Consider the following 140,513-nt stretch of genomic DNA (forward strand, 5'->3'; position numbering starts at 1 on the left):
CCCTACCAATTTTTGATACCTGCCCTTGTCTATTGGAACCTGATCTGTGTATTCTCCAAGTCTGTGATTTTGGATTATTGGGGTGTCCACAAGTTTACAATCTAGTAGTCCAACTTCTATCAACAAGTCAAGAACATATTTTCTTTTAGGAAGAAATATACCCTGCTTCGAGCGAGCAACTTCAATGCCCAAGAAATACTTCGATTCTCCAAGATTCTTCATTTCAAATTTGGTGGCCAACCTCCTTTCTAAATTAGTCATTCCTTCTAAGTCATCTCCTGTAATGATCATATCATCCACATATACTATTAAAGCAGTTATCTTACCCTGATGATGTTTTAAGAATAACGTGTGATCTGAGTGGCTTTGCTTAAACCCATATCTTTTCATGGCAGTAGTTAGACAACCAAACCATGCTCTAGGAGATTGCTTCAGCCCATATAGAGTTCTTTGCAACTTACATACCACTTTAGTTTGAGTATCTGCCCAATAACCTGGAGGCACTTCCATGTATATTTCTTCTTCTAGGTCACCATGGAGAAAAGCATTCTTTACATCAAACTGATGTAAAGGTCAATCAAGATTTGCTGCAAGAGACAACGGTACTCTGACAGTATTTATTTTGCTACCGGTGAGAAAGTTTCTTGATAGTCTATATTGTATGTCTGTGTATAGCCTTTTGCTGCCAGCCTTGCTTTGTATCTCTCAATCGATCCATTGGCGTTATATTTGATAGAAAATACCCATTTGCATCCCACTATATTTTTATTCTCTGGTAGTGATACTAGCATCCATGTCTTGTTTTTAAGCAATGCTGTCATCTCTTCTTCCATTGCTTGAGTCCACCTAGGATTTCCCAATTCCTCTTCTACACTTGTAGGAACTTGATTTGAGAATAGTTTGGATACAAAGTGTTTTAGAGGGTTGGATAACCTTAGTATAGATACATAATTTGCAATGGGATATTTAGACTGCCTAGTTTTTCCTTCAGGAGAGTGCCGGTTTGGAGGTTTACCCCTATTGTGCCTGAAAGGTAATTCATAGCCAACAATAATAGTTTTATCACTAGCATAAGGATGTATCTCAATGATATTCTCAGGAGATAGGCTGGTGGATACTGGCGAGGGAGGGATCTCGAGCGGTACTTGTATGGTATTGCTTATATAGGCCAGAATGAGATTCTTCCCGCAAGTTTACTGTGTCGCTTGGACAGGGAGTGGTTCCTCCTGGGCAATCTTCCGAATAATTTGTTGTTTCTCTTAAGTCAGAAAGTGGAATGCTTGCTTCATTTAGTTGGTAATACGAGAGCCACGTAGTCCCTTCTGATACTGTCTCCCCCTGAAGGGAAGTAGTGGGAGAGTAAAATAATTCAGATTCCATGAAGGTAACAACTAGAGTAATATATGTACAGTGAGTTGATGGGTCATAACATCGATACCTCTTCTGGTGAGTACCATATCCCACAAAAATACAATGGATGGCACGGGGGTCAAGCTTGGTCCGTTGGGTTTCAGGAAGATGGACAAGAGCCACACATCTAAAAATATGAGGTGGAAGCATCAGAATGGTAGGTAATGAGACTGAGGTCGCCAGAACTCGATCGTAAAGGAGTTTGGAACCCCAATACTTTGGAGGGCATTCGATTAATGAGATATACGGCGGTACAGATAGCGTCAACCTAGAGGTGCTGCGGGGCATGGGCCCCAAGAAGGAGGGCTTGAGTAGTCTCCAAGATATGTCGATTTTTTCACTCCACAATATCATTATGTTGGGGAGTATGAGGGCAGGAGGTCTCATGAATGAGACCATGTGAACTGAAATATTGACAGAAGGATTGATTAACATGCTCACCTCCATTGTCGGAGAAGCGTCTTGATTTTAGCCCCAAATTGTGTCTGAATAAGAGTATGAAAAGACTGAAATATAGTGAACACTTCATTTTTATAGCGCAGTAGATAAATTCAGGTCATGCGGGTACAATCATCAATAAATGTCACAAACCATCGGTAACCAAACGACATGGGATTTGGAGCAGGACCCCAAACATCAGAATGGACTAATGCAAACGGAATGTCACATTTATTATGTCGTAATAAATACGAGACTCTGTGACTTTTTGCTAACAAACAAGTTTAATTTTTAAAATCCATAGAAGATAAACCCAAAAATAACGCTGGAAACACATGTTGCAAATAACTGAAAGAAGGGTGGCCTAGTCGGTGATGCCATAGAAGAACTTGTTGTGCTTGATAATCACTAGATGTGTGGTGAGTACTATCGTTGATGAAGTCATCCATGTAATAAAGTCCCCCCCCCCCTCTTAGTACCACGCCCAATGATCTCCTTTATGAGAATATCCTGACTGACACAAAACGTGGGATAAACCAGTACAATACAATGCAAGTCTTTAGTAAGCTGGCCAACAGATAGTAACTTATGGGACAAGGAAGGCACTAATAGGATATTAGATAAGGATAGCGTATGGAACAATTGCACAGTCTCAGCCCCAGTTACCAAAGATATATCGCCATTAGCATTGACAATTGTGGTTCGCCTGGGAGGAGTGCGTTGAGTAAAATCGGTCACATCAAAAGTCATGTGATTCGTCGCACCAGAATCAAGTATCCAAGAATGTTCTGCTTTCCCCTGGGTCGAGCCAAGAAGAGTATTACCTGAGGAAGTAGGTAGTATCAAGTGGAAGGATGGACAGTCGTTGCTCAACTATCTGGCTTGGGCCATCTTGTCCATGATTTGGCCTAGATCAACGTTCTGCCCTGTTGTTTGGGTAGCTGCTCCTGCCACTGCAACTCAGCCTGATCTAACCATTGGACCAAACGAATTATCCTCCTTTCCAACATCCCGCCTGTCGACGAGGGAGGCCTTTTTAAGTCCACCTGCCTGGCTTGACCAAGAGCCCTGCTCACTGCTATCTTTCCTCTTGCGGGCCTGGAGGTCGTGCCACTAGTTGGGGTATCCATGATGTTTAAAACAGTTGTCATGGGAGTGCTTAACGCTACCATAATGTGAGCAAGGAAGGGCCTTGGTGGTAGGGACTATTCTCCTACCAGAACTCGATTGAGAACCAACATGAGGTGGAACCCGAGGACCTGACTGAGAACCTCGAGTTGCCAAGCCTGCTCCATGTAGATCATTCGCAAGGTGGTGGGTCATTACTGATTGTCGAGTAGCCTCTCGATGAACATGGGTAAAAGCCTGATCTAGTGTGGGAAACGACTGAAGTTGTAGGATATCACTATGAATATTATCAAGGTGATCATCAAGACCATCCAGAAATAGGTAGATGTGGTCTTCTTGAACCAAGGAATTATACTGCTGAATATCACCTTGACATTCCATCGGATTTGGTCATTGAAAATTAATTTCCCGCCAAAGTTCTTGAAGATCTAAATAAAACTTCTCTAGAGAACCACCATCTTGTTTAAGTCGTGTCACCCAGAGGCGAAGATCGTACACTTGAGAGGTGTCGCTGCTGTTAAAGTATGTCGTGGCCAGGGAGTCCCATACCGATTTCGTGGTTGGGAAGCGAATAAAATTCCCAATAAGGGAGGCATCCATAGAGTTAATTAGCCAACCTTTGACAATAACATTCTCAATATGCCATCGTCGAAAGGCCAGATCAGCCAGGGCTGGCTAAGGAAAATCTCCATTGATATATCCCAATTTATATTTGCCCGAGATATACATTTCAACCACTTGGGACCATAAAGCATAGTTGGAGTCATCCAGCTTTATGCCTATCGGAGCTATAGTAATATCAGATCCAAAGGTAATGTGGCTGCCGAGTTGATTGGATTGAGTAGTTAAGTCGGTTGAAGGAATTTCGACAGTCATGGTAGAGGTTGTATCTGTCTCTGATACCATGTCAAACCTTTAGGTAGAAGATTTCAAACCTTTAGGTAGAAAATTTTCTCGCTATATTATTATTCATCGAGAATACATACATTATATAATGATACAACGTAATACAATAAAAAAAATTAAATGCTAATTGATACCACCTATCTTACCATAATTTAGAGATTATATTACTAACAAATGATCCGCTAATTACAGTAAGAATTGAATGCTGCCAACTCAATAATTATCTTTCCTAACTCACTCCAATAGGAACTTCATGGAGTATTTGCCCTGAGCTAAAAGCCTAGCCAAACCACATAATACTCTATCTTTGTACTTATTTTGCTTTTCTTGGGCATACTCTTGTTTTCATCACTAGTCGATGAACCTAGGATACTTCTCTTTTTCATGATATCTAACGTTTTAAACTGCCATGTTTACATGTCCACGACATAAAATGTGTCTTAGGTTACACAATCACATAAATAGAACACAAAAGATTTGATACTGCCAGCAGATGAAATAAAGTTCTCCGACTAGATGCTCTCTCTATATTGGCATCTCAAAATTTTCATCTCAATTAGTTCCAGTTTTAACTCGGAAGAGTAGACAAACTGGATACTATAAAGCCCAATATCATAGATTTCAGCTGAAAAAAAACCCCATGTCTTTTTTTTTTAACAATCTACTAATTTAGATGAATTAAGGAGGAAGAAACAATTTTCTTTCTCAAAATGAGTGGGTGAAATGGAGGATGTTGACATACTTCAGCTGAAAAATTCTCACACGAGCATGTTTTAAGCACACAGAACACATGACTATACTTAATTTTGAATAGAAACAAATAACTCGATTCATTCAACAAATATAAAAATGCCTTAGGATCCACTAATGAGAGGAAGAAGAGGCAATTTTCATAAGGAGCAAATAGCTTGATTCATTCAACCCGAACAGAAGGAGCATATTAATGCAATCCAATAGATCCTTTACAATCTAGATGAGAGGAAGAAGCAACAAATAGGAACAGAGATTAAGGGGCAACTCACAATAGAAACCAAACGCCTTCGATTTCTTGAGGTCTCTCTGATGGTAGACACCAACAAAAGCATCAAAAAGGAGCATCTTGATAGAGGGGAGAAAAAAATGGTTTTTTATAGGCATCACAATAGTTGTGCGCATAAAACAATCGAGGAAACACGAAGAAAGGGAAAGGAAGAAGATGAAGAAAAAGATGAAAGATCATTTTTTTTCTTTTTGGGTACACTCAAACTTCGTTCCAAGGATGAATAAGTTTTGCCATGGAGAACGATAGCTTTGACGGATGATATGGGATGTTACGAGCGCACCTAGAAGTGACGTGGAAGTCAAAGTCAAGGTGAGGTGACAGCCGGGCATCACCCTCTTCAGGACTTAGCTCTTCACTCGACGCTAAGGCCTTCGGTATAAGGACGGTAGGGCTAAAGGTCGGTCGTGCTTGAAGTATCCAGTGCTACACTTGGTAACAGCCGACTGGCACAAAGGCCAGTCAAAATCATGACCTGTACCACATAACTCTGTTATATACTCGGCTGGCCCAAAAGCCTGTCGGGTGTATTTAAGCTTAGTGTTCACTCTCATTATATAACTGAATGTCTTTGTAGCTGGGTGGGGTTAATAAATCTATCTTTCCATTCGGTGCCAAGACATATAGACTAAACCCGAATGACCCTGAAGTTGATTGAGCATTTGAGGTTCAGTTCTCTACTTTCAGCTTATAGATGTCGTCCTACAGTGCAGTACAACATTCAATATACAACTTCTATCATTATTGCGAAGGTTACACGAGACTGTTCATGTACATATAATAGAAGATTCCTCAGAGAATAACTGTAAAAATTATAGACTATACACCTTCCATTATCCGACATCTTCTGACATTGAATATTCCTTGTCATCTCATTATTGCGGAAGTTATAAGAGGTGATATAAAAAGGAGGGGAGGGGTTCTCGTCGATGGAGGTACGCTTTACAAACTAGAGTACAAGATTACTCTCTATTATGCTCACTCAATTTTACTATAGTTCTTCTCCACTTTTCGCTTGGTCATCTACTGACTTGAGCATTGGAGGACATACGTCAAGGACCCTTCCTTGGTTTTTTTCCTAACGTTTTGTGGGCTTGCTTTACCATGTGCGCAGAGAGGAGGAAGACACTTGGAACCCTTTTCTACTTTAGCTTATCATCTTTTCTCCCATGCAAAGTCTTCTCTCGGTCAACAACATTGCCACCTGCCTAGTGCACCATCTCCTTCGGTTTCAGGTAGGATCAAATTTGTCGTCATCTGTGGGAATTTTCTCCTGAATTTGAAATGTAGAGATGGAAGAAGATGGACGATTCACCATCGCCACCCTATCTCAAGAGGATTTCGAGTTACTGGTAGCCGCTCGAGCACAAAAATTAATGCAACAGCAGAAAGTAGCCGTCGCTGGAACATGGCCGCACGATCCGACCACGTCCAGGATGGGTCCTCACATTGAAAGAAAGACTCAAGTAGAAGGCCCAATTAGGTTATAGCTAGTTCCTCCACTAGTGGCTGGTTTCATATAACCACCCATCCAACCCGTCAACTTACCACCTGTGCCACCATCCCTGATAGCACATCACCGGGCACTATTCTACACTCCTCTCGAGGAGATGGACTGAGAGGAAAGGCCCCAAGTGTCGTCTACTAGATTGGTGCCTGTGCGAGATTTATACAATGGGAAAGCCCCGATGGTTAGTGGTTATCTTGAGTGGATAAGCTTGTCATTCTCCCAGAAAATATTAGGGGACAAGCTGCTAAAACATTATTGACCCATGACAATAGGGGAATATGGAGGGTCAACTGATCCAAAGACCACCTCCTTAAGTTTAAAAACACTGCCCTCCTTTATCAGTACACGGATGGCGTGAAGTGTCGAGTGTTCGTTACCACACTCTCTGGCTCAACACAGAGGTGGTTCAAACGACTGTTGGCCGAATCCATTTTCTATTTTAAGAATTTATGTAAGGCTTTTCTCCACCATTTCACCGGCAGTTGGCATTACCACAAAACTGTTGGAGTGTATACTAAAAGCCTAGCTTTTGGTATAAACATTTATCTAGAAATAAGAATCACATTGGTCAAATGTCTACATTTATGATAAATGTAGTTGTTCAATTAATTTATATTGTAGATGACATGGTGTGTGGTGTCACACACAGAAGATCATGTTATCAGTACCTTATAAATTATAAACAGTAGCTCACGACCATGATGGAAAGGAACAAACCATTGGAAGGTCGTAGTGTAATTAGGTATTAGTTTATCTTGACTATATAATTACACTAGTACACTCAGAGTGTATTGAGTAGGACCATTTGAGGTCGTTTCTTTTATACTGACTTTATAAAGAAACAAAGACCTCGGTTATTATGAAAGTGTGTGCTCTTAATCCTAATGTAATAACAAGCACATATATTTGATATTTATTTCTTTAATTTATCAATGGGTGAGATTTAGTTCGTTGAATCAATAAACCCGATAAGTTGGGAAATGATATCACTTATAGTGTGTGTTGTTGATTATAGAAGGAAACTGTGTCCTAGAGATACTAGGTTGATAATGTCCCCAAGAGGAGCTCATAAGGATTGTCATGTTAAACCCTGCAGGTGGACTTAGTCCGACATGACGATAAGGTTGAGTGGTACTACTCTTGGACTTAGACATTAATTAAATGAGTTGTCAGTAACTCACTTAATTAGTGGACATTCGATATCTTAAACACAGGGAGACTAACACACTCATAATAAGAAGGAGCCCAAAAATATAATTTGGGATTGGTGCGGTAGTTCAATGATAGTTCTCTAGTGGAATGAATTATCATTGATAAAATTAAGTTGTGTGTTCGGGGCGAACACGGGATGCTTAATTTTATCGGGAGACCAAAACCAATTCCTCCTCTCGGTCCCTATCGTAGCCTCTTATTTATAGAGTTCTATACCCACCTATACCCACCTTCTATACCCACTAATAAGGGGCCAGCCAAGCTAGCTTGGGAACCAAGCTAGGGCCGGCTTAGGTATTAGGTGTATACTTGAACCCAAGCTAGTGGGGCCAAATTAAATTAAAAAGGATTTTAATTTTAGTTTTTATTATGTGGAAGAAATAATTTTTAAAGAGAATTAAAATTAAAATATCTCTCTTGTAAAAGATCTACAAAGATTAAAGAAAGAGATTAGATCTCTTTCCTTATTTGTAGATTGATGAGTTATTTTATTTTCTCTTTAAAAATTATCCACATGTTGATAAAATTAAAATTATAGAAATTTCCTTTATCAACCATGAAGAGATTTTTAAAGAGAAATTTTATTTTTAAAATTTCCGAAAACAAATTAGGAAGTTTTAATTTGTTGATTAAAACTTGTCTAATTTATTTCCTCTAGAAGTGGCCGGCCATTAGAGATTAAATTGGGAAATTTTATTTATTTTTTCTCAATTAAATCATGTCAAGGAAATTAAGGAAATTTTATTGTAATTAAATTTCCTAATTTGCCTAGGCCAAGGAATATAAAAGAAGGGGTGAGGGTGCCTTCATGGGTGAACCATTATTATTATTCTCCCTCCTTTTTCCTTGGTATGGTGGCCGGCCCTTCTCTTTCTCTCCTCTCCTCTTGATGGCCGAAACCTATCTTCTTGGTGGAGCTTTTGTTGGTGGCCGGATCAAGGAAGGAGAAGAAGGAGAGAAAGCAAGTCTCGTCTCTAGCATCCCTTGGAGCACTGGTGGTGGCCGAAATTCTTCATGCTTGAAGAAAGTTATTTTGGTCGGCCATCTTCTTCTTTTCTTCCTCTTTGTGGTGGCCGAAACTTATATCTTGCTTGGAGCTCTTGTGGTGGCCGGATACTACTTGGAGAAGAAGAAGAAGAAGGAGAGGAAGCTAGCATCTCTTGGAGCTTGGTTGGTGTTTTGATTTTCTTCCTTGGTGAAGCTTCCTTGTTGTGGCCGAACCTAGCTAGGAGGAGAAGAAGGTGGTTGGTGGTTTCTCATCTTGGTAGATCGTTGCCCACACAACGTCCGAGGTTAGAAGAGGAATACGGTAGAAGATCAAGAGGTCTTTCTAGAAGGTATAACTAGTAGTTTTTCCTTTTCCGCATCATACTAGTTATTTATGGAAATAATACCAAATACAAGAGGCTTACGATTCTAGAATTTCGAATATGTTTTTTCGAAGTTGTGTTCTTTTGTTTCTTTCTTTTCCTTGTGATTTGATTGTTCTCTTTGGTTAACCTAAAGTTATTTTAGGAAATTAAATATTAGCTTTCTATTAAAGGTTTTGTCTAGTCGGTGGTGGTTGCTCCCATATCCAAGAAGGTCATGTGCCTCGCCACGTCAGTACTGGGAACCTTTTATGGAAATTAATATTTAATGGAATTAATAACTTAAGGAGACTTGGGTCGAACGTGTTAAGTTCCGCAGGAGATCCAAGTCAAAACCTAAAAGAACAAATAGATTAAGTTTTGGATCAAACGTGTTAAGTTCCGCAGGCGATCCAAAATTTAATTTAAAAGAACACATGGTAGCTAGGAAAAGGTTCAGACCTTTGTACAAAATTTTTGTACAATGGAACCTCTAGGCTTTCCGAGTAGCAACCAACAAAACCACCCTGAGTCTCTTTTTGTTCAAGCAGGGGTCTAAGGAGATGCTCAGGGTCTACATCAAAAAGTTTAACCAAATGACCATGGATATTCCCTTGGCCACCCCTGAGATTTTAATGAGTGTTTTTTCTCAAGGGCCTACAAATAACTAGTTTTTCCTCTCCCTGATTAAGAAGCCCTCAAGGGACTTCGATCAACTACTTAGCTGGGTGATCAAGTATATTAGTGTAGAGGAAGCTCAATCCGCTCGGAAGAAGGAGGTCACCTCACCCGCTCCATCACCTGCTACAGAGCGCCGAGTTCGTCCCCCGCCTCTTCCTCATAAAGGACCCCGAGTGGGTCCTCAGGGTCGTCACCAAGATTCGCGACCTCAATATGTACAACACATGAAGGCCGAGCAAAGAAGATTCCCTGAGCCTCCTAGATGGGCTCCACCAAAATTCTATACATATCATCAATCAAGGACATACAACACTCAAGATTATTATCATTACAATCAGGAGGTACATCATGTAAAATACCGGAAATATGCGAATATGAATAAGGGAATTTTCCGGAATTTTTGGACATTTTTCGGGAATTTTTCGGAGCTCGTATGGACGAATTTACGGGGATAAAGTTGGGTCCCGGAAAAGTCTGTTTAGGCTACCTCATTTTAATGAGGAAATGGTTGATTTTCTTCTTATTTTCCTTTTCTTTTCTTATTTTCCTCCGCCGAACCGTGCCCGCGTGCCCTCACCCGATGGTTTCATTTCTCTTCCGATTTCTTCCCTGATCTTCTCCCGAATTCTTCACTGTGTCGATTCCTTCTTCTCCTCTTCATCTTCTTCCTCTTCCGATTTGCCGACGTTGTGCCCTAGCCATCATCTCGACTGTGCCTTCTCCACCCGACGGCGCCGCGCGACGGTTCCTTATTTCCTTTGTGCTGCAGCCGACGCCGATTCACAGCCCAAGCGCCGGCGACGCTCGAGCCACCGTCGGTTAAGCCCTTCGCCCTCTTCTGATTTGTTGCGCGCCGTCGCCACTGTGTGCCGCTCACCGCCGATGTCTTCTCGCCGTCACTCTAGCACCGCCGACATCTACTGATGTCGACCTTTCCTCTGCCCTAGTTCCTCAGCCGCCGTCTGTGTGGGGTCTCCAGCCGATGGTCTTCTGCCATGCCAAAGGATTCTAGACTTTCACCAAATCCAGAGAAGGGTAAGGGAAAAACATTTCTTTTTGTGGCTGGATTGAAGTTGTGAATGGATTTTTAGGTTGATTTATGATATTCTTTTGATCCGGGCAGTGAGGAGGGTCTTCCAACAGTACGTTGTCCAACAGCAACCCTTGAGTTCCAACAGTGGCAGAATTAAGGTAAGGATTAGGTGTATTTGAATATTTATTGTAGATCATGTTCCGAAATGGAGGATTTGGTTAGATGATCATGTGAATCTAGGTAAGGAACATGATTATGATACATGTTGATTTAGGAAGGAATTGGTACATACATAATTGTTTATGTATTTGAATTAGGTGTGATGTAGTTTTCATGATTTGTATAAATGGAATTAGGTGATTGATTATATAGATGATTAATCATGTGTAAATGGAATTAAGTTTGGATTCTTGATCTAATGGTGGATTAGGGATTAGGTAACTAACCCTAATTTATCGTTAGACTTTGTTTAGGTAGGTTGAGGTTTATAGTTTAGGGTTTTGTCCTAAATTGTTATTAAGGATTTTATTTAGCTATTCATTTAAATTTTTAGCTAAATAAAAATGTATACATTGATGACACAGGACTTTGACGCGAGACGAGTATCTCGGAGTCAGATTTGGACCATTTCGATTGGAGGCGGGTACTTTTGACTTTTTGTCTTTGATATGCTTAGTAATGAAATTAACATATTGCATCAATTGTGTTTCTTATCTGTTTCGGTTAATCACTACCCAAATCTTGATACATGTTTGATTGATTGATTTGTTTTACATCTCATGTATACTTTACCTGGCTATACATGCTTATAGGGGTAGTGATATACCATGCTTCACCAGGTTCAGGACCTAGGTTTTTATACCTTCTGTGTACCTTTGATTCGATATGATTCGTTGACCTAGGGTGCACTTTTCTATATATATGGATTAGGTCAGGATGTTTATATGGTTGTTGCCATGCATCATTTGCATGATTGCATGCTGTGCGATAGTCCGCTCCATTATTGTTGAGCACATCGCCAGTTACATGGATCTGCACACACCACCACTCATGGGTTAGTGGTCGATTCAGGCAGAGTGTGTTGCAGCAGGGACTCTGTTAGGCACCGTTGGTCCGCTCATGGGTAGTGTGACACAACGAGTTATCCGGCAGGGATTCCTCCCGTCGTCGTGTACCGGGAGTTGAGAGCATTGCGCTCCCCATCTATGATTTGGGGTAGGAGGATAGGTGTACTCGACAGCATCCCGTCCTCGGTCACTCATCGGGAGTAGTGACGACAGAGTGCACGGTGTCACAACCCTACCCACTCGGCCTCACTTTTGTATGAGATGATCGTCGGGGGGGACACATCATTGGCATCATATGCATGATGCATTTATTGCTTGTGTTTGTGGTTCCTGCATTATGCATATTGTTTGGATACCTATGTTTGACATGCATACAGGATCCCTATACCACTCGGACTGTTTGACCTTATACTCGGGACTGGTTAGTACAGTATTCTCCTGTTTATTTCTTATCAGGAGACTGTACGCATGATTAGTGCTAGGTGTTGTTTCTTTACTTTGCATATCAATTGTACCTGCTGAGTGTTGGACTCACCCCGCCTCCATTGTTGTTATTTTCATGTTGATGCTGTCAGGAGGGAGTTCCAGTCGCTGGTCCCCACAGCACGTAGTGCTACTCCTCTGCTGGTTTTGAGTTGTTGTTTTATTTTAGCTTTTCGCTATCAGACTTTGTTTTAGTTTTGTTTTGGATTTTACATATGGATATTGTATGGAATTTTTTCGTTGGATGGACTTTTGGTATGATTTGGATTTACTTTACTACATGTCTGCCTGGACGGCAGAAGAGGTGAGTTCGTTGGTTTTGAGCTTTACGAGTGTAGTTGAGTAGGGTGGTTTTCGAGTCAGAGTATTACTACTTTGTTGATTATATATAACTGCGTGGATGGTTGTGTGGAATGTGTTTTTTTATTTATTGTTATTATTCCAGCCGCATGTGGCTGAGGTATGGAGATATGTAGAAAGTTTCAGATTGTCCGCCGTACAGGGGAGATGCTGCCGAAATTTCTTCGGACGGGGACTCCTCTGGGGCGTGACACATCAGGTGGCCAACCAAGCATTCCGCCATCGGTCATCGTCTCCCAACCTTCATCGTTATCGGAGCCCGGACGGATCACCTCAAAGAGAATATCAAGGTGCAGAGCGGTGTCAAAGAATGCTCCAGCTGCAAGAGAATCTGGCCCAGTCCATTGCCTGAGAGCAACAGGATCATCCCTCGATGCGGTAAGAGAAAAATCGTAATAATGTTGCTCGGGGAGATATCGTCATGATCGCTGGAGGCCCAACCGACGGAGACTCCAACTTGTCGAGGAAGTCGCACGCTCGTCGATTGAAGATCCACACGGTCGGCTGTAGCCAAGAGTAGGCATAAGGGCCCAAGATTAGTTTCGAGCCCAAGGATTTGGAAGAAGTCGAAGTACTCCCACGATGATGCTTTGATTAATAAGGCTACCATAGTCAATTATAACAAGCATCACACCTTTGTTGATATAGGCAACTCTGTCAATATTATTTTCAAGAAGACATTTGAACAACTGCAAATAGAGTTGATTGAGCTCCAGTCCATGATGACTTCTCTATATGGGTTCACAGGCAATGAAGTGCAGCCACTTGGCTAGATTAAGCTGGCCATATATTTAAGGGAGGAGCCCCATATGAGGATGCGCTGATCAATTTTTATTGTGGTGGACACGCTCTCAGCATACAATATCATTTTGGGCCAGCCGACTCTAAATGAATTCCGGGCATCGTTTCAACATTTTGCCATAAAATAAAATTCCTTATGGATGACCATGTGGGGGAAGTTAGAGGAAACCAACTAGTAACATGTAGGTGCTACGTTGATATTGTTACGACTGAAGCCAACGCCGCTAGGAAAAGCCAACGGCTAGAAGTTAATATCATTCGGGAGGCACTCTTTGGGGCTTAGCTCCTCACTTGTCGCTAAGACCTTCAGTATAAGGACAGCAGGCCTAAAGGTCGGTCGTGCTTGAAGGATCCAGTGCTCCACTTGTAAACAACCGACTGGCACAAAGGCCAGTCAAAATCATGACTTGTACCACATAACTCTGTTATATACCCGGCTGGCCCAAAAGCCGATCGGGTGTATTTAAGCTTAGTGTTCACTCTCAATATATAACTAAACGTCTTTTTAGCTGGGCAGGGTTAATAAACCTATCTTTCCATTTGGTGCCAAGACATATAGACTAAACCCGAATGACCTTGAAGTCGATTGAGCATATAAGGTTCAGTTCTCTACTTCTACAATATTACTTTCAGCTTATAAATGTTGTCCTACAGTGCAGTACAACATTCAATATAAATGAGAAAGTCACAAGGCCGGTCGTACCTACGAGTATGAGTGACATGTTATCCAATAGTCAGTCTCCCATTATACGATCGGTCGGTTCTAGAGCTACCAGACCCCTATGACTTGACTTCTCATTACTTATCAGATCTTCATCATGAGCTACGAGCATATTACCGACCGGATTTTTGATCGATCGGACTTATGAAATTCAACTCTCCCTTCAAAGGTACGGTGCTCCTATTTATAAGTTTAATCGAGTTTACTAGGCATTATTCCCGTTTCATATATGAATGCTTAGGGCAAAAATACATAAGGTTATTCTCATTAGAAAGTTAGTCGGACATGGAGATAGTCAGGATACCTCGTTCGTCCAAGTATCCGACTGGGCTATATTCCAGGAGACAACATTATCAGGAAATTGCAATAGATTGTCAGAATAACAACTATCCTCCAGAGAATATTCTTCAATTACAACATATATATTCAATGGAACCTTCTTACAAAGGTGACTATACAACTTCTGTCATTATTGCGAAGGTTACACGAGACTGTTCATGTACATATTGTTGGTGTAGTTAGCACTAACGGTCTAACTCAAGTTTTGATGAATGACAAAATAGGTTAAGTTAGTTTCGTTGTTATCTAACACTCTGATCGAGTGTACAGGAGAAGTCCAGACAGGTCGACGGGTTGACCTGATGTCTGGCACGAAGCCCAGCTAGGTTGACGGGCCGACCGAATTGTTGGCACGAAGTCTAAACGGGTCGACGGGCTGACCGGACATTTGGCACGAAGTCTAGCTAGGTCGATGGGCTGACCGGATAGCTGGCACGAAGCCCAGACGGGTCGAAGGGCTGACCGGACATCTGGCAGGTAAGGGAAGATAAGTCATTGGAGGGGAGTGACTGTGAGGATGTGTTCCCGGGAAGGGAACTTAGACACCGATCCGACTTAGAACCATTTCGGAACTCTAAGTCGAGATCTTGACTAGATTCCGGTCTCCGAGAGACGGAATCTAATTAATACTCTACTTGTTAAACTTGAATTGTGCTAACACTTTGTTTTGCAGGATATATGTATTATATATTTGCCTCCGGACTAATGTTTTCATGCAGGAAGGAAGCTGTTGGAAAATTGGGTCCGAGCATCCGGAGGTGAAAACTTATCCTCAGCATCACCTCGTCACGTAGAGCGCCCTGGTTGGCTCTGCTACGTCATGTTCAGAGCGCCCCGAACCTCCTTTATAAGGAGGGTCAAGGCTGAAGCTCCAACACAACTCAGAATCTACTCTCTTGTGCTCCTGCGACGCTGCGAAAAGATCTCAGACAAAGTTTAGTTTTCTTTCCTGTCTTATTTTCATAATTGTCGATTTTTCGTTTACTACATAATTCATATACTTAGCTTGTAATAAGTTACCGAATTATTAGTGATTGCCCATTGAAAGCATCCTTGTGTGCGGGCCTTGGAGTAGGAGTCGCCAAAGGCTCCGAACCAAGTAAATCCTCGTGTTCTCTTTGGCTTATTTTTCCGCTGTGCTTACTCTACGAATTTTTTAATCGATATTCTCCCCCCCCCCTCTATCGAAACTCTACAATCCAACATGTGGTATCAGAGTAGGTACCGCTCTGATTTGGTGCAACCACCAATCAAACAGGGGGTGAAACCATTTTTTTTTCCTTTTTCTCGATTTTTAGATTTTCGTAAATTTCCAAACTGGTACTGTTACCTTTTTGGAAACTTTTCTTTCATCGCAATTAATCTGAATTAGTGCAACACTAATTTAGTTCTTAATTTATTTCCATCTTATCCCGTACTACTAATCCAAGACCTAGTCTTGGGACCTTCTCTTGTCTATTTTTTTCTTGTGTGCAGGATGTCTCAAATTGAAGGCTTCAGCATAGTACGTCCTCCCCTATTCAACGGGGATGACTTTCCGTACTGGAAGAAAAGGATGGAGGTCTACCTGAAGACGGACTTCGACCAATGGTTCAGCGTCAGAAAAGGATATAGAGCACCGGTCGACAACTTCGGAATTCCACTGGACCCGAAATAGTGGACTCCAGACATGAAGAAGAAAGCTTCAACAGATTTCAAGGCCCTCAACACGTTGCAATGCGGGCTGACAAAGGAAGAGCTGAACCGGGTAGGACCTCACCAGAATGTGAAAGAACTTTGGGACAAGTTGATCGAGTTACACGAAGGAACGAGCGACGCCAAGGTAACTAAACGCGACTTGCTTTTAAATAGATTATTTAACATTAAAATGCAGGAAGGAGAAATGGCAAGTTAGCTCCACGCAAGGATCAAGGACATCCTCAACGGACTCCACTCAATAGGACATCAAATGGAGAACCGAGAGTTAATAAGGTATGCCTTGAACGCTTTTCCACGCAACAATTTGTGGGCATCTATCATGGATGCCTACAAAATCTCTAAAAACTTATCAAAATTAAAACTAGACGAGCTTTTTTGTGAATTAGAGTTACATGAGCAAACTAATGTCGGGACTGAGAAAGGTGTAGCTTTATTTGCAGGTTCCTCCAAGGAGAGATCTAAAAACAAGCCTGAACCCGAAGAAGAGTCTGATCAGGAGATTGAAAATGAAGAATACCTGGTGAACCTGATAAGGAAAATGTTCACCAGGAGAAAGAAGAGCTTCAGCAAGAAGGACGTGCAAAAGATCAACTCTCCAAACGAACTGAGGAACGTGACTTGCTTTGGATGCAACAAAAAGGGCCACTACAAGAACGAGTGCCCGAAACTGAAGAGCGACAAGACAACGACATCCAAGAAGAAGACCCTCAAACCAACTTGGGACGACTCCTCCTCGGACAAATCGGAGGCCGAAGATTAGAAGCACCAGAGCCACCTCTCGCTGATGGCCCTTGAAGAAGAATCGGACGAAGAGTCTGAAGACGGGTCCGAACCCAAATCGAGCAACGAGTCCGTACTCGTTTCTGAAGGTCCCGACGAGGTAAATTTTAATCTAAATAGAATTTTTTTTAAAATTATTGCATGCCTAAATAGTAAATTAGTTAAACTAGAAAAATAAAATAAATTACTCCTTGAGGAAAATCAAAATCTCAAGGAACAGATCAAAAATCCAAATCCAACTCAAGACCCAACACTTGAGGAGGAAAATTTATCACTAAAAATAGAAATTAACAAATTAAGAGAAATGTAGAAAAATTTACAATTAGATCTAAGAATTTAGATCTAATATTAAATAATCAAAAAGCATTTTACAACAAAACCGGACTTGGCTACAAGTCAAGTTCGAATAAAACATTTAAATCGTTAATAACCCAATACAAACAATCAAGTAAAGCTTGGGTTCCGAAAGCGTGCTTAACCACGCAAGTAGGACTTAACCAATACTACATACCCAAAGAAAAAATACATTATATAAAATCAAATCAAAAATTAAACTACAAACCTAGGCCAACAAATTCAAAATCTAAAAATTTTAAACCCCACCAAGACTTAGAATATCATAAGTAAATTATAACTATAAAAAGAACAGACATAAACCAAGAACTAAAAATAAAAAATAAAAGGTCAATAATTCAAGGGGGGGTTCTAGAATAGCTGGCACCTCCAAAACTAACATATCCGACAGGGTAACCCAAACTAACCTACCCGACAGCGTAATTAAGACTAATTAGAAAGAGACCAAGTTTAACTTGACCTATGGTATTGGTGAAGTTTTGGATGATAGTACGTTAGGAAAGCTTAGTCTATGCATGTCTAGGAAGATATGACTTCGACCTGGTGCATTAAGCTAAGTGGAATTGACCGAAGCTACCCTTTATGGATCTTAAGTAGTTAGACCAAGGTTTTATACTAAGTCCAGTGGATAGAACTATTTGGAAAACCTCGAAGGCATGATTACTCTAATGATGTCCAAGTGACTCACAATAGCCCAGAAATTTATCCAGAGAATGTCTATTTGTTGGACCCAAAGTTAAACCTGAATCTAACACAAAGTTAAATCAAACCCTAAAATTGAACCTAATTCATCTCACAAAATTATAGGATTCCCTGATTGAAAACGTAGATCGGGTGAGATGACTAAGGACTTAATTAAAATTATAATTAAATTAAATTAAATTAAAATAAATTAAATTTAAAATAAAATAAATTAAATTAAATTAAATTAAATTAAATTAAATTAAATTTAAAATAAATTAAATTAAAATAAATTAAATTAAAACTAAATTAAATTAAAATAAATTAAAATAAAATTAAAATTAAAATTAAAATTGAAATTGAATTAAGTTAAATTAAAATTATTTTAAGATTTAAAAAAAACTTTAAAAATCACTTTAAAAATTATTTTAAAAACTTTTAAAAATTCTTTTAAAAACCTCAAAAATTCTTTTAAAAAAACTTTAAAATTTCTTTTAAAAAAATTTAAAAATCACTTTAAAAATTATTTTAAAAATTCTTTTAAAAAAATCTTTTTAAAAACTTTAAAAATTCTTTTAGAAACTTTAAAAATTATTTTAAAAAAATTCATTTAAAAACTCTAAAAATTCTTTTTAAAATTATTTTTAAAAAAACTCTAAAAATATTTTTAAAAACTCTTTTAAAAAACTTTTAAAATCTTTTTTAAAAAACTCTTTTAAAAAAAAACTTTCAAAATCTTTTTAAAAATTCTTTTAAAAACTTTAAAATCTTTTTAAAAATTATTTCCTTTTAAAAAACTATAAGAATTCTTTTAAAAATTCTTTTAAAAACTTTAAAATCTTTTTAATTTTTTTTTTATTTTAAAAAAATTCTTTTAAATCTCTTTTTTAAAAAAAACTTTGAAACTCTTTTTAAGAATTCTTTTAAAAATTCATTCTTTAAAAACTTTTAAAAATTCTAAAAAAAAAAAAAATTAAAAACGAAGTCAAAAACCAAGGGCGGGCGCCCCTGGTATTCCCTTCCGGGGCGCCCAGGAACGGTCCGGGCGCCCGGAGCCCCCTATATATAGGGGGGCAGGGGTGCCCTCTCCCTTTGCACCACTTCCCCTTCACTCTTGTTAAGGCTCTTTTCGAACTTTACCGCGAGAGTGATCAAAATTAAAATTTTATTTCATTCTGCGATTATTACGCTACTGCGAATCAACCGAGGTCATCATTTCTAAAAAAATTTCTCCACGATGCCTCGGTAAAATTTCTTTTTTCTCCTAAATTTCTTTAAATATTTCATTGATTTCTTGCTTAGTATAGTTTTTTTTCAAAAATATAGAAAACGTTCTAGATATGGTGCTGGGCCCTCGACTGCTAGTGTTGACCCTAGGTTCCCTACTGACGAACTTAGGATTAAGTTTGAGTCGACCATTTATATGTCTATTAGGACTAAGTGCTTAGATAAAGAGTTTTTCTTACGTTCTTGTATTCCAGTTGTAGAGGTTATTAACCACTATAACTTGCAGAACCTTGTTTACTGCACCAGTTCAGTAAACATAGATTTATATGCTGAATTTTATAATAACTTGATTAGGGTAGATGATCTCACCTATGTTACTAGGGTAGCTAGTACGGATATTACATTATCTCCTACCATTATCCAGGACTTCTTAGAGTTACGACCATCTATGTGTCCTTTTCAGTGTTACCCTCCTAGGGATCTACCATTTGGTGATCCTTACTCACACATTACTCTGGATACGATTTACTCGTATTTTTTCGGAGGGGAGCGAGTACCCACTATGACTATGTTTAGATCAGTAGGCCTTCGAGTTCACGATTATGCACTTTATAGGGTTTTAGTTTTCTGCATCTTACCATTATCCACTCGTGACATAGCGATGATGCGACCATTTCACTCCTTTCTCTTGTATGCTCTTTGCCATAGATTAGACATAGATATTAGTCTACACATCTTTCAGACCATTATCTACTCAGCTGGATATATCACCAGCGCTCAAGTTCATATGCCGTATTGTCATATTTTGACGGCATATTTCGCCCACCTACATATTGACATTACCCGAGGTAATGTTCGGGTCATGACTGAGTTCGACGTCATAGGACATAGGAGCTTCTCTTTAGCAGGTGTCCATGTAGATGATGATGGTGTCATGTCTTGGCGGAGGGTGGCACAACACCAGCCAGACCCAGATGCCCAGGAGAAGGCAGAGCATGATGAGTTTATGGTCGCGTTATTCGGTGAGGGCGCTCCGGCCCCTGTACCACCTCCACATCCAGGCTGAGCACCTCGTCCCGCTCCTCGCACTCTAGGCGATCGAGTTGTCGGACTCGAGCTGTCCATGATGAGCCTTCGTCAGGAGGTCTCCGATTTGAGACGAGATGTGAGACAGGATATTTCTGACCTTCGACGCGATCTGTCCAATTCCCAAGAGGATGCCCGGACCCATCACACTGAGCTGATCGAGATGTTTCGTTCCTTGGGTTCCGAACCAGCCGGACCACCCCCCTCCTCATCTTGATAGACTTCCTGATCACTATGTATATTTTATTGTACCTTGACTTTGACATTGACTTATGATATTTTGGGCTACACCTACTTAGGTATATCTCAACTTTGAAAATGATTGATTTTGATTTGTTTAATAGACTAGGAATTTTAAAATTATTTCAAAAATGGTTATTTTCAAAATTCTAAGGCAAAATGTTGTTATGTCTTTAAAATTTCCTATTTTTAGAATTTCAAAATCAGTTTTAGCCTTAGACTAGAATAATCCCTTAGAAAGCATGTTCCCCTAGGGCTAGTACTTGAGCATCTCACCAACATCCTAGGATTCCCTTGTTTGTGATTGTCAAACATAGAAAGGGGTGAGATGCATAGGCAAATTACCTTGACTTAAGATGCTTATGTCAGTGCATCGATATAAGTCTGGGCGTTAAATACCAAACAGATATTAATCAAGTTAAGTTATTCAGTTTAATCAAACACTACCTGATGTTTAGACTTAACTTGACTAACCAAGTGAAAGCTGCTATCCTCTAATAGTCAGTGAGTAACTAACTGGTTAGACAGATTTTGTAAAGTTTCCACTTTTTTAATTATTTTGGGGAAGGTTAATTATTTTTCTACTTATTTTTTTTCAAAATACCTCTTTTTAAACCAAGTCAAAACTAAGTGTTCAAAAATTTTAAAGTTCTTTTTGAATTTTTCAAGATCAGTTTTGAAAGTTAAAATCATTTTTGAAAATTAGCTTTACCTACAAATTTTAAACTTTTCAAATTCAATTTTGAAAATGACAAAAAACTTAGTTTCTGATTCAAGCCTTCCAAACTTAGTTTTTAAAAGTTGTTTTGAAAATTGAATTCTTCATTTTTGAAAATTATATTTGGGGTCCAAAACATATTTTTGAAAATTTATCTAAAAAGGTTACAAATTCAAATTTATATTTTCCTTAGTTAAGTTTTTACAAACTCAAACTTATTTTACTTAGTTTAAAAACTTAACTTGTAAATTGAACTTAACTCTAATATTTTTGCAAATTATGTTTCCAAATTGCAAAACTCTTTTTGAAAGATTAAGTTAAAATTGCAATTATCTTGTTAAAAAATTAATATCAGCTATTTTTTTAAACTTAAGTCATTTTTCTATGTTATACTCCCCCAAAATAATCTGACTTGCATTTCTAAATTTCGTTTACCTTGCATTTTTTCAAGTTACTTTGCTAATCTATGTTATTTTTTTGATGAATGCCAAAGGGGGAGGGTTAGGTGGTTAAATTAGTTAAACAAACAGAAATAGAACAAAATCTAAAAGCTAACTTAACAACTATCTAAAAGCTAACTTAACAATTATCTAAAAGCTAACTTAACAACTTATGCTTGTTTCTTACATGCATATTTATCACTAACTTTACCAGGTTGTCATTGCATCAAAAAGTGTTGGTTGGTCCTAGGAAGATCGTACCGGTTCCACTGTACAAAATTTTGTACAAGTGTCAAACCTTTCCTAACAACCTATTGTGTTCTTTAGAAATTAAATTCAGAATCGCAAACGGAACTTAACATTATTGATTCCAAATTTAACTTATATGTTCTTAGTAGTTTAGACTTGGATCACAAACGATGCTTAACATTATTGATCCAAATCTACCCATGTTACAAATTCAATTAAATATTAATTTCAGAAATCGGCTTCCATCTTGGGCATGAGAGCATCCACCATTTCCTAGACAAAGTCTTTCAATGAAATCTAATATTTAATTTCCTTATATAACCTTAGGTTTAATCAAAAGGAACAATCAAATCACAAATTCAAAAAATAAAAAACACAAACTCGAATCACAAATTCGAAACCTAGAATTATATGTCTCTTGTGTTTGGAATTCATACAAAGAAAAACTAGTATGATGCGGAAAAATAATTACTAGTTATATCTTTCTTTGTAAGCAACAACCTTTTGATCTTCTGTCATATTCCTCTTCTTATCTCAGGCGTCGTGTGGATGACGATCTACCGAGATGAGAACCACCCAAGCCCTTCTTCTTCCTTCTTCTAAGATTCGGCCAAGCAACCTTCTCCAAGAAATTATAAGTCTCGACCACCAACCAAGCTCCAAGGAAAACTAGGAAACGAAACCTCCTTTCTCTTCTTCTTCTCCAAGCTAGATCGGGCCACCAAAGCAAGCTCCTAGAGATTGATGAGGTTCGGCCACTAAGGAGGAAGAGGAGGAGATGATATGGTCGGCCACCACCAAGGAAGAAAAGAGAAGAAACTATAGAAGATAGGTTGTCAGGTGAGGCACCTTTACCCCCTTTTTTATATTCCTTGGTTTTGGCAAATAAAGAAATTTAATTATAATTAAAATTCCCTTATTCTCCTTGCCATTAGTTAATGAGAAAAATTTAATTAAACTTTCCTTTTAACCCTTATCATGGCCGACCACATCACAAGCTCCAAATAAGGCAAGTTTTAAATACAAAATTAAAACTTCCTTATTTGTTTCCGGAAATTTTTAGAATAAAAATTTCTCTAATAATTTGTCCCTTCATGGTTGGTTATAAAAGGAATTTTATAAATTAAAATCTCTCTATTAAAACATGTAGATGATTTCCAAAAAGGAAAGTTTTCTCTAAAATTAAAATCTTCCTTTCAATCTACAAATAAGGAAAGATATCAAATCTTTTCTTAATCTTTTGTAGAAACTTATAAAAGAAAATATTTAATTTTAAAACTCTCTTTTTAAATCATGAACATGGTTACAAAAAAGGAAAGTTTTATCAAAAATTAAAATCTTCCTTTTAACTACAAATAAGGAAAGATATCAAACCTTTCACTTAATCTTTTGTAGAAAGCTATAAAAGGAAAGATTTAAATTTAAACTCTCTTTTAAAACCATGGTTTCCACATAAGGAAAGATTTTAAATAAAATCCCTTTTATTTTATATGTGGCCGGCCACACCTAGCTTGGGCTCCAAGCTAGGGTCGGCCTCTAATCTTGGCTTAATCCCTTGGCTTTGGTCGGCCCAAGCTTGGGCTCCAAGCTTGCTTGGCCGGCCACCTAAGGGTGGGTAGGAAGTGGGTATATGGTGGGTATAATTTTCTATATACAAGAGGCTACGATAGGGACCGAGAGGAGGAATTGGTTTTGATCTCCCGATGAAATTAAACTTCCCGTGTTCGCCCCGAACACCCAACTTAATTTCATCAATAATAATTCATACCACTAAAGAATTATTATTGAACTACCGCACCAATCCCAAATTATATTTTGGGCTCCTTCTTATCATGAGTGTGTTAATCTCCCTGTGTTTAAGATGTCGGATGTCCACTCTTTCCGAGACCGGAATCTAGTCACGATCTCGACTTAGATATCCGAAATGGATCTAAGCCGAATCGACGCCTAATGTTCTCTTCCCAGGAACGCGTCCTCACAGTCACTCCCTTCCAGTGACTTACCTTTACTCACCTGCCAAACGTCCGGTCAGCCCTTCGACCCGTCTGGACTTCTCGCCAAGCGTCCAGTCAACCCGTTGACCCGCTTGGACTTCTCGCCAGCTATCCGATCAGCCCGTCGACCTAGCTGGACTTCTCGCTAAGCGTCCGGTCAGCCCGTCGACCCTCTTGGACTTTGTGCCAGACATCCGGTCAGCCCGTCGACTTGTCTGGACTTCGCTTGCACACTCGGTCAGAGTGTTAGATCACAACAAACCTAACTTAACCTGATTTGTCATTCATCAAAACCTGAGTTAGACCGTTAGTGATACCCGCACCAACAGTAGCAACCAACACTGGCTCCATGAAAGTGTCCTACTAGCCATCAAGATAAATCACAAACGTAGATAGGGTTGTAAACGAGTCATGTTCAAACTTGTTTAATAAGGTAACCGAATCAAAGTCAAGTTGAGCCTAAAATACATCAAGCCGTTGAAATGATTATTCAAATTTGACTTGGTTTCTTTTTTATGAGTTTGAGTGTGGTTCAAGCTTGGCTTGAACTTGGTTTGTTTAGATGTTATTGAGCCCTCAATTTAAGTTTGTCTAATTGCTTGAAATTTTTATATTTTAAACTTGTTTAGTTGTTTATTGAGCTTAGTTATTGAGTTTGATAATACAAACTTGTTTATTCATTTTAAACTTTATTTATTTATTTAATATATTGATAAGAATTTTATTGATGAATATTATTTACAAACATGTTCATGAATATTGTTCATGAACATTAATGAGCTAAATACACATGTTCAATCTTGTTTGTTAGTTTAATTGGTTGTTCAAACTATTTATTTAATTAATCTTATATTAAACAAATATAAATAAACTCTTACTAAGTCGAACATCAAGCTTGTTCATGAATATTTATTTCATTTACAGCCCTAAGTGCAGATGGGTCTAGAGAATAATATTTTATTATTTTTTAATCCAAATATTCAGCTCTTATGATTCAACTAATCCTAAAGGTGACTGCTCAACCTTATGGAAATTTTCCACTGGTTATCGGGATAAATCGAGAAGCACAGATGTATGGGTCCTAACGAATGACCCAGCGTCATAAGTTTTTTTTAATCTCTCTAGGTGTAATGTGCTCGAGTGAGATTTGAACCCTTGTTGCATAAGGAGTTCATTCCACCTCTTACTAGTGAGAAAGAAAAAAGCTCAAGTGTCTAAGTATTTCAACCTTTCATTCACTTGAGATGGTCAATATGACTTTATGGAAGTTTCTCACTAACCACTGGGTAAATCCCGAAAGCATAGACGAACCACAAGGACGACCTAACACCATAAGTGGTTCAAGAACTGTAGACGTTTATTTGCACTGCGTGGGAATCGAACCCTCGTCCACTTACCTCTTACCATTTTCTTTAATATCATGTATCATCTTACAATCTGACTAATCTTGGGGTAGACGATTTGCTCTCATATTCCTCTCACCAAGTAAATCCAAGAAGCATGGTGGCTCCTGGCGTGGCACCCCAACTTCACTAGTAGTTTAATGATGTGTACCCCTTATGAGAATTGAACCTTAGTTGCTTATCTCTTAGTACCCCACCAAGTCCTCTGGGGAGCTTACCTCTTATCAATTATTTTTTTCTAATACAAGTATTTAATTTTTTAAAGTGACTAATCCAACTGACAAAAGTATACCATCGACCACCAAGGTAAATCTGAAAGTGTAAGCGTCTCATCGCCCAACAGCTAACGTCCCTGCATCTTCGTTCCACTAAAGGAAATCACAGTGCAGTGCATCGTAGCTAATACTCGAACTATGAGTACTTAGAAACTGCTGAAGTGTCATTGTTGCTGTATCATACCCGGGGGAACTTACCACTTACAAGTTTTTTTATACCAGATATTCAGATCTTACAACCCAACTAATCTTGGGATAGATGGTCTGACCTCACATCCTGCCCACCAATTGTAAATTCAAGAAGTGTGATGGTTCATAGGCCGACATCATCAGTTGTTCAACCACTGCAAACGTTTGAGAATGCACTAAATGAGAATCAAACCCTTGTCGTTGGATTTATCCTGCCTTACCATCTCATCGTGCCTCGGGGCACTTATATCTTACTTACAAATAGTTTATTTTTTATATATAGCTGTCACTAAGTATCTAGTTTACGTCGATTAATTTTGGGAGCAACCAATTTGGTCTCATGAAAAATTTTCACTAACTACCAGAGTAAATCAAGAAACGCTTGTAGGGAGCCCATTAGCCCAATATTCTTAAGTCAATTACTCATTAAGGGAAATTTATCCGTTAATTTTTTCAAAACTGAGACTCAATAGGAACTGAAAATGCGCTCTACCGCTACATCATTGCCTCAGAGCCTCTTACTAGTGAATAGTTTTTTTAGTTGGTACTAGGTATTCAGTTTATGTCTACTAAATTTGAGAATGATCAATTCGATCCCACTGAAATTTCCCATCAATCATAAGATAAATCGAAAAGTACTCATAACGGATAGTTCATCAATCTAACATTTTTGGATTAACTATTCATTAAAAAAATTATTTATTAATTCACTAAAATTATAATTTGATGCTTAAATATTTGAGAAATTGAAAAGAGTCTCTGCATCGTTTATGAACCTCTTACTAATAAATACAGTCATATTCACAATGATAAAAGTCAATTCGATAGTAAAAATAGATTCACTTATCCCAAATACAACAATCTTAACATAAAAATCCAGTTAACTTAATTGACTATGAGTGGCACGGTTCTATAAATTTTTTCTATCAATTACGGGTATAAATTAGAAAGTGTACATAACGGAGAGTTGAAAATCGAATCCGGTCATCCGGATACAAATGCAGCAATCCTCACGTGGCTTGATCACGTGGTACTGACAGCCGGATGCACACGTGTCCTGTCGGTCTTATCCTTTCCACATGTTCCTATTTATTTACAGCTTCTGCCATTGCCATTTTCCCCTCTCGAAGCCCAAATCTGAGAGAGAGGAGAGCGAGCAGAAGAGCTAGGGTTTCGCCTCGGTGCAAATCTCGGTGAAACCCTAGTCCAAGCTCGCGCTCTCTCTCTCCCACTCTCGCGGCTCCGGTTCCCCGGCGACGGCGACAGCGCCAGTGAATAGACACCAGGTATTTGAGAATCGAAACTTTCTCTGTAAAGGTGATCTCTAAGAGTCGCATTGATTTGTTTACTGCCCTTTCCTGACAGTCTCACACTGATAATGAGATTCACTGCTAGCGTACAATGGTTCGGTATTTTTCTTCTAGCATCAAGTTAATCAAAATGGGAAACTGGTAGCTTCAAATAAATGTTTAGTGAACAAAGATCTGATCTTGAATAGCCAAATCCTAGATTCAAAATAGTCAAAATGAGAAATTTCTAGCTTAAATGCAACGAGGGGGAAAACAATCATGACTGGGAGAGACAAGTAACTAAAATGGAAGATGATCAGAGAAGAAAGTTATGATCTATTCATCAAGTATTTGACAATTCCTTCAATTGTGCTTACTTGGACCTTCATAAAACATGATGCCATATTTGTGATTATCAACTATTCAGTTCTGTTAGTTCTACCTTCCTCTAGTCATTCTTGAGTAGCCAATCTCGTCTCCTTGGCTATTGTACTACAAAGATTATTGTCGGCAGCATGGTTTTGCACTTAATCATTGTTGCATTTTGTTCAAACTTCTTGTCTCTAAACATTAATTATGCAAATCGGTCCTGTGCATTGATGCTATGCATGATTTTGTCTTCGCAGGAAGCTCGCTGATCACTATCCTACCAAGCTAAATAACGATGGTGTTGTGGGTTTTTGGATATGGATCGTTGGTTTGGAACCCTGGATTTGATTTTGATGAGAGAATAGTAGGCTTCATCAAAGATTATAGACGTGTCTTTGATCTTGGTAACAGTTGTTTCCTCGCCTGTAGGATATTTATCGGTGTTACATGTGAAGTATTTTACAGAATTATATTTCCTTCCTCCTCTGCAGCATGCATAGACCACAGAGGTACACCAGCTAATCCAGCAAGAACTTGCACGTTGGAAGCAAAGAGCAAAGCAGTCTGTGTAAGAATTTTTTTGGGTCATGGTTTATCTATCTAGGACGGGATCGTGCATGTGCTATCTAAATCCCATTTACCTAGCTTATATTAACAATTTTCTGCTTGTGTTTTACATGTGTGATCAATTGATTAGTTGCTTCCGTGTGCCAGAAAGTACTCATAATTCATTGCCTATTATGACACTAAGGAATATATGTTGCTGTATTTGTTACTCTGAGTGATATATCAGTAACATCCATGGATTCATATGAGTAGCTACTATCTATCAATATCTTTCTTCTCGGACTAAACAAAATTGATGTGTACTGGTCATGGTCGTTGCAAGTTGACTTTTGCCAAATATAAGTTTGTTTTTGTATATTTAAAAAGTTAATACTGAATGTTTACTTTAAATTTTAGTTTCTAATTGTTATTTGATATATGACAAACAGACAGATGATCAAAACACAAATGGATGGTAGTTATGGTTGCTGGAGAACTGATCGGCACATATTTAATTTAAACCATGCTTTTGAAAATCATTCCGTGCTGATCAGCTTGGGTGAAAGTTATCATTACCTCACTTGCCGAACAGCAAACACTGCCACAGTATTATTCCTGTCAAGACCCAAACCCCAGTTCAAAATGATTTTTCTGACCACGATTGAACAAGTTTACAATTGACAGATGAACACAAGAATCTCTAAATAAGACTTTAGTTTTTAAGTGGTTTTGTTCTGTCAAACAAGTATCTTACATATCTATCTCTTAAACTTATTTTCTTTTACCTCAGTGGGGTGCTGCATACTGCGTTAAAGGAGGTCAAGAAAAAGAACAAGCAGCAATGCAGGTTAACATTATTTCATCGGTTGTTCTCCTGATGATATCTCTATTGTACATATAACAAAGTTGCGAAATTATTCACTTGAACATCTCAGTATTTGGAGAGAAGAGAGTGCGAGTATGACACGAAGGTGTTTGTGGACTTTTACAAGGTGTGGATCTCAGACTCTTGATTGATGCTACTGTTACTTCTTCTTTTCCTATTATTTGTGAAATTTGTGTAATGCAAAAATATTCTTTTAGGAGGATGATCCATTTAAGCCAGCAATAACAGGAGTCCTTGTGTAAGAACCAACTTAGTGACAATCTTTTCCTCCCACAAATATCTGTGTTTGCATTTCGATTCAAGTTAAATTATCTTTTCGATATTTGCAGTTTCATATCCACCCCTGATAAAGAAGCCAACAGATATTACTTAGGTCCAGCTCCTCTGCAGGATATGGCAAGGTTGTATACAGAGGGAAATTTTAAAATCGTCAATATATCTCAATGTTTTTGAATTGTTGTCATTTCACTACTAACCATTAGCATCCTTAATCTTCAGCGCTTCTCCATCAAGTGAAAGTAAGGGTGTTGGTTAGTGGTGGAATGAAAATATTCCATTAATGAATAAGAAAATTTCTTATTTATTTATTTATTTATTAAATTCTTAGCCAAGCTCTGTGCTAATTTTCAGGCAAATTGCCACTGCAAGTGGTCCATGTGGGAACAATAGAGACTACTTATTTCTACTAGAGAAGGCAATGCTTGAAATAGGTATGAACCATCTCTTGACTTCCTTCTGCCACTCACATAGCACACTATTATCAGTTGTTTGATCCAAGTTAATATGAAGGAAAATTTGGATTTGCTCATAGGATTTACTTTCCTTTTCAAGAACCTCCTCAGAACTTCAACAACATCAAAATGCTCCCCTAAAGAAGAAAAACTAAGCATTTCCCCCCAAGTCTTTGTGCTCCATCTCACTGAAAATTGGTATAGAGTTTCAGAAATGCCATAGTTTTGTGTGTTCATCGCGGCCCTATTCAGGAATTTTGATAATTTTAGAACTTTTGATGGGGTTTTAAAAATATAGGTGTGTGAGAATAACAAGCATTAGAGGGTTCTCCAGGAGTTTATTTGGCTAGGCCCTTTCCGATGCCTAAGTCATCATTGGTGCTTCAAGAAAGAAGATAAAAAAACAAATGTAAAGATGAAAGGAATTTGGGGTTTGTGAAGGCATACCTTCCTTTACTATTACATGTGCTATTTATGTAGCCTTATGCTCTCAAACCCTAATGATTTAATGGATTTCGGGTTGTGGTTCATGGGTGTTGGAGAGGCGATATAATCAGAGGTAACAATAGTTAAGTTGTAAGGGTAAAATGAAATGTTCTCTAATACAAGATCCTTCATTTGTGCCAATCACGGTAGCTTAGAAGCGATAAAATTCATCTAGTCAACTTTAAATAGTTGAAACAAATTTGGTTTGATGATGATCATAATGTTTACTTTAGAGTTTTACTGAAATAACAAAACAGTTGGTAACATCGAGAGGATAAATGCAGGCCATGAAGATGCAAGAGTGATTGAGTTGGCGAACGAGGTTAGAAAAGTGCTTGCAAAGCTGAAAGAGAAGAAGATAACTTCCCCGCGTATCTCAACCAAATCCCATCTGCCTCGGATCAACATTGCTTGCCTCCCTGAGACTGCCGTTGCGAGTTCAAGATAAGTGCAAACATCAAATGCTTACTCATTGGTACCCAAAGGAAGATCGTATCAACTATATGCATGCTCGAGCAAAGCTCTATTCTGTAATACTAAAACTGCCCAACCTTTTCAAATCTCAAGTAGTGATTACTGCCTAGCATCGGTAGTAGATTGTATCGACTAAATGGTGTGCAGTGGAAAACGGTATGAATTATGAGTTGAGAGATTGCAAACTTTTCGTCTATTGCGCCAAACTTACCCCAAACCAACATGAGTAACCCAAGCCCATTCTGGACTAAACTGAAAACTATATAGATCATTCTATGCTATCGGATTTTATGTCATCAAATTCATAAAACCTTTCCTCTCCAAACCCTCGAAGATCCTTTGCTCTTACAACGATGCCAAAGTCTCTGACTTCCTACTCCATGCAACTCACCACCTCTTCTCCAAAATTATCCATTAGTACCTAAGAGTGTTCTAGACTAGGGTAAGTAGTTGGATTCAAAGTCTAGGGTAATTAGTTGGATTCAAAGTCGATGAATAGGCAAAGAGATTTCCACATCGGATATTATTACAATGGCGGCAGTCAATTTTTCAAATGAACTTTGGGTTGAATTCGAAAGCATGGCTTACAAATTGCTCAAGCAAAGGTGCTAAAAAAAACCCAAACCAATTCATCTCTGAAAGTTATCCATCAATGGACCAGGATGATAAAATTCTGAAAAGATTTCCAAGTATTACATGGAGGAGGAATACACTAGAATTTTGTCTCAAAGTACAAAGCGATCGACAGGAGAATATCTGCAATGAGATATTGAAAGGATATTGTACATAAAGCTGCACAAGATCCTCCCGCCTCCGTCGAAATCAATCAATGTCCAAACTAGAATTGGGTTCATAGTCAACCTGGTCAGTAAAGTGCGACAGGAATCCGATATCAGACTCGTCTCTCTCTTTATTCAAAACCTTGTCGAAATGTTAAATAAATAAACAGCAATCGTTATTCAAGATCAGTCAAAGGAGCTGAAGGGGTTATTGTTGCCGAAGCTCAATAGAAAATGTCTCCACGGCCAAACAAAAAGCTGCTGCTGCTGATTTGTCGATCTGTCAACTAGAATATTTATCATAGAAAAATGCTACTTACTGAGCAATCATCATGAACCCGCCAAATTGTCTCGCCTAGGAGATTTGCCACGGAAAGAACAGTCAGCTGAGGAAAACTTTGTTCCGATGCAGGGATAGTGTTGGTAACAATGACTTCCTGGAACAAGCCACTCGATAGCCTCTCGATTGCAGGAGGGCTGCATCGAAATTAAAATATAATTATCGACGTGACTAAACTCAAAAAACACAGTGTAACGCTAAAGTAGAGTACAAAGGAGCAACCTAATTTCCATATTTGAAGTAAAACAAGACGAGGAAAGATACCTAAAGACAGCGTGTGTGCTGCATGCATAAACCTCTCTTGCTCCTTCTTGATGTAAAAGAGCTGCACCTTTTTCTATAGTACCTAGAATCATCGAAACAGTAATCTGAAAGTCAATAAAACTACTAATCTGAATGGTCATATATCATCTAAGTAGTCTAAAGAGACACTGAGGGAATGAGCAATAGAAGTTATGGTTGAAGAATGAAGACAATAAGGAATGGCTTACCAGCAGTATCTATCATATCGTCCACCATGACGGCTACTTTTCCTTTAACATCACCAATCAGGTTCATTACCTTCACGGTTGCAATAACATACTTCATTAGTAGATGATAGTAAAGTAACAAGAAGAAAAGTCGAGGATATTCCATACAAGGGACAAGGGAAATGACCAACAAAGCATCAACCTCACTTTTTTTACCATCTCCTAATAAAGACTAAAGTACAACTGATTCCAAAACATATCTCAACATTGACAAAGTCTGATTATGTGATGTATAATGGAGTGAATTATAATCATCACATTTAACTTAGAGGGAGACTAGCAAAAAAAAAAAAAGTTTGTGATAAACAATTCTTTGTTAAGCCAAATATGGGTTGGTGGAAACAAAATGGGATGTATTGAGAACTCCAGATTATTCTCATAGTCTTCCATACAATTACTTATGCATTTAATAGGTGAAAGCACTTGTAGCAGGGTAGTGTGTTATTCCTATTCCACGTATAAGCTATGCAACTTCTACAAATTTTCACTCATCAGAGAGAAGCTTGATCAATATTCGACGTCACTGTACAGAAAAATCGATGTTGAACATATATTCTACAATAAGAATCAATCGAGTAGACTATTCAGTTTACCTCTGCAATGTTATGGCCATGGCGTCTTTTATCAACAATTGCTAGAGGTGCATCGGATAACTTTTTCGCAAAAGCACGTGCTCTTGCCACGCCTCCAACATCTGGTGAGACCACGACCAAATCATTTGAAGAAATAGTTTTACTTGCTAGGTAATCAAGTATCACTGGCTAGACAAATGAAACAAACAAAACCTGATTAGGAGAGATGTTAACCAATTTTATAGTAGAATCCAAAATAGAAAATGCGTAAACAATTTTAAATGACCGACAACAGCTACCTGACCATACACATGATCAACTGGAATATCAAAATATCCCATGGACTGTCCAGAATGCAAATCACAAGAAATCACTCTATTTGCACCAGCTTCCGTGATCAAGTTAGCAACAAGCTTCGCAGCAATAGATTCACGACCTTGAGTCTGAAAAGACAATCACATGCAGATGAGATGTAAACTCGACCAGGTTCACCAAAATAATCATCTAAAACATACATGAGGAAGCAACATAGGTTTCAAGTCAAGGAACCTAAAGCAAGAACTGCACTATTCGTTAAGAAATGAAATAAAAACAATCCAAGAAAACACTCGACTATTGATAAGGACCCAAAATATTAACTAAAAAATTTTGTAAAAAGAAAAATATTTAGTGATGGAAATGCTAGATAGAAAAGAGTAACCATATTAAACTTAGAAAATATTACCTTTCTATCTGCTCTAGCATAACCAAAATAAGGAATTACTGCAGTGATGGTTTTAGCAGACGCCCTACGGCAAGCATCAATCATTATCAAAAGCTCCATGAGATTTTCATTTGCCGGTGGGCAGGTTGGTTGAATAAGATATACATCACATCCCCTAACACTCTCTTGTAACTGAACATAAATTTCACCATCTGCAAATCGCTTTATATTTATCTTTCCAAGTTCCAGACCTAAATAGCCAGCAATTTCCTACCATGGAAACAAAAAAAAAGTAAACAACTAACATAACATCGAGAAAGATAATTAACAATATAGAATCAGATCATCAATAGTAATACCATATTATACACATAATTACTCAAGATAAGAATCTTATTGCTTACCATGACTTATTGTTATTATAAATATACAATAACACGATCATTCTTTAACAATTTGTTAATGTTTCTACTACTTTCTGAATCTAAGTTTAATAACTTTCTGAACTGTTAACTGTAAGAAATACAAGGTTATTTTTTCTGTTTTCACAATACTTCTTCCCAAATTCTCAAGAGTTTCTAACTTATCGGATTAATCTTTCATAATTTTCCATTCTTTCACTTATCCTTTCCTAAAATTAATCCTGGAATACAGTGGAACAGAGTTTTGAAAAAAAAAATGGTGTGTTGTCATCATATAGAAGTCAGCAGATTCTTCAAACTAAAACACTCTGATTCTTGAGTATCAAAAAAAAGTTAAGACTCAGTGACTTACCAGTTCTTTCAAAGAATTCAGATCCTATCCTGGCCTATTCAATGAGAGAAATGGCAGGGATATGAGTACAACATTGATATCTTATAAGTTAACAATGTCAATAAGAAAAGAATGAGGCATGAATCATATTAAATGATTCACAAAGAAGCCTTAGATAGTATCAAGGATGAATCTCTCAACATGCACAGCACCAAGTTAGATGTAATTGGAAAATCGCTAATAAACTCTAATAACCTTAAAATCAACCATCTGGTTCGATGACTATGAACATACATATTTAAATAAAGCAATAAACACAAGGAAAACCCGCCTTTGTGTCTGAAATTCGACACAGAGAGAACCCAACCAACTTGCATAACAGATTTTTATTAGGAAAAAATTAATGAAAGAAGTAAAATTGATCATTTATATTTTTTTTTTGAATAAAAATATTATGTATTCGATATAGAGGAATAAATAGAGATTAATTGATGGTGATGGTTCTTGTACCTGAGAAAGTGAGGGATTGGCAGTTCCTGAGAAGATACGCAGGCTTGTATCGAACTTTGATCTGTCGTCCCGCAAGCTCAGTTCCATTAAATTTCCGGGCAACGTCCGGTTGCTGGCGAATGGAAAGCCTGTCGGCGTGCCATTGTTCGATGTCAGTGGGTCAACCAATCTGCACCTCTGTCGAAACAACAATACAATTCATCAACATATTACATAAACAATCCGATTCCATCTATTATTAAAATCACATCTGTTGCAACCGCATTAAACAAATCAAGTAACACAAAGCGCATTAGAAGGATTTTTTTTCTTTAAAAAAAAAAGCCTTTTCTTTGACTTCGACGCATTCTTCAATCATTCTCGTGGAGAAATAACACTTGATTAAGATTACCACAGCGGAACGAGTGTACGGAAGGCTGCATCGCAAGCGACGGGGAACGATCGAAAAGCCCTCAGAATTTCGAGAAACCAGATTGGCGGAAGCGGAAGCAGAACCGGAGAACGCAACGGAAGCCATCGTAACCATATTAACCGGCCGGCGGCTTGACGGAAGATCGAAATTTTACTAGGGTTTCCCGCCGGCGCGCCCGATGAATCGAAGGAAAGGAAGAGGCTGCACCCTGCACGGCTCTGGATGGCAGAGGGTCTTCTGCCGCTATATTTTATCATCCAGAAAAATAAATTCCCTCATTTAATTCCTGTATTATTATTATTATTATTATTATTATTATTACTATTATTATTATACTTAATAAATATTATTAAATTATTTTTGAATATATTTTTTTGGAGGGCAATTATCTTACTTTATTCTCCTTCCTTTTTCTTCCAACTTTCGAAATATAGCACTAAATTGAAAGAATTTATCCTTCCATTGTATACTTTTTTCAAAATCATGTTCCATAAATAAGGCAAGTAGCTATATCGTTCTAGATTGATCTGGGTCATCCTTCAAACAAAACCAAAGTGAGCTCAACTGAGAATTACAAGGTTACGAGGAAAGCCCCGACTTTTATAACTTTCCTTGGGATGCCTCTTATCCTACCATATCAAAGTGTCCCTCCATATTAGGCCTAATAGGGCTCAACTCAAGATGATGTAAGAATATCTATATCAGTTTCTCTATAATATTTTTAAATTAATTTAAATAATCATTTTTTTCATATATATTATGATCCTGTCCGAGAATCGAGGTGATAGATGCTAGGGACGTAGCACTCCTGTTGGCCGCTAATGAACTCCGAATCGGCTATACCTGCAACCACAGCAGCGTCAGTGCCGAATCAGGGAGGGATTCCCGGCGATGACCCTCCAACGCTGAAGTCAGTGATCGGCGATGTAGAAGAGGCAACAAAGTAGCAGCATAATAGTAGTTACGGTAAAAATAAGCATACCTCCGTCGAAGCTTGGAGCCCTTTATATAGGACTCCGGGGAAGCGCGTGCATGCTCCTCAAGGCATGCGCGCTTCTCAAAGCTTTCTCTGAAAAGACATGTCAAGAAAACATCCCTGACACCATACCTCAATGACCCGAGCATATCTCTGACACGATAGTGGAAGCTTCCGCCGTACGATCATCTGCTTGTCCCTGCCGCCAATCATGTCATCTGTCGATGACACGACTTCCCATGAGGATATCTATTGATCCTCCTTTTGTCTGTTATTGAGCCGAGCGAGATGGTCGCTTGGCTAGCCCTCAGCCGTTCGGAGGGCTAGCCTCTGAGACTAGGGGTGATCGCGGATCGGGTTGGTTCGGTTATTGGGATAAAAGACTATCCGGCCCTACTAGATCGGATAATGTAATATATGACCCTACATCCGACCCTATATCCGGCGGTTATTATGTATTAAATATCCGACGGATTGTCAGTTATTTGGATATCCGACCCTATATCCAATGAAATATAAAATATAAATATAAAATAATAAAAAATAAAATATTTTAAAATGATAATAGACATTACTCATTACACGTTGTAATAGCTAATCGTCAATAGCTGTTACAACGTGTAATAACTTATCGGCAGTAGCTACTACAACGTGTAGCAGCTTATCCGCAGTAGCTACTATAACGTGTAACAACTTATCGACACTAGTTGCTACAAGTAGGGGTGATCGCGGATCGGGTTGGTTCGGTTATTGGGATAAAAAACTATCCGACCCTACTAGATCGGATAATGTAATATCATGACCCTACATCCGGCCCTATATCCGGCGGATTTTGTTTTTTCGGTTCGGTTCGGGTCGGTATAAGCGGGTTGATCGGTTTGGCGGGTTGACTGCTCACCCCTATCTGAGACTAGCGAAGTGGCCGCTCGGCCAACATTCCACTATCCGATCTATATCCGCGGGTGACCGTCGGTTCTGAGGCTCAGTGCGAGTCTGAGCGGGCTGGCCACTCGACGTATCTCTTGTTTTGAACGTCGGAAGCTCGATATGCGACCGAGCTGTGGTAATTATTTGGTTGATATCGGTGTGGCTATCCTTCACACAGGTCAGGCAAGTGGGTCGCCCGATCGAGCAACGATGTGGGGCGTTGATCGTCTGGATTTTGACCTCCACAGTAACAACGACCCTCTGAGGAATGGACCCTTATCATCAAATCACACTATATCAATTATCCTAAATTTTTCATTATTTTTATTTTTTTAATTATTTTCTTATCTCTTATAATTTTTTATTATTTGTTCTCTCCTAATATTTACTTTTCATTACCTAATCAATTTCTTTTATTTTCTCCATCTCTCAAATTAAATAATATTTTAATATTTAAAAAATAAACTTTATTTTCTTAAGTTTCAAGTACTATTTATAAAATCTCAATTTAGGCGATTGATAAGATAGTTAATATAAAAAAATTACATAAAATTATAAAAATTAAGATGAATTCTATATTTAAGGAAGATGATATAAGTACTCTAAACACACATGGCTCAAGAAGAATAGATTGATTATTCTATATAGCCCAAGCATTTTAATTCCTAAATATCCATAATTTAATCTCCAGTTCAGATCCATAATACGACATGACCAGGGCAGACAAGCCATGAACGGGGAATAGGCTCCTCCGACAAATATCTATATGTTAGGATCACATCAATATTATTGCTCAGAGACATTTCTGTGCAAACGGTAAGTGGGTATCTTCCTCTTCGTTTGCTTTTGGACCAATCTGTTCCTCTTCCCGGTCTTGAGTATGTCAGCGACAGGACACGAATTTTGGATGCGTCATAGCCCATCCAAGATTGCATTTATTGAAATCGGTAAATTACTGAACCATATGGCTAAAATTTCAGAATACTTAAATCATGTATTTAAGTTTTAAAATTATGTATCCAATTTCAGTTTTACTTTTCTAAATCGATTGCTGGCAATTGATTGAGGCACGGTTCATCAGCACATCAGTATATTTAAAATATTATTACTTTAAATATGATATATGGAAATGATACTTAAAATATGAAGAACTAGATGAACATATAAAATTTTATATGATCTTATATCATTCTAAATTTTCTATATTTATCCGTCGGTTTTACTGAAATCGACTAATAAATTTAGAGACTTCAGAATAATATAAAATCATATTTTTATGTTTTTGATTAATTCTCTATGATTATATTCATATTCTCAAATATTAATTTGATATATTATATTAAAAATATTGATGTTTTTAACTTGTTTTTTATCGAGTTATATTCCACCAATTGATTGTAATATTGTAGTCATCGATTTGTGAAATATTACGTGACTACATAATCATTTCCAATCGATTGAGAATAGTAAAAGGGTAAAATGGATATTGAGTATGTGATTTTATAATTTTAAAACTTAGGTTCACGTAGTCGAATTTAAATGGTGATCATATGTTCACTTTATAATTTTATCGAAACAAACTTCTAGTTAGTAACATCGAGAAGAATGCAGGCTGTGAAGATAGGAGAGTGATTGAGTTGCCAAACAAGGTTAAACAAGTGCTTGCGAAGTTGAAAGGGAAGAATCAATTAGTCGAGACTATAAATTTTTTGTCGGCTATACTGATATTTAACTTTTCGAATCTATTAATTTTAAAATTGACTGATTCTATCCTAATTTTTTTTCATCTATTACTAAAGTAAATCAACCAGCACAATCAATGACGTTTGCTCTGCAATTAATATTCTAGAATTCTTTTTTGAGTGGAGAAAATTAATTTTACTATTGTAGCCTAGAATCATATCGGCACGATAAACCTTAAAACCTGAATTGAGCTTGTGACTCCAAAATTCTTCATTGGATCCCAACATGCGGCAAAAAAGTGAAACGCTCGTCCTAGCACCTTTGCCAGTTTATCTTAGGATCAACATAAAAGAAGTAAATCACAATAACTTAGGAGACAAGTGGATTAGGGATGAGTTATATGGGATGCATAAATTTAAGCCTCGCTAACCTCGAGATTCAATCCCAAGATCTCATATGACAAACAACCATCCACTTAACACCTCAACTATATCCCTGGGGGTTTCATTAGATCCCAATACGTGTGGCAAAAGATAATTCGCTTGCCCCAGCGTCCCTGCTAACTCGTTCCCAGGGTAATATTCTTATGATAACATGGAGGAGGTAAATCACAGGTGGCTACTAGCGATTAGTGTAGGTGGCCAAAGTATGAGGAAGATATGCTAAGATGCGCCGAGTTTCAACTTCAAAACCTCATGTTATAATATCCTATGCCTCAACCACTGCACCGCCTTGAGGGTGATCGGTTTGTTCTCATGGAATTTTCTCACAGACCACTAGGGTAAATCGGGAAGCGTACGCGGTGGGCAGCTTAGAAGTCCATCATCCTTTGGTTGCGCGCCTCATTTGGAAGAATTTTTTTTACAAATACGTCATGACTAGGGATCGAATCGTTGAATACCTAGATGATAATTTAAATATCCTACCGTGATACCATAGTTCCCGGGAATTCATTGGATCCCAACACGACACTATCATTGGTGCATCAAAAGGACCCACAAATCCTCCAATAACGAAGAGGGTACACGGTGTCACCGTCTCGTGAAAAAAGCACGGCCGAAAAAGAATTCTCCGTCGCTGTTGATCCTCTCGATCCGGGATTTAGAAATCAACTTACAATTCGTACGAGGAAGCCTATCACTCCCGTGGACTCCGCAATTTTGTGACGGTCAAACGTCGTGTAGCAGTTTGATCCATGCAATTCTTGGATAGGATCCTTATTTTATGACGAAAAAGGCTTCTAGGGAGCGGAAATTTAAAGTGCTAAAAATCAACTTAATTGCGAAAAAGCACTCTTTCGAGTACCTTTCATCTTTTGTCTTTCTCACTCTCTCGATTGCTCGATCCTCGTCGAGCTTCCATTGAGCTAGCGGATTTCACTCAGCATCCGTTTCGCGGCCGATCTCGGGTTTGCCACTGTTCTCTCTTTGTTCTCCTCTATTTTGACGGATTGTTTTCCCCTTTTTTTTCTTGATTTTCATCCTGCTGTTGTAAGTTTTGTTAGAAGATTAGGTTTTGATTGTTTGGTTTCTCGCGGAGCTGAAGCTGTCGAAGAGGGACGAGAAGGTTTAGAGTGAGTGTGTGTGTGTGTTTTTTGAATTTGTTTGAGAGGATTGTTACTCATATTTTGTTCAGTATGATTGCGACTATGTTCCTCTTAATCAAAGTGTCTTGAGGAGTTTTTTCGGTGATTAGGGTCGCTTTTAACTGTAGCCATCTAATTTCCAGGTTGGAGAATTTAAAAAAGTTAGTTTGATTAGATTTCCTCTTTTCCGTTGGGATTTTGTTTACTGTGCAGTGTGGATATCACTATAGATAGGGCTCCCTTAAGACATATTGCTGCATATTCAAGGTGGAATCTGCCTTAAAATGTAGGCATGCTCGTCCACTTTCTTTTTCTCTGAATGATTAGTCAACTCTTGTCGATAATGAATTTTATGTTCTGAATTCAAAGAGTCAATTTTTTGGGACAGTCAACTTCTTTAGACTGCAAATAGCCTAAGTTAGGTTATTCTCTTTCTATTGTTTCAGGTTCCCTGTGCATCAGGAACTAACAGGTCATTACTTCCTGCTATGGCCTTTAGCAACCTGGAAGGTTCTGGCACGGGAAGATTTTGTTGATTTGTTTCATGGTCCAATGGGGTTGAGCAAATGCTGATTGCAGAGGCATGGTTACCAGACAGTAGTGACCGAAATATCATGCCTACTCCACGCCATAGAGCCCCATCAAGAAGGCCACATTGGATCATCAGCTTATTGCTGTTTGTATGCATTGCTGTAATTGCTCTATATGTTTATCCTCCCCAACGATATTCAGCATGCTACTTCTTGTCTTCCAAAGTCTGTGGTCCATTTACAGAGTGGCTTCCACCTGTGAGACGTGCTAGGTTTTATACAGATGATGAGCTCTTTGCACGTGTTGTTATCAGTGACATTTTGTCGGTGCACGTTGAGTCAAAGAATCCTAAAATTGCTTTCATGTTCCTAACCCCAGGTTCACTGCCCTTTGAGAAGCTTTGGGAGAGGTTTTTCCTGGTATGCATTAACTTGGATTTTCCTTTTTAGATAATTCAATATTTTCCTGGTAGGATTTGATTTAGGATGGATGTTTATTATGTTTATAACTTAATACACTGCATAAAAGTTCATATGCCAAATTCTATGGATGGAGGCCTTGTTGTAGTTTTTTCTTGATATAATTGAAGACTTCGGCCAACCCCGTCTAGTGGGATAATGCTTGGTTGTTGTCATATATACGTGAAGACTCTGCTAATCATTAGATGGCATAATGTTAAGTATTATTTGTACAGTGTTGACATTGGATAATGAAAGAGTTGCAATTAGGGGTGGCAACTTGCTGTGAATTGTTTACTACACATCATACCTTTTTGGTACATTCAAACTCCCACTGGTTCCGTGCCCACTATGAGTGCTTACTATTCTTTCCAATTCCATCCCATCGCTACTTGCAGGTACTGAGCAAACCCAAACATGACCACACTTTAACATATTTTGATACCTCTAATGTTATAAATAATAAAAAAAAGTAAACCTCTAAAATAGATAATTCAATGTTTCATAAATAAAATATATCTAAAAGTATGTAAGTCAGGCTTGAATGACGATATGCCCAATAAAATCTTTATATCAATATACCAATTCACCATGACCCATTTAAACTGATTGGGTAGGCATGGGTACCTGAAAATCCTATCCCATTGTCACCCCTGGCTGAAACAAAGTAAGATGATGAGCTGTGATGCTTGGTTAAATGAGAAATAGATGATTAAAGGGGTAGGCAATTCGTTGGTTTCTTGCATTAGTGTGTTGATTCTTGTCCAAAAATTAAAGAGGCGAATAATTTCTGGTTTGGCTTGATTTCTAGTTTCTAGGTAGATTTACTCAGTTTTTTTTTTAAAATTTTTGATGTATATTAATTTTTTTTTTACTTTCTCACTATCAGGCAAATAATTTCTGCAACATATCCACTGGCCATAACACAATCTCTCTCCTTCTGTGTTGTTTCTTTGTATATTTAGGGCCATGAAGATAGATTTTCTATTTATGTGCATGCATCAAGGGAACAACCAGCACATGTGAGTCCTTTATTCATTGACAAGGAAATTCATAGCGAAAAGGTACTTTGCAATAAATTCCTATTCTCCATTCTCATTTTGGAGCAAATCTTGTTGTACATGTGGCTAAATGTACAGTTTTTTATTTGGGCTGAAATTCCCTTCATTCGCCAAGCACTATGGATATAGACATTTTTGATCTACATATACAAATATATGGGCCATTAATATAATTCTTTGATACTAACAAATAAATATACACAAATTTCTGATTGCTCATCATCTAGAAGTGAGGATTCCATTTTAATGTTTATGAAAAAGCTGGAGTTATCTGGTTTTGGGAACTAGTATGTGCAAACACGTTTTTATTAATCCAATGGGCATGCAGGTGGCGTGGGGAAAAATTTCCATGGTTGATGCAGAAAAGAGATTATTGGCAAATGCACTCCAAGATAAAGATAATCAACATTTCGTGTTGCTCTCAGAGAGGTGTATCTTAGCAACTATATGATGCTTTCTCTTTTCAATTGATTAATGTTGTTCAGTCAGCATGTTGGTTTTTTACTTCTTGTTTGGCAGTTGTGTACCACTACACAATTTTGACTATGTGTACAATTATCTGTTGGGAACGAATGTCAGCTTTGTTGACTGGTAAATTACTTTAAAATATTATCCCCTCGTGATTATTGTCTATGTTTTTTCATGATTCTTTCAGTCATAGATAAATACACTGATTAAATTCTCAGCTTGTAAAAGTATTCCTTTCCTTATTTTCAGTTTTGAGGATCCTGGTCCTCATGGAACAGGCCGATATTCTGAACATATGTTGCCTGTGATTGAAAAGGAAGATTTTAGGAAAGGTGCACAGGTAAGCTATTCTACTTTGGCAGTGTAATGAGAATGGCTGAATCCAACTAGGTTCATTGTAGTTAAATTGGTTTGGGCGCATTGTAGTGAATGAATTATTGAGAGCAGTCAAGGGCTTCTAAAGTCACAAGTTTAATCTTAGGTTTCATAGTTTCTGTAATCCTGCTTGAAAAGTTTATTAAGTCAACCTCACTATGAAACAAATACCAATCTAACTTGGAACGTTGGTACCTAGGGTGCAACAAAATTAATTCGAGGATAGATTAGTTATTTCTTCCCTATCATGAATAAACTTGCAAGTGTATTATAAGCTGCATTGGTTCTTTTACACCATATTTTTCTTTTCTACATCCCAAGTGATATCCTTGTTACAGTGGTTCTCAGTCAAGCGGCAACATGCGGTGCTAATTCTGGCTGACAATGTCTACTATACCAAATTCAAGCTTTACTGCAGGGTAAGTTGTGGGTGTGGAGAGCCAAAGATCACATCAACAAGTAATTGTTTGCTATAAAAGATAGCTTGTCATTCTAAATCATCATATTTTACTCGATAGGTGATGTATGATGTCAAGTTATATAACTCCAGAAGGGTGGGGGTGCTTAAATTTTGTGAATATTTTTCCTATATTTTAATCTCTGACAATACATGTCCACCAATGCAATGACTCTGTTCTCTGTAATTCATATTTTCTCAATGCTTCTTATGACTGAAGTATAATAAAGGATAAATAAATCAGAATTTTGGTGGTCATTTGACTCGTGATGGCAAAAGGGTGATTCGCTCGCCCCTAGCGCCTCCGCCAACCTGTCCCCAGGCTAACACGGAAGAGGTAAATCACGGGTGGCTATTAGCCTTGGGCAGCTGATTGGTGATCATTTGACTCAGACTTCTATTGGTGGAGGCCTCATAGAATCCTTTTTAATTTTATTCATCGTTATTCATCTTATAATTATCATGCATCTACTTGCCATATAAAGAACTATACTTAAAGAATTACACTCTATTGTTCATATATTTACTATATGAATGAAATAATTATGCTTAAGATATGAGAATCATATGTTCCTAAGTTGGATGTTGATCTTGACAACCTTGCTGCTGGTGTAGATAAATGCTCAAAATATATTTGGAACTTTCTACTCGGGATCTTTTAAACATGATAAAGTTATAGTAATTGCTGATCTAAAGCTGGTTTCAGACCATCTAACTTCTTCGGTTGAACCATTCAGATTTTTTAAATGCATTATAAAAGAAAGAGCTGCCAAGGTTCTTTACCCACACATCCTGTGATAGTTGTACTCATCGTATTAGGCGTCCCAATTTACTGGAAGGATGTATGGTTTATGTCATCACATTATAATTTACTTTTGATTTATATGTTATATTTGTGGTCATCGAGCACATTCTTGTTATGATGCTTATTGGCTATCTCATTGGTAATGCTGCCCTTGCCATGTGTTTTGAATGCCACAGCCTGGGATGGAAGGACGCAATTGCTATTCTGATGAACATTATCTACCAACTTTTTTCAGTGTCAGTATATTTTTCGTCTTTTGATCCCCAACACCTGTAATCTATGCAAGATCAAAACTTTTTTCAATTTAACCTAGCTTTTGACTACAGATGGTCGATCCTACTGGAATAGCCAATTGGTCTGTCACCCATGTCGATTGGTCTGAAGGAAAATGGCATCCAAAAGCTTATAGGGCTCGAGATGTAACTTTTGAAATCTTCAAGAGCATTTCAGTATGTTCAACCTTCTTTCAATAGCTCATACAATGTGTTATTTTTTCATTTATGGATCTTTACTTGAGTTGGATATTGCAAACAGATAGAACCTACTAATTGTAATGATGCTATGATTTGCAGTCGATCGATGAGAGCATTCATGTTACAAGTGATTCAAAGGTAAAATTAGTAAATTTTCTTCCAGTTAGATATGTCCATAATTTCTGACGGTGTTATTGGCCACTTGAGTTGCTATGATATGAAAAAGTGTCTAGACATTGTTCCTTTTGTTGATCAATTGAAGTATAAGATTGATTTCCAATGCTACTGAAAATGTTGATAGTAAGATTACAAAGTCATCAAGCAACACTTCCAACTTGTAAAGTAAGACCTAGATGTGCACCCAATTGATATGGAGCATCAATTTAGTTCGGATTTTTACTGGCCCTCACAAAACTTATAGAAGTCAGTTTGGCATGCCGTGTATGTATTCCTTGGAATGGAATATCACTATTCCTTGGAATAAGAGTATGAGTTCCTTGGAATGAGGTAACTACTAGATACGAAGGATGATCCATAAAATGACAATTCTGTGAGAATTAGTATTCTGAAAGAATTCATAAGGAATAACACTATTCTTTGAACAAATACACCAAGAATTATGCTGCGATGGCATCCCAATCCCTCAGAATGACCAAATTGCTGAACATTGCTTGTTTTGTTTTTGAATCAGTGCATTTCTGTTTTAACATGCCTGCTCACTTCATTTGTTTCATCCCTTTTTTCACTGCATAACCAACTTATTTTTGCCTTTCTTGAATCGTGTCACAGAAACTGATACAGCGCAGACCTTGTCTATGGAATGGAATGAAGAGACCATGCTACTTATTTGCTAGAAAATTTTATCCAGAATCTCTTGATAATTTGTTGCATTTATTCTCCAACTACACCATCGTATAAGCTGGCACTCCAATCGCTATTCATTGACAATCAGGGATCAAGGAGACTGCAAGGAGATCAGAGTTGAAGACCCTTTTAAGATAGAGGCCATTGACACCCTTGTCAAGTGATCAAGGATTTTATTTTATCATGTTCATTTCTTGGTTTCTCTGCCATTTGAAGAGTCTCTTGTGTCTTCATTGAAGTTCTTTAGAGGTCAGAATAATATTCAGTTGAGAGACAACTCGATATTGTGTTGTATTCTACATTTCACAATTTTATTGTCTTAGTTTGACCTCTAAACTTTGTAATGCCTGGGATGTTTTCTTAAGGTCGACATAAGTTGTGTTTCAGATTTATTCAGTGAAAAAAAATAATTTTTATTTTTATTTCATTGTTTGAAAATAAAATTTTCTAGGGCAAATTAAAATTTTCTCATAAAATTTTTTGTTGGATAATTAAGTATAATATTACGGTTAAATTATTCAACGTCACCCAACTTGCTCATCCTTTAAAAAGTGGGCTGAAATTAATGGGCCTAATAATTGCGCCTATTTTGTTCCTTCAAGCCCGTCACGTGACGTTCCTCCCATCCGGCCCAATAAGAGTTGTCTCACGTGATGGGCGTCTACTCCCGCTACCCCTTCGTCAACGCGCGATTTCGCAGGAGAAGAGGATGCGCCGGCGTCCATGGCGTCGATCCTTCTTTTCGCATCTCGTACTCATCCTTTTCTTCCTCCCCCTCGTTCTCTTCCTCTGCCTCTCCCTTCTGTGGGTCGCATTTTTGGGCGCTGACGCCGTACCGAGGGTGAAGAGATCAGCTGAGCTCCCACTTCGATTCCGATCCGATGGCAGCTTCAAGATCCTTCAGGTGATTGATGTTTTCAGTTCGATCCCTCCTCGTAACTCGACGATCGCAATTTTTTTCATCGAGAACTGTCTCTACTAGGTGGCTGATATGCATTATGGGAACGGGCTGGTGACCCGGTGTCGAGACGTATTGCCGTCGGAGTCCTCCCGATGCACCGATGTCAACTCGACGGTGTTCCTAAAGAGGATGATCGAAGCGGAGAGGCCCGATCTGATTGCATTCACAGGTTTGTATGCTGGTTCTTCTGCTTCTGGTACTCGGCTGTTCTTCAGCCAGAAAGATTGGATTTGTCTTTGAGGCTTTGGATACATCTTCACTTTCTTAGTTTTGCAAATCCATATATTCTTAATACGAATAGTTAGCTGATTTTTCGTTAACTATCTATCATGCTTCTTCCACAAAAATTTCTCTTCTTTAGATTTTTGTTCTCAAATGGAGTTCTAGAGTTGTGCTACTGGTGAAGCAATTTTTTTCTTTTTCCTGCATCTCTTTTAACCTTTTAAGAATGATACGAGCGAACTCGTTTTCACTTTCCAAACTGTATTAGTATATAAGAACCTTTCATGGGAAAAACTCAAAATCTTATCAAATTTGTGAAGGTTTTAATGTTTTTAATTAAGATTTTTTTTTTGTTTATTAATTTGTTAAGGCGAGGATTTACAAACTTCCTGGTCTTTCCTCCTTATTTTTCTGTTACTGCCTTTTTAGATTCAATCACCATGGTCCTTCTATCAGAAGGTTGTATAGAAGTAGAAGATACAAATTTAAGCGTGGCAGCTAGTTCAGAACACAGTATGAAAGCACAAAGCACAAAACAAGTGCACAAGATATGAAACTAAAGAGCATCGAAGATCCAAAACCAAGTGTTAACCAAACATTAAGGACTTTTGAGACACAACACAGAAATGGAACACAAGGAGAAATACCGTGTCATTCGCTAGACAGATCAATAGGATCAATCCATCAAGCAGTGTTGACCTGCCTCAAACCAAAGACCTGCCACATTCCCATTCATTTGAGCCATCCGACTATGAGATTGACTGGTTGAGATATATGTGGAATCTGCAGACCCAGTATAGATACACACCTGATGAAGAGAATTTGCTGATGTTTATTTACCCCAACTAGCTAACCATGATGCAAGTCAAACCATTGGTAAAGTCTCGTGTTCTGTTTGCGAATCCTTAGTGGAAAATAAGATCCCTTTTTGGTTGATCCATAAAGTATACATCCAACCATGTGCAGCGGAATTAGCCTACTTGAAAACCACTTCTGAAGCGCAATACTCCATCTCCTTTACCTCCAACTTTTCCATTTTACATATTATAGTCAGTTTAAAGATCAGAGAACGTATAAAACCACCCTTTGAGAGGCATTGCAAACAGAAGCCTATTCTTTCTTAAATTTCCATGTTCTGCATGTAAATTAACTTATCATGTCTCAGGTGCTTCTATGCATGTAGAGTTTTCATCTTTACAGGGGATAACATATTTGGCGCCAGCGCTACGGATGCTGCAGAATCCCTTTTCAAAGTCTTTAGACCTGCCATGGAATCCAGGATTCCCTGGGCAGCAATCTTGGGCAATCATGATCAGGAGTCAACCATGCCAAGAGTGGAGTTGATGTCATTTATCTCACTTATGGATTATTCAGTGGCCCAAGTAAATCCATCAGGTTTTTTGGTAGATGGATATGGGAATTACGACATCAATGTGCATGGAGCATGGGATTCTGGACTGGCTAATACCAGCGTTCTCAATCTCTACTTCCTTGACAGTGGTGATCGTGCTATGGTCGGTGGACGGAGAACTTATGGATGGATAAAGGATTCTCAATTGACTTGGCTTCGAGCTGTTTCTGAAGATCTACAGGTTGGTGATTTAGTCATAACAGTAGCACCCGAGTTCCCAACATATACAAACAATCATAACTTACTGTTAATTGCATTCTACATTTCTATTTATACTATTTATATGTCAAAGCTTCTAAAAAAATTCCAGCCTAGATGCTTTGCTTCACTAACATTACTATTTATATGTCAAAGCTTGTAATACAAACTCAAGAATAGATGCATCACTTTGCTTACTTGCTAACAGAGATCATCAAATCTACAACAGAGCAGGTACCCAGCTCCTTCGCTATCATTCTTCCACATTCCAATTCCAGAGGTTCGAGAGCTGTGGTTTAAGGGTTTCGTAGGCCAGTTCCAAGAGGCAATTGCTTGTTCTTCTGTCAACTCTGGGGTCCTTCAGACCCTTGTCTCCATGGGAGATGTAAAGGCAGTATTCATTGGCCATGACCATCTGAATGATTTCTGTGGAAACTTAGATGGTATATGGTTCTGCTATGGCGGTGGCTTCGGTTATCATGGGTATGGAAAACCCAGTTGGCGAAGGCGAGCAAGGGTAGTTTTGGCTCAACTTGGAAAAGGGAAAGGGACATGGATGGGCGTTGAGGTGATCAAGACCTGGAAGCGGTTGGATGATGATAAGCTGACTAAGATCGATGAGCAGGTGCTTTGGAGACGAGATCCATGGGAGGACCAATGACATTTATGCCTCTCGGTGCCTTGCACATCACTCGTAAGCATATAATTTCAATTATTACCTCTCGATTGCATGATTTGCAGCTATTGTTTTCATTAGCATGAAGTGTAAGAAAGTGCCACTCTTTTTTATGCAGGAAAAGAAGTATCTTTCTTGCTTAGGTCCATTTGTTTAGATGGTATATGGTTCCGCTATGGAGGCGGCTTCAGTTGTTTTGCAACGGGTTAGCGAAGGCGAGCAATGGTAGTTTCTGCCAAACCTGGAAATCGTTAAGGCACATGGATGGAGATCGAGATGAAGTGATCCTCCGGAGGAACCTTAACATTTACGCAGCATGGTGTCTTGCGTTTCATTTGTAAGTACAGAATTATCATTTATTACCTTGATGGTTGCTATGTTTATTCTCTAGTTGTGAATTTTAAAAATTGATCTTTTGTTCTATTGTAGTTAGACCCTCCTCCTTTGGAATGACTGAATATAGTTGCTTCAATCTCATTCTTGTAACGATCATGTTAGTAGAAGCTCACTCGTGTCGAATTGAAATAATGATTGATTCGTTATCAACTAGTAGGGTTAACATGTGTAACATAAATTGTCACCCTTGGACATTGCTTAAGAGAGCAAGTAGACGTCAAAGTAAAAGATTAAACGAGCTTTAGGAATCCTTTGACGAAAATTACTTAAAAGTATCTAAAATGGTTGCATAAATCCACAAGAAATGGAGTTGTATCTAAAATTTTTGTAGTTGATTGTCTTTAATGATGTATTTAGTCATTCATTAACAAAATGCTTATAACCTGTTATGAAGTTGACTTTACGAAGCCAGGCGGGATCCGTCCTCTTAGGAAATAGGAATCTCCTTTATGCCTACCCAAAATCTAGTGAAAATGTCACCGGTTAAACCTTAAAGTCAAAAACATATCTAGGGTCAAATTTGTCAACACGACTTGATAATGTTAGTTAGTTTTGACTTCGTTCCACTTGATTGACTGCTCCTATAATAAGAAACATGATACTATTTTAATTATTTATTGAAATTTAAAGTCAAATCTTGTGGCTACCGATCGATCGCTGCGGCTGTGAAAATTAACGCTCACAATTTTCTGTGTGATCGAATGAAGTTGGTGGTGATGAGATCGATCGCGGCGGAGCAAGCGAAAGATCCGGCCACAAACAGCGCCGCCGCCGCAAGCAGAAGCGCCTTCGCCCGCAGCCCCGCTGCTAGGATAGCCGCCCCAACGGCCGCGGCGGCGGCCGCGAGCAGCGCCTTGTTCCACCCCCGGAACGCCTTCAGGTCATTCCTGCACTGCTTGCAGTGCACCACGTGGCGGTAGTACCGGTTCGCCGGGTTCGGCGCGTGCCGCTCGCCAACGCCTCCCTTGGCCGGGAACGTGGCGGACATCCCCGCGACCACGCCGACCGGCGCCTGCTCCACCACCGCCGGCTCCTTCGGCGGGGAGATAGTCGCGTGCCCGAAGTGGTACGGCATGCCGTGGCCGGCGCGGTCCATCCACTTTCGGTACTCCGCCACCCACGTGTCCGACGATCTCAGGTTTAGGTAGAGGTCTCTGGTGGGGCGGCGCTCCTTCACGAGCACCTCGTTCTGCGACGAGAGGAAGCCCATGTCCTGCTCGAAGACGCTGCATTGGTTCTGGTGGATGAACCAGTCGGGGATGAGCTTGAAGAAGCCTGGCCGGGCGCTGGCGCCGAACCGGGCAATGAGCATTGACTTCCCCTGCCCCGTCGGCCGGCAGAGGAACAACGCCGACAGGTACTGCTTCTCTCCCTTCTTGTCGATTTGTTCTACATCGTTGGAGAGGACGCAGGGGGCTTGAAAGCGGAGGAAGCTCCACTGCCCGGGCCGCGTCCTTGGCCGCCCCCACCGGCCGGCGAAGCCGCGGGCGGTGCGCTCGGTGACCTCGAACTCCAGCGGCTGCGCCTCCTCACGGCGGGCGGACCAGTCAGTGCGGTCGTGGGAGATCGGCACGTGCGCCGGGTCCATCAAGTTCTCGAGAAGGATGGAGTGGTCGTAGGGCAGCTCATGGACGGAGGAAATGGCCTGAAATCCCGGCCGGTCGTAGTGCTCGAACCATGGCAGTTTCAAGTTCACCGGCGGGGTCTTGTCCGACATCCAAACCCACACCACCCCCTGCGAATCGCGCACCTCGTACGACCTCACGCACGCCGCGCGAGGGATCTTCGCCGACTCCGGCAGCTGCGGGATCTTCACGCACCGGCCTTCGCCGGCGAACTGCCAGCCGTGGTAGAGGCACTCCAGGCGTCCATCCACCAATTGCCCCTCCGACAGCTTCGCCAATCTGCATCAAAATAAAAAAAAAATCGTTTTGCCCCAAATTTTAGTGCTTTAAATCCGAAGAAATCTGCATCAAAATCAATTTTTTTTCTTCTTTTCGCCCCAAATCTAGGGTTGTAGATCAGAAGAAGCCAAGCACACCGGTGAGGGCATCTGTCCTCGAAGCAACGGAGGACGCCGTCGCCGTCGCGGAAGAGGACGAGCTGCTTGTCGAAGACGGAGAGGCCGAGCGGCGCGTCGTTGGGGACTTGCTCCGTCAAGTACAGCGGGTACCATTCCTCTCTCCAATCGTACTCTGCCACGTCTTCCTCCACCTCAGCTTCCGCCGGAACCAGCACCTCCTCCCTCCCGACGTCCTCCGCGGCTACCGCCGCCCGACACCTTCCGCTTCTTCTACTCGTCCTCTCGATCACAAGCTCCCTTCTCGACATCGAAGGAAGGCGAGCGGAGGAACATTCGAGGGATTTGTGAAAGGAGAGAAGGCAGACGGAGGCGAAGCCCAAGAGAGCCATCGATCGGTGTTGTGTCGTGTCTCTCACTCTCTCCCTGTTTAATCTTCATCCTGCAAAAAGTATTATTATTTTGCATTTTTTTCAGTCCACAAAAAAAAAATTTATAACAAATTTAGTAAGTTATTATGCAAAGGAGTTTGATTGGAAAAAGAAAACTAATTTGGATTTATCTGTTTATGTCAACAGCTAGAAAAATAATTTATTTTCAAAATAATTTACTCAACAATAAAAAATTTATTTCGTAATACTTCCGGTTCAATAAAATTCCGCCAAACCAAATCGAACCGTCCGTCGAAGCGATTGTTTTTAGACCATCTCTAATCCATAATATCATATTTAGTGTAGTTTTTACATTAAAATGATGTATTTTTAGTACTAAACATTATTTTAACTCTAATCCATCCTCACTATATTGTTAGGATCGGTTGACCTAGAGGAGGGGGGGTGAATGACTCACTTCTTTTGCTGACCAACTTTGTTTTGCACAGCGAAAATCTGAAGGCAATGCTAACATCGGTATTTACTTGGTATCCACCTCCTCAAGGAGGTGACTAATCCAAGGATCCACACCACTCACACTCTTTCACTATTGAAAACCCTCCTTCTCGAAATTACACCGAAGGTGGAGAAACCTTAACAGAAATACACCTCTCCCTTTTCTTCAAAATAAATATCACAAACGCTACAAAGAAGAAGTAGAGAAAGATTACAATATTTAACCAACTTCTTCTTTGCAGGTGAGATTTCAGTACGTAGTAGAGAGGAGCTTGAACCCTTTGCTTTGAATCTTTATCACTTGAGAGCTTTTAAAAGGCTTGGAGAGCAATGGAACAGTATATGTTTTGTTGTGCTTGTTTTCCCGTTTCTTTCCGTGTTTTATACGTTGAGAAAACTAGCCGTTTCTCACGCCGCCGTCGCCGTGGATCGATTGAAGTCATATTCCAATCGATTCACAACTATCCGTTGGAGGCCATCGCGTCAAGATCAACGGTGCAGATTCTTTTATTTGACTTGGATCGATTGGAGATAGCGTTTGAATCGATTCAGCCGCTTGCTCATGAAATCGCAGCTTCTTGAATCGATCGGCCGATCGATTCAATACATTGAATCGATCGGCTGATCGATTCAGAGTGATTCTATGCTTCGCAAAGAATGTTCACGGATCGATCGGCCGATCGATTCAATCCCTTGAATCGATCGGCCGATCGATTCAGTACCTTGAATCGATCGGCTGATCGATCCAGACGCATTCTGTGCTGCGCAGAACTTTACTAATTGATCAGCCAATCGATTGCCTTACCTTCAATCGATCGGCTGATCGATTCAGAGGCAATTTGTCGCACAACCATGTCTGAATCGATTTTCCAGTCGATCTCTGACAGTGAGCCTATCACACACATAATCTTGTGACTTGCAGGAGCTTCTCTTGCCAAGAATCCGATCCCCGACCTTCTTGGACTTCTCTTGCCTTGCATCTGGTCTTCTGACCTGCAAGAACTCTTTTTGCCAAGAATCCAGTCCTCGACCTTCTTGGTCTTCTCTTGCATCTGGTCTTCTGACCTGCAAGAAACTCCTCCTGCAAACTCACAATGCATGTTAGTTCCACCGTATTAACCTAAACTTAAATAATTGTCAACACATTGAAACTTCCAGGGCATGATTGCACCAACAATCTCCCCCTTTTTGATGTTTGACAATCTATTTAAGTTTAGACTAATTTCCAATACAATGATAAATAATGATTGTAGCTTACTGAAATAATAATTGCATAATTGCAGTAAGCTTGATTTTAATTTACTACGATAGGCATAAGCAATAAGCATGAACTTCAACATAGATCTCCCCCTTTGTCAAAAATCAAAAATAAATAACTCCCCCTCAATAAGTGCACAAGGCAAATATGATAAATCCAAGGAATGCTCCCCCTAAAACACATATATCAATAGAACATAACAACACTGAAGAGTAGAATCAAAAGGAGAGTGTAGCAAAAACATATATCATACATTCAAAATACAAGAGAGTTCACAAAAAGGACTCCAGAATAACCATCCATACAACAAATAAAAACATATCACAGAGGAACATAAAACTCGATAAGCTCGTCGCCAGGAGGAGGGGGATCAGGATCAGCAGCTGGAGCAGACGTAGTAGAGGGGGAACAGGGGCGGGGATGGACCAGACTGAGACGGGTGAACCGTCACCCACGAGCCCACTAAGTCCACCAGTGTATCCAGAGTCCGCTGCATCGAAGTTTGCTGCTGGACCACGGTATCCAACGTGGTACGCAGGCTGGCTACCTCCAGGGTCAGCTCCTCAAGGCGAGTGGAAACCGTCTCCTCAAGAGTCGGAGAAGCTGGCCCGGGGAACTCCTCCTCAGCCTCATCCTCCGCAGGAGCCAAGGCCTGTGCATCCCCCCTGTGGCGAGCTCGGGGTCCCTCCCCAAAAGCACGGCCATCGATCCATCTAACTCCAGCTGGACCACCAATCAGACCCGACTTCTTGAAAGAGCGTGAAGAAATCCGAGAATAAGCCACGATCATGTGCTCCAAACGTCCCCTGGAGACATCAACCTTCTGGGACGCCAGCCAATCTGTGATAAGATGCCCGAAAGGCATATGTATTGTCTGCTGCACGGGCTGGGTGAAATGGATGATGCAATGAAAGATATTCAGAGTGATGTTGATGTCAAGGGAATGACGAATGGCGTAGAGAGCAAACATATGAGGCGGTCGTAGAGTGGCTAGGGCACGAGAGGCAATGGGGAAGAGACAATTGATGATCACTTTAAACAAAGCGGCATTTTCAGCCGATAACTCAAGAGAAGAGAATTTGGTGACATGAGCATCTGGCCCATCCGGACGCGGACGACCAAAGAGAAATTGATGCATGGATGCGATGCTAATACGCTCAAAAGGTGGAGGGAGCTCATCGGGAAGAGTGGGATAAAAGACAAAATCATTATCTGAAGATAGACATTTAAGATAAGATTGAAGAATCTCATAGGAGAAGTCTAGGCTCCGTTTTGCGACACGAGTACGATAATGTACACCATCTGTAGTGTGTAAATTATTATAAAATTCGGAGACTAGACCTATATTGATATCCCTCTCACAAGTCAACAAGGAGTCAAGTTTATAATGTTTGAACCTATTACAGGTATCAAAGCAAGATGATCTATAATATTGCAAATTCACTGATCTAGGGGATATAAGTTTGAAAGCATTTTTGGTGAAAGCTTGTTGCATTGCAGCATTTGGAAACCTAGGGTCAGTGGGAGGTTGAGGACGTGAGGAAGGGACAGACGACCCTTCGCCCGATTCATGGACCTTTTGTTTCTTTCTGTGGGATAGAAAACAAATGCACGAGATGCCCAGGGTTGACAGTGAACGGGAAGGAATACAAAGTGCGTGAGGAAGGGACAGTGAATGGTTTGACAGTAATGCAAAGATTCAAGGATAATGCAAGTAATGTGATCCGGCGGTAAAAATCCGGAACCCCATAAGAAGGAGTCAACGCTGAGAGAAGGTCAAAGGGTCCAGTGGCTCGCCGGAAAAGGGCGAGCTGACCGGACTCAGAAGAAAGGAAAATTTGATAGTAAAAGGCACCCTGGCAGGGACCAGGGTTCCGACGCTCAAATAAAGCAGTGCGTAATGACCGAGCGGAAGGAGGTGCCGCCCGGACGGCGCAAAGAATCAAGGCCGTCCGGACGACATTCATCGTCCGCCCGGCGGGCCGGACACCCCAGTCAGACGGTGGGTAAAAGATGGGGACATCTTCTGACAGCCGTCAAGTCGTATGGCTATGCCATACTTCTAGTCTGACAACGGGTGGTCCTGCCGTCCCATCAAAGAACATGCTCGGACTGTGGCAACATGGTGTCAGGTAAGCTCTCTGACAAGTGCATACCGTGGTATGGGTTGCTGACACGTACGCACCTCGGCGGGCGTGCATCAGTTCCTTCTCCGTCCTATATAAAGAGGCTATTACTTCGCCAAAGGTACGCATGATACAAATTTGGCAGCCACTTTCTCCACCACTTACCTGACTTGAGCGTCGGAGGGTCGTCGCCGGGAACCCCTTCCCGGCTAGACTTTCGTGCAGGATCGCCGGAGCTTCGTTCGACCAGCCGGAGATTCACCCCATCGACTAGGAGCGTGCCGCGTGCCCAGTGTCCGTTGGCTCCTGGTTCGGACAGGATCATAATGCAATGCATGAGGGATAATGCAATGCACAAAGACATACAAAAATACAGATTAGGTCAAGAATAGGAGCAAAAAAAAAAGAACAACAAGGACTAGAGCAACGAGTTTTACCTAGGTTTAGGGTTTTGAGTCCGCATTTTGTGTGAGGACGCGGAGAAGAGGAAAGGAGCTGTCCAGTGTGTCGAGAGAGAACTGGAAGAGAAGTGGAATAGCTCCTCTTCGCCGGAGAGACACGCCGGAGTGACGATCGAGACAGGCAGAACCGTCGCCTGGGAAGTCGCCTAGGGCAAAAGCCGCGTCGAGAGAGAGAACGAGAAAAGAAAAAAATTAAGGGATCGATTCGGATCCACGGATTTAAGACGGGTTTTAGGGCTTCGATCGATCGACCGATCGATTGAGAGTAATTGAATCGATCGGTCGATCGATTCACAATGCTTCTGTGAAAGTCGAACAAAAATCTGAATCGATCCATGGATCGATTCAGACGCCTTCTGTGGAAAAACGAAAGGGTGTCTCAATCGATCCATTGATCGATTGAGGTTCTCTGAATCGATCCATTGATCGATTCAGATGCCTTCTGTGGCCAAGTGCGAGCCTCCCAATCGATTCACCAATCGATTGGGAAGCCTGATAGTTCTGCATGTCTGAAAAACTTTCAGAACCAAGATTTGGAAAAGCACAACTAATTGTACACGACTCCAAAAATCATGAAATTTTGCGTAGACACTATATATGTCCCATATTATCAAGGAAAAATAAAGTTTAATAAAAATAAACTCGTCTTAATGAAAACTTACACAAAACCACAAATTATTGAAAACTTCAAAAATATGAGGAAGTTTGTATCTATCTTTTTCATAATAATCCCCATCCAATAACACACTTCAACCAATGTTTCAGAAGTAAGTTGTGACATGATCAATTGGAAATTTCCAATCATAATCGTAGGGCAACGGGCACATGAGTTGTACACTTGCTTTCCCTATGATTGGACAAATGAATGTTTCATGTGAAAATCATTTTTCTTGGCCAACTTAATGCATCATAACAAGCATTATGACCAAGATAAATGTTCCTAACCTCTCACCCCCATCTAAATCACACAAAGAAGATAACCCTATGTGTTTGTGAGAGGTAAAAATTAAGGTGAAAAACTCAAAGGCTCTACCTATAAAGTGACCATGGAGGATTTGATTTAATCAATACAACACATTCCCAATTCTCTTCTAAGAAAGCTAAATTCAACTTCGGGAAGAGGTTTGGTGAAGATATCGGCTAAGTTAGATTTTGATCCAACATAATTTAAAATGATATCACCTCGAGTTACATGATCACGGATAAAATGATGTTTAACCTCTATGTGTTTCGTTCTTGAATGATGAACGGGATTTTTTGTTAAGTTGATTGTGCTCACATTATCACAAAGTACTTGAACATTGTTATAGGTAAGTTTATAATCTTCTAGAGTATGAGTCATCCACAATAATTGCGATACACACTCTCCCATGGTAATATATTCCGCTTCGGTTGTGGAGAGAGCTACACAATGTTGTTTTCTACTTGACCAACTTACTAAAGAGGACCCTAGAAATTGACAACTACCACTAGTGCTTTTGCGATCCAACTTGCATCCGGCATAATCGGAATCGGTATAGCCCACTAGGTCAAAAGTTTCGGTTCTAGGATACCAAAGACCAACATTTTGAGTCCCCTTGAGATAACGAAGAATTCGCTTAACGGCACTCAAATGTGACTCCTTGGCACAAGATTGATACCTAGCACATATACCTACGGCGAAAAGTATATCCGGTCTACTAGCCGTGAGATAGAGAAGACTTCCTATAGCACTACGATACACTTTGGAGTCAACTTCTTTCCCCTCAATGTCTTTATCCAACTTAGTATTTGTGGCCATGGGGGTAGATATTTCCTTTGCATTTTCCATTCCAAATTTCTTAAATAGCTCTTTGACATATTTGGATTGATGAATGTAAATGCCTTCTTTTGTTTGCTTAATTTGTAATCCTAGGAAAAATGTCAACTCACCAACCAAACTCATTTCGAATTCACTCTCCATGTGATTAATGAATTCATTTAAAAAATCTTTATTTGTGGAACCACAAATAATGTCATCTACATATACTTGGGCCACAAACAAATCATTACCATTATTTTCCAAGAATAAAGTAGGATCAATTTTTCCTCTATGAAACCCTTTTGATACTAGAAATGTTGACAATCGTTCATACCAAGGCCGATGAGCTTGTTTTAGTCCATATAAGGCCTTTTTTAAGTTTATATACATGGGTTGGACACTCCAAATTTTTAAATCCCGGTGGTTGCTCAACATATACTTCTTCCTTTATTACACCATTTAAAAATGCTGATTTTACATCCATTTGGTACAATTTGAAGCCCTTGTGGGCGGCAAAGGCCAACATCATTCTAATTGACTCCAATCTTGCTACGGGTGCATAAGTTTCATCATAGTCCAACCCTTCTACTTGATTGAAACCCCTAGCGACCAATCTAACTTTGTTTCTCACCACTATCCCTTTATCATCAAGTTTGTTCCTAAAAACCCATTTTGTATCAATAATTGATTTGTTGTTAGGCCTAGGAACTAAATCCCAAACTTGACTTCTCTCAAATTGAGATAATTCATCTTTCATTGCTAAAATCCAATCCGGATCAAACAAGGCATCATCAATGGTTTTTGGTTCTATTTGAGATATTAGGGCAACTTGACTTCCTTCATTTCTAAAGTAAGATCGAGTTCTCACTCCTTGAGTAATGTCTCCTACTACTTGATCTAAGGGATGATTTACATGAGTCCTAATAGGTCTTGAGTCTTGATTTGTTATAATTTTGGGTTCAAGTGGCAAAGGTTCATTTTTCTCACCATCACTTTCTTGATTTTCTTCTCCTTGATGATTTACCTCATTTAGTGTTAGTTTCTCTAACTCAAATTGTAATTCTTCATTGTTTGTTCTTATAGCGTTTAAAGAGGGATTTTCTTCAAATACAACATCTATTGATTCTTCAACTAGTTTTGATCTTTTGTTGTAAATTCGGTATGCCTTGCTATGACTTGAGTATCCTACAAGAATCCCCTCATCCGCCTTAGCGGAAAACTTTCCCAAGTGATCCTTGGTGTTTAGAATATAGACCTTACACCCAAATACTCTAAGATGCTTAATTGTAGGTTGTTTACCAAACCACAATTCATGAGGTGTTTTTCCTAGAAACTTATGTATTAAAGTTCGATTTTGGACATAACAAGCCGTATTGATTGCTTCGGCCCATAGGAAACTATGTAGTGAATATTCATTTAACATGCTCCTAGCGGCCTCTTGTAACACCCTATTTTTCCTCTCAACAACTCCATTTTGTTGAGGTGTTCTAGGGGTTGAAAACTCATGTTTGTAGCCTTTTTCCATACAAAAACTTGTGAATCTATCATTTTCAAACTCACCTCCATGATCACTTCTTATTTTGTTTATCTTATGAGCCTTTTCATTTTCTACTCTATTACAAAAAACAATCAAGGTATCTAGAGTTTGATCCTTATGTTTCAAGAAAAACACCCATGTATATCTAGTGTAATCATCCACAATTACAAAGCAATATCTACTACCATTTAAAGAACTATATTTGCTACTATCAAATAAATCCATGTGAATGAGCTCTAAAGCATTTGAAGTACTTACAACATTTTTACCTTTATGAGTAGCTTTGGTTTGCTTACCCATTTGACATGCATCACATATTTTGTCCTTTTGAAACTTCAACTTTGGCAATCCGTGCACCAACTCCTTCCTTGAGAGATTTTTGATATTCTTCATGTTGGTGTAAGCGAGTCTCCGGTGCCAAAGCCACGTCTCCTCTTCTTTGGACATGAGACACTTAGCAAACACATTAGTAGCACCAAATAGTTCAACTTGATAAATATTTTCTTTTCTATGGCCTATGAGAACATTGGTGTTTAGTTCACTATGTTTGACTAGGCATTGAGATGAGTTGAACTCAACTCTATACCCCGAGTCACATAGTTGACTAACACTCAAGAGATTAAAAGCCATGCCTTTTACTAGTAACACATTTTTTATTACAAATTTCTCCGAAATTCTAATATCTCCAATTCCTATAACTTTTAGCTCACCACTATTACCAAAAGAAACGGTACCTTTACTTTTGTGTCTAAATGATGAAAATTTTGATGAGTCTCCCGTCATATGCTTAGAGCATCCACTATCTACGAACCATGTTGTTGGATGCTCCCCCTTTGCGCATGCCTGTTTAAACATGATGAACCAAATGTTTTGGTACCCACACTTTGGGTCCGGTAGCATCAATAACAAATTGCTTGGGTACCCAAGCTTGAACAACCTTAACCCTTGAAGCATGGTTTCTACTAATTAGGGACATGAATTTAACTTCCTTATCTTGAGATTTGAAACCTAGTCCCGCTTTATTGTACACGCCTCTTTGAGCTCCTAGAATCATGTCTAAGTATTTTGAGCTTGAAGTAAATTTTACTAGAGCACATCTAAGATCATCAACTTGTGATTTCAATGATACATTTTCTTTTCAAGATCATCAACATCATTTTTGTCATTTTCATGAAGCATGCAACTTTCACATGGCACAATTTCATTTTTGAGTGATTTCAATTCATTTTGCAATCTTTTGACCTTCCCTTTTGATTTAACTAGTGCATTGGTTAAGCATGCAATGGTGGCATACATCTTATCAAGCTTGGGAGAAATTACCTCATCATCACTAGAAGATGACTCACTTGAAGACTCCACATCTTCTTCATGACTATCTTCATCTTCACTATCTTCTACATGACTTAAGGCCATGAGAGCCATGTGCTTTGAGCTCTTCCTTTCATCTTCTTCCGATGAGCTTGATGATGAGTCATCCCATGTGGCTTTCAACGCCTTCTTCTTTTTCTTGATCTTTTCCTCTTGCTTCTTCAACTTTGGACACTCCGTTTTGTAGTGCTCCTTTTTCTTACATTCATAGCAAATTACATCAGTTTTATTCTTAGAATCCACAAGAGATTTACCTTTTCTTTTCTCATCATTGAAGATTTTCTTAACATCCTTTTTGTCAAACTTCCTTGAATGTCTCATCATTCTTCGAACGAAGTTTGCCATTTCACTTGATGATAGCTCTTCATCACTATCACTATCACTATCTTGTTCGGATTCTGAAGATGACTCCTTCTTCTCCTTTTTCTTTTCCTTGTGCTTCTTTTTGCTCTTTTCACCTGCAACCAATGCTATACCTTTCTCCTTATGGCTTGTGTTAGCTTGCTCATGCAATTCAAGTTCACAAAATAATTCATCCAATTTCACTATTGACAAATCCTTGAAACCTTATAAGCATCCACCATGGATGACCATAAAGAGTTTCTTGGGAAAGATTTTAAAGCATACCTTATGAGATCTCGGTTCTCCACACTCTCTCCAACTGAATGAAGACCATTTAGGAGTTCCTTGAATCTCCCATGTAGTGAGCTTACCGTTTCTCCATCCTTCATGGTGAAGTTTTGAAGTTGATTTATCAACAAATCCCTCTTTGCAATTCTTGAATCCTTGGTGCCTTCATTTAGTTCAATAAGCTTATCCCACAAATCCTTGGCACTCTTAAAGGGTCCAACTTTGTTGAGTTGTTCCGAGCTTAATCCACATTGAAGAGTCACAATCACCTTTGCATTTGCTTGAGCCTTCATTTTTTGTTCAACAGTCCACTTGGATGACTCAAGCATTTTTCCATTTTCAGTTGGCGCCATGAATCCCTCCGTGATTGAGAACCACATATCAATTTCGGTCATGAGATAGTGTTCCATGCGGCTCTTCCAATAAGCAAAATTGCTGCCTTCATAGAATGGTGGTCGTGAAGTACTATGTCCCTCCTTCATTGACATCTTGTAGCTCTTTAACTTGTGCTTTCTTGACGATGAATCCTCAAAAGCAAACCAATGCTCTGATACCACTTGTTAGGATCGGTTGAGCTAGAGGGGGGTGGGGGGTGAATGACTCACTTCTTTTGCTGACCAACTTTGTTTTGCACAGCGGAAATCTGAAGGCAATGCTAACACCGGTATTTACTTGGTATCCACCTCCTCAAGGAGGTGACTAATCCAAGGATCCACACCACTTACACTCTTTCACTATCGAAAACCCTCCTTCTCGGAATCACACCGAAGGTGGAGAAACCTTAACAGAAATACACCTCTCCCTTTTCTTCAAAATAAATATCACAAACGCTACAAAGAAGAAGTAGAGAAAGATTACAAGATTTAACCAACTTCTTCTTTGCAGGTGAGATTTCAGTACGTAGTAGAGAGGAGCTTGAACCCTTTGCTTTGAATCTTTATCACTTGAGAGCTTTTAAAAGGCTTGGAGAGCAATGGAACAGTATATGTTTTGTTGTGCTTGTTTTCCCGTTTCTTTCCGTGTTTTATACGTTGAGAAAACTAGCCGTTTCTCACGCCGCCGTCGCCGTGGATCGATTGAAGTCATATTCCAATCGATTCACAACTATCCGTTGGAGGCCATCGCGTCAAGATCAACGGTGCAGATTCTTTTATTTGACTTGGATCGATTGGAGGCAGCGTTTGAATCGATTCAGCCGCTTGCTCATGAAATCGCAGCTTCTTGAATCGATCGGCCGATCGATTCAGAGTGATTCTGTGCTTCGCACAGAATGTTCACGGATCGATCGGCCGATCGATTCAGTACCTTGAATCGATCGGCTGATCGATCCAGACGCATTCTGTGCTGCGCAGAACTTTACCAATCGATCAGCCAATCGATTGCCTTACCTTCAATCGATCGGCTGATCGATTCAGAGGCAATTTACCGCACAGCCATGTCTGAATCGATTTTTCAGTCGATCTCTGACAGTGAGCCTATCACACACATAATCTTGTGACTTGCAGGAGCTTCTCTTGCCAAGAATCCGGTCTCCGACCTTCTTGTACTTCTCTTGCCTTGCATCTGGTCTTCTGACCTGCAAGAACTCTTTTTGCCAAGAATCCAGTCCTCGACCTTCTTGGTCTTCTCTTGCATCTGGTCTTCTGACCTGCAAGAAACTCCTCCTGCAAACTCACAATGCATGTTAGTTCCACCGTATTAACCTAAACTTAAATAATTGTCAACACATTGAAACTTCCAGGGCATGATTGCACCAACATATATCACACTAAAAAAATATATATTAGTTTTTTTATTCATAATTTAATTATCATTCTACATTTAAATTTACTAATATTTTTTTGATAATTAAATGTTTAAAATTAATATTTCATTAATATTTGATAGGTTAAATTTTTTAAAATTCAACCTCCAACTAATATATAAAAAAATATGATTTTTATTTTTAATATTTTATTATTTTTTATGAAATTAATGATATAATTTATAAATGTAATTATAATTAAAATATATTAAATAAGTTAAAAATAATAAATTTAATAAATCAAATCTTTACAAATATACATAATAAATTTTAATATGCTACTAAATAAATTTAATTTAAATTTATAATAAATAATAATTACATTTAAATATCTAATATGTAAAAATAATGAAAATAATAATTATAAGTTAATTACATTTAATTTTATTAGTTATATAATAAAATTAAAAAAATAAAAACCTCTCCCACACTAAAAAATTAATTTTAATTAGCATCAAATTTAGTGTTTTGATGATGGATTGAAGATGGTATTAGTAAATGGCCCGATCACATTGTTAAAGCCCAGTTTCAACGGCCCATCTATAAATAAGTCTTCTGCATCTCGCTCCCAAACCCTAGCGGAGCGCACGCCTTTCTTCTCCTCCTCGCCGGTCGTCGTTGTTCCCGTGCAGTTAGTTCTTCAGCAATGGCGGTTAGTTCTTTATCTACTATCTCTTCTTTCACCCTTTTACGCGTTTGTTTCTCGTGGCGTCTTTAGGCTATTGATAGATCTACCATTTCTCTCATCTCTGAAGAATGAAGAAATCTATCTGTCCTAGCAAATCATTGAAAACAAATATTTTTTCTTCCATCAAGATTGTAAAGCTCTCTCTGGTTTCTTCTGTAAATTGTGAGACGTGTTAGAAATCAAGTTTTAGTTGTTTTTGAACTTGTGCATTGATCTCCATAATTGTTTCATTTTATCTCCGTTCTTGTATTTCTTATCGATCCAAGACAATGTTTCCATCCCGATTGTTGTTTTGTAGTTTGTTCTCTTGCCTCATTGAATTTTTCCGCTAAAGAGCACCTGTAACTTTCTTTTCTTTTCCTTCGTTGCAGACTGTGCCAGTTAACCCAAAACCTTTCTTAAACAATTTAACTGGGAAGCCTGTGATTGTAAAGTTGAAATGGGGAATGGAATACAAAGGTAAGTTATGTCTCAAGCTCATGACTATGCAAGTATGCTTAAGATAGTCCGCAAACTTGTATCTCAAGCAGTTAGGGACACAGGAAATCCCCTGTGTCAAGGGATCATATAGACCAAAAAATAGTATGTTTAAGAGAAATAACTGCACGTATGTATATATGTTAGTGGCTTATGCACTTGTTATATGATGATTGCATCTAATGGTTGATTCTGTTGAGACTTCTACAAATATCATTTAACTCACTACTGCAATTTTCTGTCTGTTGTCACAGGTTATCTTGTGTCAGTAGATTCCTACATGAACTTGCAGGTATGTAAACAGTTTTTGCTGATCATAATAGTCCCTCAATATATAAGTACCTCAACTTTTCATCAGGAATTTTAACAAATCACGTCCTTGTTACCAATTGATTATCCTCAATTCTAGTGCAAGTTGTTAGAAAATCAGCTTGCAGCATGATTTTCTGGCAAAAGTAGATATTTGAGTTTTCCCCCATTTAAGATGATTATTTAGGAGTTTTTCATAACTAAGCTTAGGTTTTAACTTGTCAAGTTGACTGCTTGGTAAAAAGTGGCATAAAAACCCCATAAGTTGAGAGCCAGCTGAAGAGTTGGGCATTCTCGGATGCATCAGTTGAGAATGTTAGGTTTGTTGATCTTAATCTGTGAATCCAACCCCTTTTGTGGCAGTAAAGGCGAAACCGTCACCTTGGCGGCCCCTCCAAGGTGACCCCCTACTATCGGGAAGGGAGATTAATCACGGGAGGCTTCATCCAACAACAACAACGCATGCAAGGATGAGTTGAGGCAACTGCAGGGCATTCGCTCTTGTTGGGAATCGACCCTCGGCCTATTGACAGCAACACCCTTGTATGAACTAACTATGCCAACCCGTGAGGCGAATCCAATCCCTTTTTGATTGAACTTTAGGTGGATTTCATATACCTCAAAAAAGTACCCAAAAAATAAGGTAGAATGATCACTGAACATCTGAGATTTGATCTGTGGTTGAACGGTGGACTCACCCCTAGGATCATTGCGATTGACACGCTTTTCTTCTTAATATCAGATATTAACATACAGTCATTAGTAATGGATCAAAGGCATGGAAGCAGACTTTTAGTTGTACCACCCACTATTTGAAAGGATATAATAGTTCCTTCCGGGTGCGTGTTAATTGATGATGGGGCAACACTTCGACATTTCACTTCTACAGGGAAGTCTCCTGGGAGGAATTCCTCCAGGCGTATTACAGCTTTTCATAGAGGGGGTAGATTGAAGTGATTGCAGCAGAAAGCTGACCTGAAATAGAAATATAATTCTGTCTGTTGGCTTTGTAGAAAGATTAAACATGACCATAATTATTCTTCTCATATCATTCTAATACAATGGATTGAGGGGGTGCATCTATGCCACCAGAGGAAATGCTATATGATAGAAGAGTTCTCTTCACCGCGTAAGATCACTGGAGGTTGCCTTTTTTTTGTTCTCCTTCTTGCCCAGTAAAGTGGAGCAAAGAAAGGTTGCTTGCTACCAAGCCAAGAGCTTGCAAAATGATTTTCAAATGAAAGTTAGATATTGAGTTTCTCCCAACCTATGATAATCATTTTGATGTTTAATCCTCTTCCAATTTAAGATGGCCATTTTGGGTTCTCTCACCCTTTCAAAGTTGATATTATATTGTCATTTTTCACCATGTAAGTTTATTTCCAAATCAACTTGGAAGTAACTTAGAAATCTAATTCTTTATTTCAAAAGCCATACCACAATGACCTTGAGTTTATCGATAAATTGCTCTTTTTATCTCACTTCGATTCCTTCAAAATCTGACCCTACAGTTGGCCAACACTGAAGAATTCATTGATGGCCAATTTACTGGAAACCTGGGGGAGATTCTCATAAGGTAGGCTTTTCAAGATCCTCTTCCATGAACTTTAGTATTATTTTTTTTTATTAATTTTGTTTTCATTTTGCAGGTGCAACAATGTTTTGTATCTTCGAGGTGTGCCAGAGGATGAAGAGATTGAAGACGCTGATTGAGGATGGTTATTTTCTCGTTCTTATTTTACAAACTTTGCAGTCAGATTATTGTAACCTAGTGAAACTTGAATTGGAATTTTTTAGATTGTATGTATTTTAAGTCTTGCACCAAGAACTGATACGGGATGAACTTAAGCTCCTTTTTACCTCCGATCACTGAAGGGCCACTTAGTTTTTTTTGATGTAAAATAAAAACAAATGCAATGGCCAGCTCGCGACCAGCCTGTGAGTTTGAGCAATTATGGTTTGGTCGCGAGCTCATGTCCGGCCTGTGAGTTTGCGTGACTACGGTTTGGGTCGTGAGCTCACGACCTCCTCACAAACTCATGGCTAGGCTACTACAAGCTCATGGCTTGAGATGAGGTCAAGTCATCGTGACTAGGCTACTGCATAAGCTTTTTTCTTCTTTTTTTTCATGATTTTTTTTACACGTTTGCTGCAAAATCAGGGGAAAATAATTGTATAATTAACACCCAATTTGCTAAGATTATAACAATAACATTTTTTTTATCCCCATGGGATGTCCAATTGCGGTATGTCCAATCGATTAGAGGCGGTGGATGAGCGATTACCCTTTTATTACAATAATAATAACATTTTGATCACAAATTTAAATCAAACATCATTGGCTTAAATTAATAATAATTTAATATTTTCTTATCGAAATAAGCCGAATAGTTTCTTAGGGTTTTAACGGCCGAACCAACTTGAACCGGCAAACGGTAGCGATTTTGAATTTTTGTTTCCGGTTCATTGACCCTAAAGTTGTCCGTCGACTTTATGGTTCGATCGGGTCGGGCTTCTTCTCCAATAGCTCAAGCGATCACATCGTCGCTCGCCGGCGCGCCCTTATTCTTCCCCGGCAACGCCGCTGGTTTCTTAAACACTGCCGCCTGTGTCCGTGCCGGAGAAGTAATCTCTCTCTATTCTATCTCCTTAGCACTGGAGACGTCTGCCGATAGGGCACTTGTCAATGAGATCAAAGTAAATGCATTCGAATGATTACTGGAGAATGGAAGGGACTTATTGGATCTGATGAAAGATGGAGCTCAGGTGGAGTCGAATAGCGAAGAGCAGAAATCTGGGGAAAAATTGCCTTGCTGCTAACATTTTCAAAACATCCTTATCGATTCAGCTTCTGCTTCAGAGACTCTACAGGTAAAGATTTTGTTTGCTTTTCATGAAGGTTTTCTGAAATTGGAGAAAGATTTAGAAGATGATACCGCGATCTGAGTACTTGGAAAATGGTGGATCAGAGGGTGCGAATGATACCATTCTGTCAGAACCGATCAGGTTGAGTTTACGAGTGCAAATCATACTAAGAAGAGAAGAAGAAGAAATCAAAGGCTTCTTCCTATGATGGCGAGGTTGGTGATTTAGTTAATGATGAGAATTCAACTGAGGAAGCTCTGTAAAGAGGATCATGACTGGAGCGAAGAGTTCTTCAGCTGTCGAGAGCATCCGAAAGCCTCAAATTTGGTCTGCATAGATCAGCTTTATTTAGCAGTAATGGGCAAGCTTGATGGAAATGTTGGAGGATGGCTTGATGCAACTTCTTTTGAATGTCTAGAAATGCTTTGATGGTGTGAGCTTGCTGATCATCAGTAGTGCTTGTTTCGATTCACAATTCGCTACAATGTGATGAACTTCTATGCAAAACCAGGAGTATGAGATTTGTCAAGCTCATCTTAGGTTTTACAGACTTGATTGATAAAAAGCCACTTGCAACATGGAGAATTATTCAAAACATACATTGCTGCAGCATTATCTTTATTTAACTTGTAAAGCTTCTAACTTGAAAGATTTAGCCTTACAGTTGCTACACGTATCTGAAACATATAACTAGTTAACTTTCCACTGTTCTGCAATTGCCATATTAATGTTTACTGGGTGTCTGACATGAACAAACTAGGGTGATGGAGGCCTGATGCTAACCCTTGCCTTCCTCTCCAAAAATGTTGGTTTTACAGGAGTACAAGATATCTGAGCCCTACAAGTCAGCATGGCCACTATGTCAGACATTGGAGGCCTCAAGTCTGGGTGTAGCTGAAGGCACAGCAGAGCAACTTGGCACACCTGCAACACTTCTTTCTCCACTGTTCCTTCATCTAGTAATTTTGGATCCACTATTTCCCTCACCTTTGATCTTTCATATAGCTTCCATGTCTGCAAGATGATAATTGCTTTAACTTTATTTTATTTGTTTGTGTAGATTTTGAGTTGAACTGAAGATGGATTCAGAAATGGAGGAGCAAGGAAAGGGAGATGAGAGCTTACATATTCTGGAAGGTATTGCATCTCAATTGGAAGAGAAAGATCCGTGTTGGTCCTGCAACTGATGATCTCCAGCACAAGAACACCGAAGCTGTAGATGTCGGCTTTTGCCGAAAGCTCACCTCGCAGAGCATATTCAGGTGCACAATACCCTCTGAATTTTAGACAATGATATGGAATGATTTTGTTGAACTATTTTACAGAAAAAATATCCTCGTATATTGGTTTTAGCAAGAGCTGCTCCATATAATCAATTGCTAAAACACACTCCAAGTTGATTTGTAAAATGATCCTCATATTTTCGGAGAGTAGACTGATTTGCAAATCAATTCGTGTCCAAACTTGGAACAAGGATGACCTACTTTACTGTCTTGGATGCTTAAAATGTTCAACTTCTACTGTCTTGAAGTTGAATATGGTGTAAACTTATACTTTTCAAATAGCAAGTTAATTTACAAACCAGCTTGTGAGTTGAAAAATGACCAAGAATGCGATTTTTAAGAGCACAGGTTAATTTGTAAATCAATTTTTACTCAAATTTAGGGCAAAACTAACCTATGTTAGGGTCTTCAATGGTAGAAATGTTCATCTTTAACCTTAAGTTGACTAGTGTGCCAATTTGTGTTATAGGTAGGGTTCCTTTTGGGGGAACAAATATCACTAACAATTTATTATGTGGACTACTTTTGATAAACTGTCCTACGTACAACATGAAAATTAACTCACAGAGTTCCTGCAAATCTTGTGCTGAGATAAGTTTGATCCTCCGGGAAGAACTTGGCCAGACCGAAGTCGCTGATCTTAGGCTGAAATTTCTCATCTAGGAGGATGTTGCTGGCCTTGATATCTCTATGAACAATCCTCAAGTTGGAGTCCTCATGCAGGTACTGCAATCCCCGCGCTACTCCGACAATGATTTCAAATCGCGTCTTCCAGTCTAGACATTTCCCACTCTTTCCTATTTGATCACCATGCTCAACATGTCAAAACCATGATTATATACAAGCAAACAAAGCGGTCAATATGTTCCATAGGAAAAATTAGATAGTAACACCAGATATGATCTTGTTCAAGCTTCCATTGGTCATGTACTCATAGACGAGCAGGCGCTCTGAGCCTTCCGAGCAGCACCCAACGAGGCAAACTAGATTCTTGTGTTGGATGCTCGTCAACATTCTGACCTCTGCAAGGAACTCCGACTCACCTTGCTGAGATTTCCCAACACTTAGTTGCTTCACCGCAATGATCCTTCCATCATCTAACACTCCCTGTTCATGAAATATAGTCTTGCATAGAGCTCAATGACAACGATGAAGAACAAGATAGATATCAACCTTATAGACTGGACCAAATCCACCTCCGCCTAGTTGATTCTTCGGGTGGAAATCCTTTGTTGCTTTCTTCAGAGTTCGATAACTGAAGTAAGAAACCATCCGAAGATTGCCACTGAAGGAATCAGGAACTGAAATTCAACAGAAACAAAACTAACTCATCCATCATTTTTTTTCCACATATGATGAAGAAGATGGTGATGGAGTTTACAAATGGGGCCTTTGGTGGAGTTGGCAATCTTCCACAACGACCCCTTCCGCTTCCTGCACCTCCAGCAAAACACCATGAGTGCAAAACCAACAAGAAGTGAAGCTACCGCGACGCCGATAAAGAGCAAAAGTGATGATTGCTGCATTGGAGCTGCAAAGTCTGGTACAAGATCATCAGTGTTGGCTTGTTTTTGATCCAATTATTGTTAGAATTATATGTTTCAATGGCAGTAAAGATCGAAGGTACCTTGGAGAAACTGAGGTGGAATCAATCTGCTGGCTCTTCAGCATAATATGATCCCTTCATGCTCGTGGAGGAAGAGGGGGCATCGTTGGGAACAGGAAGGGGTGGCGAAAAAGGTATTATTTTCAGTTATTTGAATCCGATACCAATATGCTTTAGTTGACTGGAAGTTTCGAATTCAAGTTGAGTTTGGGTTTCCTTGGATTGTGTGTGCTTGCATGTTTCATATATTTATTATCAATTGGGGCCAAACCTACAGCTAATGACCAGATAAGTCTCTCTTTAATTACTCAATAATTGTCATTTTTCATTTGTTTTGAACCTTGAGAAAGAAACAATTGGACCAAGTCTTGTAATTAATTAATATTTTGTGATTAATTGAACAGAAAGTTAATAATAAGGAGAAAAATTGGATTTAAATACTTGTGGACGGCAGCAGCTTAGTTTCCAATGCTGGATCAATTCAATCTCACATACTTACAAAATATGAAAAATAATATATTATGGTGTAATTTTTTTTAAAAAAAATAATTTAATAACTACAAATAATGGAATTTAGTTATAAAGTAGTTAATATAACATAACACAAATTGCCATCCTCTATTTTTATTTTCATGATGTACTTATTTCTCCTAGGGCGGTAAACAAATCAAGTCAAGCCAAGATTTGTGGTGTTTAAGTTTGTTTGATAATGTAATGGAACTGAGTCAAGCCAAGATTTGTGGTGTTTAAGTTTGTTTGATAATGTAATGGAACTGAGCCAAGCCAAGCCAAACCTAAAATGAACCAAGTCGTTAAAATGATTGTTTAAACTTGGATTAATTTCTTTTTTATAAGCTTAAGGTTGGTTTGAGCTAGATTCATTTAGATGTTATCGAGTTTTGTTTGAAACTTTTAAATTTTAAACTTATTTGATTAGTTATTGAGCTTCGTAATATAAATTTATTAGTTCATTTTGAAAGTTTTTTTTATTTATTTAGCAAGTTGAAAAGAATTTTATTGATGAACATGATTCACGAACATTGTTCAGAAGTATTGTTCACGAATATTGTTTAGGAACATGAACATTGTTCACAAATGTTGTTTCGAACATTGTTCACAAATGTTATTCATGAGCATTGTTCACAACGAGCTAAACACGTATATGTTCAAGCTTATTTGTTTAGTTAAATAAGTTGTTCAAGTTTATTCATTTAATTGAGCTTCTATATATTGAATAAACATAAACAAAATCTTACCAAACTTGTTCATGAATATTCAGGCCTAAAGTTTCTCCAATTTATTATTCTTGTAAACAGTAAAGAAAAGTAGATAGGAAAGAATGAATATTGCCAACAAATTAGTCATCTTAAAATGCATCCACAAGATTACATAATTTTCTCCTTTTATTATTTTTCATTGTTGCTAGAAAGAGACAAGAAAAGGAAAATAAAATACTTGAAAATTCTAAAGAAAGCTATCACAAGAGCTGTCATGATGTGATGAAGATTATGCATTTATTTCTTTTAATTTTTTTCAGTACTCATGTCTTCCTGCTATCAGAAAAAAGAATATCCAAATGAAGTTTACAATGTGTCTCAGATATGTGATATAAACAACCAATTATGAATCATTTTAAAGTTAGTGATATAATCAAACTGTAGAGAACTTCAGTGTCAGGCTCACAATAAACTAGTGCCACTTGGTGTTGTTTGTGAGCTAAATACCATTACATGTGCTTAATGTGTTATCACTACATGCCAATTGTAGAATCTTGAACAAAGAAACCCAAAGGAAGCAAGAATTGGGAGAGAAAACCAAGAGGGAAAATTATTTGTATTGAATACGTGTTCTTAAAAGATGTTTGTTTACTAGAAGAAAATATTTTTGTTGCAGGAGGACAGATTGGCAGAAGTTGAGTGTTTACAGAAAGAAGCAACACAAAGCTGTGACAGAAGCATAAGGGACATTTTCTGTAGAAAGAATACAAAAAAGAAAAGGTGAGTTCCTATGAGTTTCTGTTGCTCCAATCTCGTTGAATAGACGATATCTATCACCTGAAATTGACTAGGAATTGGTTTGGGGATTTAGGTATTTCAGTATTCATATTTCGATATTGAAGAATATCCAGGTGAATCTGTTTACAAGAGGAAAGATCGTTGTTGTGGAAGGACAGAAGTAGTGGTAATGGTTCAGGTACGAAACTATGAAATGTTTACAAGAGTCTATTCGATAGGATTGGAGCCATGGAACCTTAGAAATGTTCGAACTTAGATATGTATACTATTGCGGCATGTGTGATGAAACCAGTCAGGGTGCGTTTAGTTCAGCCAAATAGTTATTAGAGTGAGTTGGAGTTGATTAAACCAAGAAGGCTATGTAGTTGGTTGGACCAAATTGACGAGGCTAGTTGAACGAGTCAAACAAATAGGTTCAAGCATTTGTGAGGAGATCAATTGGGCCAAGGGCAAGTTGAGCACATAAGGGTTGGTGGAACTGAGGTGGCGTTTGATTCTTTTCTAGGAATCGAAATGGGAATGAGAATTATAATATTGTAGAATGAGAATGAATATGAACATAGATATCGCTCTTAAAAATAATATTTGATTAGTTGAATATTTTCTATTGGAATAAACTAAAAAAAAAATTTTACCCTTAGAGGAAAATAAGGAAAAAAATAGATGTGAGAAAAAAATATGACAAAAGAGAATGATGAGAGAGAAAGTGCGATAAGAGAGAAAATGATATGAGAAAGAATGAAGAAAGAGAAAGTGTGATAAAAGAAAATAAGGAAAGAATGAGAGATCATAATGAGAGAGGATGAGGAGAGAGAAAATATGATGAGAGAAAAAGTATGATGGAAGAGAATAAAGAGAAAGAAAGTGTGATGAGAAAAAATGAGAAGAGAATGTGTGATGTGATGAGAGAGAAAGTGTGACGAGGAAAAATGAGGAAATATATTGTGATGGGAGAGAAAACATGATGAGAGAAGATAGGGAGAGAGGGTGTGATGAGAGAAAATGAGAAAAATAATGTTTGATCGGTAAGATTGAGGAGACAGAAAGTATGATGAGACAAAAACTATGATAAGAGAGTGCGATGAGAAAAAAATGAGGAAAGAAAATGTGATGAGAGAGAAAGTGTGGTGTGAGAGAAATTATAATGGAAGAGAATGAAGAGAGAGAATGTGTGATTGAGAGATTGAGGAGAAAGAAAATATGATGAGAGAGAAATTACGATGAGAGAGAAATTACGATGAGATAAGTCAAGGAGAGCGAAAATGATATGAAAGAAAATTTGAACAAATATATTAAGAGTATTTTCGTCCAAAACTTAACTCTCATTCATATTTCCATCAAAACCCAAAGGAGGAGGTAGATTTTATCAATAATCAAATTTTTGGGTTTCATTCTAAAGTTTTAATTTCATTCCCATCAACCAAATATAAAGTTTGGAAATGATTCCATTCCCTTGTTCCTAAACCCCTAAACCAAATACCACATGAGTAAGCGAAACGATTGGGCAAACAAGACGAAGTGAGTGGAATAGTGCAAACCAATGGGTCTAAGGGAATTGATTAGGCTAGGTAGGCTTGCTTGAACTATGAATCAAATAAAATATTCCATGTATCAATGTTTATCATTCCTGGTATATTCTTTTCTTTATAATATTTCTACGATCAAAGATATAAATATTTATTCCATGTCAATTTCATTCCATGAATCATTCATAATTTATCCATTCTATGTCTCTTACGGACGAATAGTTTGCTAGCATATGACAATATTGTTACCATAAGATCTAGGGGTCAAATTTCGACTAATAGCCGAATGTCTACCATCTCTCATGCGTTATTCAACTGCCCAAGACTAATAACCATCCGTGATTTACTTTTTTCATGTTAACCTAGGGGCGGACTGATGGAAATGCTAGAGAGAATCCAATCGGCTTTGCCACCATGAAATAACCCAACATCAGTTAACATAGTGATTAAGCAAATGGATCAACATAGCTGCATTTTACAATTGGGTTTAGGGTTTATCCATTAACCATGGAAAGAAGGCGCCACTAACCAATCGTTAGAGCATCCACATCAATTTTCCTATTACTATATCTGAAATATAAGATAAATGACTCACTTTATTAAATTTAAACAATCACTTTTCACTACACACTACATCAACTAGGGTTGGAGCAATCCCAATGGTCCGCGGGACCATGTGTTTTGGTGTTTGGGCAAAGGGTTTAAGTTAGGTTCACCCTTGTATTTGATATGTGTATTTGAGTTGTGCAGGTTTACAGGATACACATGTGACTCAGGTTGATGGCTTCGGGTCCGGTGAAGGATGGAGCATCTGAGGGACCGTGGACAAGACAGCAAGGACAAGGGCCGAGGGAAGCGACTTCGAGGCATACGCGAAGGATGTCATTGGGGATGAGCCGCGTGCTTGAATGCATCCGAGGGACGAGAGCCAAAGGAAGTAAGCTTGAAGGCAAGAGGTCAAGGCTGCAAAGAAGCGTCAAGTGAGTCATAAGGGTGAGGGTACGAGTGCACGAGAAATTGTACTCGGAGTAAAATCCTAATTTTAGGATTTTACTGTAGCAGTATTGTAGCGGTACTGTAGAAGTACTGTAGTAGTCGACTGCATGTTTTAGCAGTCGACTGGTGCAGTCGACTGCATGTTTTAGCAGTCGACTGGTAGGCGGGGTTTTCCAACCCGTGGCCTATAAAACCAAAGCTTGGGAGCTTGGTTTGAGTTGACGAAATAGAGGTGGTTAATCTCTATTAGTAGTCTACTTGTGCCCTAGCGTCAAAAGAGCTCTTGTGAGGGTTGTGGTGAGGTTTCTCCACCCACAAGGAGGTTTGAGCTAGCCGGAAGTTTTCCGGGGAGTAATCCACCGAAGGATCGGGATCGTCCACCTTACGGACAGCCGTGGAGTAGGAGCTTTATCTCCGAACCACGTAAACGAGCTTGTTAGCGGTTTGCATTCTTTCTTATTCTTGTCTTTAGTTTAGCTTGTATTTTGTATTGTATTTCCGCTGCGCAAGCTAACGAGTGTAGAAAGCAAAGGATTTGGGGGCGCCGTCTATCCAACCCCCCTTCAAGCCGGCCGACCGATCCCCAACAGGCGCCACTAACCAATCGTTAGAGCATCCACATCAATTTTCCTATTACTATATCTGAAATATAAGATAAATGACTCACTTTATTAAATTTAAACAATCACTTTTCACTACACACTACATCAACTATCCTAAAATTTTCATCATCCTTAATTTTTTTATTATTTTCTACTCTTTCTACTATTTTTTTATTATATTTATGGAATGAGTGGAAGGAGAGAGATTGAAAAAATTGAGTGGAAAGAAAGAGATTAAAAAGAATATTATTTTATTTTTAGGATAGTGATTTCATTTTCTAAATTTAGAAAATCATTATTTATCAAATCTAAATTTAGAGAATAGATAAGGTAGCTGATTTAAAGATTTTTTAACTACCCTATCTAAAATTTAAAGTAAAATCTTTGGATAGGTTGGATAGGGTAGCTAATGTAGATGCTCTAAACTAAAAAATATAAATCCGTGGAGCAATCAACCAAATTTAAATTGAGAACATCTTAACAAAATAAAATTAGCTCAAGTCAAGCTTTTAACCAACTCAAGCTTGTTAAAAAAAAAAACACAAACTAAAATTGAACAAATGGTTCAACAACATGCTCGGCCTCGTCAAACAAGGTTGAATATAGCCTTGGCCACCAATGCAACTAAGTAAATGACATCAAAGAATAAGCTCGAGACAGAACCATCAACCGGCCACAACAATGATTATTTTTATGGCCTTATTCAATGAAACAATAACTTTCTATTGTAGATTCAGCACTGAAATATCCTCCTGTTCTCTCTTGTTGAATATTAGAAGTTACCAATAGGATGATGCATTTGAACAGAGAAGAAGATATCATAATACCCTCAAGTTTAAACTATTTTCTCCTAAAAGGAGCACATCAGCTGTAAAAACATTCACCTTTTCTCAACCTTGAGCTTTGCCACAGCCATTGCCATCTCCGGACCTTGACAGATCGTTGTGATGGTTGACCTTGGCCTGCCCCCGGAACCCTCCTTTACCAGCAGTCTCTGCTGCCCTGGGCCGAGTCTCGACGTAGGTGGCCGAACTCATCTCCATCTGTGACACCCTGACCGCGCCGAGGAGCCGCTCGGGCAGTTCTTCCTCCGACTGGGCTTCCACCAGAAACCCCATGTCTATGGTAACCGCCGTGACGAAGCCCAGGGCGAGGCGGAGGATGGCGTTAGCGAGGGAGGAGCTCCCGACGTCAACATCGATCTCCAGGTAGTTCTCCCCCCGGTGGTAGTTGCAAGTGAGCGCCTTCCCGAGGAGGCAGGCGGCGTGGTTCCCGACCGCGGTCCTCACGATCCACGGCCCCTTCACGATCCGGTTCACGATCTTGAACCGCGCGTTCCGGAAGGCGTCGTCGCCGTGGACGAATCGGTAGAAGAGGGATCCGGGCGGGATGGGATCCTCCGCTACGAAGTAGAAGACGGCGGAGTGGCACTCGCGGCCGGGAACCTGGATGTTGACGGCGAAGAGGAAGGCCTTACCGGACTGCCCGAGGGAGTGCGCGCGGCGGAGGGCGGAGGCGATGCGGTTGTCGGGGCGACCCAGGACGTCGTCGAGGCGGGAGGCGGATCGGAGCCAATCCATGCCGGCGGGCTTGAGGAGCCAGTCGTCGGAAGGGATCTTCTGGCGCCTGGAGAAATAATTGGGGCCTCGGAGGTGGAAGAGATCGCCGGGAGGGGAGGCCCAGCCGTTGGATCCGGTGTTGAGGTCAACGTGGCGGAGGGAGCCGCCCTCGATCGCGGCGCGTCGCCAGTCGTACTGGGGCTCCTCCGTAGCCCCCGCCACCTCGACAGTGAGTTCGGTTCCGTCGGGGGAGTGATCGGAGGAAGGGTTCTTCGTCGTCGGTGACATCTCCGGCGAGGACGCTTGTCCCAAGTACTATCGAGGCCAATCACCGGAGTCGAAGGTCGTGCCTTCTATTTACCCAAAGAGGAGAGATCCCCAGCCCTGAGAATGCCCTCCTCGATCACCAAAATTAACAAAATGCCATTGTGCAATGGACACTTCCAGAACTACACGCGCCGCATTCTAGTTCGCTGGAGTCGATTTCTGTACCCTGTCCGCCAGAAACAGAGGACGAGATAACAGCTGTACGGGCCGGACGGTTCCATAAAAGCAAAGAAAAGATGTTGATAGAAATTGGATCAACTTAAGCAAAGAAAATTAATTTTAATTTCGGAATCATTTTTAACTTTACAATTGAAAACTTTATAATATTTTAAAATAATAGCATTCAAACTGTAGTTTTATAATATTTTCCATTTAAAATATCTTTATTCCATTTATAACATATTAAAATAAATTATTGGTTTAATCAATTACTAAACATAAAATATTAGTATAGAATAAAGATATTTTTGGCATCATGTTGATAATTAAGGATGCCTTTCAATTTGTGTCCCAATTTAACTCAATACTCAAATTCAACTTAACTCTTTTTGTCGTGATCTATTGTCGCATCATGTGGGCCACTTGATACGATATTAAGTGATAATTTAGACTTATAACTATCATTAAAATCTAAATTTATGTCTCATTAAAAGTTCATTCTGAATCTTAAATATTCATTAAATTTATTTTTAGAATTTAGTAATAAAATTATAAATCATTTTCTTTGCTTCCTCAAAACTTCATTAAATAAGAGTAACAATTGCAAGAAACCCCTTGAAATTCCCAAACTCCGCACTCAAACCATCAACACACAAACCACTTCCACAAATTACATGACAGATCTGAAGCTCTTTATTGTCAACTCCAACGCATCGATTGAATCTCGCAAACCTACACAGCTGCCCATCGATGATTGATCCCCCTACACCGGGCGATATTCGTCGTTGTCGTCATGGTGGTGATGGCCCTCAGGGTTAGTAACGATCACATAGATAGCATAGATGATTCCAGGGATGTAGCCCAGTATCGTCAACACCACACACAGCCAAAACTCCATCTACAATCGATCGGTTGGTGAAACAAAGAAACGAAAAACTTGCGAGAGAGTTTAAGCCAAGGCGACTTACTTTGCAACAGCCATAGCGGAAGAAGACGCCCAGAGGAGGAAGAATGATAGCGCACAAGATCTCGAGGAATCGAATGCACAACCCCATGATTACTTTACTCGATCGTGGTATGCTTCTTCTCCTTATCCTTCTGCTTCTTCTTATTTGGATCTGGGATCTGTTGATATGGAAATGATAGACGATGGAAAAGCCAATAAGGGTTTGCTACGTGGTGCAGTGAGCTGTGAGATCAATTTAAAAGGACGGAGCTGGGTCAGTGATGTGATGTGAGAGGTCAAAGCGCGGAATCGACCGTTTGATTTTGCCGACGCTGGGTGGAGTCGGTGATGAGCGGTCGAGATTGAACCAGTGGGAATGGTATGATATTTATTTTGGAAAATAGAATTTAAAATTGAAAAAAAAATACTAACCGCATAAAAAGGTTATGCGTAGACGTTTGCGGGGCGGAGGTGTCGGTCGGCCGGCCGGCCGGCCGGCCGAGATACACCGCCATTGCCGCGTCGGAGGGGTGCTGCGAGCCACCGCGCGCCTCCGCCGATGGAGATGATGGATGGCCGTAGGAGACGGTGGAAAAGACTCCAGAATGCGGTCGGCGGCGGCGGTGGCGGGGAGAGGGAAGGTGGTGGGTCGAATTGAGGGAAGGCGTAGAAGCTCTCGGGGCGGAGGCGCGGCCGTCCAGGATCCGCCGCCACTGCCGCGTCGGTAGGGGTGCTCCCAGTCGAGGTCGGACTAGCGAGCCATCGCGATGGTGGACTAGATGGAGGCGGCGCAGGGATGGAAGGCCGAAGGAGGGTGCGGAAAAGGCGGCAGCATGCTGTCGGAGGCGGCGGCGGCGGCGGGGGGTCGACTTGGAGGAAGGCGTATCCGGAGGTCGGAGAACATCCACGGCGGCCGGTAGCCGGCTCGGATCGATGAGGACGCCATTGAATTGGGAATGAAGAACTGCGACTTTTTGTAGAAGTGATTGGCTCTCAGCCTCTCAGACCAAATAAACCCGGTTATTTTTAATCTCTTTCCCGACTTCGACATAAACCGGTGGAATCATGTCCGACCTGTCGGCTTTTGAATGGAGTAAACCCGGTTTATTCGAGATAAACCGTGAGAGAGGTGAATTGGTGGTGGTGGAGGAGTCGACTTCGATCGGTTCGGCCATCGATTTCAATTGTGTGCGTGCTTCAAATCATAGCGCTCGTCGCGGAAATCGCGAAGTGACGACTGGCTCGATCTCCGGAGGTCGATCATGGAGGCGTCCTCGTGGGACGCCCTTCGGAAACAGGTGCCCTAACTTTGCCCGGATTTCTACTGAAACCTTCCGCTTTTGTTGATTTCGCGTGGAGGTTTCTATCCTCTCTATGATTTGAAGGCTTCATTGTTCTTTTAACTTGACCTTTGATCGATTCGGCTTCCTCCTCTGAATTATGCTGTCGGCGAAGGAGGTGTAGGTGCCTTTTCCTTTGATTTAATCAGAAACCAAGGAGCCCTAGTGCCTCAGATCTGTTCGTTTCTCCAGATTCACGATATGTTTTGTAGATCTTAGATTCTCAGTCTCAGTAACCGTCTTGCAAGATCATCGAAGAAGTACATTGACTCAAATCACCCCTGAAATAATGTGCACAATACTGCGAATTTATCAGGCTGTTTTTTTTCCTTAATTAGTATTTTCCTTGGTTCATATTTCAATTGCTTCTTTGTTTAACATTGCATGTTGAATTGAAATTCTGGGCAATCATTATAACCTATTCTGCCAGGAATGCTGAAAAGGGATTAAAAAACTTGTCTTGAACTGATGAACATCACAGTTGGATGTTAAGGCTAATCAAAAGGCTTCTAAACCATCGTTTTAAATTTCATTTTCCTTTCTATACATAGTTATGGATGTTCGATATGCTAGTTAAGAACCTGGAAGGTGTCAATGCAGCTTTGAAAATATTGTGCATCAAAACACAACTGATTTGTGGATCCAAATGAACACACCATCGTTACATCACACCCACCCTCTCTCAATCACATGGACATTTAATTATCTCATTCTTCTTCATGCATTATGTTAAATTAGTGTTATCTCAATGTCTCCTACCAAGCCAAATTATCTTCACTAATCTTGTTAATGCGTGTAGATACGATTTACAAGCCTGAAAATAGATATCTGATCTTTGAGGGAAAGCATACCAACAAACAATGATGTAAACAAAGATTAAACAACTTTATGGAATCTATGAGAGTTTGGTAATCCAAACTTGTCATGAAATCATTAATTTGATGAAACTTTGGTGTTTCACCATAATTTCCTGCCTTATTATCCATACTATATTTTCCACATTTTACTCTATATAATCCACTTATATAACTCAGTGAATACAGCCATAAGTTGATATATCAGAAAAACACCGATTGCTATTATAATCTGAGAAGGTTTGATGCAGAGTTTGAGGGAGAGCATTAGGAAGTAAAATATAGCCAATACTGTACTTTCTTTATTAATCTGGTTCACCCTTTATTCCATGTAATCCACTTATATGAACTAGCACTGAGGTGTTTAAAAGGCAATATCTAGAATTTTACAGAGAAATTATGTCACTTAGTTGTTGCAATGAATTCCATTTTTTGATTCAAACTTCAAGATGCTACTTCCTTATAGGACATTTTAGAAGAGCTTAATACAACATTGCTTGCATTAACATTTTGATTCACCAATTGCCAGTCAACTTTTTAGTGTTGGATTGTAAGCTATACCCATTCATATGTCCGTCATCATTGTGAGCATCAAACTGTATTTGTTCCAACTATTTGGGATCGGCTAAATTGATCTTATGCACCATTGAGCTTTATTCAAGGCTATGTCTAGCTATGAAAATTAAGTTGTTGCCGAACCACTGTCAAATTTCATACAAGTTCTTCAAAGAATTATTGTTTGTTGGAAAGAAATATCCCTTAATTTTGACAGTTAAAGGATATGCATAGTTACAAGATGGTTTCTAGGACTGTTCATATTGTTCTTCATTTACTGAAATGCTGAAAAATGACTTCTCAATTTTCTCTAAGTGCACCTGTAAGCAGACATGTTGGAACCGTTATTCCATTCATATAACAATTCGTTAGGAGTGAGATTTTGCTATAACTAGTTATAAACACAGCCTGTTGGCTGTTGTAAATTGTTGAAGTGAGGACAACAAAGAATTTGAAGTAGAATGCATAAGAAACTAGATGAAATTAAAAACTGAATGGAGAAAATTTATATTATGCCATCATCAAACATGCATCACATTATGACAGTTTATTAGGTATGAAATGTAAAGTCCTCCTTTTATAACACAAGGAGTTTAGGATGAGAATTTAAGATCCTTCCTAATTCTGAATTAGCTTTTCCATTAAAAGATAAACCTAATTTAACAATGGTAAAGAATTTCATTTTCTCTTGCTATACTCTACTGGTCGAATGCAGTTCGTTCCATGTGTCATGATATCGAATGTACCTCAATCTGTCTGTAGCCACAAGCTGTCACCAGTCAAGGATAGCTTGTGAACTGATGCTAATCTGTGGGTTCGTTGCCTACATGATCAGTTTTCTGGTTATTTTTTGGCCAGCCTTGTGTTCCACCACTGTTAAAGTAATTTTCTCATTTGATAAATATGTTTCCTTCTCCTTGTTGCTAGGCAAGGAAGCTTGAAGCTCAATTGGATGAGCAGATGACTTCATATCGTAGACTCGTTTCGTTAAAATCCAATGGTTCAGAGACAGATCTCGAACCTGGAATTGAACATTCACTAAAGCAACTCCAACAAGTCAATTTGCAGATGCAAATCTGGGTATCTTCTGGAGGCTCACAGATTATTTCTCACACACTGACACGGCATAAAGAAATTCTACAAGATCTCACTCAGGTACTTGATTCTGCTAACATCTTTTGATGTTTGGTTAAGGTTTTATCAAATATGATCTTGGTACACAAAAATGTTAGGAATTTAATCTGATCTGTGATCTGGACTCCTTCAGGAGTTCTACAGGCTTCAGTCTAGCCGCAGAGCAAAACAAGAGCGTTCTTCTCTTCTTCTAGACTTTAGAGACTTCGATAGAGCAAAGGCAGACATGGAAGATGGTGCCGATACTGAGCAACATGCTCTACTTAAAGAACAAGCAGCTATAGGTAGAAGTTCAGGGCAGGTGTGATAACTCTCTCTATTCTTTTTCTCATCTGTATTATGTGCATAGAGGAAGGGATTGTAGTTGAGGGCGAAGTCAAATAAAATATTTTTGAATACTTCCTTCTACTTCAGTTTTATTGAATGACAATATGATTGTTTGAGGATGATAACATGGAAAACAACTACCATAATCCGTAATTATAGTTCTTACATATCAAGTGAATAATCTCCCCCTCTTATACAAACTTTGCCTTCAAAATGCCACAGATGGACAATGTAATCTCGCAAGCACAAGCCACTCTGGGAACACTAGCTCTTCAGCGTTCCACGTTTGGTGGCATCACTACCAAGATCAGTAATGTCAGCAGCAGACTTCCTACGGTATGTTGATCAATGCACATGATTTCTGCACAATTCCACCCTTTTTTTTTTCTCTTGAATTTAGCTGATTGAAAACGTAAAAAAATATATGTCGACAATAAATAAAGATCGGGCTCAAAATTCTAAGTTTTTTTTTTCATAATTAAGTGTCTTATCAGCATTTCTACCTAAAATTTTATCATGTGATGATACTTATTCTACAATTTTGTCTGCAGGTAAATCATATTCTTTCATCAATTAAAAGGAAAAAATCGATGGACACCATAATCCTGTCCCTCGTCGCGTCAATTTGTACGTTTCTCATGTTGATTTACTGGTTGTCAAAGTAATTAGTGTCTTAATTAATTACATATAATGGCGAGGTGAAGCCATCTTTTGTATCTTATAAAGATTTAATTTCCCGTATGCATTAGTTCTCAAGGGAGGAACACAATGTTTGACTTTGAGTTTAGTAATCCAGGTCAATATTCAAAATGTTCTTCTCATTTGGGATTCGATCGAAATCTGATCTTACCGCATGCTGCATGGGAGTAAGGTATTAGAGCGTGTAGCAATTATTTATAATAAATATTAGCTTTAAAATGGTCAGTAATGTTGCAAAGTTGCAAATTATTTGAGATTGTATATTTATTCTCCTTTCACTATTAAGATTTAAATCGATTAAATTATTTTCTCATTTAATTAAATCATTCCGGACGTATTGCTGCCGGTGGTGGTAGTTGTTCTGGCAAGAAGTTTAGAACAGTGCTCCGGATTTATTTGATAAGTTAATCGACTAAGCCGGACCAATATTTTAAGTCGGTCTAGATTTATTTGATAGGCGAATGGATTAAGTCGTCTCCAGAAGCCTAAACACCTAGATTAATTTTAAAAAAAAAACATATAAAATGCTATTTCAACATTCACATCAGTGATCGTATGCTTCAATCAATCAAAGAACAGATGAAGAGAACCATTACGATCATTCAACATCATATATGTTATTACCTACACAAAGTAGAAATGGGGAAGATGAATGCAAAAGGAGCAGACTCGATGAGGAATTCAGAAAGCCAGAGTTACCTGACCGCCAAAAGGCCATCTTCCACAAAGATTCAACGAAAACTTGGTGCACAAGGAACAGAAGCAGGAAGAGGATTGCCACCAGTCAATTAGAAGGTAACGGCGGAGAAATCAAGCTTCGAAGCGATCTCATCGAGCTGCTTCTTGACGCTCATGTCGACGAACTTGGACCCGGTTGCGCCGAACCGAATCGTGAATCCGGCGATGAGGGAAGGATCGAGCGCCGTCTTGATCCGCACGTTGTTGGCGCCGGTGAGCCGCTGCACCACCTTCGCGATCTGGGCGAGGTCCTGGGCCTCCAAGGTCACCACCGAAGTCACGACGGCGACCTCCGTGTTGGTGATCTTGTTGTATTGCAGCTCGAACTCCTTGATGATCTCGCTGAGGATGTCGATCCGTCGCATGTCGACGAGGATGTTGAGGAAGTTGGCGGTGTAGGGGAGGAGCTTGAGGGAGGAGGCGATCTCCTTCACTACCTCGGCTTTCCGCTCCGCCGAGATGGTGGGGTTGGAGAAGAAGGATTGGACGGCAGGGTCGACGAACGCCTTCTCCACCTTCTCGATGTCGGCGGCCGTCTGCTCGAGGGATCCGTTAGACTTCGCGGCTTCGGCGAGAGCGTTCGCGTAGCTCGAAGCGGCGGAGTCCGCCATCACGGCACCGAGGGCGCCGCCGCCGTGGCGGCGGCGGGAAGGCAGGATGATCCTAAGGCGTCGGGGGACGGTAGAGGGAAATCGTCGTAGGAAGCAGGAAACACGGACAGCGGAGGAAGAAGGGGCGGCGGCGGCGGGGCGGAGGGCGAGGGGAGAGGAGCGGAGAGCGGCCATTTCTTCGGCGAAAGCGAGAACGAAGAGACAAGAAGAGATAGAGTTATTCGGCGTTGGACGGCCAGGATGAGAGATGGATGACGATCCAACGGAAAAAAATTGAGTACCTATCAACTAGAGATTGAGTGACGGAGTGAGTCCGATGAAAGTCTTTGAGTGAGCAATAGAAGAACACGTGGCGATCCATTGGGCTTTAAATGGGCCTCCATTAAGAAAACCTGGGCCTCATCGTTACAATTTACGGAAAATCTCCCTTGAATTCATGAAATATTAAGTTTGTTCCGCTTACTTTTTTTCATTTTACGCCTTCTTATTTCCAGTTTTACTTTGACTAACGACAAGACGGATTCTTCACGGGAGCATTGGAAGATGCATATTTTTCTAGAACTTTCCTGGAACTTGCACTTCTATGCCAATTCTATCCCCTACTGCCTTTTTCTTATTTCTACTTTTTGCACGATACGCCGCTTTATAATCGGGGTATAATTGTCTTTTCATTTTACAATGGTTGTTCCGTCCAATGCTCATGTTAGTCCGAACCTAACCGGTTTAGCTCCAACTTCATTGTTACTCATGTGCGGCCGATGGTTGAACCAGTTGCAGGATGGGTGCGTTTGCGTTCCGATTAATTAGGCAATGAAACTGTCTCTAGAACAGCCATTTAAGGACGATTTGAGTCACGACAATCAACTAATCAAGTAGTGGTCACTTAGCATCGACGCCGACGTATAAATAGTAGTGTAAGTCGTGTTCTATCAACCGGTTTGGTTCAGTTTCCAGTTGTTATGAGTTGCCCGAACCGGTTCACGTGGGAAATAAATATCTGGTAGTCTTCCTACTGCTTTCCTTCGCGGTCTTCGCTTTCTCCGTTGCCGTTCGCGGTGGTTCCCAATCCACTCATCGCCGGAGGAGCCCGCGACGACTTTCATCTCTCATGAGGATCAACAATCGCCTTACTTGTCAATCCGCTTGAGGTAAGCATCCCATCTCGATCAGGGCCTTATTATGATATCCCTTTTTGCTATCAGATATTAGTGTCGATCCTTCAACTTAGGGTTAGATCTTGGATCGGGACTTAGTCTCGTTCTTTAAGTTAGTTTATTTTTTTTTATCTATGCCTTTGATTTTTTTTTCCTTGTTGTTTTGTTGTGCTGGTTGGTTTACGACCTAAATAAACATCTTTCTTGACAAGACTTTCGCTGGGTAAGTTTCATATCCTGCCATGGGATTTAGGGTCTAATATGATGGATATGTTCGTATCTGAGCTTGAAAAAAACTTCAACTTCGGCGTGCTAGTGGTCGATTTAAAATTAATATTTGGCATCATGAAACTTAGGTAAGTTTACTTGATGAACTTGATTTTTTAGTTGAACTTTAGTTGAAATGATTTTTTTTTGTGAATTTTGTAGTTCACAAAAATTTATTCTTGTATAAACTGAAGTTTCTTCTTCCCGAGGTGTTCTTGTATAAACTGTTAGAATTATTTGTGCTATAAGTTTTCACCTTTTCTGTTCGAGAATCTATCTTTAACCTACATCGTGACTGAAATATGTTAACCATGAGGCTGGTTCTCTGTGTAATTGCAACTGCATCGGAAATATTTAGAAATTCATGAATTTTGTGGCTGCTTTGTGAAATGCACTTACTGTTGATAATTGTAATTGCTGTTCTTTGTAGGAGCTATGTTTCTCTGATAGTGTTCAGCTGGTTCCTGGATTATTTCTGTGGAGGGTAGATCATATATCATTTATTAGTCTCTGTGTTTCAAATATGTTTGACGGTGGACATAAAGCTCAATATATGGACGGTCAAAGAGAAAAGTTTGTGAGGTTTGCCTATTTCTTACAAAGCATGCCAAGTCAAACTGCTTGTGTCACTCTCTCTCTCTCTCTATGTGTGTGTACAATTTTCCATTTTTACATCAAGTTCTTTAAAATTTGTAAATATATTTATCAGTTTTAAATATCACTCTATGAGATCTTGTGTATATTCATATGCCCATACACATACATATGCAATCAGGGATTGACACATATTAATTTTGATTGATTGACCACTTTACATGCTTAATCTATCAGGAACTTGAAAAATCTATACATTGGCCCACACATTTTGGAAAATTAGTTGAATTGGATGGCCCCGAAGTTAACATCTCCATTGACTTAATTGGCATTGTTATTTGAAGGTGCATTAGCAGAACTTGAACATGAAACCAACTCAGAAGCTAAAACTATTGGGAAAAGGTCCAGGTTTCAAAAAGCTGCCACCTAGGTTATTTCGACCAACCTCCACTTCGCTTAGGTGGAAGGCACTCCTCGTTAACCAGGCCATTTATGTGACAACACAGGTGACCCACGTGTTTCAGGTGGTTCAGTGGGGAAAATGGTTTTTGGGATAAAGGTTTAGTTGTTGTTGTTATTCACTTACTAAAGATAACCCTAATTTCTATCAACCTCCACCTGAACAACCTTAGGCCTTCCCCTGCATTCTCTGTAGTCTACTGATCCGCCATTTCTACACTTATGAAACTAGGTGTGTTTCATAATTTCCCTTTGATTTTTCATTGCATTTTCATTGTTCTTCTTCTCTCTTATTTCATTGTGGCCTAGTTTATTATTGTCATTATGCTATAGCTATTCCTTTCACCTTTCCACTGCATTGCTATTGCATTTCTATGAAATTTTCAAGACGTTCACTGTAACCTAGTTATCCTTTTGTGGCATTCTTTCAAGTTGAGATGCTCATGAAAAATTTTAACCAATGTATTGTAAATATTCTCTCACTTTACGCTCTATATGCCTTATGCTATATATGCCAACTATAGGAAACAATCATCAAAATTAGTTACTCGTAGACCAATAGAATATATGATATTTGTGGATGGATTCTATATGATAGGTAGACTATCTAGTTATATCTTCACTATGTATTGCTTTCTTCAATTGAAACTTATCTTGCATTTGATGTAGTCTTATTGTTTGAATAATATTTTAATGCGAACTTCCTAGGCCCTTGCCCAACCACCTCCCATTAACTGATATAGTCTTATTGTTTTAATAATATTTTAATGGCAACTGTCTAGGCCTTTGCCTGACCGCCTTCCTTTTAGAACTGCCCTATAATATCTTGGAAAAATTCAATACCTCAATCTATGTTTTTTGTATTCTTAACAGAGGATTATCCTCAAACCTTGGATGAAGTCACTGTTCATCTTCACTATATGTAGTTAAGACTTGAGATTTTAAAATTTTGACATGATTTACTTTGAAAAGTTTAACAGTGAACTTTCCATAACACCTCTGCTTTCTTATGAAATTAGAAGAGGAAACTGAACCATATTTGTGAATCTTGAACTCCTCTAAAGGTGCTCCAAATTCCATTATTCTTGTACTTCAAAAGTTGATTATGTGGAAGATATGGTAATGCATAATCTGCAATAGTGGAACTGAAGTTTTTCCAAATAGATGAAAGCATAACATGAATTGTTGAAGAAGATGAATTTTCTTTCTTTATCTATGTGCACTACATTATTAAATGCATGTTTTGATTCCTAGGCTTGAAGAGTCAAGTCCTGCGTTGTCATTTTCCTCGGATACGGATAGAAGGAATAGAGGCACATTCAATGTTGAGGGATTTGGTCAAGGATCACACACCTCATTCAAATTCATAAGGGGAGGAGTGAGAAAGGGATCTGAGGGTCTTAAGTTTCTTGGCAGGTCACTTAGATTTGGTGCTTCTAGGGAAGTTTTTCCTGAAGACCTCAAGGTTTCTGAGAAGAAGATTTTTGATCCTCAAGATAAATTTCTGATTATAATGAACAGGCTTTTTGTCATATCATGTATTCTTGCAGTAGCAGTGGATCCTTTGTTTTATTATCTTCCTATAAAAGATGAAAATTCGATATGCCTAGGAATAGATCGGAAGTTAGCTGTTGCATCTACTACCTTGCGGACGATCATTGATTGTTTCTATCTTATTCGGATGGCTCTTCAATTTCGTACTGGTTACATTGCCCCATCAACCCGAGTGTTTGGCAGAGGTGAACTTGTAATTGATCCAGCACAGATAGCAAAACATTACTTGAGAAGCAACTTCATTATTGACTTCCTGTCTGTCCTACCACTCCCACAGGTGAGTTGAACTCTTATGTAGTCATCTGGGTATTTGGTATGACCCACATCAAATTCGTTCACATTTACTATGGGAAAATATTATTCTAAATTGACTTTTTTATTTTTTTGTATGTTAAATTGAGGAGATGTGTTGTATGATACCTCATACTCAATCATGTCTCTTCAGAGTGACACTTAAGGTTTCTTTATTTTGATAATTACTCAAGAGAACATGCCAATTAAAGATTTTTTTAGACTATTATTTTCTCTCTTCAGCTTTCTGTTAGCCAAATTTCTCATGTCCATATTAATGGAATTATCATTTTTCACATTTGCCTATAACATGAGTTACTGCTATTTGGTCTTGGCTACATAGTAAGCCAAATTGTTATGGTTAGATCAGAAAATCTGAAGTTATATAGCATGTAGAATCATGTGAATCCGTGACACAATTCAATGCTACCGGTACTCAAGAGGTGATTTGATGTCTGTTTATTTGAATGAGAGTGGATATACTACTGTTTTGTAAAAGCCTGTGAGCTAAATACATTATTTTTTCTTTTTGTTATGTTGGGATTAGAAATATAGATGCGCTGTATAGATCTCTAATAGTGCTGGCAACTTAAGATTGAGGCGGAAGTGTTCTATCTAACACTGTTAATGACAGTTGTCAGCAAGCTAGTAATCATGGATATTGCTTGTTCTTGGTTATATATTGATCCTGTATAACCATAATAAATGGACATGACCCATTCAAAACATTGAGTAGAGATAGAAGCCTTTAAAGCTTGCTCCTCTGAAGTTGAACTTCGGTTCATCTTCTGTTCATGGACCAGCAAGGAGCTCTGTAGTATCAGAGCAGAAAAGGCAGCAGCTTTCATCTTGCTGCAGCAAGACTCAATGGCATCTGAAAACAATTTTGTGCAACCTGCGATTCCATGTTTTGACGGTCACTATGACCATTGGAGTATGCTAATGGAGATTTTCTACGGTCAAAAGAGTATTGGTCAATCGTTGAATCAGGAATTCAAGCACCAGCAACAGATGCAGTCTTGACTGATGTCCAGAAAATAGAGTTGGAAGGGAGAAAGCTCAAAGACTTGAAGGCAAAAAAAATTATCTTTTCCAGGCAATTGATCGTCCCATCTTGGAAACAATTCTTAGCAAAGAAACTTCTAAAGATATTTGGGATTCCATTTCATCAATTAGAGATGAAATATACATCTTAAGAAATCGCTTGGCTTGAAAGATGTAAATTTCAAGCTTGAAATTGCATCTCTACAAAACATTGATGCAAGGCTTGGCTTGCAGTGCAATTCCTCTAGGCTAGTAAACCATAATATTTACATTCATGGTAATTGTGTATTTGATGGCTTTCCTGGCTTGTCTTGTTTTTATACTGGCAGTCTGTGGTATTTATAACTTGACTTCGTCTAAACCCTCAATTAATAAATGCAGATTGTAGTTTGGAGGTTTCTTCATAGAAATAAAGGATCAGATGTACTGGCTACAAAAAATGCGTTGTTTGTTATTGTTCTGCTTCAGTATATCCCTAGATTATTCCGCATTATTCCTTTAACATCAGAGTTGAAAAGGACTGCTGGTGTCTTTGCTGAAACTGCTTGGGCTGGTGCTGCATATTATTTATTGTGGTTCATGCTAGCTTGCCATGTAAGTGGTTACTTTCTATGGTTTACCTACTTGATTTACATCTTTTACATTCTTGTTTTTCTGTAGATTAACTAAGATCTCCTTCCGACAATGGTACCAGAAGAAACTTACAATAATGGAACTTTTCCCGTGTTCTATGATTTTGCATGCTTAACCTGATGGACTTTGCAAGTTTCATTGGTTGGTTGATTATTAATCAACTATTCCTTGAAACAAATTAATAAATGAGTTTATGGTATTAGGTTGAGATCTCACTTGATGCTCTCAATTTGTTTTTTATATGGGTGGTTGATCTTGAGATTTCTAATTGCAGTTAAGTAAATCAATTGTTGTTGACTATCAGCCAGTTTCAGATAGTTCATCTTTTTCCCATCTGGATCACTAACTTTCAAATTGGTTCCTGTGAATCCTTCCATTAAATTTATTACAATTATGAGTAACAAACAAGTGGTGTTGGTAATGATTAAATACTCACATCATGTTCCTAGTAGCATAATTACCCACACATACATGCCACATTCATGAAAAAATAATCACTCGTGAGGTTGCTAATAAAAGGGCAGTCTGATGCACAAAACTCTACCAATGTGGGTCTCAGAGAATGGTCTATTGTACATAGTTTTATCCTGTTTTGCAAGAAGTTGTTTCTGCGACTCAAACCTTCACATGGCTGTTAATATAATAGGATATTATGCTAATTAGGGATAACAGCTAGTAAAGTACCTAAAAAAAACCAAATGATTGTCTACTTGAATGAAAAAATGGAATTTTCTCAAAAATCTTATGCAAAATATTATATGAAGAACAAATGATGTTGTCCAGGTTGTTGGTTCTTTCTGGTACTTGTTGTCTGTTGAGCGAGAAGATGATTGTTGGCAGTCAGCTTGTAAGCAACAGAATGACACGTGCATCACAAATTACTTATATTGTGGCAATGAAGATCTTGATGGTTTTCTCAAGTGGAATGCCAGCTTTATTCTGGAGCGATGTAATGCTGATGATAGCAATAATGCTTTTTTCCAATTTGGAATCTATGAGCAGGCTTTGACTTCGGGTATTGTGGCATCTAACCATTTCATTTCCAAAATTGCTTACTGCTTCTGGTGGGGATTGCAGAATGTAAGGTACTAGTCCTACTTCTCATCATCGTTTCAGTAGAATAGTATGTATTATTTTTGTTTTTGTCATGATTCTTATTTCTTAGTTTGTTAGCTAGCTTGTATTGTCTATGCTAACTAAAGGTTGAAACTCTTCCACCGTTTGTTGACTATTATGTATGATCAATGAATTTAACTTCAAGTAGTTTGAATATGGTTGCTGCACTTGCCGTGTTCAGGCATATAATCAAGTGAACCTTAACACTATGACAGCTAAGGCAACCTTAAACGGGTGAAACCAGGACTTTTACTATTTTAAACTTTTTGTATTCTCCAGTGATCGGGCCTGATCTTCTCCCGTTAGAGATATTTCAATTCAACCGGACTGATCTGGTCAGGTCTACTTATTATAGTTGAACGCAAAAAACAAAATTATTTTTATATAGTTGGAGATTTTATAAAGGTGCTTACAGGCGTGTTAGAATTTTTTTATTGGCATAATATTAGAGACCTGGGAATCAATCTGTGTCCATGATGAGTTATTTTATCGAATGGAGAACTTTTTATCCAATGGTTTCTATGTGACAATTTCCTTTTTATTGTTTGTTATATCATGGATGTGCTTAGTTATTCTTGTGACAAGCTAAATAACGAAAGGTTGCCATATGCGTTATTTCTGCCCAAAATTTAATCCATCAACAATTGACGTAGCTGACTTTGTTTGAACCATTTTCTTCCTATTAGATATCATTTTATCTATTAATAATTCTATGAAGTCCTCTCCAGCCAACTTTGAATTCTCATTAATGATTTAATGAATCGAAACTATGTGGGTGCTTGTGCTCATTCACTTCTATGCAGAAACAGTTGAGACCTAGAAGCAACATCGCTTGGGCATTTACCAAATATTTCATCTGCTGTGCCTTTCTATGTATAAGAATTTTTCGTTGCTATCTACGCTGATAGGAAAACTTACCCATTGATATAGTTCATTTTAAATCATTCGCTAATGAGGTTAAGTTCATGGTAGTAGCCTTGTAAACTTCAGTTGAATGTTTTGCAATCTCCAATGTGAGATCAATTCGAGAGGTAGGTCATATTCAATATTTTGTATGGGAAGGTTCTAAGTTAAGGCAGTGTGGAGCAAAAAGAAAGATATTAAGGACTTGGCATCTGTAACTTACCCCGAAAGCTGCTGCATTGACTAATGAACTTTTCAAATTATGTGGAACAGTACGCTAGGCCAAGGGCTGCAAACGAGCACTTATCTCGGGGAGGTGATCTTCTCAATCATCATCGCTGTTCTTGGACTTGTACTGTTTGCCCTCCTTATTGGTAATATGCAGGTACTGCCAGTGGCCTCGATTTTCCGTTTGTCATCATAAGTCACAACCATTAGCTATTGGCAAGGATCTTGTGATACAGTGGGGTTGACTTATCAAATACTGTTATTATTCTTCCAGACATATCTTCAATCGATGACGATACGGCTTGAAGAGATGCGAGTTAAGAGGCGTGACTCAGAACAGTGGATGCATCACCGTATGCTACCACCAGACCTCAGACAGCGTGTCCGTCGATATGATCAGTACAAGTGGTTGGAGACGAGAGGTGTGGATGAAGAAGGTTTGGTTCAGAGCCTTCCCAAGGATCTTCGGCGGGATATCAAGCGTCATCTTTGTTTAGCGTTGGTTAGGAGGGTAGGCTTCTCTGTCTGTTCATCATTACTTGCTTGTCATCAGATAATCAACATCTATAACTGACTCATCTTATGTGCAGGTTCCTTTATTTGAGAAGTTGGACGAGCGTTTGCTAGATGCAATTTGTGAAGGACTCAAACCTAGTCTGTACACAGAGAACACATACATTCTGAGAGAGGGGGATCCTGTGGACGAAATGCTCTTCATCATTCGTGGGAGCTTGGAGAGCATAACTACTGATGGAGGAAGAAGCGGGTTCTTCAACCGAACTCTTCTTCAAGAGCGTGATTTCTGCGGTGAGGAGCTCTTGACCTGGGCACTAGATCCAAAGTCCGGTGGCAACCTACCAACTTCCACGAGGACCGTGAGAGCACTGAATGAAGTTGAAACATTCTCACTGAATGCTGATGAACTCAAGTTCGTGGCGAGCCAGTTCAGACGTCTCCACAGCCGGCAAGTCCAGCATACATTTCGATTCTACTCACAGCAATGGAGGATGTGGGCAGCTTGCTTCATCCAAGCCGCGTGGAGACGCTATGTCAAGCGGAAGATGGCCGAGCTTATGCAGAAGGAAGAAGAAGAAAGACGGAGAAATAACTTGGTGAAAGGCACCACAAGCCTTGGTGCGGCTATCTACGCATCGAGATTCGCTGCCAACGCAATGCGAGGTGTTCATCGGCTTCGGAACAGGAGGGCCCTTGGATTGGTGAGGTTGCAAAAACCACCCGAGCCTGATTTCACTGCAGAAGGCGCCGATTGAATCCAATTCCCTGTCAGAGATGTGTGCACGAGGTAATTCTATATTCACTTAGCTTATAAGGGATTGATAACTCTGCCTGATTTTCCAAGTATTTGTGTTTCATATTTAGAATGATAAAGTAGTATACAAGTGTGCCTAGACTAGAGATGTGATGATTGATTCATTAGCTTCAGGTTTAATTGTAAATCATCTATTAATATTACAAATCCACAATCCAACACTAACTAGCAAAACTTGCCAGGAGAGGTTGAATTCTTCACTATCAAGTATTTAGCTTTCGACCCGTATAACCTACGGCCGTGAGGTGTTTAATCTTATCGCTCCTGTTTCAAATGATCGATAATTATCTAGTAGTTTAGACTAGCTATTCAGCTAATGACTTGCCAGTTTAGAAAAAGTGATGGAGCACTTTGCCTAAACCCTCATAGGAATGAATACAGAATACTATGGAAATAGAAAACAAGACATTTCCCCAAACAATATTTAGATAATATTTTATATTAATTTATATCAAGGTTCGCTTAGATTTCCACCCAATTCTTTAGAGCATGAGAATAAGTTGTCAAAATTATAAAATTGATAATTTTTTTATCCAATATTTAATAATTTATAGCAATGTAGTGCCAAAATTAAGCTAGAAGATATTAGTGCACTTATCATATCAAAATTAGAATGAAAATAAGTTGTTTAAAGTCTATTAGTATTTTTTTAGTTATTTCATCAAAAAAATATAATATTTTTTATAAAAAAATTTAACCAGTGGTTATGTGCATAATTTTTTGTACACTAAATGTAATTGATTGAGTTTGTCAATGCCAGTGTGTTTGTTCATGGAGTTTGGTCAGCGTTACTTGTGGACCAAATTTACTACTGATGATGATGTTTGGTAGATCAGGGTCATTCAATATCGACACGGCTTAATTTTCAATCGAAGTTTGAGTTGTTGAGAACCTAAATTTGTTTGAAATGTGTTCAGATTAATAAGGCTGGAGGCATAGTTTGTAAAATCGCGATCCAGATCGTAGGATCGTACGATCCTACGATCCGGAAACCCAAAATCGATCCAGGATTGTGTAAAATCGCTTTTTGTAGTAGGATCGGTAGGATCGGAACATAATCGGAGCGGAATCGGACCAAGATCGGTGGAAACTTTGAGAGCTCATAATTTTTTACTCGGATTGAATCACGGGCTTATAATATATCAAATCAAAGCTCGTTCAGAGATCTTTAATAAATTTCAAAATTTATCCTTAGTCACCCTATTTCAAACTCAAAAAATATCATTTAAATCCTTTTTGGATGTCTAGAAAATTTTATCTTTTTTTCATCTTATTAGGGTTTTAAATTATTTAAACATATGTTTAATTATTTTTGAGTTAGTTTTTTATCAATAATATTCTGTCATTTCTTTTCCTCAAACTAATGAGTTTTTGGATGTCTATTGTCTAGTATTGTGTGGCATCAATCAGTCTTTAGAAGATTATTTTCGGCGTTAATATTTGAATCAAAAAATTCAATAGTTTTTTGTTATATACGTTATGACCTTTAAATTGAATTATCTTATAAACTAAAGAAATATTTTTGACATTGAATGTGTTATTATTATTGTGTTAATAGAGATTTTTTATTCTTTTATTTTATGATATGAAAATATAAATATTATTACTATGCGAGAATGATAGTTGAATTCTAAATTAATTTAAATTTATATAATGTAATTTTAGGTGTTGAGTGTAAATGATTGCATATATATATATATATATATATATATATATATATATATATATATATAAATGAGTTTTTTAGGTATTTTTTAATTATTAATCATGTATGATTAGATTTTAAAGATTTTTTGGTAAGATCGTACAATTCTACAATCTAATACCTAAATCGATTTTGCGTAGAATCACGATTCTACAAATTATGACGGGAGGTTAACATGTGGCTCATAAGCAAGCAAATTAACATTAACAGAACTACAAACAATGATTTAACCTCAAGAGAGCTAAGAGATCACTTAGAAGCATTCACCGAGAAGAAAATATCCTTCTTTCATCTGCGTCTTGGATAAATTCTTAGGAAAAAGAATCTCCTCAGATAAGCTTACATCCAGCGAGTCTATCACTCAATAATATGATCTCAAACCCTTGAAGCATGATGACCTTTACACTCACGATAACATTATAGGCTTCACCTACACACTTAGTCTGTACATAACAAACTAGCTAGTGAACATATTACTTTTAAATCTTTGGAGCTAAAAAATGTCAAATTGCTCAATTATCCTCATCCAACAATGATAATTACCTACAAGTGTCTAATAACTATTCTCAGATACTAAAATCATCTGTTGAAAAAATCTTAATTAAGTTGTAAAAATTTCAGTGCTTTGAAGAAACTGTCCTAAAGTAACACAAGCAATCTTCATTCAATTATCGAGGAAAATGCAATGGCTTCCTCGTCTACTAGAGTCTGATGTAAACAAGAGAAGGGAAGCAATGATCACTGTCACTAGCCTGAAAGATGTTTAGTAGGATTCATCAATCTAAATCACCATGACAAGCATGACCTGAAAGAGAATGAATCCTTTTGATCACATAAGAAACTGTTTGTGTAAAACTATTAAGCATCCAAAGCTCAATTCTATCACCTTGTTTCAAGCTTCAAGATGGGGCCCAGGATGTGCAAGCTGACACTGATCTCACCATTAGATTCTTTGTTCTCCACTGGGAATTAGTGATGATGAAAAAAAGGAGAAGCACGCATCTCATGAATGCTGAAAACATCCAAAAACAAGTAATGCAAAAGTTGCATCAACGCACGTTCCATCAATCAATTACTTTGGAGGTCAGTCGAAAGATCATGATCACTTATCTTAGACAGCTCTAAAGTTGAGTGATAGCACCCCATTTCATTCAAAGAGAACTAATTTACAGGGAACAAAAGAATCTAAAAGACTAATTGAGGGAGATACATTACTTTCACATAGGCACCAAGAGAAGTTGAAAAACATAGTAGAATTCATGGATGACATCCATTTGGTTGAAAGCAGCGCAAGAAGCAGTCCCTCTTCAACTACTATTCAAGAGGCATCTCTCTTTCTGCTCATCTAAGTTGATGTGCTGCTGACGGCATTCGAGGCTGCAAAAGGCAATCTCACCCCTGCAAAATGAAGAGAGTTCTGAAGAACACAAACGAGTAACCAAGCAAATATTTCTGTGATAGAAGATCTTACAGCATCAAGATTTATGAGAAATTCATTGGATATTTTCCAGATCATTAGTATTGATAACAGAAACTGATAAGATTTGGAAAATACAGAATTTTACAAGTTTTGATTCAACAAAAGAAATCTAACAAACCATGGAAGTAGATGACTGGCGTATCCCCATAAATGTAACATGGGAAGTAAAGTTGGTTGGAACAAGCATGGAGAATTAGGGTGTTGCACAAGAATTCAGTGGAGATTTCAAGTTTTGGTTGAGTGCAAAATGAAAGAAGTGAAATCATGAGTTCAGACTGCGAGAAATGGGGGTGGAACAGTTATTAGCTCTGAGGGTGAGCCCTCAAAAGTTATCTTTGATCCAGAAATCTTAGAGTAAAGCAAAAAAGAGAAAATGGATGGAGCTTTTCGTGTGAAAATCGGAGGAGAGTAATCAAATACCGGTACATGAAGGCATCCCTGCCGGGCCCTAGTCGCCGGTTGCATAGCCTGCAGGCCATCAAGAATCCCGCCGCCTCAGGCGACACGAACAGCTCCCTCCTCTGCACGCCGCCGCGGGGCGAGAGCATGGACCCCATGAACCTAGCCGCGCGCCAGTCCATCCCGACTCCGGCGATCGATCCCTGCATCACTCCTAGATGCGGATCAATGGCTTTGCCTCCTATCGATCTTTCCGGATCCGGCAGCTGAGGGAGCTCGATGTCCAAGAGGACGCCGGCCGGGAACTCCGTGGAGCTAGTGGTCCGCCGAATCGGAGGCCTTGGACGATTCCCCAGTAACATCGTTGCCTCCGGAAGTGGAGGAAGGCGCGACGAGGTGGCGGCGGCGGCAACGGCGGCGGAGGGATCGCCGAGAAGGAGAGTGAGCTGAAGAGAGAAGACGAGGTGGGAGATCAAATAAGAGAGATGAATAGATCTGGACCGTTCAATTTCGATCAGCCTTCATAAATGAGAAGGCTGATAAATTTAAATAATATAACAAATTTAAATGGATTTTCGGGGGAAAAAAACAAAAATGCCCCTCTATTTTTTACTTTTTATCACCAATAATTATCTCGTATTAAAATATATATATATACTCTAAAAGAGAGATTCATCTTTGTCAAAAAAATATTCCCATACTCTTTTTGCAATTTTAATTACAGTTACTGTAATTTATAACAAAATTAATTCAATATTGATAGTTAAAACTAACTTAATATTAATTTAAATTATTTAAATTTGGTTAAAATTGTTTTAATTTAATTAAAATTGCTCATATATGGTTGTACAATATTAATGTGTCAATTTTGGCCCGGATTTGCACTGAACCAAGTTAACTCGTGTGCGAGTGCGACCTGCGCACACGAATGCCGGACCGGTCGAGGTAAAATTCGCCTAAGTGGAACAACCAACATTTGCAAAAGGGTTACGCACACAACATAGCAAAGACTCTCCATTTTCTTCCTCCTCCTTTGTCGTGCAGCTCCTGCTCGGCGAAGTGCTCGTGATAGCAATCGGATGCCACTCAGTTCGTCGTGACCACCAGTGCTTGGTCAGATTCACGGTCTACCGTTGTATCATGGGAAATAGACGACCCTTGTAAGCCTCGAAGCACATCCGGAGGTGGGCGAATCTGTTTCAAGGAAACTGCGACTCTCGCAGGCCTCGGTCAGTTTTCCTGGTCAGCCAGTCTCCTCGCCCGATCTGTCTTTTGCCAGATCAAGTGCAGATCTGGTCTGGCGCTCTGCAAACCTGCTCTACCGCTCTGGTCTTCCGCTCTGCAGACCTGCCCTGCTGCTCTGGTCTTCCGCACTGCAGCTCTAGTCTGCCGCTCTGCAGACCTGCCCTACTACTCTGGTCTTCCGCACTGCAGCTCTGGTCTGCCGCTTTGCAGACCTGCCCTGCTGCTCTGATCTTCCGCACTGCAGCTCTGGTCTGTCGCTCTACTGAACCAAATTGACTCGTGTGTGAGCGCGACCTGCGCACACGAATGCCGGACCGGTCGGGACAAAATTCGCCCAAGTGGAACAACCAATATTTGCAAAAGGGTTACGCACACAATATAGCAAAGACTCTCCATTTTCTTCCTCCTCCTCTGTCGTGTAGCTCCTGCTCGGCGGAGTGCCCGTGATAGCAATCGGGTGTCACTCAGTTCGCCGTGACCACCAGTGCTTGGTCAGATTCACGGTCTACCGTTGTATCCTGGGAAATAGACGACCCTTGTAAGCCTCGAAGCACATCCGGAGGTGGGCGAATCTGTTTCAAGGAAACTGCGACTCTCGCTGGCCTCGGTCAGTTTTCCTGGTCAGCCAGTCTCCTCGCCCGATTTGTCTTTTGCCAGATCAAGTGCAGATCTGGTCTGGCGCTCTGCAGACCTGCTCTACCGCTTTGGTCTTCCGCTCTGCAGACCTGCCCTGCTGCTCTGGTCTTCCGCACTGCCGCTCTGCAGACCTGCCCTGCTGCTCTCGTCTTCCGCACTGCAGCTCTGGTCTGCCGCTCTGTAGACCTGCCCTGCTGCTCTGGTCTTCCGCACTACAGCTCTGGTCTGCCACTCTACATACCTGCCCTGCTGCCCTGGTCTTTCGCTCTGCACTTTACAGAAACCAGCCCCTGCTGGCAGCCTGAGATTATCCGCTTAGGTCATTTCGACTATAAGTTGACTTTAATTCAGTGTAGCTTAAATTCAACTAATACCCATAATCTCCGGCATTAGATTGTTTGTGTCCAACAGAGATGACTATTTCTCTTGATGAAAAAGGTCTTGAAATTGAAGGGATAGATGGAATTAAAAAACCTCTTCTACTTGGTCCTATGGATAGATATGTGTCGATAATTACTTCAAAAATGCAAGCACTAGTGGGAGTAAAGTACATGCTCTAGTGGGAGTAAAGTGCTTCGTCAAAAAAATATAAATGAGGTTATTTTCAAAAGAGAGAACTCAACAAGTTCAACAATATGTTGGGAGATGAGTTTATGAAAATGGAATCTCATTCAATGCTGTTGATAATGATAGCTTCAAGCAACTAATTGAGGCGGTGAGTCAATTTAGACCAGAATTTAAGCCTCTAACTCAATATCAACTTAGGGAGCCACTGTTGAAAGAACAAGGCAACTGCTAAAGAAATATGAAGAAGAATGGGCAAAGAATGAGTGTTTGATCATGACAGATGCATGGAGTGATAGAAAATAGAAGAATCATCTTAAATATGTGTGTTAATTGCAAGCTGAGTACTAAATTTTTAGAGTGTAAGGAGACTTCAAATGAGACACATACAGCTGAACTTATTTTTGAGTATGTTGACAAGTGTGTTTAACAAGTAGGAGCTCAGAATATTGTTAAGATTGTAATAGACAATGCCATCAATAATATGGATGCAGCAAAATTGCCAAGAGAAAAGTGACTTGGGATCTTTTGGAGTTCATGTGCAACTCATACGGTTAATCTTATGCTTGAAAGTATTGGCAAGCTTCCACGATATAAAAAGTTATTGTGTTAGTATTAGCCCTAGTACCAATTATGAGATGATTGTAAAGGGCTCATTTTGTATCCTATATCATTATTAATAAAAGGCAAAGTTGATTATTCTATTTATTTCAGTTCAGTGTCAATTGAATAAGTATAATAATGTCCTTGGGTAGTAGGTTCTTATATATAGTATATCAATTGGTTGAATTGATAGTGAGATATTGTAGATATACATAGAACACTACTCTTAACTATTCCTAGTCGAGCATTAATATACAAGGACAATATTAATGCGTTAAGACTAGCATGTAGGTCAACGGATGACTTAATCTCACAAGTCATGGATATGAGATATCAGGTTAACACATGGGTATATATTAGAGAATATATACTGAATGATCCGCTATGAGAATGTTTCATGGATCGTTATATGAGTGTCATAAACATTCTCATGTTACTATTGGTATGAATAGTCCTTAAACCTGAAGTCACTACGATTCTCTACATAAGGAGTTGTGTACTTTGGTATCGGTAAACATCACCTGTAATAAGGTGAGCAATAAAGTCGATCACTGGGTATGCAATGAATTATGCGGAGGGATGTGAGTGATGTAGATGAGATCTATCCCTTCCATATGACAGAAGCGATATCTGTAGGCCCCTTGATTAGTAGGACACAAGAAAGCATGGTCATGCGCAAATGAGTCAATATGAGATATTGAGTTTATTTGATTGAGTGTGTCTACTTAGCTAGAGATCAAGAAACACAAAGATTGATAAGAGGATGACACGGTCTATGCCTCATCGATCAATCTAGATATCAAGGATAGAGTGACCAAGTCATACAAGATAATAGTCACGGATAGGTTAGGTCGGATCTCGACTTTCTCGTCACTTGGGTAGCAATGATGTCTTGCTATATGTCACTCATTGCTTATGTATCTAAATGTTGATTTGGGTATATTGCCAACATTATGAGAACCTATTGGGTCACACACAAAGAACAAATAGATTTGGAGATGTGTTCATATGATGAATCATTGGATTAAGTCTAATCCAAATTGGATTTATTGAGTTAGACTCAATTGGATCAAGTCCAATTCAAACTAGACTTGAGGAAGTTAATTCAAATTAATGAAATAGTGATTCATTGAATTTGAATTGCATGAGAATTAATTGAGTAAGACTCGATTGAATTAGACTTGAGTTAGACTTAAGTGAGTGAGACTTGAGTTAGACTCAAGTGAGTTATACTTGAGTTAGACTTAAGTGAGGATAAATGAGAAGACATTCATTGATTTTTCAAAATTCAATGAATCATTATATTCAATTTTTGAAATTGAATGAAAAATGAGGAGTTTCAAAATGACCTTTAATGGAGAGGGAATACTCTTTAAAGCTCATTAATGGAATTAATGACATTAAGTGTTTTCATTGGATGAAAAATACTTAAGTCATTTTACTCTCATTTTTCCTTACTTTTCATTATTCTTCCTCTTCTTCTTCCTCTCTTGGCCGAAATCACTCTTGGTTGCTAGCACAACATAAGTGTTTTTCTTCTCCATCTTTGTGAGTTTGTGAGACAAACGGAGGAATACTTGTTCGTGTGGATATCGAAAGAAGCACGGACGCTTGATCGTGTTGAGATCCGAGCTGTCGGGAGATCGTGTGCACACTACTAAGGTATCTTTATCATGTTTTTAGATATAAACTTAGTATATAATTTTGTTTCTCTTTGCATGGATCTTCTGGAGGAAATATGTTTTTCCGCTGCGCGTTTACGTGTTTAGCAACATATTTCCTTACATATTGAGCAAGCCAAGTCTTTTACAATTTTCGTCCATGCTCACCATAAGATTTTGTCATTGATGAGAAGTTTCATGAAGAAGAGAAACATAGTCCAACCAGGAGTTACCAGGTTTGCATCAAATTTCCTCACATTGCAAAGTTTAATTAAAAACAAAGCTAGTTTAAGAGTCATGTTTACAAGTGATATGCAAGAGAAATGTAAATGGTCAAAAACAAACAAAGGAAAATTGACTTACTTTACAGTGATGAGCATGAGTTTTTAAAATGGTGTGATACTTTGTTTAAAAATATTTACTCCTTTAGTAAGAGTTCTTTAATTGGTAGATGGAGATAAAAAGTCATCGATGGAGTTTCTATATGGGGAGCTTCTTCAAGCTAAAGAAAACATCAACATGATTCTGAACAATGTGGAATCAAATTATTAGTCTATCATAATCATTATTAGTTAAAAATGAAGGACAAACTTGATGCATCATTGCGTACCACTGCCTTTTCATTGAATCCGTATTTTTACTATAAAGATAATTTTATTGCTCTTTATGAGGATGTCGTGAAGGAGATTTTTGAATGCATGAAAATTTTGCATGCTAATTAGTTAGATCTATAGGATACAATTATTAATAAGGAATTTGCAAAATATAGAGATAAGACTGAGTTATTTGGAAAAGCATTGGCAGCAAAAGCATGTGAAAAAATGATGATACATTTGATTTATGTGCATGGTGTACATACGGTGCTCATACACCCAACTTGCTAAAGGTGTCATTGAGGATACTTTCATTAACTATAAGTTCATCTGGGTGTGAAAGAAATTAGAGTATATTTGAAATAGTAAATTTTAAACTTTCAGTCTTTAATTAAAGTAGCTATAATTTTAAAGTTTATATTCATGTACTAACTATAATATTTACTTTATCTTTTTCCTTTAAATTCATACAAAGAAAAGAAATATGTTGGATGTCAACATGTTGAACAATTTAATATTTATCCAATTTAATGGTAGATTGTTGAACAAACAAAAAAGAGAGAGAAAAAAAAAAGAAATGTCGATGTCCTTCTTGCAAAAGATGCTTCAAATGCACAAGGCTGGATTGTGGATGATGGGGAAGATGATAAAGTTGAACTAGGTTCCGGCCTTACTTGGCAAATGGTTGATAAAGCAAGTGGATCAAATGAAAATCTACAACCCCGAAGAAACTCTAGAGTGAGAGAATTTCATGAAGATAATTTTACATCCAAAGAAGAAGAGGAGGATCATAATAATAATATTGAGTTTGTGTCGGATGAAGAACAAGTTATTGAAAATTATGGAGAAGAAGAAGTAGAATAAATATAAGTTAATGAGATATTATTAGTTGTGTAATTTTGAACTCATTTTGTTAATGCATGACTTATGTTATTCAACAATTATATTTTGCTTAGTGGTTCACAATGATGTAATCTTGAATTGAACTCTTGCTACTATTTTCTAATGTTTTCCACCACTAAAGTTATTTTAGCTTATAGCAAGGTTTTAAAATTCGAGTTGGATAAATGTTTTACTGTTTACCACATGATTATGATGATTTAATGTATGGTCTATTGTTCAACTATTTTTTTTCTCGTATTTATCGAGTCTATTATATTTTCTTTGCACAAAATTGTTAGTTTTCTTTTCTAATTTTCTATTTTTTGGTATTGGAAAGTATACATTTATTTCAGCATACATAATTAGATCTCCATTGCTATTAAATTGTTCAAGACAATATTTAGATTATACATATGACATTGTCTACAATCCACATAAATCAAGGCATACCGAGGAATTCGGCTAGCGGTGTCTAGTCCCCACCTAGGTGCTAGGTGCTGCTTTTCTGCCGGACTAGCACTTAACGAATTTTAAAACCTTGAGTATGAGTAAACATTATTGTTAAAATCATGATCCTGTTTATAGGATTGCACAATCCTACGATTTGGAACACCGAATCATTCTTAGATCTTGCATGATCATTTTTTACAATAGAATCAAAGTAGGATTGATGGGATCGTAGTAAGATCAAAATAGGACTAGTATAAACTTTGAAAGAACATAGCTTTTGACTCGGATAGAAGCCCAAGACTTATAATATATCAAATTTAAATATATTCAAAGATTTATAATTGACTATCAGGAGAAACTCGTTACGCTCAATTTCAAATCTAAAAAATATTGTTCAAAATTTTTTTTGGAAGTCTAGAAGAATTTTAGTGATTTTTAAAATTATTTTTGAGCTATTTTATAATTTATGTTATTTTTGTATGTAGTATCTAAAAAATATTATTCAAAACTTTTTTTGGAAGTCTAGAAGAATTTTAGTGATTTTTAAAATTATTTTTGAGCTATTTTATAATTTATGTTATTTTTGTATGTAGTATCTAAAAAAATATTATTCAAAACTTTTTTTTGGAAGTCTAGAAGATTTTTAGTGATTTTTAAAATTATTTTTGAGCTATTTTATAATTTATGTTATTTTTGTATGTAGTAGAATTAGGATTAAAGTTATGAGATTATTTAACTATTTATTTAGTTATTTTTAATTAGTTTTTATCAATAATATTCAAAACAATTGAATGCGATTATTATTAGTGTGCTGGTAGAAATTTTATATATATTTTTATTTTATAATATAAAAATATAAATATTATTGTTGTTATTATGATAAAATAATATTTAAATTATTAATTGATTTAAATTTATATATACTATCATGATGTCGAATTTTGATGTAAAAAATTATAATATATTTATATGTAAATGACTTTTTAATAATTTTTTTTAAAATTATTAATTATATATCGTACCATTTTAAATATTTTTAAAATTATAGTGTGATTTTATGATTCAATCTTGATCAATTCGGTCATGATTTCAAATCGATCTTAAAATTATAATTTTACAAATTATGGGAGTACATTCAATAAAAAAATGTATAATTTTAGTTAAAAGTTATTAGATTATTATTTTAAAATTATTTATCGAAAACTTGAGTTTATTCGATTTGCTTGAACTTGGACTACTCCGATGATGTGTGCTCCGGTCATATTCGGGTTCAAGCACGACTCATTTACACCTCGAAGCCCAAAAGAGAGATTTATTTTAAGAAAGAAAATATTTTTAGGGAATGTTTGGGTAAATTTCTAAAAATAGGATCTTTTGGGTTAAATTTCTGGAGATTTATTTCCCAGGCCGCCGCCGCCGCCGAGAGCAAATCCAACAAAATTCGCGCGCGTCTCGCGTCCATCATCGCCCTACCATCCAAATCCAAAAGCCCGCCCTTTCGCCCTACAAAAGAGGCAAGCTTGCATCATTCCTCGTTCGCTCTCTCTCTCCCAGAACGATCCGGCGAGAAGGTTGGTGACGTTCTTAGTTTATGTTCATTCTTTGCATCCCCTTTTTTTTTTCGGCGATTTTGCTCTTTTATGCCTGCCGACTCATCATTATCGGAAAGGCTCGATCTTTATGGGTTTGAGGCCATTAGGCCTACTCTGATCTTTGTTGCGAGTGTTGCGCAGAGAAATGTTACGCTTCTCCCTTGTTTGGTGGCCGAGCGATCTAGGGTTCGCTGGATCGAGTCTAGGTTTTGCTTGGTCTGCAATTTGTGTGTCTGGAAGATAATGTATATGATTTTCCCCCCTATTTGCGTTTTTTTACTGTTCTTTTTAAGAGGATTGTCTTTTCCAGGATTTGGGAACTTCCATTTGGCGATTTCTGCAAGGGAGTGGAGAATGGGTGAAGGAGACGGATATCAAGAAGATGGTGATGCCAGAAGATGTGCTTTGGGTGATGTAACTAATCTTGGGAAAAGAGGGCTTATTTTGGATTCAAAAAAGATTTTTTCAGGAGAAGGGATTGACGAAAACAGTCAAGCCAATGTCGAGGATAGTTTTGGAGAGGAAAGAGCTTTTAAGAAATGGAAAACAGACATTGATGGCAAAACCGAAGCTTTGGTTGACATAAAAGGGAAGGGCCTTTTCTCTTCCGAGGCTAAAGAGGCAGGCTGGCCTATGACTCCAAACATCATAGGCAATTTTGTCCAGAGAAATATTGAATCTGATTTGGTTTCCCTGCAAAAGAGTTCTGATTCATTAGCAAATGAGACTGTTGGCAAGTTAGGATCAGGCTTTATATCCACTGAGCCAGTGCTTGTGCAATGTGATAAATTATTCCTAACTGATTCAGAAGAAGATTTTTCAGATGGTCATGGAACTGATAGTGCTGGTTCTACTAGATACTCTTTCCAATCAAAGGAAGTTGAAAACAGTTCGACTGCACTAAAATCTCCTGGCTTAGACTTTACAACTTTGAAGGAAGGAAATGTTCATGGTTGCGAAGGTCCCTGGAAGTTCCAAAAAACATCTGGCTCATCGAAAGGCAGTATGGATTCTGGTGTAAATGAATCCAGTAGTGTCCCAAGTTGTGGCAAAGTTGGAATGCTGGAAGAATCTTGTAAATGCCCTTTTTGTCTCAAAGGTAAGTGATAGTTCCTGTAATTCTGTTGGAATATTTTGATATTGCACATAGCACAGTATTAGTATGGATATTTTAACTTAGTTTCATTTTTGTTGTTGTTGTTCACATGTCTAATTTTGGATTTGTTGCTTGCATGACATGTAAACCAGCGGCTTACATATGGGCAGACCTAAATTATCAGGACACTAGAGCCAGACTTGCCGGTAAGCTTCTGATAGTTATCCTCACATTTAGAGTATCCTGGATACTTGGTTACATGTTTCGCATTAGGGAATGCGCAATTCAATCAATTTGATTTTCTGTTTTTAATTTATAGAATTGAAGAAAAGCAGAAGACTTGCGAAGTCTTTAGAAGCACGAAGTTGCAGCAACAAAAGTAGTACCAAAGCTGCTCGAAGGATCTCAGATACATCTGCTTCATTGGAGTCTGAATTAACTCGACAGTGGCGATCACTTTTCCTTTGCACAGAGAATATTGTTGCCCGTGAAGCTTTTGAGCTTGTAAGTCCTTCCTTATGACTTCCTTTTTTCATTTTCCTTTGCACAGAGAATATTGTTGCCTGTGAACCTTTAAGGATTATTATATGTTTAGATGGATGATACTCTTCAGTCTTGATTCCTTACAGTATGCTTTGTAGAGTAGTTATCGACTATGTTTAGTGATACATTGCTCAGCTCATGTTTTTTGTCATTTGCAGCATGACAAATTTCTCAGGCTGAAAGAGTTGAAGGAGAACTGCAAGAGAGACTTGGAGAAAAATAGTTTGGTTCCTTCATAGAAATGATGTTATCCTAAGTCACTTCCCAGTTATTTGATTCAGTCATTAGGTAGTTTCGCAAGGAAGATCCAATATGGAGCATCAATTTGTTACTGAAAATTCTGAGAGACCATTTAAATAATTAAGATTATTGCTTATTAAATTACTTAGTGCCGTATCTGTCAGTGATTACTATTTATCATATGCTACAGCTACACCACAAACAGGCACTTATTGTGTATAATGATTGGAAAGGAATATCCATGATACCATGAATGTTTCAGTTTCAATTTTGAATTGTTGCTTTGCCCTTGGAGCTGGATCATCAGTTTAATGTTGTACATCGTGCTGTTCCATTAAAATCCTGCAGGCACAATGAATCATTGTATGAATTTTCAACTTACTATGCAATTTTATTTGAGTGTGAAGAAAAAAAATCCAATTTCGTTTATTTCCATGGTAAAAGGTGATTGCTGTTTCTTTACTATAAGCGGTATGGATTCAATTTTCCTTGTATGTCTCATATTGTCGACAATATTTTATCTGTTTGCTTTAGTTATCTGGAATTTAAGTTTCACATGTGAGTCATTTTAGACTGCATTGATTGATAGCATTGAGGTAAGCTTTGAATGCTGTATGTACGATATAGAAAAACGACAAATTGCAAACTGACCGTCAATGCTATCAAGGTGCTCCTGAAATCACAGAGATAGTGAAAAATTTCTTCTACTCTTTTCGAACAACAGTGCAGGTTTGCCTCTTCTTTCTTGCTTAAACCATTGATTGGATTCATGAGTTCAAGTATTTGTTCTTTTTTTTTCACTTATATCGTTGCTATTTGCATTGGTGGTAGCAAATTTCAGCAACCTCTTTGATTTTTTTTATTTTCAGAATTCAATATGAAGCAGTTTTAGCGAAGATCTAAATATCATCAGAAGTATTCCACCTATCTACAGTAATAGTCTTCTCTTCGTCTTTTCAATTTTATTGCTATATATTTCTTCGACAAGGCAAGTTCAGCGAGACATGTTCTTGGAGTTGTTGATGAGCGCAATAAGGAGGTCGCCGACCAAGCTTTTTGATTTATCACTGTCACGACTGCTGCTGCTGCAGAATTCATTCCTTATCAGACTTTCCATGGTCTGACCACTCTTGACGGTGAAAATACTGTTTATGCTCTTAATATCGATATTGAAACGTGACACCACTGTTCTTATCAGAAGGGTTTGCACATCACTGACCATCAATCTTCTTTGCAGTTGCTTTGCGTAGTGCTTTTCAGGTGACTGAATGCATTGAATTACTATGCGTAGATTTTTACCAAATTCACCGCACTTGTCCTTTTTCAGAATCTTCTTGAACTCATGGCCATAGAGTTGTTTAAAAGAGGAGAATGTAGTTTTCATTTGGCATGTGCTTCTGTTTGCCAGTATGAGGATTATGTTCTTTTGATCAATGTATCTTCCACTTTCAATTGCTTCATAGAGTACCTTTGCATCGCAGATCGCCAAGCTTGTGTCGTCTCTCTCTTCCTTTTTAGTTTTCAGAACTCCCATCAGAATCTATTGCGGAACAGTGCTTCATTTTAGTGTCAATCATGAACTCGTCTAAGAGAAAAAGACGGCGAAACTCACCTCCTTCATGCTGCCTTTTGTCTTATCAGAAACATCTTTCTCAAGTTTGGAGTTGTATTTAATCTGATATGCTTGTTCGCAAGATTTCAACTCAGAAGTGGATTGTGTACAAATTATTTCGATGATGGTGTTAAGATCAGCATTGCTTCCAAAAAGTGCTGCCCTTATTATCTCAGCATCTCGCTCGGAAGCTTCACTCACTCGAAGGTAAGCTGCCCTCTATATCAAGTCAGATGATCATTAGACTCATTTATCGATCGATCATAACCAGTTTATGATTGTAAACAGACTTACGGAGAAAGAATCATGTAGTTTGGCAAGGACATGGAGGAGTTCATGATTATAAAGAGCACGGTAGGTGACTCGAATACGCTTGATTGTTTCTGTATTTGCTGCAAGAATCTCCATGATTCTTTTTGGATCCATTGATGTTGAATTTCCTGTTTTAAAGCAACAAAATGCTAAAAGAGAATTTGTAGGACCAGAACATGTGTACCATCAATGAACTGTAAATGAAAAGTACTATAAAACCATACACATATTTGTTAGTCATGGTTCCTACTAGTGAGCTTCACTAATTTTCAAACTGGTAAAGTTTGAAAGCAACTTGAATCTTTTGTCTATCAATGAGGCAACATTAGAAGCATTCATGAGTTATGTCGGGGGCAAGCATTAGAAGGCTTGGAGTTTGGCTTAGCTCGGGTTTGGTTAGCCTATATGTGTTACTAAAAACATTGAACAAACTTAAGTGATAGGGAAAGATCATAACGATCTCATGCATTTTAATTTGGGTACAAAATAAAAGGGTGCCCCTTTTTATTGGAATGGTCAGAATGATGCTTCTCTTTCATTTACTTATCTTGCATCAATACATTTTTTTCTTCTGGAGACTACCCTTTTGGCGATGCTGTAGCTGAAAGCATTATAGATACATTGAAAATGAAACCACATGATGGATCATCTAGTTATCTATCATCAATAAGGTAAAAAAACATAATTTGAAATCGATTCTAATGGAATAAAAAGGCTAACATGAATCTATTGCAAAAGTTATTAACTTTGTTGCCGGAGTTCTTGCAAGCATGGAATATTTTCTACAGGAGTGGGTGGCAACCAGATTTTGGTCTTAATAGGGAAGAGTCCAAGGGAGGAGAAGCTCTTTTGAATCTAATGAAGATGCCCAAATCAATCAAGCTTCTTTATATACTAAGTTCATTTTGTAGGGACCATCCACAATGAAATTCATATGCGTTAACAATTGATTAATGTTAATGAATCTAGTTGTAAGATTTATATATTAAATTTCTATTCAATAATCTAAACTCTCTTTATGTTTATTAGATCATTTAATTGGATTTTATTCTTAATGACAATAGATGTTGATGTTAATTCAAGTGTAAACTGACCAAATGGAGACTTAAACTTTTCAGTAGTAGCTATGAACTCATAGCTGTTATAGAATTATAACATTTATGATTTCATAGTTATTGCAATATAGACACTATTATGATAAATACTAATAACATTGATAATTAGTAATTATAGTGCATAACTATTATAATTTGGACACTTCATCTTTGGTCAACATTAGTCAATGTTATATTATAGTAGTATTTTAACTCTTATCAATCTTAATAATACTGCGATGTAGTAATCATATAATTATTATAATATGAGATTTTTTTTATCTTCATCAATATTGATAATGTTGGTCAATATTATATTATAGAAGTTACAGTTCTGTAACTATTATAATTATGAAATTATAGCAGTTGTAAAAATCATAGTCGCTATACTTGTATAATAATTATAAGATCATAACTACTATATAATTATAGTAGCTACAACAACATCAAAAATAAAAAAAAAAATTTAAAAATAAAATATAAAAAATAATTAATCAGATTAAATATTTTGACTAGATCAAAAATAAAAGCATTTTACATTTGAAAGTAAAATGTACAGTGTGATAGGACGGAGTACTCTTTGATAATGCCTTTTGACAATTTTAATAAAAAAAATGATGCCCGTTTCATTTTTACCCTTTAAAATTTTAAAATTGCGTTAGCGACAAAATGGTTTTCATGCTTGGTTTTAGTACACGACACAAGTAGAATACCAACAAGACGAGGTCACTAAATGAGTGGATTACCGATATAAGCTCTGGCCTTGCCCATATGACACCACAAGACGACATCACTAAACAAGTAGATTTTCGATATGAGCTAAAGTTCAAGTAAGTAGAACTTCATTACACTTGTACCAGAAAAGAAATTGTGAAGGCAGACAGAATCAGCTTCAAGTGCAGTGAGTTGTTGCCTGTTTGCATTCATTCTGAAGGGTCTCCCTTAACATTATCTACAGATTGTGTCTGGTACTTGAATTTAAAGGCTGCAAAATTGGACACAGAATATTACAGATGTCACAAGAATATATACTTCATTCCAATTTCAACCATAATCATAACACAATACATCACTTTCTATATGAACAAGAATATAGACAAAAAAAGAATATAGACAAAAAAACAAAAAAACATTGTCATCAGAAATGTTCTGATATTCTTCTTTCAGTGCTTCTCAGGTTCATGCTCTTTTTCAAATGTACATCTTCACACTGCTTCTTTAGCCGCTGTCAGTTCCGCACCATGTGGCACTAGGAGACTCAATGTTCTTAATTTCTTGACACAGACATGCTAGTGAGATGCCAATGTTCTTAATTTCTTGCACTCTTCTAGATATTGTAGGGGGAGAATATATTCTTCTTTCAGACACACTTAGCCAAGGTCAGTCACTTGTATGCATGTATGCTATTTGATGTGCAAGAGAATAATCTTGACATGCAAAACTTAACTTGAATGTGTTACCTGGGGCAGAAGGAAACATCGACCTTGGCAACCTTTCTCCTTGTTTCCTTGGTTGTAGCCTTTGGCTTCCTCTTGAATTGAGTGAAAAGCTGTGCAAGGACCTAAAATCTTGAAAGCAAACTGAATGCAATTATGATACCAAACCGATGTAATTACAATGGCAAAGCAAGATAGTTTCATCTCTTTGGTCAAGTTTAGCATGATCAATATAGATGTAAGAAGTCGAAGCCACACACTATTGCCATCATCAAGCACATGGAGTGTTTAATTAGCCCAAAGAGGCATGTTTCAGGACTTAATTAGAAAGCCAAACTGCTGCTAGTACATAGGTTAGATTGTTTAGACCAGAGCAATGCTGCTCTCGCCACCAGGGGGTTTCCGGACGCCGCCGAAGTAATCTCGCGAGACAGCTTTCCCATCGGTGAAGATATCATTGCCACTCATCTCCCTCAGCTTTGCTATGCTCAGTGGCTTCTCAGCTGACCCTGGCGGCGCATCTTCCTTGAATATGTCATTGCCTGTCAGTTCTTGAAACTTCTGAGTGTGGATCATCGGTGTTGTCTTGGTGAATGTTTCCTCATTTGGCGTGATATCACTGGTGCCACCAGGTGGCTACAGATAGCAAATAACAGGGGGAAATAGCCAGAATAAAAAAGATGACTAAAACAATCATATAACATTATTACTCCTATTATAGTGTTGTTTTTACATGTATGAAACACCAATATGAATCATCTACTATGTAAACTCAATATTTTCCATTTAGTGTTTCAAGCAAAAACAACAAAAAATGATTTTAATTCTGATTCCTCGAATTTGCAAGATGTAGAACAAGACATTTTTCATGTATATATAAGTTGCTAAAAAGTAAATTCCATGGAAATTAGGCGCATGCATGTAAACGACCTTTTCTTATCCAATTATAGGACTCTTCACTGAATTGTTTTCTACTGAGAAAGAACTGGTATGAAGCTTAAATAATATGTAGAAAATGAGTATGATGAAGTGATGTAAAGAAGTTGAGAGAGCTGCTTTTTACTCAATTATCAGCTCTCACTCACCTTAGTTACTTTTACTGATGAATGTATGCTTTGAGGCTGTGGCAAGACAAAATCCAAGGTACCCCTTAGTTCCAAGTTCCTCGCAGCTAATGGCCTGACTGGCACCTCAGGTGGAGGACCAAATATGTCATGCCCACTAAGCTCTTTGGACTTGGCTTGAGAGAGCTGCTTTTTAACTTGAGCATCTAATTCACTTTCAGCTGTCCCACTTAATTCTCGTTGCTTTGCTACCTCGGCAATTGAGGTTGGCTTCTTTGGAGAAACTGTTTCTTCAGCGCCAAATGAGATCTGGCTAATTGCCCTAACTACTTGCTGATAGACACATGAACAATTTAACAGATTTAATCTCTTCAAAATAACGGCGACAACAACATAAAAGCATTTGAAGATGCATATATTGCCAATTTTCTTGCAACATTAATATTATCTTCTCATAAATGACTATATTCTGCATATTGGTAGATTATTTTGTGGGCAGTCTACTGATAAAAAGGACTAAAAACTTCAACAGGTAGAATATAGATTAATGATAAGGTCAAATGTAATTCAGAAATAGTTACCTGAATTCTTATACTTGTCTTATTATTTGAATTTGAAGCAGCATTACCAGATTCTGTCATCTCATTCCCACCATCTGCCACAAAGATACCACTTCCAGTCATCTCCCTCAGTTTTGAACTTGAACAGGGTTTTCTGCAAAATGTAATAATATATAAGCTTGCAAGGAACTCGATAAGAAAACTATCATAGGACGACAAGACTTTCTGAAAATTTTATACCAAACAATAAAGGGTACACCACAGGACAAGAAGAAAGAATACAAAACACAGATATAGCTCCACGCCAGAATTAGGTTTGATAACTTGTAACATGCGCCTTCTTTTTTCACTAATTACAAGCTGAAATTCATTTTTGAGAATAACAATTTGATATTTTTCCTTTTCATCAAAATGGATACTTGCTTTTCATCCCTTTAATCATAGAAATGTAAAGCCAATGAGTTTGTAGCAGAATAATTTTGTTTTATGCAAAATTATAGAAACTAAGTATGGCCGACTCTTCATGGTTTACTCTTCATGCAAAGACAACAAAGTAAACTAATAATGTATGGCCGACTCTTGAAGGTTTTTCTACCATTTCTTTTCACTTTTTGGATTTTGTGTTTAATCTTTCACGTCATAGAAATTTGTTACCTATGCAAGCCAACAAATAATTAAACTAGTACTTTATCTCACTACAGGAAACAGACAAGTCAAGCAATGCTGGATCCCTCTTCACTTACAGATGATATGCAAGGACTGACTGTCAAACACTAATTCCTTTTACAAGACCATTTTGTTTTAGTGCAAAACTATGAGAAATCCCAAAAGTTAGAGGCTTGATATCCATTTAATACTAGCTCCTACAAGATGCTTTCGATTCGTACTCAAAAGTCAAGAAGAAAAATTTAGAAAAATTGATAAATAAAATAGAAGAACACAAGAACTGGAGGAAAACAGGGGGACATGAAGCTGCGGGTTGTAAAGCAAGGAGATCAGCAACATTCGGAACTATTACACTGCTACATGCTTCCTACTGTTAAGAAAAAAAAACCCTTTCTTCTCGTCATATCAAGGAAGTCGATAATGGGAGGAAAACAAAACGACAATTTTCTCACCATGGAACTCGAATCAAACCGAGTGAGAGGCGAAAACAAGATCAGAAATAAACCTAAACAAGAAAATAAGGAGAAGAGAGAACAGACGTCACTATATATCAGCCATTCCCTACCTCTTGCTCAAGCTCTCCGCCTCTTCTGCCGACAGCTGCGCTCCGAACATCACCGGGCTAATGCCGCCTACGGGCTGCCAGGAAACGCGATCGTAAGCGTGAGGAGCCAAAAATTAGGGCATTTCTCGGACTACATTACCTTGAGCGTTCGTCGGGACGGCGGCGTCGCCTGTTCAGTCGCCGTAAGCGGCGCCTCCGACCAAGTGAGCAGATCCGCCGTGGAGGCCTGCGACTTCCTCACCGGCGGATTCCGATCCATAGGTCCTTCGCGGCTTCGCCCCCCTCTCTCTCCCCTTGAGAATGAGCTATGGAGTGAGCGAAGCCGCCCCTCGGGACTGACAGCTAGCGCAGGGTAGGTTGCCACCATGAGTTTGGGTCAAATCCTGACTAGAAGCAGGTGTGTGTCCTCCCCGTCCCCATGCACCAGCTGCGGAGCTGCCTAATGCTTTGTTTACTTAAGCAATGGAGTGCACCATGAATGAATAAAATAAACTAAATTTAACGGTATAAAAAGAGATACATATTTATGAGACCTGATTTTCCTCCCCAGTCGCACTTTGAAATTTACTCTTATATTTTTATATATTTTTATCAGTTTTATTTTTTTTCTATCAGTTAACGTTAAAAAAAATAAAAGAATATTTTTTTATCAGTTTTATTTTTTTAAATAATTTTTATTATATATTTGTATGTTTTAATAGTAGATTATATATATATATATATATATATGAAATTAATAAAAATAATTTAAAATTTAAAATTAAATCAAAATAAAAACAAAATTGATTAAATCTAAAATAAAAATAAAAATTTGATGAAAAAATCATTAAAAAAATTGTTTAAAAAAAATTAAATTAAAAAAAAAGTACAGCCATTTGAAAGAAGGAATACCGTCAGGCAGGGGAGAAGCAATTAGAGTCGGATCTTCTGTCTCCAATTTTTTTATCCGCGTATCTCACTCATCGCCTGCAGCCCATCGTCGATGGCTTCTGATCACCGTCCCAATCATAACTATATTCTAGGGGGAAGTGAACCCAAGGAGGTCGCTATCGGCGAGATCAGCGTCGAAATACGGTCGAATCTGAACAGGGGCTCAGATCGACGGCTGAACTCAGATCCGACCAGATTTCAACGCTGATCGCGTCGGTGGCGACCCCTGCGTTCACCTTCCCATTAGAATATAGTTTTGATCCGCTAACGATGGGCTGGAGCGATGAGTGAGACACAAAGATAAGTGATATTAGGGATAGAGGATTTGATCTTTTGTAATCTTTTATGTTTTTTAATAGTATATTTTAGGATCGATCAAAATAAAAATTATAAAAGATAAAAAAATTTGATTAAAAAATTTAAAAAAATGATTAAAAAAATAAAACTAAAGAAAAAAGTAAATAAAATTTAAAAAAATATATAAGTTAAGAAAATAAAGCAACTTGTTATTTCAAAGAAGCGAGGTAAAAAGATCATTCAAAAGGAGAAAGAGGGTGGTGCTAAAGTAGAGATGACAATTTTTTCGGTGGGTTTGGGGCTTGCGGGGAAAATTTGAAATGAAGATGTGGATCCTCGATTTTTCAGGGATGGGGCGGATTCGGGGTGGATATGGGAATACTATCCCCATCCCCGAACCCGTCCCGAATATTATTATTATTATTAATATTAATAAATAATAATATGATTTTTTTTAAAAAATATTAATAATAGTGTTAATATTAATATTAAATTTTTTGACAATATTATTAATATTGATATTAATATTAATATTAATATTAATATTATCATTAATAATAATTATTAAATAATAATAATAATAATAATAATATAAATTAAATTTGGGAATGAGGCGGGGATGGGGGCGAGGATGGGGATTTGATCCCCGTGGGTTCGAGTTCGAGAAATCCCCAAACCTGAAAAAATGAGAACGAGGTAGATGGGAATGACAAATCCGCCCCGCCCCGCCCCGCCCCATTGCCATTCCTATGTTAGAGGGGTAGGAAAAGTAATTTATATATTTATTTATTGAGAAAGATAGATATATGTGGTGTAAATTTTGTAATTAGAAAAGGATATATTTATTATTATTTTTAGTATATGATATAATTTAATGAATAAAAAATGATATATACGTCATTTTTTTTCCTATCAATTATTTTTCGTCTAATTTTGAAATGATGGATCTTAACTTTAAAATTTTAAAATTATGATTATATTTTTTTTTAATGTAGTAAACGATAAAAAAAAATTTAATGTATTTTTTTTTTTAATTTTACTTTCCACTCTTTTAAGTAAATAAAACATTTAAGAATGGAGGATTAGACTAAGGGAGGTTGGGATAAGAAAATCACTTTTTTTATCACCATGGAGTGAGTAAAGCACTAGTTGACTTAAGAATCAATTCACAACAGCTATAAATGTCAGAACAAAAAAAATATGGAGCGAACTGATCATTACAGCAACAATAAATAGATCAGCAAGGCGTAAAGACTCCTTTGTTTTTTAATCTATTAATTAGGAATATTCAAAATTTAGGGAGTATTTTATAAAAAAACAACACCCCTATATTTGTATTTTACTAAAAAAACAAGTATTAAAAAAAATTCTTCAACGATACGACTTCAGCGAAAGCCAACGAGGGTACTTTCACGATTTTTTTCCTTTTCTTTACATAGTCAAGATTAATTTTGACTGAGCCTGAGTGGTGGTCACCCCTGCCTAAGTATCCAATATCCAAGTTTAAGTAGATTAAAGGCATCGAATGATCGCCCGAGCATTGTGCATCTCAAGATTGTACCAACCCAAGGGCTAAAGTTTCTCAAGCAACCCGAGCAGGCGAGCACTATAGTTTTCTAAACATCAAGAACCATAGCATCCCGAGTATTGTAACTTCCTGAGCATCGAAGCATCCCGAGCTGTCCCTGATCCAACCTCTCAACCTGCCACTGGTCTGACCAATCACGGATCCCACCTTTTGACATGCCCGAGTGCCGAGCACCCAAGTGCCTCAAGTCTGAATGGGTTGCGATCCCGAGCCCGAATGCAAGGGGTTCTCTATCCGAAGGCAGTTTGACGCGGTGATTACTACTGATTGTAAAGAGTTGCGTCCCTTATATTTATCTTTGTATAAGGAGACGATGTTATTCCCACAAACAGGCATTCATTACTATTTAATCTGCTTTAATTAATTTCTTATTATCTTTTCTATTTATTATATTACTTGAGATTAGGCATCGGATGGATCTCATCAAGTAATTCATGGCAAGCCCTGTTGGGTTCAAGCGCAGCGGAAGATATATAATGAATTATGGATCTTTCGTGGTACATATAGTTTTATACAAAAATAATATAAAAATATACCTCGAATCCTCGATAGGTGTGAATAATATCACAGACAGATAAGAGCCCCACGTGTGACTCCTCTAGCGGTATCCACGCGCACTAGATCATAAACTTGACACGATCCGTTAAGTGCTAGCCTCTTGGATCGACAAAATCTTGGAAGCACTATCGACCTCTTCCGGCGGAAGGTCCACGAAGAAGAAGTTGACGAGGGAGAAATCGAGAGAAGGAAAATTCCACTCTTGCATCTTTCCGAGGATGGTTACTTATAGCCTCCAAGGAATACTAAAAGTTAAGTTATCAATAAATTCATCATTTATGATCTTCATTAATTAGTAAGATGAAGAATTATAGGCTTCATAAATTCTTCATTTATAACCTTTAATAACTCTTCAAATTCTTCATTAATTATCATTATGATGACTATTCGAATTCTTCATTAATCATAATGATTATGACTATTCAAATTCCCTTTTCTTTGTATTAAATAAATCTATATTTGATCTTGATTTCGACTAACTTCCGATACTATTGTTCATGTCTACGTGCTATGTGTGCGACCCTCTAGGTTTTATATACGAAGACAGTGTAAATTCATACACAGACTAAGGTAACCGTTTAGCAACAGTTTTTAGCCACCCAACGCGATAAAATTAATATCAGTCATAAATCGTAAATCATCATGAACCGATTACTGTGTAATTCAATCTCTTCATCTAAGCTTACATTCCAATTAATTCGGTATATTATGCATTATTACCAAATTAATTGTTTTACTTGATTTTTAAGATATAATAGACTCCTCTTGAATGATAAATCATTCTTCCCATGATCATGGATTTTGAGTCACTAATATATCTATCAAGCGGCTAGGATATATTAACTCCTAATCCAAGAGAGCGATGAATTCTCTATTGACTCAACACTATTCTCTTTACGCTTTGTCATACACCCAACTACCGTATTAATCACAATCCGATTAAAGATTACTTTTAATGGCGTCAAAGCACATAACTTCACGCATAGAATAAATGGAGGTCTCAAGTCAAAAGATCAGTTACATTCGTTCATAAGAGGAATAACCAATGATGCTTAATATGTGGTCTTCTCTTGAGCGGGTCGTGTCCAGTGTACCTCTAAACTCAAGGCACCCCCAAGTATAACTTGAATATCCATCCCTCGGTCTATCTCGACCTAGTCATACTCAACGTTGATTTAGATATCCATGTTTCCTCTAAATATCTATCTGATCAAGGATGATTTTCAGATTAATATACCTATTAATTTGTAGAATTTTATCATTAATTATATACGTACAGACAAGTAAATAATTAATGATAAATACGTACCTTTATTAAATAATTATCCATAAAATACATAAAGAATGTCTTGACACGTAAATATACATCTAACAAGCCCTTTAACATTTGTTATTTTTCGTAGAGTTGATTATATCACTAGGAGAAGACTTAAACGTTATTATTCTATGGTGCAAGATAAATTTTATCGTCACATCATCTCTCCGTAATGTGAAATAAATTTATGTCGCATCATCCATTGTAAAAAAAAAAAAAAGCAAAAAAAAAAAAAATAAATAAAACAAACACTTTTGATGTTCGCTTTCTTTAATAGAGATTCGACCGATCATGATTTCGCAATCAGATGGCTACTCAATAGGTGTTTGTGATTATAAGTTGTAATTTGTCTCTACTAACCGAATTGATATTCGAATAGTAAAATTACAATATAATTCGAATTCTTTGAAAATATTTCTATCTAAAAGACAGCTCGGTACTATAATTTACGGACCTTCAGTATGAAGGTTTTTACCTTTTGCAACAGACGTGATTTATAAATAGAAACTAGATCCGATGATGTTGATTTTTTGACTAGTTAAATTGTTAGGACATGTTTCACAAATCACAACCAGGTGACTGCTCGATTAGGTAACCATAATCCATGGTCAGCTCAACTACTATTTAAAATTTTAAATATTTAAATAAATTATTATTATTATTTTTAATTTGTTAATAATAAAAAAAACTGGAATCTAAATTATTTAGTGGGCCAATGCATCTCATGGCTCGTCGCCTCTGATTTGTATCGTGATTCGATTAATATCCAAAAATGTTTTTCTTATATCTTTGTCCCATTAAACACCAACCATCAACTTCCAAACTCTTAATTCGTACTTATTAACCACCAAATTAATTGCGATTAATTGTTTTTGAGTTGTCCTAATCACCATCATCAAACCACTTTACTAGAATAATTAAATTCATTAAAAGTCCACTCTAAGAATTTGTCATTTGGATGAGCCTTTATAAATACTTTCTAATTTATCACATTTAAAATTAATTGGTTCGAAGAGTTGAATGTCTAAATAAAAAAAAATACATTCAATAAAAGCTCAGAGTTCACTGTGTTACGATAAAATATCATTTTTCTATCTATATCTAGTCGGGTTGTGACGATACTAGGCCGTTAGCATGAGCGTTATGACCTTTTTACTCTAATTAAATTCAATAAAAGTTATATTTTTTATCATTGGATCCTCTTACGCTTCCTCGTTAATTTGGGAGTTGGTGAAAAATTTTGAGACCAAATACCTCGATTATTAAAAAAAAAAAAATTCAATTAAACATGATGGTTCATGGACGAGACTTACTAGCTAACTAATCATTAATTCAACCTTAAATTCTAAAATAAGATTTGTCAATCAAATTCCACCAATTTTTTTACGATGAATTATTATAACACGAAGTAAAATTAGTACATATGAAAAATTATTATATTAAAATATTTTTTTAACTTAGTTAAAATTACTCTAATTTGGTTAAAGTCACTCAGATATATATACTTAATTGGTTCCATCGATTTTAATTAAAATTAATAGAATAATATTAAATTAAGAATATTTTTAAAATGAAAAGTAGAATGGAATGTATTTAAAATAAGATTTATCAATCAATTATATTAATATATTCTAAAAATTATTTTAAAAATATCTATATTTTAATAATATACATGACTGTGTATATATAGTGTACTACACAATATCCATCCGCACCTAAAGTTTTTTTTTTAAGATATAAGATTTAGGGTATAATATTTATGATAACGAAAGTGTTTTTTTTTTAAAATAACACTATATGTATATATATATTCTTTTTTTTTTTCTTTAACTTTTGTATGCCAATAAAATTTTACATTTAAGATTTAATGTTGATTTATAGTATTAAGTAAAAAAATCAAATCGAAAAAATAGGTGCTCACATAGTATGCAAGGTATGGTGTGCAAGATAACATTTCTCTCTCTCTCTATATATATATGGATGATATACTGCATATTCATCCGTGACCACGTACCCCATGAGCACTGAGTATTCTTTTTTAATTTTCACTTCTTTAACCTAAATACTATACCCTAAATCTAAAAAAAAGTAACATTATATATATATATATATATATATATATATATATATATATATATATATATATATATATATATATATATATATATATATATTTTGTTGGTGCAATTTGTATTAACGGTCTAACTTAGGTTTTGATGAATGATAAAATGAGTTAAGTTAGGTGCTATCGTGATCTAATGCATTTACCGAGTGCGCAGGTTTCGGGAAGCTCGATTTTCGATTGGCAGTCGGGATGTTCAATTCCCGATTAGTGAAGTCCGGATGTGTGATTCCGACAAGTCGGGATGTGCGATTTCCGATTGGAGAAGGCCCGATGTATGATTCCGGCAAGTCAGGATGTGCGATTCTAGATTGGAGAAGACCGGATGTGTGATTCCGGTAAGTCGGGATGTACGATTCTCGATAGGTGAAGAGCATATGTTCGATTCTGGTAAGTCGAGATGTGTGATTCTCAATGGATGAAAACTGGATGTGCGATTCTGATATGTCAGGATGTTCAATTCTCGAAGTCCGGATGTGTGATTCTGGAGGTAACTTTACACCTGGTAAGTAGAGGTAAGTCACTGGAGGAGAGTGACCAAGTGAGGACGTGTCCTCGTTCAAAGGGACAGTAGGCGTCGACTTGATTTAGGTCCATTTCACAAACCTAAATCGAGACCTTGACTAAATTCTGATCTCGAGGAGACAAGATCTAATTACTACTCTTTATTATTACTGTGCTAACATTTGTCTTGCATGTTTATTGGACTAATACGTTTTGCAAGACAAGAAAAGCACAAAAGGCTTCGGGTACTGTTTAGTATTCACCCGAGGCGCCTTCCAAGTGATGGAAGATGCCTTTAAGCACTAGAGGAGCCTTGGTACTGTTCATAGAAGGCGCCTTCAGTGCATGGATGGTACCTTCCACAAGATAAAGTTTGACCTTCTCGGCTATAAGCTTAAGCAAGTTTCAGGATCAGATTTGTCCTATTGGAGGCATCTTCAAGGCCTTAGAAGGCGCCTTCCATGCTCAATAAAAGAGGTGCTCACTCACACTTTCACATACAATTTTGATACGAGCTACTGCGCATTTGATTGACCTTTCGTCTGCTCTAACTTTCTATGGTTTCTCTAGAAAGTCTGCTTGCCACCAAGCTACACTCCCAAGACATCCGATTATCTCCGGTAGATCGACTGCAACACACTAAGTACTCCAACTTGTTGGTAATCTTTTATTAAGTGTTGCATTTCTAATTATTACTATTTTAAAAGGGAAGTGTAGGTTGTTACACTGTCCCTATTTTTGTACTCGATCACCTCTTTCGGTGGTTCCAGAAGAGGCATTTAGTGGATTATCCATCGATAGGTCCACGGGACTTGGGTCTTAGAGTAGAAGTCGCCGTAGGCTCCGAACCAAGTAAATTGCCTGTGTTTTTATGGTATTTTCTATTTTCGATTGTTTTACTTATTCTCCACTGCCTATACTTTGTTTTTAAAATGAAAAAGCATTAGTTTTCAAAAATCACGTGATTCACCTCCTCTCACGTGCGACTCGATCCAACAAGTGGTATCAGAGCAAGTTCTGCTCTGAATTGGTGCAACCACTAATCAAGTCAGGGGGAATTGATTTATTTTCGTAATTCAGTTTTTCATTCTATTTGAATTGGTAAAAGTTTACCTCTTCAAATGACTCTTTCTCATTCGATTTGTACTTGAAGATTGGTGCAACATCACTTGAGTCGTCAATATTTTTTCAAGCAATACTAATCCAAGACAAGTCTTAGTACCTATCTTTAGTTTTCTTTTTCAAGAATCAAATGGCTCAACTTGAGGAATTCAACACCGCTCGCCCTCCTCTTTTCAATGGAAATGACTTTCCGTACTAGAAGAAAAGAATGGAGGTTTATCTCAAGACGGACATCGAGCAATGGTTCATCATCTGACGAAGGTACTGTGCACCTGTAGACGAAGTAACTGTAGGACTGTTGCGGTCGGCTAGAAGGGGGGTTGAATAGCCTTGTAAAACTAAAGCAAAAGTACCCTTCTCGAACTTTCAGCAGAACACTTGCATCAAATAAAAGCAACAAATAAAATCAGAAAACAGAAAGTAAAAGGCTCACAGAGAGTTGACTTGGTTACAATCGGGGAGGTTGTTAATCCAAGGAAGATGTCGTACTATTATCTCCTTCTGACGGAGAAGCCTTTTTACAGCAGTGTAGGCACAGAAAGACAGAAGCTTATCTAAACAGTGGAAGCGCACAAGTGTTGTTTACAATTTCTGATTTGATGAAAAGTTTTTGGACCAAGACTATATTTATAACCTTGGTCGGGGCGCTTGGAAGGGGTTCCGGGCGCCCTTGGGGGATAAAACTTTATCCCTAACGTTCAGATCGCGTTTGACGCGATCTGGTCAACAAAACAGGTCCGGGCGCCCGGAAGGGTTCTTGGCGCCCCGGGCTGCTCCGGGCGCCCCGGAGCCAAAAGTCAACAACAGTTGACTTTTTCGTCCGGGACCTCTGCTCCGGTTCGGTTCAGCTCGGTCCGGGTCTTCTACTCCGGATCCGTTCGCTTGGGTGATCTCTGCCATCCGGAAAAGGGCTCACCCGAACCCAACTTCCGGTCTTCTCGAGCGGGCTTCCCTTCGGCTTCTCGTCCCTCGGAATCGCCGCGTGTTTCCTTCTCATCCGCCGGCGTACTCATCCGCAGTCTCCGTCCCTCGGTTGCACCCTGTGTTGACCTTCTCGCTAGCTGCGTCTCTTGCTTCCCGAGCAATCTTTCGCTCCGGCTTTCGTCCCTCGGAACCATCGCACGCTTCCTTCTCGTCCGCCGGTGTACTCTTCCGCAGCACCTCGTCCCTCGGACTGTTGTTCTTCTCGCTAGCTGCATCTTCCGCTCGACTACCTGTGCTCCTAAGCTCCTGCACACTTAGACACAAGGTTAGAAACACACAGGACCTTACTTAACTTGTTGATCACACCAAAACAACCTTGGGGTTCCAACAATCTCCCCCTTTTTGGTGTGATCAACCCAAGTTAAGCTAGGGTTAAAATGGTCATTAACTAAAATTAAGTAAATTAACTTAATTTGCAATTTAAGGGCAAAAAGATAGACAAGATAAAAAAATCTATCTACCTCCCCCTAGACTTATACTTTTCCCTTCTCCCCCTTTAATCACAAAAAATGGGGTTCCAAGAAAAATAATCTAAGGGTTAAAAACTTAGAAACAAAATATTTTTAAAAAAATTCTAAGTTTTTAAGAAATTTAGAAAATTTTTCTAAGTAATTTAAGCTGAGATTTCTAGTTTCAGGAAAAAGTTTTTGACTTTTAGGAGAAAATGATTTTTGAGAATTTTTCCAAGTAAAAAAAATCTTAACTAAAAAAAATTTGAAATTAAAAAAAAATTCTAACTTAAATTTTTGAGAATTTTTAAGCACATTTTTTTTTTAAAAAAATGACTTAGGCAAAAAAAAAAAGTTTCTAAGTAAGTAAATTTTAAAATTAAGATAAAATGTTTTGAATACCCTTTTTAAAGCACTAATTAATTCTTGTATTAATGCTTCATTAGTAAGTTAATTAAACATTTATTTCAATATTTTGGCTTTCAGGTCGTGGCGAGGCACTATGCCTTCTTGATTATTGAAGCAACAATCATTTCCTTGACAAAGCCTCATAAAGAAATTCTTTGTTTAATTTTCTCACTTAAAGCGCTAATTTTAATTTTAAAATTTAGTTTAAGTATGATTTAGAAACCCAATATAGGTTCCAACCTACTGGATTAACTAAAAAGTTTTTAGGGACATATTTTCTTGAAATGTTCTTAATTTGTCCTGGGTGATATTTAAAGTACCAATTTAAATTATTAAATCTTTTAAAATTGGTTTTAGATGAACATGCATAGTTTTTTAAGTTATCTATTTGAATTTTTAAATTTGAATTTTCTAATTTCAATTTTTCATTTACCAATTTCGATTTATCTAATTCTTCTAAAGGGCAGGATTTAGCTAAAATTATTTTTAAAATTTTGATTTTATTTTCTAATTTACATCAGTCTTTAGTTAATAACTTAACAAATTTAAAAAGTTTATCGGGAGGAAGAGAACATACCTGACTTACCTTGTCGAGTTCGTTGTCCGTGTCTCCCCCTGAATTGCTGCTTTCTTTTGACGAAGCTCCCCCTTCATCATGCTCTCGATGCTCATCTCGTAAGAGCTTGAATCGCAGTCGTCATCTTGATGATTCACCATCAGTGCGAGTCCGGAGAATGCTTTGACTTCTGATTCGGACGACGTATCGTCCCACGTCGCCTTTAGGGCCTTTCGCTTTTGAATAGGCTTCTTACCCTTTTCCTTGTCCTTGTTCTTCAGTTTGGGGCAGTTGTCCTTGACGTGCCCTTCTTCGTCGCAGTGGTAGCAGCGGATCGTTCTTTTCTTCTTTCCCTGCGGATGGTTAGTAGATCTTGTTAGGACCAAAAGTAGCTAGAGGGGGGGGGGGGGGGGAATAGCTCGTCGCGTGCTCGTCGCTCGGCGTAACTTGTTTCTTCAAGGATATGCAGCGGAAAATACAGAAACAAATACAACCACGCTAACACTAGGATTTTACTTGGTATCCACCTCCAAAGGAGGTGACTAATCCAAGGATCAACACCACGCACGCACCCTCCACTATGAAAATACTCCTTTTCGGTAACTACCGAGGGCGGAGAAGCCCTACAAGACTCTCAGTACAAGAAGAAAGGAAAGGGAAACTAAATACAAGCGCAAAGCTTACAATGAGTACAGAAAACCCTAACCCTAGATTCTCTTCTTGTCTTTGATCCGCCTCTTGACTTGGAAAGCTTCCAAGATCCTTCAAGAACTGGCGATCTGATCTTTGAGAGCGCTGTGGAGAAGTTGGCGAAAGATCTGGAGTGAATCGGAGAAGAGATGCGAAGATGAAGGCTTAAATCGACGCAACGGTCGGAACCCGATCGATTCAAATGTTCAATCGATCGGGAGGCTGGATCGATCCACGGATCGATCCGAGCTCCCGTGCTGAAGCGCGCTGGATCGATCCACGGATCGATCCAGCGCTTATCGCGCGAAGCAGCCGCGTCGATCGACTGATCGATCGAGATCCTCGATCGATCCACGGATCGATCCGAGCTCTGTCCAGAAGAACTGGATCGATCCACTGATCGATCCAGAGCCTGGATCGATCCACGGATCGATCCAGCACTTGGTTTTTGCCCAAAACCAAGTCCCAAACCTCCCTAACCAACATCCGGTCAACCTTGACCTGTTGGTATATCATGCCTAGCATCTGGTCACTCCCTTGACCTGCTAGGACTCCCCACCAAGTGTCCGGTCAATCCCTTTGACCCACTTGGACTTTTACTCGTCGTGCCAAGTATCCGGTCACTCCATTGACCTACTTGGACTTCCACCAGATGTCTGGTCAACCTTGACCCATCTGGACTTCCTTCCTTGCCAAGTATCCAGTCAATCCTTTGACCTACTTGGGCTTCCCAACACCAGATGTCCGATCATCCTTGATCCATTTGGATTTCCTTCCTTGCCTGGCTTCACTCACCAGGACTTTCACCTAACTTCACTCACTAGGGTTTTCCATCTGCCTAGCTTCACTCACTAGGACTTTCCATCTGCCTAGCTTCACTCACTAGGACTTTCACCTGGCTTCACTCACCAGGACTTTCCATCTGCCTAGCTTCACTCACTAGGACTTTCACCTGGCTTCACTCACCAGGATTTCCTTCTGCCTAGCTTCACTCACTAGGACTTCCACCTGGCTTCACTCACCAGGATTTCCTTCTGCCTAGCTTCACTCACTAGGACTTTCACCTGGCTTCACTCACCAGGATTTCCTTCTGCCTAGCTTCACTCACTAGGACTTTCACCTGGCTTCACTCACCAGGATTTCCTTCTGCCTAGCTTCACTCACTAGGACTTTCCTTCTGCCTAACTTTCCAGTTAGGACTTTCCAGTCAAGTATCCGGTCACTCTTGACCTACTTGACTCTACTTCAATCACTATCTTATTGTCAAACATCTAAACCCAAACCAAGACTCAGCTTGGTTAACCAGGTCAACCTTGACCTGAGGGATGTTGCACCAACAATCTCCCCCTTTTTGATGTTTGACAATACCACAATAACACTTACAATACCACATGTAAGTTAGGCTAATCCCATAGCCTCATTCTTCATGCCACTAGGTAATGAAAGCATAAGTTAAGCTCTTCATTCTCCTCCTAAGAGGGCAAACTCCCTCTAAGTAATGAAAGCCTAACTTACTCCCTTTCACAAGCCCTTTCATTCTCCCCCTATTGGCACACATCAATCCCCTATTGATAAAACACATCAACCCATATTTGGACACACATCAACCTATGCTCCAATTTTGGGCACACTTCAACAACTCCATTTGTTGAAGACTCTCCCCCTGAAGAGTTGCTCATTGTTGTTCACAACTTCACTCGTTGTGATCAACACGATACTGAAGGTCCCATACCCTTCATTATCCTTACCCCTACATTCTCCCCCAATGTAGGCAAATGCCCATCCTTGAGCATTATCCTTTGAAATCACTTGAACAATGAGGATATCCACTCCCCATTTTCAACCCATGCTCAACCTTGAGCATATACTCAACAGAAGGTTAACCACCTTCCAAGGTTCATGAAAAATAGTTTTCATGTCTTTAAAGAGTACCTCCCCCTAAAGACATGGTGGTAACTTCTGTCATTGCACCAACAATGACTTGGAATCCCTAAAACTTTAGGAAACCCAATTGTAGAAGTTTTGAGGTTCAAATATTTAAAATTTGAAACAAACCTCAACCTAAACTTCAATGAAGTCTTCCTTAACCATTCCATCCTTGTTTTCAACACGAAAACACCCTTTTTATGTATACAAATGTATTTTAAGGGTTTGGAATGGTTACCTAGACTAAAATAGGTTCAAAGTGCTGAAATCAGGCTTTCCCAGCCAAAATCAGCAACTTGGATCGATTGGAGTTGGGTTCCAATCGATTGAACCTTTCTGAATCGATCCACTGATCGATTCAGACTACCTGGATCGATCGGCTGATCGATCCAGCGAGCTACTGCTCGCGAGATTTGCCTTCTGAATCGATCCATGGATCGATTCAGGCACTCCAATCGATCCATGGATCGATCGGAGCTCTGATAGTTGCTGAAATTCCATTTCAGTCAACTTCAGAAACCCCTAGAAAATTCTACAAAAATTCAAAAATTATGAAATTTCGTGTAGACATTGTTTAGGGCATATATTATCAAGGAAAAATAGTTTTCTATGAAAATACATCATATTTTCAAAGATTGACACAAACTTGAAAACTTGCAAAAACTGTAGTGTTTTCTTCAAGTTTGTGTCTAACTATTCAATGGTGATTACTATCAAAAGATAGCCTTCACCAAGGTTTTCCAAAATCATTTTGAAAACTTTTTCAAACCAATATCCCACCATATTCCTTGGGCTTAATGCACATGACTTGTACATTAGCTTTCCCAATGATGGGAAAACACATATCTATGTGTTTTGATGACACTAAAACTCAAAAGAATGCACTAAATCAACATCTTGAGTTTTGTTCATCATCCTAACATCTCACTTGTATCTAATGTGCACTAAAACACATACAAGTCATCTTATAGGTCTTTGTGAGATGTAGAGATTGGTTTTGTCCTAATCTAGGGATCATGCATACTATCTAGGCATTTTGGAGATATTAGACACCCACCTAGGATGTCACTTGTTAATAAGTGTTGTTAAATGCCTTTTGTCCTTGATTACAAGGAATTAAACTTAATGCATGATAATGTTATGGCATACATCAAAAGGAAATAATTTTCAAAAGAAAATATCCTATAACTACATGATGTATGAATGTCATGACATGGTATTTTAGTATTTTTCATAATAAGTCATGAATGCAAAAGTAGACATGATGTCATGGCATATGATGGGCAAACAATCATGGCAAGATTTAGCATAAATAAAATATACCTAGATTAACTATCTAAGTATCCTTAAAACCTTAGCTAAACTTACAACTTAAACCTAGATTGCCCTTAAGTGCGTCAAGAAAATGCCAAAACCTAAATTGGCATTTCTAATTCCCTTGATTAATTTATGCCAATTGAAATTAAGCATATTCCTCAAATGTTGGCATATTTCATTTTTCCACAAGAGTAGCACTTTAAAGTTAAGGCCCGGATTGCCTTAAATTTCCTAAGAACATACCAAAAACCCAACTTGGTAGCTCTTATGAATTTCCCAATATGTGCCTTTTAAGATTAAAATCAAATTTTCACCACTAGGCACATTTTACTCTTTCAAGGAGTAAATAATAGTTCCATTTCATTTTCAAAGGTTAACAAAAACCTTGAAAATGCTCCTTGAGTGTCAATTTCCTCAAAGTTGGGTTAACTACCCTTCTAATTGGAGTTGACACTCTCTAACCCATTTATGGGGTAGAGAAGATGCTCCTAGGAACCCAAACCCTATTGGTGCTCCTTGGATGCTCTAGGTACTCACTAGGGATAACTTCCCTAGATACCTTCCTAGTGACCTTGTTGGGCTTCTTAGAAGCCTTGGTCACATTTTCTAGGTCAACCCTAGGGATAGCCTCCCTTGTGACCTTGTTAGTGACTTTCTTAGACTTCTTAGAAGTCTTAGTCACTTTGGTTGCAAAAATACTCTTAGGGATGACTTCCCTAGTATTCTTGACTTGACCACCAAACCTAGGGTTTGTTCCATAACTATATGGAACCCTATGATAACTAGGCACATCCTTCTTAGCCTTTGGTTTGTATCCCAAACCTCTATGGCTATTTGATGGCTTTGACTTTCCTAGCCCTAGGTTTTGCTCATTTTGCCCTTTTAGGATATTTTCCATCCTTTTTAGGGTCTTTTCCATTTTATCAAGTCTTGATCTCAAGACTTGATTTTCTATCATTAAATCCTTAGAATTTGGTTTTTCATTAATTCCATGAGCATTTTGGTTTCTAGGCTTGTATCTAAAATCCTTAGAGTTATTGCCTAGACTTTTACCTACATTCCTAACCCTAGGAGTGATAGTCTTAGCATGTAGGGCCACATGCTTTTCCTTAAAGCCCTCATGCTTTCTATTCTTATGGTAAATTGCATTAAAATGATAAAAGTTAGACCTATCATGCTTTTTACCATAATGTAAAGGAGTAGGCTCAATAAATGTTACCTTCTTCTTTACCTTAGAGGCTCCCCCTTGACTAGTGCCTCCTTGAGCCTTGACCCTTTTCTTCCCCTTGGGGCATTGACTACGATAATGCCCCTTTTGATTGCAAGAGAAGCATATAATATGCTCCTTGCTCTTCTTTGTGTTGGGATGGTCTCCTTGGGCTTCACCTTGCCCTTTTGTGCCACTTGGCCCTTCTTCTTGGCTAATTTAGGGCACTTGCTCTTGTAGTGCCCATGTTCCCTACATTCAAAGCATATAATATGATTTTTATTATTAATTGAAATATTTATACCTTTGCTTGTAGGAGTGGCATCTTTTTCTTTGGATCCGGAGGTAGAAGCTTCCTCTTGATCGGACCTTGATTCTCCTCCATTTGATTTTTCTTGACTTGTGGAGGTAGAAGCTTCTTCCTCCTCTTCTTCTCTTGACCCGGATGTAGAAGCTTCTCCTTCTTCTTGATCCGGTGTCACCAAGGATTGCTCCCCCTCAATCCTAGAGGTGGAGGCTTCATCATCTTGAATATGAAACAAGGAGTATGCTCCCTCCTTGTTCCCTTCGTTGCATTCCCTTGAGGATGAAGCTTCTTGGATTTCCTCTTCTTCGGAGGTTGAGCATCTCTCAACCTCGGAATCCTCCTCTTGGTCTTGCTCCAAAGAGTCACCCTCTCTGGATTCTGCTTGCTCTTGTACAGTGGAGGGGATCTCTTCATGAAGCTTGGCCAATTTGCTCCATAAGTCCTTTGCATCTTCAAATTCTCCAATTTTGCGAAGGATGGTGCTTGGCAATAAATTGACCAAAAGCTTGGTCACTTTGTCATTTGCCTCGCACCTTTGGATTTTCTCCGAGCTCCATTTGCTTTTCTTGAGAAGCTTGCCCTTGGAGTTTGTTGGAGCTTCGAAGCCTTCCATTAGAGCAAACCATTGCTCTATCTCCATCATAAGAAAGGTTTCGATTCTTGATTTCCAAGAATCGAAGCTTGTGGATGTGTATGGTGGAGCCACCCTTGTGTCAAATCCAAGTCCATCTTGGAATTGCATCTTGAAGTTGAGCTTGATAAAATCTTGAACTTGAAAAATTTGCTCCAACTTCTTTACCCTCTAGCTTTTCTTGTGATGCTTGACCCTTCCGGCGATGATTCCGGTGAAGAGCAGCCTTGCTCTGATACCACTTGTTAGGACCAAAAGTAGCTAGAGGGGGGGGGGGGGGTGAATAGCTCGTCGCGTGCTCGTCGCTCGGCGTAACTTGTTTCTTCAAGGATATGCAGCGGAAAATACAGAAACAAATACAACCACGCTAACACTAGGATTTTACTTGGTATCCACCTCCAAAGGAGGTGACTAATCCAAGGATCCACACCACGCACGCACCCTCCACTATGAAAATACTCCTTTTCGGTAACTACCGAGGGCGGAGAAGCCCTACAAGACTCTCAGTACAAGAAGAAAGGAAAGGGAAACTAAATACAAGCGCAAAGCTTACAATGAGTACAGAAAACCCTAACCCTAGATTCTCTTCTTGTCTTTGATCCGCCTCTTGACTTGGAAAGCTTCCAAGATCCTTCAAGAACTGGCGATCTGATCTTTGAGAGCGCTGTGGAGAAGTTGGCGAAAGATCTGGAGTGAATCGGAGAAGAGATGCCGCAGCCATCGCACGCCTGCAGCTTAAATCGACGCCAACGGTCGGAACCCGATCGATTCAAATGTTCTGAATCGATCGGGCTGCTGATCGATCCACGGATCGATCCAGCGCTTCGTGCGAAAGCGCTGGATCGATCCACGGATCGATCCGGCGCTTATCGCGCGAAACAGCATCGATCGATACAGATCCACCTGAATCGATCCACGGATCGATCCGTAAGCTCGTCATTCAGAACTCTGGATCGATCCACTGATCGATCCAGAGCCTGGATCGATCCACGGATCGATCCAGCACTTGGTTTTTGCCCAAAACCAAGTCCCAAACCTCCCTAACCAACATCCGGTCAACCTTGACCTGTTGGTACATCATGCCTAGCATCTGGTCACTCCCTTGACCTGCTAGGACTCCCCACCAAGTGTCCGGTCAATCCCTTTGACCCACTTGGACTTTTACTCGTCGTGCCAAGTATCCGGTCACTCCATTGACCTACTTGGACTTCCACCAGATGTCTGGTCAACCTTGACCCATCTGGACTTCCTTCCTTGCCAAGTATCCAGTCAATCCTTTGACCTACTTGGACTTCCCAACACCAGATGTCCGATCATCCTTGATCCATCTGGATTTCCTTCCTTGCCTGGCTTCACTCACCAGGACTTTCACCTAGCTTCACTCACTAGGGTTTTCCATATGCCTAGCTTCACTCACTAGGACTTTCCATCTGCCTAGCTTCACTCACTAGGACTTTCACCTGGCTTCACTCACCAGGACTTTCCATCTGCCTAGCTTCACTCACTAGGACTTTCACCTGGCTTCACTCACCAGGATTTCCTTCTGCCTAGCTTCACTCACTAGGACTTCCACCTGGCTTCACTCACCAGGATTTCCTTCTGCCTAGCTTCACTCACTAGGACTTTCACCTGGCTTCACTCACCAGGATTTCCTTCTGCCTAGCTTCACTCACTAGGACTTTCCTTCTGCCTAACTTTCCAGTTAGGACTTTCCAGTCAAGTATCCGGTCACTCTTGACCTACTTGACTCTACTTCAATCACTATCTTATTGTCAAACATCTAAACCCAAACCAAGACTCAGCTTGGTTAACCAGGTCAACCTTGACCTGAGGGATGTTGCACCAACAGATCTGGATTTACAAAGTTTCTTGAATCTTCTTACCATCATTACCATTTCCTCGTCGTCGAGAGAGGATTCCGATTCTGGTTCGTCTCTCGAGGCTTTGAGGCCGACGTTGTTCTTGGGCTCCTTCATTCCTGCACATCTTGACTCATGCACTTCAAATGTTGAAAAGAATTCTTCTAATGAAATCTTTTCTAAATATTTAGAAATGTAAAATGCATCTACTAATGATGCCCATTTGGTATTTCTAGGAAAGGAATTTAAAGCGTACCTGAGCGAATCTCGGTTACTTACTTTTCTCCGAGATTCGAAAGTCCGGTAATAATTTCTTTTATTCTTGAGTGTAGATGTGCGACTGACTCGTCTTCCCCAAGTCGCAGGCTGGTGAGCTGATTGCGAAGCAGATATCTTCTGGCGAGCTTGGCTTCGAACGTCCCTTCGTGCAGCTCGAGGAACTTCTCCCAAAGTTCCTTTGCCGAGTCGTAGCGCCCGATCCTGTTGACTTCTTGAGGTGGAAGAACGCTTAGCAGATGATATTCTGCTTTGCCGTTCGCCACGAATTCAGCCTGCTCCTTTTTTGTCCATTGACATTTTTCCTTACCTTCTGGAGCTATATAGCCAGATTCCATTGTTAAGGTTAATTCAAAGTCTGTGGTAAAAAATACTTGCATCAGATTCTTCCAGGTAGCGAAATCCCCTTCGTATTTCGGCGGGTGGATGCTCGGTCCGGCCATCTCGTTGCTTCGTTCGGCGGTTAGTCCTCCTGAAGCGCCTTGGCTCTAATACCACTTGTAGGACCGTTGCGCCCGGCTAGAAGGGGGGGTTGAATAACCTTGTAAAACTAAAACAAAAGTACCATTCTCGAACTTTCAGCAGAACACTTGCATCAAATAAAAGCAACAAATAAAATCAGAAAACAGAAAGTAAAAGGCTCACAGAGAGTTGACTTGGTTACAACCGAGGAGATTGTTAATCCAAGGAAGATGTCGTACTATTATCTCCTTTTGGCGGAGAAGCCTTTTTACAGCAGTGTAGGCACAAAAAGACAGAAGCTTATCTAAACAGTGGAAGCACACAAGTGTTGTTTACAATTTCTTATTTGATGAAAAGCTTTTGGACCAAGGCTATATTTATAGCCTTGGTCGGGGCGCCTGGAAGGGGTTCCAGGCGCCCTTGGGGGATAAAACTTTATCCCTAACGTTCAGATCGCGTTTGACGTGATCTGAACAACAAAACAGGTCCGGGCGCCCGGAGCCAAAAGTCAACAGCAGTTGACTTTTTCATCCGGGACCTCTGCTTCGGTTCGGTTCATCTCGGTCTGAGTCTTCTACTCCGGATCCGTTCGCTTGGGCGATCTCTGCTATCAGGAAAAGAGCTCACCCGAACCCAACTTCCGGTCTTCTCGAGCGGGCTTCCCTCTAGCTTCTCGTCCATCGGAATCGCCGCGTGTTTCCTTTTCATCCATCGGCGTACTCATCCGCAGTCTCCGTCCCTCGGTCGCACCCTGTGTTGACCTTCTCGCTAGCTGCGTCTCTTGCTCCCCGAGCAATCTTCCGCTCCGGCTTTCGTCCCTCGGAACCACCGCACGCTTCCTTCTCGTCCGTCGGTGTACTCTTCTGTAGCACCTCGTCCCTCGGACTGTCGTCCTTCTCGCTAGCTGCATCTTCCGCTCGACTACCTATGCTCTTAAGCTCCTGCACACTTAGACACAAGGTTAGAAACACACAGGACCTAACTTAACTTGTTGATCACACCAAAACAACGTTGGGGTTTCAACAGTAATAAAAGTACCATTTGATCCTGAAAGATGGAATCCAGAAGATAAAAAGAAGGTCCAAACCGATTCTAAAGCCTTGAACATGATCCAGTGCAGACTCACAAAGGAAGAGCTCAACTGAGTCGGCTCACACGAGAACACAAAGGAGCTTTGGGACAAGCTCGTCGAGCTACATGAAGGAAACTCTTGATTCAAAGGTAATAAAATGTGACCTACTCCTAAATTCTTTATTTAATATTAAAATATAGGACGGAGAAACCACTAGCTAACTATACGCAAGGATCGAGGATATCCTCAACGGACTACACATGATAGGACACCAAATTAAGAATTGTAACGTTATCAGATACACTCTAAACTCATTTCCTCAAAACTCATTATAGGCATCGATCGTAGATACCTATAAGGTTTCAAGGAACCTCTTCAAGTTAAAATTAGATGAATTATTTTGCGAGCTTGAATTACATGAACAGACTAATGGTCCAAAGGTCGAGAAAGGAATTGCTTTTCTTGCAGGTACATCAAAAGTGACTTGGGACGAATCCTCTTCAAATGGATCAGGAGTAGACGAACAGAAGCAAGCAAGCTACCTTGTACTGATGGCAACTAGAGGAGAAATGGATCAAGATGACGAGTTAGTAAATGAGTCGAGTTATGAATCTTCATCTAGGTCAGATCGACCCGAGGTAAATTCTTTTATAAGTGTAAATTCGTTCAAAATAATTGCTTGTTTAAATAAAAGATTAGTTAAAATTGAGGAACACGGTAAACAGCTTCTAAAGGAAAATAACCTCCTTAAGGAACAACTGAACATGAGCTTAGTGACCAAGACAAAGATTCAACTCAAGTTGCAAAACTTGATGAAAAAACACTGTCCTAAAAAGTCAAGTCAGCGGGCTCAAAGGACAGTTGGAAAAGTTTACCTCGGGAACCAAGTACCTAAAGATAATGCTTGGATCCCAAAAAACGATGTACAATAAATCCGGACTCAGATACAAACCCAACATAAAATATAAATCACTCTTAACTTTAACTCAAAATACAAAATCAACTAAGGCTTGGGTTTTGAAAGTGTGCTTAACCACGTAAGTAGAAATCAATCAATACTATATACCAAAAGATAAAATTCATTGCATAAATCAAATTACTCTCCCTTAATTTCTAAAATTAAACCTTCAAAAATAAGTACAAATCAAAAGAATAAATTAAATTAAATAAACCCAACTTAAATAAAAACAATCTAAACACAAGCTATAACTAAGTATACTACAACTATAAAACAAATCAACACAAATCCAAAACTTAAACCTAAGATCAATAATTCAGGGGGAGACTTCAAACTAGTTGGCACTTCCAAAATCAATGACTTACCCGGATGGATAATTAGGACTACATAGGAACAAAAGTTTAACTTGACCAATGATACTGGTGAAATTTTGGATGATAGTAGGTTAGAGAAACTCTATCTATGTATGTCTAGGAAAATATGACTTCGACCTGGTGCATTTGACTTAGTGGAACTAACTAAAGCTATCCCTTACGAATCCTAACTGGTTAGACCAAAGTTTGTACTAAGTTTAGTGGATAGGACTATTTGGAAAATTTTGAAGGCATGATTACTCTAATGATGTCTAGGTGACTCACCATAGCTTAGAAGTCTATCCAAAGAATACCTATTTATTGAACTCAAAGTTAAACTCGAATATAAGACAAAGTTAAACTCAACCCTAAAATTCAACTTAACTCATTTCACAAAATTATAGAATTCTCTGATTGAAAATATAGATCGGTGAGATGACTAATGATCTTAATTCAAAATTCAAAAAAATTAAATTAAAATAAATTTAAAAATTAACTTAAAATAAAATAAAATTAAATAAAATTAAATAAGATAAATTAAAACAAATTAAATTAAAAGTTAAAATAAATTAAATTAAATTAAAATTAAAATTATAACTTAACCTAAAACTAATTTAAAACTTCAAAGTAAAATTAACTTTAAACTTAACCTAAAACCACTTTAAACTTTAAAAAAAACTTAAAACTAAAATTAAATTAAAATTAAAACCAAATTAAAATTAAAATTAAAATTTGTTTTTTAAAAATATATTATTTTGAAAATCATTTAAAAACTATTTTTAAAATTATTTAAAAAAATTAACTTATCTAAATTCAAGTAACAATCAAATAACTCAAATTTTAATCTTAATTTAATAATCCATTTAATAATATAAATTTTAATTATTCTGATCAATTAATCAAACTAATACTAGCATAAATTAATCAACTGAATAAAGTTAATTAATTCAATTTTGTCTATTAATCTAAAAATAATTGTAACTTATTTGTTATTTCAAATTAAGAGTAAATTATATTAAATTATAGTTAATCCTAATTCATAAGTTAATAAAAAATTTAACTATTAACTCATTTCATTAATTTAACTAAATCAGTTAATATGAAAACAATATTAGACTTTACTTAAATACAACTCAAGATTAATCTAAAATTCTATTTCTAAATTTAAAATAACTAAATAATCTATGATTAATTAATGATTCAAGATGTTAATTAATCAAATTTCATTCTTGATTTAATTTTGGATTATTTAAGTTAGAATTAAAAAAAAAAAAATTAATTTAGCAATGGGTGAATGTGTAACACAACTGTTATGGATGATGCACACATTAAGAGATTTTAACTTAGAATATAAAAAAAATATAAAAATACATATAGATAACATCAACTCAATCAACTTAACTAAAAATTTAGTAAATCATTCAAGAACCAAACACATTAAAATCAAATGTCACTTTATTAGAGATCACGTCACTAGAGGAGATATTGAACTCAACTATGTTGAGTCGAAGTTAAATCTGGCTGATAACTTCACCAAACCACTACCAGAATATGAGTTCAGTAATCTACGAAGAAAATTGGGAATGTGCACAATAGACTAGGACTCTTATTATCAAATATTTTTTAAAATAATTTACAACTTATAGGAAAATTATTTACTTATGTTTTCCAAAATTTCCCATTTCTAGTGTTGTAAAATTATTTTAGCCTTGGACTAGATCAAATTAATAGAAAGCATGATTCTATAAATCTAAGACTTGAGCATCTCACAAATACACTAGGCTTATCTTGATTGTGTATTCACAAACTTAAAACGACATGAGATGCAGAGGTAGATTGCCTGGACTTAAGATACTTATATCAGTGTATCAACACAAATCTGGGCGTGAAATACCAAATATTATAGTGATCAGGTTAAAGAATTCATTTTTAGTCAAACACTAATTGGATGCACTTACTTAACTTGACTAACCAAGTGAATACTACTATCTTCTGGTAGTTAGTTAGGAACTAATGGTTAGACAATTAAGGATGATTTTCTAGATCAATATTTTTTTACATACCAGGTCTAGGGAGAGGTAATTTGAAACAAACTTTTAAAACCTTCTTTTATCCATTGTGAAATTTTTTTAAAACACTTTTTGAAAAATTAATAGTTAAAGTGTTTTGAAAGTTATGTTGAGAAAACATTTCAAAAACATTTCGAAAATATTTCAAAAACATTTTGAAAATATTTCTAAGCATTTTGAAAATATTTCTAAGTTAAAAATTATCAATATTTCGTAAATACTTCTAAACTAAAAATTCTTATTTAAAGTATTTTTGAAAATAGCTCTTAAATTCTTGTTAAAATACTTGAAACTCCTTATTACTTATCAGAACTTTTGAGAAATTATGCTATGCATGTACAATAAATTTTTGAGAAATAATTTATAAACTCTTGGAAATTTTGATTTACAAAAACCAGCTTTATAAAATTTAGCCTTGAAAATATCTTGAAAGCTACCTTAAAAATTGTTTTTGCGAAAGTTAGCGTTATAAGACTGGTTTGCAAATGAAATTGGTTACACTTACTCCTCCCTCCAATAAACCTAAAAATTTTATAATTATTTTGTTACTTTTCATGCTTACTTCACAAGATTTATTACATGTTTCACAATCTGATTCATTTATTTGCATATTATTTTGATGAATGCTAAGGGGGAGGGTTAGGGGTTTAAGTTAGAAAATCAAAGAAGATCAAAAAACTTAACCCTAAAAATGATTAAGAGAACAAACCTTAACTATCTTATCTCTCTTAAAATCATATGTTTTGCATATTTTTTTCCTAACTTTAACACAGGTCG

At 38.3% G+C, this 140,513-nt stretch overlaps 16 protein-coding genes across 24 annotated transcripts; 7 read left to right on the forward strand and 9 right to left on the reverse strand.

The window, feature by feature from the left end:
• Positions 1-26,901: 26,901 nt before the first annotated feature.
• On the forward strand, positions 26,902-30,584 carry LOC122022609 (gamma-glutamylcyclotransferase 2-2-like). Its single transcript, XM_042580639.1, has 9 exons — positions 26,902-27,097; positions 27,727-27,873; positions 27,961-28,037; positions 28,806-28,862; positions 28,951-29,007; positions 29,099-29,139; positions 29,231-29,302; positions 29,532-29,611; positions 30,403-30,584. Exons 2-9 carry the CDS (start codon positions 27,765-27,767, stop codon positions 30,564-30,566), a joined length of 657 nt encoding a protein of 218 aa, XP_042436573.1. The 5' UTR covers positions 26,902-27,097; positions 27,727-27,764; the 3' UTR covers positions 30,567-30,584.
• A 670-nt stretch (positions 30,585-31,254) lies between these two features.
• LOC122022607 (ribose-phosphate pyrophosphokinase 1-like) lies at positions 31,255-35,438 on the reverse strand. Its single transcript, XM_042580638.1, has 8 exons — positions 35,171-35,438; positions 34,780-34,956; positions 33,538-33,786; positions 33,113-33,256; positions 32,835-33,002; positions 32,203-32,272; positions 31,976-32,057; positions 31,255-31,848 (listed from the first exon to the last, which is right to left on the reverse strand). The coding sequence occupies exons 1-8, from the start codon at positions 35,303-35,305 to the stop codon at positions 31,671-31,673; spliced, it is 1,203 nt and encodes a 400-aa protein (XP_042436572.1). The 5' UTR covers positions 35,306-35,438; the 3' UTR covers positions 31,255-31,670.
• A 4,593-nt stretch (positions 35,439-40,031) lies between these two features.
• Positions 40,032-46,240, forward strand: LOC122023668 (glycosyltransferase BC10-like). The gene is made up of 11 exons (XM_042581920.1): positions 40,032-40,185; positions 40,809-41,312; positions 42,317-42,415; positions 42,741-42,841; positions 42,932-43,003; positions 43,130-43,220; positions 43,594-43,674; positions 44,694-44,753; positions 44,844-44,966; positions 45,090-45,128; positions 45,780-46,240. Exons 2-11 carry the CDS (start codon positions 40,929-40,931, stop codon positions 45,906-45,908), a joined length of 1,179 nt encoding a protein of 392 aa, XP_042437854.1. The 5' UTR covers positions 40,032-40,185; positions 40,809-40,928; the 3' UTR covers positions 45,909-46,240.
• Positions 46,241-46,527: 287 nt separating this feature from the next.
• On the forward strand, positions 46,528-52,205 carry LOC122025574 (probable inactive purple acid phosphatase 28). 5 transcript variants are annotated; one of them, XR_006123763.1, is made up of 6 exons: positions 46,528-46,758; positions 46,837-46,984; positions 48,238-48,629; positions 48,855-49,340; positions 49,441-49,659; positions 51,731-52,205. XR_006123763.1 is itself a non-coding variant. In XM_042584402.1 (5 exons), exons 1-4 carry the CDS (start codon positions 46,564-46,566, stop codon positions 49,305-49,307), a joined length of 1,188 nt encoding a protein of 395 aa, XP_042440336.1. In that variant the 5' UTR covers positions 46,528-46,563; the 3' UTR covers positions 49,308-49,340; positions 49,441-49,745. The 5 variants fall into 5 exon arrangements, 2 of the variants coding, with proteins under 2 accessions (XP_042440336.1, XP_042440337.1); XR_006123764.1 differs by lacking the exon at positions 51,731-52,205 and adding an exon at positions 50,426-51,633 and having other exon boundaries at positions 48,876-49,340; XR_006123762.1 differs by lacking the exon at positions 51,731-52,205 and adding an exon at positions 50,426-50,565.
• On the reverse strand, positions 50,303-52,155 carry LOC122025573 (protein TIC 55, chloroplastic-like). The gene is made up of 2 exons (XM_042584401.1): positions 51,760-52,155; positions 50,303-51,622 (listed from the first exon to the last, which is right to left on the reverse strand). Exons 1-2 carry the CDS (start codon positions 52,128-52,130, stop codon positions 50,398-50,400), a joined length of 1,596 nt encoding a protein of 531 aa, XP_042440335.1. The 5' UTR covers positions 52,131-52,155; the 3' UTR covers positions 50,303-50,397.
• An 11,908-nt stretch (positions 52,206-64,113) lies between the features above and the next one.
• LOC122025728 (probable small nuclear ribonucleoprotein F) lies at positions 64,114-66,932 on the forward strand. The gene is made up of 5 exons (XM_042584588.1): positions 64,114-64,241; positions 64,649-64,736; positions 65,009-65,046; positions 66,575-66,639; positions 66,713-66,932. The coding sequence occupies exons 1-5, from the start codon at positions 64,236-64,238 to the stop codon at positions 66,774-66,776; spliced, it is 261 nt and encodes an 86-aa protein (XP_042440522.1). The 5' UTR covers positions 64,114-64,235; the 3' UTR covers positions 66,777-66,932.
• Positions 66,933-68,684: 1,752 nt separating this feature from the next.
• Positions 68,685-70,975, reverse strand: LOC122022675 (putative serine/threonine-protein kinase). The gene is made up of 7 exons (XM_042580726.1): positions 70,839-70,975; positions 70,593-70,751; positions 70,385-70,512; positions 70,105-70,318; positions 69,777-70,008; positions 69,054-69,204; positions 68,685-68,942 (listed from the first exon to the last, which is right to left on the reverse strand). Exons 2-7 carry the CDS (start codon positions 70,735-70,737, stop codon positions 68,685-68,687), a joined length of 1,128 nt encoding a protein of 375 aa, XP_042436660.1. The 5' UTR covers positions 70,738-70,751; positions 70,839-70,975.
• LOC122022678 (Golgi SNAP receptor complex member 1-1-like) lies at positions 70,823-83,978 on the forward strand. 3 transcript variants are annotated; one of them, XM_042580731.1, is made up of 6 exons: positions 70,823-70,951; positions 72,711-72,814; positions 82,624-82,851; positions 82,964-83,131; positions 83,380-83,493; positions 83,709-83,978. In XM_042580731.1, the coding sequence occupies exons 3-6, from the start codon at positions 82,657-82,659 to the stop codon at positions 83,820-83,822; spliced, it is 591 nt and encodes a 196-aa protein (XP_042436665.1). In that variant the 5' UTR covers positions 70,823-70,951; positions 72,711-72,814; positions 82,624-82,656; the 3' UTR covers positions 83,823-83,978. The 3 variants fall into 3 exon arrangements, with proteins under 3 accessions (XP_042436665.1, XP_042436663.1, XP_042436662.1); XM_042580729.1 differs by lacking the exons at positions 70,823-70,951; positions 72,711-72,814 and adding an exon at positions 79,193-79,326; XM_042580728.1 differs by lacking the exons at positions 70,823-70,951; positions 72,711-72,814 and adding an exon at positions 80,023-80,245.
• LOC122022677 (protein ENHANCED DISEASE RESISTANCE 2-like) lies at positions 76,659-77,910 on the reverse strand. The gene has a single exon (XM_042580727.1). The coding sequence runs from the start codon at positions 77,801-77,803 to the stop codon at positions 76,847-76,849; it is 957 nt and encodes a 318-aa protein (XP_042436661.1). The 5' UTR covers positions 77,804-77,910; the 3' UTR covers positions 76,659-76,846.
• LOC122022679 (low temperature-induced protein lt101.2-like) lies at positions 78,566-79,176 on the reverse strand. Its single transcript, XM_042580732.1, has 2 exons — positions 78,970-79,176; positions 78,566-78,899 (listed from the first exon to the last, which is right to left on the reverse strand). The coding sequence occupies exons 1-2, from the start codon at positions 79,054-79,056 to the stop codon at positions 78,765-78,767; spliced, it is 222 nt and encodes a 73-aa protein (XP_042436666.1). The 5' UTR covers positions 79,057-79,176; the 3' UTR covers positions 78,566-78,764.
• A 458-nt stretch (positions 83,979-84,436) lies between the features above and the next one.
• LOC122024399 (ATP synthase delta chain, chloroplastic-like) lies at positions 84,437-85,410 on the reverse strand. The gene has a single exon (XM_042583022.1). The coding sequence runs from the start codon at positions 85,377-85,379 to the stop codon at positions 84,645-84,647; it is 735 nt and encodes a 244-aa protein (XP_042438956.1). The 5' UTR covers positions 85,380-85,410; the 3' UTR covers positions 84,437-84,644.
• Positions 85,411-86,199: 789 nt separating this feature from the next.
• Positions 86,200-94,943, forward strand: LOC122024397 (probable cyclic nucleotide-gated ion channel 5). The gene is made up of 8 exons (XM_042583021.1): positions 86,200-86,353; positions 87,057-87,208; positions 88,934-89,510; positions 90,950-91,162; positions 91,985-92,286; positions 93,494-93,605; positions 93,723-93,959; positions 94,039-94,943. The coding sequence occupies exons 2-8, from the start codon at positions 87,150-87,152 to the stop codon at positions 94,717-94,719; spliced, it is 2,181 nt and encodes a 726-aa protein (XP_042438955.1). The 5' UTR covers positions 86,200-86,353; positions 87,057-87,149; the 3' UTR covers positions 94,720-94,943.
• Positions 94,944-97,069: 2,126 nt separating this feature from the next.
• LOC122025762 (FCS-Like Zinc finger 6-like) lies at positions 97,070-98,822 on the reverse strand. Of its 2 annotated transcripts, XR_006123825.1 has the most exons (4): positions 98,384-98,822; positions 97,699-97,881; positions 97,370-97,495; positions 97,070-97,288 (listed from the first exon to the last, which is right to left on the reverse strand). XR_006123825.1 is itself a non-coding variant. In XM_042584636.1 (2 exons), the coding sequence occupies exons 1-2, from the start codon at positions 98,722-98,724 to the stop codon at positions 97,791-97,793; spliced, it is 432 nt and encodes a 143-aa protein (XP_042440570.1). In that variant the 5' UTR covers positions 98,725-98,822; the 3' UTR covers positions 97,595-97,790. The 2 variants fall into 2 exon arrangements, 1 of the variants encoding a protein (XP_042440570.1); XM_042584636.1 differs by lacking the exons at positions 97,070-97,288; positions 97,370-97,495 and having other exon boundaries at positions 97,595-97,881.
• Positions 98,823-106,350: 7,528 nt separating this feature from the next.
• LOC122023642 lies at positions 106,351-110,520 on the forward strand. Its single transcript, XM_042581870.1, has 7 exons — positions 106,351-106,567; positions 106,899-107,687; positions 107,837-107,890; positions 108,004-108,188; positions 108,386-109,727; positions 109,949-110,286; positions 110,368-110,520. The coding sequence occupies exons 2-5, from the start codon at positions 106,943-106,945 to the stop codon at positions 108,464-108,466; spliced, it is 1,065 nt and encodes a 354-aa protein (XP_042437804.1). The 5' UTR covers positions 106,351-106,567; positions 106,899-106,942; the 3' UTR covers positions 108,467-109,727; positions 109,949-110,286; positions 110,368-110,520.
• LOC122023645 (annexin A13-like) lies at positions 109,462-112,435 on the reverse strand. Its single transcript, XM_042581873.1, has 4 exons — positions 112,343-112,435; positions 110,374-110,519; positions 110,080-110,298; positions 109,462-110,007 (listed from the first exon to the last, which is right to left on the reverse strand). The coding sequence occupies exons 1-4, from the start codon at positions 112,410-112,412 to the stop codon at positions 109,462-109,464; spliced, it is 981 nt and encodes a 326-aa protein (XP_042437807.1). The 5' UTR covers positions 112,413-112,435.
• Positions 112,436-113,158: 723 nt separating this feature from the next.
• Positions 113,159-116,240, reverse strand: LOC122023643. 2 transcript variants are annotated; one of them, XM_042581872.1, is made up of 6 exons: positions 116,034-116,240; positions 115,916-115,991; positions 115,777-115,850; positions 114,567-114,699; positions 114,007-114,318; positions 113,159-113,557 (listed from the first exon to the last, which is right to left on the reverse strand). In XM_042581872.1, exons 1-6 carry the CDS (start codon positions 116,141-116,143, stop codon positions 113,285-113,287), a joined length of 978 nt encoding a protein of 325 aa, XP_042437806.1. In that variant the 5' UTR covers positions 116,144-116,240; the 3' UTR covers positions 113,159-113,284. The 2 variants fall into 2 exon arrangements, with proteins under 2 accessions (XP_042437806.1, XP_042437805.1); XM_042581871.1 differs by having other exon boundaries at positions 115,916-116,238.
• Between the last annotated feature and the right edge of the window lie 24,273 nt (positions 116,241-140,513).

The sequence above is a fragment of the Zingiber officinale genome, chromosome 9B, assembly GCF_018446385.1.
Source record: "Zingiber officinale cultivar Zhangliang chromosome 9B, Zo_v1.1, whole genome shotgun sequence".
In the NCBI taxonomy this organism is placed as follows: domain Eukaryota; kingdom Viridiplantae; phylum Streptophyta; class Magnoliopsida; order Zingiberales; family Zingiberaceae; genus Zingiber; species Zingiber officinale.

Coding starts and splice junctions, on each gene's coding strand:
- LOC122022609 (XM_042580639.1), top strand. CDS start 27,765: ATGGTGTTGTGGGTTTTTGGATATGGATCGTTGGTTTGGAACCCTGGA. Junction 29,140..29,230: donor GCAATAACAGGAGTCCTTGT/GTAAGAACCAAC, acceptor CGATATTTGCAG/TTTCATATCCACCCCTGATA. Junction 29,303..29,531: donor CCTCTGCAGGATATGGCAAG/GTTGTATACAGA, acceptor GCTAATTTTCAG/GCAAATTGCCACTGCAAGTG.
- LOC122022607 (XM_042580638.1), bottom strand. CDS start 35,305: ATGGTTACGATGGCTTCCGTTGCGTTCTCCGGTTCTGCTTCCGCTTCC. Junction 33,787..34,779: donor CCAATCCCTCACTTTCTCAG/GTACAAGAACCA, acceptor TTTCCATGGTAG/GAAATTGCTGGCTATTTAGG. Junction 31,849..31,975: donor AGCACACACGCTGTCTTTAG/GTATCTTTCCTC, acceptor ATTTCGATGCAG/CCCTCCTGCAATCGAGAGGC.
- LOC122023668 (XM_042581920.1), top strand. CDS start 40,929: ATGCTGATTGCAGAGGCATGGTTACCAGACAGTAGTGACCGAAATATC. Junction 41,313..42,316: donor TTTGGGAGAGGTTTTTCCTG/GTATGCATTAAC, acceptor TTGTATATTTAG/GGCCATGAAGATAGATTTTC. Junction 45,129..45,779: donor ATGTTACAAGTGATTCAAAG/GTAAAATTAGTA, acceptor ATCGTGTCACAG/AAACTGATACAGCGCAGACC.
- LOC122025574 (XM_042584402.1), top strand. CDS start 46,564: ATGCGCCGGCGTCCATGGCGTCGATCCTTCTTTTCGCATCTCGTACTC. Junction 46,759..46,836: donor GCAGCTTCAAGATCCTTCAG/GTGATTGATGTT, acceptor TGTCTCTACTAG/GTGGCTGATATGCATTATGG. Junction 46,985..48,237: donor CGATCTGATTGCATTCACAG/GTTTGTATGCTG, acceptor TCATCTTTACAG/GGGATAACATATTTGGCGCC.
- LOC122025573 (XM_042584401.1), bottom strand. CDS start 52,130: ATGGCTCTCTTGGGCTTCGCCTCCGTCTGCCTTCTCTCCTTTCACAAA. Junction 51,623..51,759: donor GAGGACAGATGCCCTCACCG/GTGTGCTTGGCT, acceptor ATTTTGATGCAG/ATTGGCGAAGCTGTCGGAGG.
- LOC122025728 (XM_042584588.1), top strand. Junction 64,737..65,008: donor ATGGGGAATGGAATACAAAG/GTAAGTTATGTC, acceptor CTGTTGTCACAG/GTTATCTTGTGTCAGTAGAT. Junction 65,047..66,574: donor ATTCCTACATGAACTTGCAG/GTATGTAAACAG, acceptor CTGACCCTACAG/TTGGCCAACACTGAAGAATT.
- LOC122022675 (XM_042580726.1), bottom strand. CDS start 70,737: ATGCAGCAATCATCACTTTTGCTCTTTATCGGCGTCGCGGTAGCTTCA. Junction 70,319..70,384: donor GATTTGGTCCAGTCTATAAG/GTTGATATCTAT, acceptor TTTCATGAACAG/GGAGTGTTAGATGATGGAAG. Junction 68,943..69,053: donor TGCAATACCTTCCAGAATAT/GTAAGCTCTCAT, acceptor ATCATCTTGCAG/ACATGGAAGCTATATGAAAG.
- LOC122022677 (XM_042580727.1), bottom strand. CDS start 77,803: ATGTCACCGACGACGAAGAACCCTTCCTCCGATCACTCCCCCGACGGA.
- LOC122022679 (XM_042580732.1), bottom strand. CDS start 79,056: ATGGGGTTGTGCATTCGATTCCTCGAGATCTTGTGCGCTATCATTCTT. Junction 78,900..78,969: donor TCCGCTATGGCTGTTGCAAA/GTAAGTCGCCTT, acceptor GATCGATTGTAG/ATGGAGTTTTGGCTGTGTGT.
- LOC122022678 (XM_042580728.1), top strand. CDS start 80,210: ATGGAGGCGTCCTCGTGGGACGCCCTTCGGAAACAG. Junction 80,246..82,623: donor GGGACGCCCTTCGGAAACAG/GTGCCCTAACTT, acceptor CCTTGTTGCTAG/GCAAGGAAGCTTGAAGCTCA. Junction 83,132..83,379: donor TAGGTAGAAGTTCAGGGCAG/GTGTGATAACTC, acceptor AAAATGCCACAG/ATGGACAATGTAATCTCGCA.
- LOC122024399 (XM_042583022.1), bottom strand. CDS start 85,379: ATGGCCGCTCTCCGCTCCTCTCCCCTCGCCCTCCGCCCCGCCGCCGCC.
- LOC122024397 (XM_042583021.1), top strand. CDS start 87,150: ATGTTTGACGGTGGACATAAAGCTCAATATATGGACGGTCAAAGAGAA. Junction 89,511..90,949: donor CTGTCCTACCACTCCCACAG/GTGAGTTGAACT, acceptor TAATAAATGCAG/ATTGTAGTTTGGAGGTTTCT. Junction 92,287..93,493: donor TGGGGATTGCAGAATGTAAG/GTACTAGTCCTA, acceptor TATGTGGAACAG/TACGCTAGGCCAAGGGCTGC.
- LOC122025762 (XM_042584636.1), bottom strand. CDS start 98,724: ATGTTACTGGGGAATCGTCCAAGGCCTCCGATTCGGCGGACCACTAGC. Junction 97,882..98,383: donor AGGGATGCCTTCATGTACCG/GTATTTGATTAC, acceptor TTCATTTTGCAG/GGGTGAGATTGCCTTTTGCA.
- LOC122023642 (XM_042581870.1), top strand. CDS start 106,943: ATGGGTGAAGGAGACGGATATCAAGAAGATGGTGATGCCAGAAGATGT. Junction 107,891..108,003: donor CACTAGAGCCAGACTTGCCG/GTAAGCTTCTGA, acceptor TTTAATTTATAG/AATTGAAGAAAAGCAGAAGA. Junction 108,189..108,385: donor CCCGTGAAGCTTTTGAGCTT/GTAAGTCCTTCC, acceptor TGTCATTTGCAG/CATGACAAATTTCTCAGGCT.
- LOC122023645 (XM_042581873.1), bottom strand. CDS start 112,412: ATGAATGCAAACAGGCAACAACTCACTGCACTTGAAGCTGATTCTGTC. Junction 110,520..112,342: donor CCTTCACAATTTCTTTTCTG/GTACAAGTGTAA, acceptor GCTTTAAAACAG/GAAATTCAACATCAATGGAT. Junction 110,299..110,373: donor AACTACATGATTCTTTCTCC/GTAAGTCTGTTT, acceptor GACTTGATATAG/AGGGCAGCTTACCTTCGAGT.
- LOC122023643 (XM_042581871.1), bottom strand. CDS start 116,143: ATGGTGGCAACCTACCCTGCGCTAGCTGTCAGTCCCGAGGGGCGGCTT. Junction 114,319..114,566: donor AGACAAGTATAAGAATTCAG/GTAACTATTTCT, acceptor TGTGTCTATCAG/CAAGTAGTTAGGGCAATTAG. Junction 113,558..114,006: donor CATCAGTAAAAGTAACTAAG/GTGAGTGAGAGC, acceptor TGCTATCTGTAG/CCACCTGGTGGCACCAGTGA.